The sequence below is a fragment of the Panicum virgatum genome, chromosome 9K (genome assembly GCF_016808335.1).
Source record: "Panicum virgatum strain AP13 chromosome 9K, P.virgatum_v5, whole genome shotgun sequence".
In the NCBI taxonomy this organism is placed as follows: domain Eukaryota; kingdom Viridiplantae; phylum Streptophyta; class Magnoliopsida; order Poales; family Poaceae; genus Panicum; species Panicum virgatum.
Window position 1 is genome coordinate 14,942,166 of NC_053144.1, and position 121,896 is coordinate 15,064,061.

General features: G+C 48.1%; 10 protein-coding genes across 23 annotated transcripts; 6 read left to right on the forward strand and 4 right to left on the reverse strand.

The window, feature by feature from the left end:
• Window positions 1-23,181: 23,181 nt before the first annotated feature.
• LOC120650306 lies at window positions 23,182-27,345 on the reverse strand. Of its 2 annotated transcripts, XM_039927377.1 has the most exons (5): window positions 26,993-27,345; window positions 25,484-25,574; window positions 24,506-25,384; window positions 24,283-24,432; window positions 23,182-23,766 (listed from the first exon to the last, which is right to left on the reverse strand). In XM_039927377.1, the coding sequence occupies exons 3-5, from the start codon at window positions 24,995-24,997 to the stop codon at window positions 23,470-23,472; spliced, it is 939 nt and encodes a 312-aa protein (XP_039783311.1). In that variant the 5' UTR covers window positions 24,998-25,384; window positions 25,484-25,574; window positions 26,993-27,345; the 3' UTR covers window positions 23,182-23,469. The 2 variants fall into 2 exon arrangements, with proteins under 2 accessions (XP_039783311.1, XP_039783312.1); XM_039927378.1 differs by lacking the exon at window positions 26,993-27,345 and having other exon boundaries at window positions 25,484-26,984.
• Window positions 27,346-27,641: 296 nt separating this feature from the next.
• LOC120650309 (sec-independent protein translocase protein TATA, chloroplastic-like) lies at window positions 27,642-29,994 on the forward strand. Its single transcript, XM_039927380.1, has 2 exons — window positions 27,642-28,061; window positions 29,643-29,994. The coding sequence occupies exons 1-2, from the start codon at window positions 27,717-27,719 to the stop codon at window positions 29,754-29,756; spliced, it is 459 nt and encodes a 152-aa protein (XP_039783314.1). The 5' UTR covers window positions 27,642-27,716; the 3' UTR covers window positions 29,757-29,994.
• Window positions 29,995-30,277: 283 nt separating this feature from the next.
• LOC120650308 (protein OSB2, chloroplastic-like) lies at window positions 30,278-35,552 on the forward strand. The gene is made up of 5 exons (XM_039927379.1): window positions 30,278-30,665; window positions 31,151-31,289; window positions 31,441-31,522; window positions 32,791-32,939; window positions 35,065-35,552. Exons 1-5 carry the CDS (start codon window positions 30,334-30,336, stop codon window positions 35,260-35,262), a joined length of 900 nt encoding a protein of 299 aa, XP_039783313.1. The 5' UTR covers window positions 30,278-30,333; the 3' UTR covers window positions 35,263-35,552.
• A 2,740-nt stretch (window positions 35,553-38,292) lies between these two features.
• LOC120650310 (auxin-responsive protein IAA12-like) lies at window positions 38,293-39,621 on the reverse strand. The gene is made up of 3 exons (XM_039927381.1): window positions 39,235-39,621; window positions 38,752-39,108; window positions 38,293-38,638 (listed from the first exon to the last, which is right to left on the reverse strand). Exons 1-3 carry the CDS (start codon window positions 39,423-39,425, stop codon window positions 38,560-38,562), a joined length of 627 nt encoding a protein of 208 aa, XP_039783315.1. The 5' UTR covers window positions 39,426-39,621; the 3' UTR covers window positions 38,293-38,559.
• Window positions 39,622-46,259: 6,638 nt separating this feature from the next.
• Window positions 46,260-48,937, forward strand: LOC120650311 (auxin-responsive protein IAA30-like). Of its 2 annotated transcripts, none has more exons than XM_039927383.1 (5): window positions 46,260-46,955; window positions 47,423-47,709; window positions 48,190-48,325; window positions 48,423-48,484; window positions 48,595-48,937. In XM_039927383.1, exons 1-5 carry the CDS (start codon window positions 46,594-46,596, stop codon window positions 48,630-48,632), a joined length of 885 nt encoding a protein of 294 aa, XP_039783317.1. In that variant the 5' UTR covers window positions 46,260-46,593; the 3' UTR covers window positions 48,633-48,937. The 2 variants fall into 2 exon arrangements, with proteins under 2 accessions (XP_039783317.1, XP_039783318.1); XM_039927384.1 differs by having other exon boundaries at window positions 46,269-46,955; window positions 47,474-47,709.
• Window positions 48,938-52,160: 3,223 nt separating this feature from the next.
• Window positions 52,161-58,406, reverse strand: LOC120650312 (F-box/LRR-repeat protein 17-like). Of its 10 annotated transcripts, none has more exons than XR_005665564.1 (13): window positions 57,809-58,406; window positions 56,504-56,605; window positions 55,961-56,105; window positions 55,694-55,878; window positions 55,442-55,546; window positions 55,217-55,314; window positions 54,867-55,102; window positions 54,724-54,790; window positions 54,552-54,637; window positions 53,506-53,560; window positions 53,247-53,368; window positions 52,578-52,676; window positions 52,161-52,486 (listed from the first exon to the last, which is right to left on the reverse strand). XR_005665564.1 is itself a non-coding variant. In XM_039927387.1 (11 exons), the coding sequence occupies exons 1-10, from the start codon at window positions 58,375-58,377 to the stop codon at window positions 52,625-52,627; spliced, it is 1,623 nt and encodes a 540-aa protein (XP_039783321.1). In that variant the 5' UTR covers window positions 58,378-58,405; the 3' UTR covers window positions 52,161-52,486; window positions 52,578-52,624. The 10 variants fall into 10 exon arrangements, 3 of the variants coding, with proteins under 3 accessions (XP_039783321.1, XP_039783319.1, XP_039783320.1); XR_005665562.1 differs by having other exon boundaries at window positions 53,247-53,428; XR_005665567.1 differs by lacking the exon at window positions 53,506-53,560 and having other exon boundaries at window positions 52,578-52,654; window positions 57,809-58,405.
• Window positions 58,407-93,965: 35,559 nt separating this feature from the next.
• LOC120650314 (E3 ubiquitin protein ligase DRIP2-like) lies at window positions 93,966-99,813 on the forward strand. Its single transcript, XM_039927388.1, has 7 exons — window positions 93,966-94,420; window positions 95,992-96,091; window positions 96,759-97,104; window positions 97,268-97,695; window positions 97,805-97,855; window positions 98,544-98,616; window positions 99,174-99,813. The coding sequence occupies exons 1-7, from the start codon at window positions 94,057-94,059 to the stop codon at window positions 99,345-99,347; spliced, it is 1,536 nt and encodes a 511-aa protein (XP_039783322.1). The 5' UTR covers window positions 93,966-94,056; the 3' UTR covers window positions 99,348-99,813.
• Window positions 99,814-102,384: 2,571 nt separating this feature from the next.
• On the forward strand, window positions 102,385-105,022 carry LOC120650315 (probable prefoldin subunit 4). The gene is made up of 3 exons (XM_039927389.1): window positions 102,385-102,549; window positions 102,694-102,804; window positions 104,504-105,022. Exons 1-3 carry the CDS (start codon window positions 102,541-102,543, stop codon window positions 104,762-104,764), a joined length of 381 nt encoding a protein of 126 aa, XP_039783323.1. The 5' UTR covers window positions 102,385-102,540; the 3' UTR covers window positions 104,765-105,022.
• Window positions 105,023-107,080: 2,058 nt separating this feature from the next.
• LOC120650316 (protein WRKY1-like) lies at window positions 107,081-109,979 on the forward strand. Of its 2 annotated transcripts, none has more exons than XM_039927390.1 (4): window positions 107,081-107,257; window positions 107,657-108,514; window positions 108,591-108,719; window positions 109,358-109,979. In XM_039927390.1, exons 2-4 carry the CDS (start codon window positions 107,742-107,744, stop codon window positions 109,500-109,502), a joined length of 1,047 nt encoding a protein of 348 aa, XP_039783324.1. In that variant the 5' UTR covers window positions 107,081-107,257; window positions 107,657-107,741; the 3' UTR covers window positions 109,503-109,979. The 2 variants fall into 2 exon arrangements, with proteins under 2 accessions (XP_039783324.1, XP_039783325.1); XM_039927391.1 differs by having other exon boundaries at window positions 108,594-108,719.
• Window positions 109,980-114,557: 4,578 nt separating this feature from the next.
• LOC120650317 (calmodulin calcium-dependent NAD kinase-like) lies at window positions 114,558-121,469 on the reverse strand. Of its 2 annotated transcripts, none has more exons than XM_039927394.1 (7): window positions 121,227-121,469; window positions 120,851-121,069; window positions 119,646-119,869; window positions 119,086-119,147; window positions 117,186-117,558; window positions 115,165-115,629; window positions 114,558-115,053 (listed from the first exon to the last, which is right to left on the reverse strand). In XM_039927394.1, exons 1-7 carry the CDS (start codon window positions 121,234-121,236, stop codon window positions 114,664-114,666), a joined length of 1,743 nt encoding a protein of 580 aa, XP_039783328.1. In that variant the 5' UTR covers window positions 121,237-121,469; the 3' UTR covers window positions 114,558-114,663. The 2 variants fall into 2 exon arrangements, with proteins under 2 accessions (XP_039783328.1, XP_039783327.1); XM_039927393.1 differs by having other exon boundaries at window positions 121,185-121,375.
• Window positions 121,470-121,896: the final 427 nt, after the last annotated feature.

Consider the following 121,896-nt stretch of genomic DNA (forward strand, 5'->3'; position numbering starts at 1 on the left):
CATGGTGCTCAGCGCAAAAACTGAATCTCTGCTACCCGAATCAATGTCTATGATTCCATCAACAAATGTGGAAGTGTTGACCAGGCAGTCGGGTATGGCTAAAAGAAATGCCAGCCTCTTCTCTTTCCGTTCCTCATCTTCCTTTTTCTTGTTCTCCTCCTCTTTCTTTTTCTTCCATAGGATAGCATCCTCTGGGCTAAGCACCTTCTCTTCCTCCAAAGCCTTCTCCTCAGCAATCATTTTCTGTTCTGCAGCTGCCTATCCTTTTCTGTTCTGCAGCTGCCTTCTTTTCTTCCTCTCTCCTTTCATTTTCTTCCTAATCCAAAATCTTCACACCACATGCAGGAAAGATTTTTGCTAAACCACCTCCAATAGTAGCCAAAGCACAGGCAAGCTTTTCAAACTCAGAGGCAAAAATCAAATTTCCTGAAATTTAAAATGAAACTAGTCAGTCAACAGACACAGCCAACAAAGAGCATATAATTAGATTTGTCAAATCAATAATCAGCACAATTACAACTACTACAACAGCCAAAAAGAGTATAAGAGTACTCTAAAACCTAGTTTCAAGTTTCAAATAGTCAGTCAAACATAGCCAACAGAGAGCATTTAGTTACACTTGTCAACTCAATAAGTAGCAAAATTAGGCCTCCTCTAAAAGTAAGAAATAGATCTATCTCTAATGTATCACGTCATAACTTTTTTTCAACTAAGTAGTAGCAATTACGTGGACGGTGGACCCCTACAAGTACATGCTATTTTATTGTTTCATAAAAAGAGACAAGATATAACTCACTTGATTGGCTCCACAATTATCCATGGGAGTTTAAGTGAGGCTATCTCACCACTTCTCTCCACATCACAAAAATTCAAATAATAGCTAGTTGCTTACTACCATCGGAGGTCGCAAGAATAAACAAGAACATAACAGTACTCCTTAGAAAAGTAGTTTCAGCTAGTCAGTAAGATATAGCCAATAGACTACACAACCAACTCAATAAGCAGCACAATTACAACACTTGCAACAGCAAAAAAGAATGTAATAGCCCTCTCACAACAGTTTGTGCAAGATGAAAAACTAACAGTAAAATAAATGAACAAAACCATAATCCCCAGTCCCCAATGCCATACCAAGAACGATGCAGATTTTATAGCAACCACACACAAGATGAAAAGCTAACAGCAACAAAAGATGAGCAAGACCTTAGTCCTCATTACGAGGAGAGCAGCACGTATTGCGGCTAACATAATTGACACGATAGCGACTTGAATCCCCACTGAGAGTAAAACACATTCCCGATGAAATCATCTAGTGATTACCTATCATGCTACCACGGCAATCTAGCATATATTCCCACAGGTACTCTGAACCACAGTAGCCAGCAAATTCACCACCGAACCTACAAAATTACCAAATTACTTGTTGCTGTTCTGACAGTCTGGTCCCTCCGCGGCTGTGGCGGCCCTCCTCGTAGAAGCAGTCATGGTCCGCACTAGGGCTGGAGGCGGCACCGCGCATGCGACGGGGGCGGTGCGCTTTGGTGCACCCGCGGCGGTGGCGCGGGCCGCAGGTACGTCAGACACGCCTACTGCTTTGGCGAGCGCGGCGGCCTTGGCGGCCCCGGGACGCCGCCAGATCTGGGCCGGCGTAGAGGAAGCTATGGCTGCAGCACCTCCTGGCTCTCCGCGCGCGTCTCCATTGGCCTGAGGGCCAGCACTCGGGATAGTGGGGGCCGTAGGAGAGACGGCGGGCAAAGAGTTGGCCATCGAGGGGGCAGTGGTCGTCGATGAGGACGCGGCGCTCAGAGAGGTGGCCGGGGCGGTGCCGGTCGGCGAGGCAGCGGACCGAGAGATGACCGCGGTAGAGGTAGCGACTTGGGTGGTATCCTCCGGAGAGGCGGCGGCGGGTGCTGCGCCTCATGGCCCGCCATCCTTGTCCTCCGCGGCGGGAGGCAGGGGCGGCGGCGGGGGGCCGGAGCCGGCAGTTGCCATCGGAGCGGAACCGGACCCGTTCGCGGGGGCGGCGGCGGCGGATGAAGCGGTAACCGTCGGGGAGGCGGCTGTTTCATTCCCCAAGTGAGAGGAGGCCCGCGATCGTGGAAGCGGTTACGATTTCGAGTGAGATTTCACGGGGCGGGGTCCACCAATGAGCGACGAGACGGCTGTAAAACTGCCGTGCTCCCGGCTGGGCCCGGGTGACCCCGGATTCCCGGTGGTTCAGATTCACTCCAATTCCATTTGGATGACACGGGTGGAGGGGATTCAAGATTCTCATGTGGATTAGTACAACAGAAGAACCCGGAGGGAGAAGCTAGGCTCTTGATAGTGGATCTGGGGAGCAGAGGCTGCATTGGAGCTGGCCTCGGAGATGAAGAACAACATGGCCAAGACATCATGGAGCTTAACGGATGGCAGATGGCTGAATGGAAGCTTTTGGGGTATCTAGCAGCTGAGGCCTTGGGGTGGAAGATGAAGAAGGTACTTTTCCAATTTGGCCCTTTTAAGAAACTTTCAATTTAGCCTCTTTTCAAAACTTATTTTGTAAATAGATCCATGACACAACTACTTTTAAAATAGACTAGCATAATGCCCGTGCGTTGCTCCGGACGAAATAAATTCTCTATAAGCATCAATCTTCATCATAAAAATATTTATCACAAAATATAGCACCGGAAATTTTGTACCATAAGCATCACCTTCAAGTGTACATATATAACTAAGATATTGGGAAATCATCCATACCATCAATTTCTGATAACACGCGGAAAAGAAAAGAATTGTTATTATATACTGGAAAATGAACTGAGAAGGACAGAAAAAGATAAAAGCTTCGCTTCAAAACCAATGAAGTGCATGATTGATGGCATACATCAGGCATCAGCGGCCGAAGATTGATCAGGCATGAAAACCACATTCATTTACTCCCACATTTCCAACTTAAGAGAGAAACTATTTCAGCGTACCTTATGTAATCCTCTTTCACTCCTACCATGGTAGTATTGCTGTAAAATGCATCACATATCCACGAGCCAAATCAGTATAGCATGCCTAGCATCTATAGAAGCTTAGAGTTCAACTTTCTGAAATGTTCTTCGAATTGATTACAAGGAAAACAGACATATTGTATGTTACTGAGCAATGTTCTTTTCATCAAACATCAGTAGAATATTTTGAAGTTACAATATTATTTCTCTGTTCTGAACCCTTTGGTCGGAAAAGCCTGAACCTAATTAAATATACAGGTAGAGCTTACCACCATCAAATTGGCCTTTGAGTAACCCTCTAGGCCCCATCATCACTCGTCATTGCTATTCGCTATTTAAGACAAAATACCAAAACACTAAATCAAAATGCAAAAATAATGTGGCATTTAAAAAGAATTGGAAAATGACAGGAGAAACGTACCTCCAGAGTCCCAGATTTCACAATTGGAAGATGGCTCACTGATGGAATTATGATGTTGTGCAAGTATAACTAAATATGTGTATCCAACATTAAACATTTATGTTGAAGTCATGTAAAGAACTCAGTAAGTCTTAGCCTTCTGTGGGTACCTTGGGTTGAAACCTGAAAGACATGTGAGAGCATCAGGATTCAGGCCAATCATGAAAGTTCTACAATTATTTCATAGCATTCTACTGAGGACTCCATTCATCATCTGTATTGGAATCCCATATCCTCCATGGAAAGCAACATTGAATGAAATAGTTACCATTCTCACCTTAAAATATTCACATTTGAGAATAATTTTTAACATTTGACATCTCTCTTTTTTCTCTTCTTTTGGTTTTCCTTTTAAAGTTTTACATTAATCAACTCACATTAATCAGTCATGCATAGTTCAACCTCAAAGATGGGAAGCACAACCCCTTAACAATTTTCCTTTTGTGAGATTTCAGAAATCAGAAAGCCTACTTATTGTTTGACATGTTTGAATAGTATGTCAAGACTGGCTACTATCGAATTCCAAAAAAATCTCACAAATTGATCAAACTTTGATGCTCTTAGCGCCAAGTTCAGAAAAAAGTGAGAAAATTACAGCTTGGTAAACTATGATCAAAACTTGTGTCCTACTAAATTGCATCCTAAATCAAGAAACTACACCAAAATAGATCATTTTTAATTCCAGTTGTTCCTTTTGTATTGAAAAATATTAAGCACATTTTACACCCAAGATCATATTTTGTTGTTTGATGTTCATGACCAGTAAGCAGAGCCGGCAGTCCGAGCAAAGACAGGCTCGATGATTACCTAGTTGCGCATGTAGTGGTTGATCCCTAAGGCAATCTCCCCCGAGCGGCCACATGCCGAGTGTCTCTGCATACCGCAAACCCCTCCGTTCTCGCCATCACCGCTGCGGCCTCCACTTAGGTCGCTAGCGCCCGCTCCGGCCACCTCTCCTCCCCCCTTGTTGGCCTCGTCCTCTTCACCCAGCATCCGTTGCCGCCTCAGTGCCGCCCCGGTTGTGTCACTTGACGCTGAGGAGGGCCACCCAAGAGCACGACATAGACCAGCGCCGCCATCCCCGCCGCCAACGCCACCCGCTTGGCCCCTATTCCGCTATCGATGAGGGTGCGCGGGGCCGACAACGCCTCCTGGAGCATGCGTTGTTCCTGGGCGCCGCCACCTCAACCACGCTTGCCGCACGAATCTGGCGAGGTCTGCGGGGCCAAAGTCGCAGGCGGAGTCGGCGAGCGTGAGTTCTCGGCGTCGGACGCTACCAGTTGGGAGGAGCTGAAGCGGAAGAAGGAGAAGGCCGCCAGGTGCACGAGCCTCAGCCGCTGGCGCCTTTTACTTGGTGACTCATGCTGCCGGTGTAGGAACGGGTGCCAGGATGCGTCGGCGCCGGGGCGGAGGGGCAAGAACTTGTGTGGGGAGGGAGGAACTGGCCGCGATCTGTTTTGGGCGAGGGAATCGCATCTAGCGCGCGAGAGAGGGAGGCAAGGGCACCGCGAGGGGAACGTGGAGCGGCAACAGCGGCTCGCGTGAGAGGGGACAGGGAGCGGCGGCGGCGATGCAGAGGGTGGGCGGAGGAGGATGAGCGTGCAGGGGTAGGAGGCAGGGGCGCGCGGGGGGCAGAGGAACCGTCAGCCTCGAGGTTGTGGGGAGGGCAGAGAGGCGGATTGAGGGAGGGTTGGAGGGATGAGATCGCACGGGACGCCGATCTGACGACTGACATGCGATGCTGGCAGACCCATGGGAGAGGCAGACCCACGGGAGAGGCAGACCCAAGGGAGGGTAAACAGAACTTCGTTCTTTTTAGGTAGTAGTAGAAATAGACCCAAAGCTCGGCATGTCACATTAGCAGAGTCTTCCCTCATGAAATTTGCTTGTTATGTACATGCCCTCAAAAAGTTCAGTCCTATGTCCTTGCGCCAACTTTTCTTTACCTCTATGCCCTTTTAGACAGAATGGACACTAACGGGGTGTAACACAGTTGAAAAAAAAGCATTTTACCTTTATGTGGGAGAGGTTGGTAACTGGGAGAGAAGACAGCTGAATGATCCACAGGCTAATTCGCGCGCACGTAAGAGGGATCTCATGACTTTTCTTCGGATTAGTAAAAAATAAGGAAAATAACTAAAAATTGGAAAAATTAAAAATAATAAAAATAACGGAAAACCGTGAGGGTGCGCTCCACCTACCACGCCAAGAAGACCGCGAGGAGTATTTTTTATATCAAATGTAACGGAAAAAATGAAAAACAAAGAAAATAGAAAAAAAGAAAAAAAAGATAGGGCATAACCGTGAGGGAGCCCCCGCCCCGCACGCGCCCGCTGGCGCATTTTTTTATTTTTAACCTATTTTTCAATTTTATTTTAAAAATAACTCACCTGGATATATATTTGCATATCTAACCCTTTTGGTCGTGCCGGTTTGCGTGGCATGACAAAAACACGCTGTCGCGCCACATGCATTGGCGTGACAAGATGTGCCACGTTGGCACGCTTCGGAGCGCTCGGAAGGGGTTTGACAGCTCATATTCTACGTGTCAACCTTGTCATGCCACTCCCACTGGCGTGACAGTACAGCCTTGTCACGCCACCCCCGCTGGCGTGACAAGGTCTGACTTTAGAAAAATCATATCTTTTTCATACAAATTTGGATGGAGATGATTTTTATACGAAAATTGTAGCTCTCAACGAGATCTACAACTTTGTAGTTTTGAATTTTTTCATTTGAAGTCATTAAAATGGTTAAATAATTGATTTAAACTTTTGACACCATATTAAGCACTTTACCTCTATCGGATCATCTCTAACTTGACATGTTTATCATGGTTCTACAAATTAAGTTCTATATAATGTTTGATATATGAAATAATATCGGATCATCTCCATCCGAGTTCGTATGAAAAAAGATATGATTTTTTTAAAGTCAGACCTTGTCACACCAGCGGGGGTGGCGTGACAAGACTGTACCGTCACGCCGGTGGGAGTGGCGTGACAATGTTGAAACGTGGAATATGAGCTGGCAGACCCCTTCCGAGTGCTCCGAAGCGTGCCAACGTGGCACATTTTGTCACGCCAATGCATGTGGCGCGACAGCGTGTTTTTGTCACGCCACGCAGACCGGCGCGACCAAAAGGGTTAGATTTGCAAATATATATCCGGGTGGGTTATTTTTAAAATAAAATTGAAAAATAGGTTAAAAATAAAAAAATATTCCCCGCTGGCGGGCATCGCCCGAACCCGTGACCTGCCCGCCTGCCTGCGCCCTGGCGTCGGCGGCTGGTCACGGGATGCACTCACGGGAGGCTGTCTCAAGCTTGGTAAGGGATTAAGAGCTTGTTTGGGAGCACTCCACTCTCAAAACAGCCACTCCACTCCACTCAGCGGCGGAGCCAATAAAAATTCAAGGGGAGCTAAAGATCAAAGAAAGGCGAGTTGATAGCCCTCTGCGACGGCACGTCTAGAATCGCCCTCTGCGACGGCGCGCGATGGCATCCCTGCCTCCGCACGCGGCACGTCTAGAATCGCCCTCTGCGACCGTCCAGCTCACCGTCTCCGGGGCTTTCTTCAATTTACGGCTCCTACTAAAACTATTTTAAAAAAACAATGTTTGGTAAAAAGGCTTCAGTTGTTTAGGATCACGGTAGCCGCAGAAGCTACAATTTTTTGCTTCAGTCGCGTTGGCAAAGTCATTTTACGGTTTATTCATGGCCCCCATAATGAAATATTTTAAAAATGGCACTTTGACAGTGGTGAAGCCGGTGAGGAAAGCTATGTCAAACAGGCACTCAAGACGTTGTTTGCTTGTAGTTGTTGCCTCTTAGCTATCCGGTGGATTTTAATTGAAAGTGTAACATGAGCTAATCGACATTAGGCTTGTTATAGAACTATTTATCCAATTATATTTGTTGCAAAGAAGAGGAGGATTAAAACTGCTTGATATAGAACTACTTGTCTAATTATATTAGCCGCAAAGAAGAGGGGGAATTAAACTTTTTTTGCGGCGTGGGGGGGGGGGGGCATGGCCCCTGCTAGGCCCACTTGGCTCCGCCATTGACTCCACCACTTGTAGTCCATTCAGTTTGGATATTCTATGGCTCTACTTCACAATTCTAACAGATATCTGAACAGCCCAACTAGGCCCAACTCTTTATACCCCCAGCCCAGCACATATCCGAATAGCCCAACTAGGCCCAGGTTGGCCCAACCGCCTCTCACCTCACTTCCACGTGCGTCCCGTGTGTCAGTTTCTTCTTCCTACTCATTTTCTATCCTAATCTGGACTGGAATCGAACGGAGCGTCGTTACAAGGGGGCCCAGGCGGCGGCGGGGCATGCCGCCTCCCGGACCTCTTCCTCGGCGTCGTGCGGGAGCTGCGGCGGCGGCCGCCTGCGGGAGTGGCGGTGATGGTGGCCTGCTGCAGGAGCTAGCGGCGCGAGGACGGCAAAGCGGGAGGCAGGGATAGGGCCGGTGAGCTCCGTCTAGACGGGGCCGACGAGTGCCGCCGTGGTCTGCTCGCCGTGGGAGGGACCCCTTCGGCCTTTCGGTAGGTGCCGCGGTGGGAGGGGCCCCGGCGGGCAGCCTGGAGGGTGTGGAGGCCGCGGCTTGGAGGCGGTGGGGGATGGGCTCGGAGCTCGCCGTTGCTTCCAGGCTGGGGCGAAGGCCGCGAGCCGCAGTGGCCGGCGCCCGGCTGCCGCGAGCCCAGGCGGCAGTGGCCCCGAGGCCCGGTGGCGGCGAGAAGCCCCAGGTGCGGCGGTGGCCGCGAGGCACGACGGCAGCGGCGAGCCCCGGCGAGGGGCGGCGGAGCAGAGCCCCGAGGCGGCGGCAGCGGGGAGCACTTTGAGACTGTTGACTTTTTCTATTTGTTTGTATGAAAGGGTATGGATAGTGTGTAATTAGTGGCAGGTGGGTAATATTCTCCAACTCCACCAGCTCCACATTTTGGTGGTGCACCTCTCTAGGAGCTCCTAGTTTTTTGTGGAGTGGAGCTAATATTTTGTGGAGTGGAGTGGAGCTGAGTGGTGTGACAATAAAAGGTGGAGTGGAGCCAAATTTGGTGGAGCAGAGCTATCCCAAACACCCCTAAGGATAGGATATTTGGGATAAGGGCAAAATGGGCAACCAGTCAGAGAGAACTGTTATCTTCTAACAGAATGTGGAAGGAAGGACATAGATAGAAAGAAAAGTTAGCGCGAGGGTACACAGGTGCGACTAAACTTTTTAGAAACATGCACGTAACAAGCAACTTTCATAATGACGTACAGGTAAAAGACTCACAAAAGCATACCACCTGGGTATGCAGCCTCTCAAACCTCATCATGCATCCCTAGGATGGCAACGGGTCGGATTTAGCACGGGTGAAATAAAAACATGTTCTCCACGACACTTTTGACATTTTACTGCACCACCCGTCCTTGAATCATCATGTAGGGGCAATCTTACACCCGAACCAGCGGGTCACAGGTTGCCCGCCGGGTTTGCTAATGACACAATAACTAATAACTATGTACTCTGTACTCATCATGATTATAAACATCAATACAACATAAATTTGTCGTTCAAATTAGCATCTACTTTTATATTAGAAAAAAACATAGATATATAAAAAGTATAAGCGGGGCACACATCAACGTCATCAAGTCATTCACTCACTCTTTTTTCTTAAAGGCATTCACTCACTCTTTAGGCCACCTCCAAAGGCAGTCGATTTCGACTGCTGACGTTGGATTGCTGCCTACGTGAAAGTGAGAGGAGGGGAGTAAATACACAAGCCATAGATTGTTTCTTCGCTAGTCTCGAATGGAAATCATGTTAGACTCTGTTTAGCTGATGAAAAGTTGTTGATTTTGGTACCGTAGCATATTTCGTTATTACTTGACAAATAATATCCAATCATAGACTAATTAGACTTAAAAGATTCATTTCGTGCTAATCAGTTAGACTGTGTAATTAGTTATTTTTTAATTGTATTTAATGCTTCATGCATGTATTCGAATATTTGATGTAATGTGTACTGTAGAATTTTTTTTTGAGAATTAAACAGAGCCTTATTCAAGCTGATTTGAGTTTGTTTCCCATATTATATACTATATAGTCTTTTGAGTAGCAGCATACAGCAAGAGCCACAGAGATAGTGTGTAGCTTATCACCTCATCTTCCTTCCACGTGCTGTCATTAAAAGCAAAGAGACAACCCTATAGATACTCCACTGGAGATATTGACTTTAATAGTGACTCTTAGATGATGATATGTACTATTTTAAAGCTAGAACTAGGTAGAACTGTTGGAGGAGGCCTTATGGTATATACAACCGTCAATATCTACATTATTCATTGATAATACCAGACACATTGTCATCTTAACAAACAAATTTCGAGCTCGGATAGACACCCCGACCCGACCCGACCCGACCCGACCCGCAGACGTGACTGCCAGCCCTGTTGTGGCCGCGTTGCACACCGGCCACCGGGGGTCTGGGCACTTTAACTCAGCACACAGGCAGCCGGGGGATTGTGTCCCTTCTACGGTTGTATTGTACCTGGACCCCGATCACACGTGCATGCCTCCATCTCTTCCCTTTCTCCTCCCAAACCATAAATCTCAAATCTGCTTGGTTGGATTTTGTGTGGACTTGAAGGAACGAGGGAATCTCTATGCCCTCCTCTCTATCCAATTGGATTTGCCTCATTTCGGTGATTATAGTTAGAACCTATAGGGTTAGGGTGTTGTTACAATGTGTTTGAAATTTCTTGTAGGAGGACGAGTTGTTGATAACAATGAGTTGATTATTCATGGTGTGTACCTGCGTGTTTTTTTTAGGAATCACCGGGGCTTTCATTCATTCATCATACTAAGAAGCAATGCAATCAGCCGACATCGGCTCCCATAATTAATGCCGGTGGGGTTATATGCCACTCCACCACCTGATTATCATGGGACACCAGTTTAGCACCCTCATAAGCTACCCTATTACAATTTCTACTCGCAAAGATAAGCTTAAATTCAACGAAGCCCCTACTTAGCTCCTCAAGTCGATGCAGCAATGGACGAATAACAGCCTTCTGAGCACTGCGTTTCTCCTAAAAGCTTGCACCACAGCACCAGCATCTAGCAATCTGTTTCAAGCGTGGTTGAACTCGGATTAGATAATGGTAATAGATTTGGAAGACATTGGTTTGGTGCTTGTAATTTGTATGTAGGTGTCATGATCATTACGATACATTTACCTTTCATATAAAATTAGGATGTGAGTCAATGAGTCGTGGAGGACTTTAAAGAGAAATGGAAGGGGGCCTCATTCGTTTAAGGTCCCCTCTCCCTTGGGGTCAGGGCCCAATCTTTACGGATCAGCCTAGGGCGAAATTTATTATTTTTTTTGAAATAAAAGGCAGAACACTGCCATGTCATATAAAAAAAAGAAGCAATCGTGCATAACACGCCGAAACGAACACCACCACCACACAAACAACGCACGCAAACAACGCACCTACACCACCACAAACTGGGAGAGAAAGCGAAAGAAGCCGCCGCGAACTGCACCGTCATCGCCAACGTTGTGCCACGCCAAGAGCCGTAGCCCGCTACCAGCCCGAGCGGCTACCGAACTCCTCCACCATGGGACTATCACCCTCAAGCCGCACGAACATGATCGTCGATCCCTCTGCTCCAGTGCTGCGTCAGCAAAACACTCCCGTCGCAGCACCAATGAACACCACTGATCCTGGCCACTTTGCGTGGGGGCCTCGCCTCTCCAACCGCCCCACACTTCTCTGCCAAGGACTCAGATATTTGAAGCCTCAAAGAGAGTACCACCTCCGTCCAGACGTCACCAAGCTCACAACTGCACCTTACTCGCTAGCTCAAGTCCTCCAGCACCCATGGGCCCTCTGCACCTTCCTGCCAACACGGACCGTGCGCACATCCTGCAGCACACAGACGAAACCACCAATCAAACCTCCACCACCACTACCACAAGCCGTTTCGGGTCTCCAGATACGGCGCCTCCAACGAGGGCACGACGCCATGGCGCCGCCGTCGCACGTCCAAAGATGGACAGGATTTTCACCCTGAGAGCCCCGCGCTGCAGAGAACATGGTGCCTCGCCATGGTGCCCCAGTAGGGAAAACGACGCCCTAAGGGCGCCGCCACCATGCCCACCGACAACACGTCAGTGAAGGCTTTCGCCCGACTCAGCACCATGCCTGCCGCATACACATGGCCATGGTAGTAGCCTACTCCTCGTCGCTTCCGCACCGCCTCTACCGGAAGAAGCCCGGCGCAGCCCGAAAGCACCACTACGGCGCCCCCAGCAAGCACCAGCAGCCCCCAGCCCCACCACCAAGATGGCGCCGGAACAACATCGTCGACGAGGAGAGGAGAAGGGGAGCACCATCTTGTCACAACAGTATCCGTCGCCTGCGCACTGCACACCCCCGGCCCCACTATCTCCCGCCCATCATGGCCAGGAATGGCAGACACCGGCGGCCCAGCCACAGCCACCTCCGCTAGCACGACACCGGCCGCAGCCGCCACCCTGCGCCCCGCACCGGCCGCCGCCGCAGCCGCTGACCCGCAACAGCCCCAGCCGCCGCCCGTGCTCGCCGAAGCCGCCGCCGCCGCCGTCCTGCGCCGATTGCCACCCTTCCCACCTACCAGCGCGTGCCCCCGCCGCGCAGGCCCCCGATTCGGCTAGGGCGGCGCCAGATCCGTGGCCCAGAGTCACCGCCACCGTGGGGCGGCCCGCGCCGAGGAGCCGAGGCGCCCTCGAAATCTCGCCGCCCGCGCGAGATCCTCCGCTCCTCCACGGGGGGAAGCCTCGCCGCCGCACACCTCGAGGCCCGCATGACTTCCGGCGGCCCCTCTGGCAGTGGTGAGGTGGAGGAGGGAGGGGGATGGGAGAAGCGGCGGCGGCGCTAGGTTCCGCTGGAGCCGCCTGTGCTAGCCCAGGAAGAAATATGTCTTCGGTTAGCCCAGGTGAGGATTGAATCCCGGCTCAATCCAGCTGAACCCCGTCCTCACCCAGTGCTCGTCAGTATATATCTTTTTCTAGATTATGACTACAGCTAAAAGAGTTATACACAAATACAAAAAAAACTATAAAACAAAGAGAGAAACCTAGAAGACTAAGTTTCAAACTTTTTCTTCGTTCCCACTTCAACTTTACAATACATCGACATGTACCAATCTAACATATCACTTGCTTGCTTAAAAGTTTGATATTCAGATGGTCTGTGGCTTGCCCTTTTCACATAAACCTCTATCTGGCGCAAGGGTAAGAGGAAACGTCAACATCACCTCCAAGAAGGAAATGGCATCAAACGATGTCACCAATGTCGACGCCAACACTACGTCGGACAAGAATTTTCTCAAACGGTTTCTCGTATGACCCGACAATCATGACCTGCAAATACAATAGCACATCGATAAAGTCTCCGGCGAGGAAATCCCTACAAAATGCAGCACCATTATTGTCGGCCGGCATGATGCCGGCTGAGATTTCTTCTTGTGCTCACCGAACTCAGTCCGCGCGCCAGCACCAGTTGCCAGCTTAACAACGTCTCTTCGCACCGTAAGCCACCTGCGCACAGTGCCGCTGCCCGCGCTCACGGTGATGCGGACCACGGCCGCCTGGTGGGGGGCCGCCACCAGCAAGCTCGTCAGTATATATCTGGCCCCCTCCAGAACAAACAATGATAGGAAAACCCCGGCCCGTCCTTCTCGTAGGAGGTGGCGGGACGGACGACCGAGCTTGCAGGAGAGTGTGGCGTGTAATACCCCAACCCATTAGTGTTTTGGTACCCGTTGTGGCTCATGAGTTCCGGTTGTTGGTTTAGTAGTCCCATGTTGCTTATTTAAATAGGTTTGTGTCAGCTTATAAGCCTTCGTGATTCGGGTTAACCTTTCTATATATGTGAACCCGTTCCATGTGGGAGCCAGGCCATAAGCAGATTTTGAGCAGAGGTTGTTATAGATGGTATTCAGAGCGAGTACTCTTGGTTGCACGAGCGCATGAGTGTTGACCCATCGAGGGGACATGGCGCGCCAATCATCGCCACCACCCAATCGGTGGCAAACCGAGCACCGCATACCTTCACTATACTATAGCCCAATAAGATCCAATAGCAATAAAGCCCACTAGGATTACAAAAGTAAAAAAATCATAATTTTAAATTAGGTATCAAAACTAGATTCTGATTGCATCATTATGTTTCCTATGATGATATCTTCAAAATAAGACTACAATTGACCTATTTGAATGAAAAAAATTTGGAACCATTTTCTTAAAATGATGAAACAATTTTTTTGAACCTTGAACAATTGTTTCAGCTTCATAATAATTTGTTCCACCATCAGAAAAATGCTCCACATAAAAATTATCTTAAAATGTAGTCTTTTTTCGAAGATCTCGTCAAGAGGCTCACATGGTGTGTTTAGTTCGCGAAAAGTTTGCGAAAAAATTGCTGTAGCACGTTTCGGTTTTATTTGGCAACTATTGTCCAATCATGGAGTAATTGGTCTCAAAAGATTCGTCTCGTCATTTACAACCAAACTGTGTAATTAGTTATATTTTTTAACTACATTTAGTAATATATATATATATCGTAAAATTCGATGCGATGTACGTCAGTGAAAATTTTTGGAAATTTTTCGCGGAACTAAACACAGCCATAGTGGTGCGATCAGAATTTATTCGTACACCAAATTTGGAAACTACGAGTTCTTTTTCTTGGAATTGAAGAAGTTGCACACTTTTCGAGATGAGGGCCAGGCTGACGTGCTACGATCCGGGAGCACATGAGCTTGGGGAGGGGAGTACACCGCACATGTGGTGTCACTGGTCTCCCGACGTGCATTCGAGAGGGTATGTACGGCCAGTCTCGCATAAGTTTTACGAGCACAGTTAATTAGACTGAAAATTAAGTAATTATGTCAGATAAGTTTTATGATAATAAAATTCTGCTAACATCTCATAAAACTCTTTTATTCTCTCTCCTTACTATGTCAACAAAAATGATGGTATTTAATGTCGCGAAATTCTCCATAAAACTCTATTGAGACCGGCCTAATACCCCACTTAGTATTCTGGTTTCTGTCCGTTGCTGTCCATATGCTCTGGTTTAATAACTTAATTAAAAAAATATGTTCAGGTTTGGTGTTTCAATCCCGTCTTGCTATTTGAATAGGCTTGGGCAAGCTTAGAGCAGCTTCAGCGTGCGGTTTTGAAGGGTTGCTAACGGTTGCCAGAGAAAGATTTCTTGCTGCCACACGCTGGAGGAGGGGGCGCTCCACAGCACCACCGCTCTGTTTTGCATCTAGTGCTCCAAATAAAATAACATGCGGTTTGCGGGAAGGAAACAGCTAGAGATAGAGAACAGAGATGGGGATGATTTTTTTATTGGATAGAGCTCCACCGCTTGGACTAAATACTGGACTACGTGTGACTCTGAAGCTCCTACGTGACGTGTCCAAACACTTAGATTTTTTCCTCAACATACGCTGCCCCTGCTCTTAAAAACCCTTGTGATCTCAAACATATCAATTCATTCTATATTTCTATACATTATTCGTACCTGATTTTTTTAGATTACACAGTACAACGCAGACACTCACAATGCACGCACACTCACATCCTATGAATACACGTACGCAAATCCTACCCCTATGAGCATCTTTAAAGACTGAGCCGGCAAATCCTCGAGACTGAGCCGGCAAATCCTCGAGATTAACGAAGTTGCCACAGGCGCTTCGCTGTCGACGGAAACGTCGCCTACCACTGAATGCACAACGCCGTTAAATTCCAAAATATTTGCTCTCATGGGAGTCGAACCCAGGACCTCAGGTGCTACCGAGACTCTTGTAACCACTAGGCTACAAGCCCCTTCGCTTATTCGTACCTGATTGCACTACTTGATAATCAGATCTTAACATGCCCAGCCTTTCTAGACCTATATTACTATACATTATTCCTAATAAAAGTGTAAGAGAGGTGAATATACATTCGTGGACCTATTTCGAGCAATAATACACGCGGCGTGTGGAGGGTAGGTCAATTACACATAGGGGTTCTATGTGCCGCTGGCCCGCTGCTGAGCCCGGCATACGCCGCGGCGGTTTTCGACGGCCACCAGGGGAGCGGCGCTGCCCATTTGTCGGGTGGCCTGCGTTAGTTCCTTGGAGAGGCTCTTGAAGGTTTTTTTTTTCGTTTCTGCATTCTTGGAACTGATAAGAGGGTGATATGTCGTGTCTAAGCATCTGGCTCAATTCTTAAAGGGTTCTTCATTGTTTGGTAATCAGTGTTGCTGCTACATACAGATTACACCAAACTGTTATGATTGCTGAACGCAAAAAATTAGAGTAAAATTCACGGCGAGTCCCTAAACTTGTCACGGTTGTCATCGTGGTCCCTGAACTCTCAAAATGCCATTTTTGTGTCACCATTCTTGAATCGGATTCGAGCAGCCATCCAAATCCGCACCCGACCCGGTCTTGTTGCCAACGTGGCCGCCACCTGGACGCGACGTGACTTGGCGCCCGCTAAAATAACCGGTTCCATCCGTTCGGCTCGTCCCCCCCCCATTCGCCGCCGCGCCGTTCCCCGTCCTTCCCCTCCCGCCCTGTCGCCGTCCGCGTCGTTCTCGCCGCCGCCCCAGCCAGCCGCGACGTCTGCGCATAGTGCCTCCACGACCGCCTGCTCGCGCTCGTCGCCGCATAGAATGAGGTGTCCTCGCCGGAGGAAGCGGCCGACATCGGTGAACTTCCAGGAGCGGCAGTGGTGGAGTGAGGCGCTGGAGATGAGCAGGTGGAGCGGCAATGGGCGAAGCTCCCTCAACACGGCATCTGGCGGGTGCCTCCGCTCCTTGCCGCTGCCATAGAGGACGATGACTGCTGCGTCCGCAAAGCCATCAACGGTAGCGAGCAGCGGCCAGCAAGCGCATGAATCCAATCGAATCGATTTGTGGCAGGCCTTGTGGATTCGATTTTCTTCTCAAAAGAGTTCAGACAGGGATTGGATTGCTAGAACGGTTGCATCGATTTGGACTTGGGGATTTGGACCAGGGAGTTTTCGATAGCAGCAGCAAGAACTTGAGGAGCCGGAGCGGCGCGTGGCGGCGTGGGCCTGCAGTAGGGGGGCGGCGTGCACAAGGAGCTGGGGAGGCACGCGCGAATCCAGGCGGCGTCCAGGCGGGCCGGCACGGAACCGGCGGCGCGCGGGAGGCGGAGCGGCCAGTGCGGGCTCGCGGGCTCGTCCAGGCGGCGCCAGCACAGAGCAGCGGCTCCGACTGCTCTTCCATTGCTGCCGCCACAAGCTCCTTCTCCGACGCCGACCACTGCCGATTCGTCCTCTCCGGTGAGCCCATTGGTCGACTCCACGCACCCACAGCTCCTCCTCCCTCCCCTCTACCCGTTTGAGCCCTCACTCGGTCCTTTGCCTCGTCATGCAGAGCTCCCGGCGTCGAAGCTCCATCCGCCGCCCGCCGTTATCCACCCTGCGCCCGGCCGGTGAGGCTCGCTGCACCCCGCACGGCCCATGCGCGCGCCATCCCTGCCCCCGCTCGCCGCCGCTGGTCCGGCGCTGGCCCATGCGTGCGCCATCCCTGCCCCTGCTCGCCGCTGGCCGCCGCTGGTCCGGCGCCGGCGCCGGCCTTGCCGCGCCGTGCGCGCCACGCGAGGCCTCGCCGCGCACTGACTGCGCACGGACGGAACCGGCTATTTTAGCTGGCACCAAGCCACGTCGCGTCCAGGTGGCGGACACGTTGGCTAAAAGACCGGGTCGGGTGCGAGTTTGGATGGCTGCTCAAACCCGATTCAAGAATGGGGACTCAAAAATAGCATTTCGGGAGTCCAGGGACCGCGATGACACCTCGTCAGTGAAAGGACCTCGGATGTCGCCTAGAGGTGGGGTGAATCGGCGTTTCAATAAATTCTGCAAATTATAACACTTAAAACAAATTGTCAGCACACTGATCCGTCAGACCGGTCTAACACTTAGATGCTGAACAGACAAACCAACTGGTCAGACCGGTTGGGGTGACCGGTCAGACCGGTCACACGCAAAACCTGCATAAGATCAGAGTTTCTCCCCTCCTCATGCTCTAGCACTAAGACAACTTGGTGTAGTGTTCCTGCAGGTGAATATAGATGTATTGCAAGTCCCTGCACACACAGAAACAACACACCAAAGTAGATCGATGCGGAATTATAAAACAAATGCTAGAACTCAAAGTAGTGAGGCAAACCACAAAGGAGACACAAGGATTTGTTTCCCGGAGTTCAGATTCACCACTGTGAATCCTACGTCTCCGTTGAGAAACTCGTTGGGTGTGAGTCTCTTTCAACTCGATCCCTTGAGTTGGGTCTCTTTCAACCACTTCCCCGATTCCACTATCTTGATCCTTTCCACCAAGGGGGCAAGATCACGCCCGCACAGACTTGCCGCTGCTCACCACAATGTTGGGAGCTAGCCGACGACGCCTAGCCGTTTAGGAGGCAAACCTTCAAGAGTAGCAAATGCAAACTTTGAATGCTTTCACGAATCTTGAGTGCTCAAGCTATGAGTACTCACTTGCTGCTCAAAATGCAGCTCTCACAATGCTCTATAATCTCACACTTGCTCAATCTCTCAATCCAATCCAAAGATATGCAATCTAAATGGCTCAACTCACAAAGAGTGTTGAGGAGAGCTAGCTGGTCAAAAAAATGCTTTATGAAGCTCAAGAAAGGTCAGGGAACCAGCAGCCCTCGAAGGAGAGGGCTGAGGGGTATAAATACCCCACACTCTAAAACTAGCCATTGTAACTGTCAGCACAGACCGGTCAGACCGATCTGTTCAAACAACTAGCCGTTAGCCCCAGACCGGTCAGATCGGACCGGTCTGGGTCAGAGAAGCCCAAACCTAAGTCTAGGAGTCCTACTTGGTCCACCAAGTTAACACTTGATCATCCAAGTAGCACAAAGTTAGTTCTCAGAGGTTTCCTCTTAGGATTCTCACTTGGGGTGACCTATGAGCACTTTTAATCATGTCCTACAATCAATATTGCATCCCTTTTGATAGTACGGCGTACCTATACTCAAGATTAAACATTAAACACAAATCAACCACTTGAGGCTTGAATTACTTTAACTTTGCCATACTTTGATTTTTTTCAACTTTGGGATTCCAACATTGTATAATATTTTCTTGAGCAAATCCATACTTGAGCTAGTGACTTAGAGTTCCAAATCGTTTGCAAAACTGTCCTTGAATACTCAAGTCACTCAAATAAAATATTTTGATGCATTGCATTGCTTCTCTCAATCAAGGTTTGGATATGATACTTCAAACACCCCACGGATACTAGCACTTCACCTTAGCACTTGCACAGATGGTAAGCTGTCGCTTCACCAAAGCTTGCCTAGTCCCTCGCACTAATCATCTCGGTTGGCTTCTTCATCACTTACACTTGCCATGTTGAGCTAAACTTTGGGCATCAACAATGAATTTCATATCTCATTCTTGTATCTTCAATTCTTTTTCTTGCATTGTAATAAATTTTTTTTGATCTTTTGAGACAAAGTATACTTCACTTTGACAAGCCAAATTTAGAAACCATCATATAACGCATGAACACTTGTTTCTATCTTTGCTTCATACTGTGCTTATCTTTGCTTTATAACCATAAATGACAACCATATTCTAAGCATTGCAAGCTTCAAAATATAAGACCAATATGTAGCACATAAGTGTATGTCTTCTCTTTTTGTTTAACTCCATGAAGCCTTGCAATAAAACTTTTAACTATTTTTATATCTCACATGTTCTTCAAATATATCAAGCCATGAATAGAAACCATAACTTGTAATTGCATGAATACTTGTTTCTCATTTTTCATCACAACATGCTTGACTTTGTTCAATAAGCTCTCTTTTATTTGATTCCTTGATACATGAGTCATTACATAAATTGATATACAAATAAATCTATGCTCATGATATCTCAAATAAAGTGTTAGTCCTTTCATCATGTTGTTATTCAATTCACCAAAACCCATTAGGGGCCTAGATGCACTTTCAGTGACAAGTTTAGGGACCCGCCGTGAATTTTACTCCATAAAATTATCTCCTGCAATTGCTGCAGTAGTAGGAGATTATGTTATGTCTTAAGAGATATTCACTTCATGATTTTTCAGTTTTTGTTGCTGCATGTACTAAATAATTGGGCAATTGTATTGGGCCTCAACCGTCCTTTCAACAGGCAAGGTAAGATTTCAGTTCGACAGGAACTCTGTTTTGTGTTTGAACTCGGAATGATCAGTGATATGATATACCTGCACATTATTATCTCCCTCACGTCATTGCAGTTCGCAACTCACAATTCATTTCTGTCAGGCCTGTGTTACTTAAAACGGCAGCTGTTGGTGTTGCATATTTGTACTTCACTTAAATGTATAGTCATATAGTTTGCGTGCAAATACTCCTAGACGTTCAGTCGGCTAATTTTCATGTCAGTCTCTTACCTTTTTATGCCACTCTTCTTTAGCTGCAATTGCAGTGTAATAGTCTCAGTTGGCCCTCTAACCGTGTTTCCTGCTTCAGTTAGTTGTCAGTGGAAAAGCTTGCCCTTCTCTTATCATATAAGCATTCTACTGGTTTTAGGGTAATTTGATAGAATTATTCCAGAAATTCTCTCAGTGCCTACTCATTAATTCTTAAAAATTACAATGTAATCTACGATGAAGTTTCATACACTCTGTTCGCTGTGCTGTTGCTGGTGGCTGGTGCTGATTTGTTGTGAGAGAAAAGTACTCCTGGCTGGCTGGTGGCTGCTAGTTGGTGCTGGCTTGGTCTGAGAGAAAAACACTGTTGGCTGGTTGCAGCGAACAGAGTGATAACTGAAATTTTTTTTACCTCATTTTGTTAGTCAATGATCAGTATGGACTTGCTGCATCAGATCTCGCTATACCCACTTTTGCTATTCTTTCTTGCTCAAGCCCTACTAGTGAAATGGGTATGGAGGATGACATGTCTTGTGAACTTTAGCCAGCCACAATAATAGAAGAGTGTGTGCGCGTGTGCTGCTGGTGGTGGTGGTGTGTGTGTGGGGCCGGGGGGGGATATTTGGCTGCTTACCACTAAAATTTCACTTTCCCCAATTTGTTCATGTCTACAATGATCCTAACTTCTATGTAAAGGATTGTTGGGTTGAGGGGGAATGGGATATACAATTTAGAAGATCTTTTGGGAGCATTGAACTTGAGGAATGGGGAGAAGTGGAGAACTAATGCAAACTCTGGGTGATGCTCACTTAAATGATAAACCGATAAGCTATTTTGGGTAGGGGAGAATTCTGGCCAATACTCGACTAGATCAATGTATAGGATGTTGACCCTTAATGGGGTGATCTCTAAGCGAATAGAAAAGTTCGGACAAATAGAATGCCACTTAAGCCCTAGATTTTACTTTGGTTAATAATTCTACAAAACAAAATCCAAGTACGCGTGAACCTAAAAAAGAGAAACGGGAAAGGTGATACCAATTGCCTTTTATGTAGGGTGCCAGAATCAATAGATCATCTTTTCTTTGTGTCATGAGTAGATCCTTGTGGAGTGCCTTCAAGAAATCTTTGCAATGGGATTCAGTCCCTGCGGATCTGCAACACTTTTTTCTTCTTCTTCTTGGAGAAGTGGATCCCTCTGGGGGCTCATAAGTACAATGTAAAATTATTTATTTTTTATGTGTTTTTGTGGATGATCTGGAATAGCTGAAACAAGATGAGGATGGAAAAGAAGTTCATTCTTTCGACTAACGAATTGTTCTACAATTTTTTTGCCCTCTTGCAGAGTCTCCTGACGCTCACTGCCTGAGTGAAATGACGAATCGGCTGAAAGCTTGGCTTCTGTTTCCTTTGAATGGTGGACACTTTGGGGCTGTTTGGTTGGGTGGCTAACCTCTAGCCAGGCTTGTATAATGCACCATGAACTTGTTGGATTGCCTGGACGGGGCTGCTAGCCAGGCTCTAGCAATGCATGAGAGGGCTGCTAGCCAAGCTTAGCTAGTACGCTTGAGCGTACTAGCGTGGCCAGGCCCGGTGAGTGCGAGGGCGCTCCCGCAATTGGCCAGGCAGATGCAGGCATGATGCTGAGTTTTGCAGAGGTCTAGCTCTGCTCACCTCCGTCTCGTCATTTGACTCACTTGGCGTCTTCCCCTTCCTCACGTCCTCCCCTCCCTATCCATGGCTGCGCCATCGCAGGAGCTCGATTCAGGAAAATATGCTCCGATTCGGGTTTAGAGGATCTAGATCTAGCGCTGGGTAATCAATTTATGTGAAAAACTCTCGATGAGGGCAAGGGGAGACGGAAAGCATGGAGAAGCCACCATGGGCAAGGGGAAGCATGAAGTCGTAGGAGAAAAAGACTATGCTTGGGACAGCGCATCCAAGGACCAAAGCGAGATTTCCCTCTCTTCCTCTTCTGTAGGTCATGTGACTCTGCTTGTGTTCTTGTGAATCTGGTAGGTCCGAACTCCAAAACGTGATTCACCTTTCTATCTCTTTGCAAACGAAGTACCTGATTGGATTTATGTTGCCTTGCGGATACAGACCAGCGAGAGGATTGAGTGATAGAGCATTCATGGTGCAGTGGTTTATGTGACAAATTTATGTTTCCCTTCTTATAAAATACCAATTTGATGGATTTGTATACGAGAATAAATTTGTGATGCCTTTCAATCTTAGTGTGGCATCAGTGATATTAGTGCATGATTATATAAATTAAGAATAATCATATTAATTTATGCATAGATTGAGGGTAAGTCTACCACTACTAGTTGTGGGTGATTCCACCAGATCTTGCACAGCCAACCAAACAAGTTATTTTGTATTGCCAGATGCAGACCATCTCTTTATGCAACAAACCAAACAAAATCTTACTCTAGCCTAGCTTAGTCAGGCCACACAACCAAACATGGACTCATTGCTTGCCCAACTCTGGCTTGGACTAGTCAGGCTTAGAAATCTAGCCAGGCTAGACTTAGTCCATCAACCAAACACACCCTTTATGTTTGGTTCTACGTTTCTTTTTCCTTGGGGGTTTATCCTCGTGAGGTGCAAGGGAAGTTGATGCTTGTGCGAGTGAGGCGCAAGGGAAGTTGATGCGTGTGCGAAGATCTGGGACAATCAGAAGATCGTGCTTTTGGCCTAGTTTTAGTAAAGCTCTATTTCTGTTAACTTCATAGACATATACTCCCTCCGTCTCAAAAAAGTGTCAAATTTGTCAAAAAAGAGTGCTATCGTTAGTTAGCCCTACTTTCCTTGCATGCCGCAAATTTGCATGCAGCACCTCCTAATCAGTCTGCATGTGCAACTATAAATTGGCAACTTGTCCAATGGAATCGGTTAATAATTAGTGCAAATAATTAAGTCATTCTATTTCTCCACTAATATGTTCTAAAAGAACCCAGAGTGACACTTCTTTTTTTGGTACGGGGGAGTATGTTTCTATCCTGTTGGCTTTGTTAGCTCAGTTCTGAATGTTGCTGGTGTCCCCTGTAGTCTGTAAACGAAAGTCTTTTTTTGTTTTTGTGATTTGAAAACGAATGTCTATATATGCTAAAAGCAGGGCAATGCCTTTATATAAAAGAGAAGCTTACTGAATTTCAAACTATATTGAAATGTTTGCAAGTTTAAGAAGATCCGTATCAACACGTGCATAGCATAACAGCTAATACCGAATAAATTTTCAATGCTGCACTGGTGTGCATATAAATTTGTAATATATATATATCATGTTTGCGTCAGTTGAAACCAAAATATACATTACTATATATAAAGTTACAAACAGAGCATATGATTTATTAAATGTTACAAGGACAAAGTTTTAATATAATGGGCATGCCCAGTCTAGGCTTCATATGCTCTCCTGCCTGATTCGTTTCAAGAAAAAAAAAAGGCATAGACTTGATTCATCACATGCCCAGAACACAACTAAAGAATAATTGCGGCTGCACAGCATTCGACCTCTTGCACAGGGTCACAAAAGAATTCCTACAGAATGTTAACCTCCGTGCCAGGCAAGATCTTTCCATTAAGCTTACTTCTAACAGAAGCTCGACTAGCCAAGAAATCTGAAGCCGTACACCTACAACGACCCAACTTCTTTCTTGGATCTATATTTAAAATCCTTAGGGCAGGGGCATTTTCCACGATATGTGCTAAAAATTCAAGTTGTCCCATAATCCCATTAAACCCTGTAATATGCACTTTCCTTAGATAAGTATATGAATGAGGTGGAAGACTCTGGAGAGTTCCCCATCCCACACCTTCCAAGCAAGACACATCAAACTGAAAGAATTCGATGAAAAAGTATGGTCAGTGTACTTATCATTAAAGATATGTTTATTCTGATGTCAAAATTCATTATCAGTAATTGAAGTTTAAGGGTGTATTTATTTTTTTTGTTAAAAAAATGAACTTAACGAGACAAGTAGCCTATGAGCTAAGTTTACACTTTAAGCATAAGTGAAATTCATAATGGGTGCCTGTACAAACATGAAGTACATAGCTATGACAATCATAAGCACAACCCTCTGTGAGACTGCAAACAATCTACATGTAACACAAGCTAAAAGCAGTTTACAATATCGGATGGGACCTATCTGTATTAGAGTCCCAATTACATAGGCACAGTACTTCATTATTGGCTTTTCACAAGTCTCCAAACTAAACATGATATTATATGAATTTGCATAGTGTACGCAAGCAAATCTCCTATGTTTAAATAAGAAATAAGCAATAAATATGATATATTCATATGCATGAGATCACTGCTGACAGGTGCAACCCAGAAAGAGTACTTACATGCACCTCAACCTCCTCAATTAAAGGGGCAGCCCTGAGGAAGGATGCCAGCGAGAGAATATTGTCGCTTTCACCGTAATTTACAACGAGCAACAGCCGTAAAAATCTCAGCTGGGAAAATCTGCCAATGTTTTCCGGTAATAAGGGCATCTGGAAGATAGAAAATTGTCAGATCAAAACTAGAAAGTGAGTTAAAGATTCATAATATGTTGCAACAACATACCTCTAATGGTAGATAATAAGTCTGCAAGGTGAAGTTTTGCACACCTGGGAGCACACTTGGAAGTACACATAGGGCATACTCAAAAGTGATACCATACAAATGAAGTTCTGCTATTTCTAGTTTCTTAACTTCACCAAGGTCAATAGGTAATTGCACCCCATGGTATACAAAAGTTTTGAGATTTTTTGCATGTAATTCTACCTTTTTTATGCTGCAATGCGCAATGCGCAAGTACAGCAAACGGGACAACGGCTGTTTTACCTTCAATTCATCATTGACATGACATCTAATGAAGCTCAACCACTCAAGATTAGCACAACCTGACAGCATGGCATCAAGATCCATTTCAGACACCTCAAATAGATGCAGATCAAGCTTCATCAGGTTTGGGAAACCCCTAAACAGGGAACGTGGTCTGAAGGATATGCAGCTAAGCTTAATATGTTGCATCCGTGATATGGATGCACCATCGAACAATTCAATGGGAAACATGTAGCTATTCTTGACACTGTAGCCATTCTTGACAACCACAAATTCAGCTGGTGCTAAATCCAGAACTAGATTCTTCACAAGTGATGACACGGCAAAACTAATCCAATTGTTCAGATGATCAATTAATATGCTCTCAAATTCAAATTTGACCTCAAGCTATTCAACCACCTTGCCACGAAGCTGTTGCAACACCGTATTAACACCATCAATGAATTCCATGGTGTAGTTTGGTTTGTTGCAGAAATATCGAGGTCTGCCACATATTGCAATGCAATCAATCCTTAGTTTGGAAGAAATTGTCCACATATGCCTCCACTTACTTGAGAGCACACTGGTCCGAACAACCTCATTGAGCTGTAACTTTGAAAATACCCTGTCTAGCACATCCTGTGGGGCAAAGCAATGATGTCCCATCAACCCCATCCCAAGTTTAGAAATTTAATTTACTCTCAACATCATCTTTAAAGAAGAAAGTTTGTAGCATACCTCCGGCAGGTCTTCAAGTTTAATATTTGGTCGCCACGTTCCATGAGTTGATTGTGCACTTCTGCATGTAAGGTTGTTTCCTTTCCCTATGCTGCACAAGACAATGGCAGGACTTCCATTGGTCTGATGTCATCAGACTAAGATAGCTGAGCAGTCAGCACTGGTACATAATGGAAACTAAAAATGCCATGAGATGAACTATGACAAAGTATGTTAACAATCTGAAAATGCCATAGTAACTCCTTAGTTGAACCCTGAAAAATCTATTGCCCTACATCACCTTAGGACTCACGACAACTTATGGCTGACTTCAAATTGAATATTTTCTCCACTAATAAACTACTGATGTTAATGTCATATGAACACTATTATAGAAAAAGTCTTTAGAAGTAGATTCACTATCAGAAGTCCATCCGTTTTTTTCTCATAGACACACCACTGCGCCCTTATTTAGTTAAAATCAAGCATCTGGCCTTGGATCTATATCCTCTTCTATCGGGTCACAACAGAGCACAAGTACCATTTTGTTTGGTACTTGATGCATCTGAGGGATATAAGAGGATGTATTATGTAATGGTGTCTTAGCTTTCCTGAAAACTATTTGCTAAGCAAATTCACAACTCAAGTCGAAATATTCTTCCTTTATATTGTCAACAGATCAAAATTTGATCACAGATTGCAGCTTTAAGACAGTTTCCTAAGTAAGGAAGCTTGAAACCAGGGAGATAGAATAAAGGAGAGCTTTAGCTATCCCTCTGATTATCCCTGCCCCAACTCTGCGATATGAGGTTGCCTGTTCGGATCTAGCCCAATACTAGTGATTTAGTGAACCCCTTTTGCTAAAGAAATTCACTATTGAAGTCGACATAAGCTGCCTTTTTTTCAGAAACACCAAAATTGCTAATCAAAGATTACAGCTTTAAGAAGAGAGTTCCCCAAGGTCAGCACAAAATAGGCCAATACAATACTCTGAGCGAGCTTTAGGCCCTGTTTGGGGCCGCGAGCTAAAAAATCGTGTGGCATATAAGCGCAACGCAGCTCCAAGATCGCTTCTGCGATTTTGCAGCGCCTAGTTCATTTTCGGCGTTTTACTGTTGCGGGCGGCCAGCCGACATGAGTAGTTTGGCGGGATTAATTTGCTTTTTCTGCTTATAAGCTAAGCATACTCGGTCCCAAACAGGGCCTTAGCAGACACTCAGATCGTTTCAGGATAAGGTAGCATGTTCAGATTCCTGAAACCATCTTGCTAAACAAATTTAACAAAAAAAAAGTCTGAAATAGCCTCCCTTTATTCAGTCAAAAACACCAAAATCCTGACCAAAGGTCGCAGCTTTAAGGCCATGAGGGCGCCCCCAAATGAAACCAGCAAAAATTCATGCAAATACAGTACCGTCTGACTTCCCCCTATTACTACTTTGCGAGGATAAGGTCGTCTGTTGAGATGTATCAAAACGAACAACTAACAATCACTTGAAGTAACATGTGGCAAGTTGCAAGCGAGATACAGACCTGACAGGACGGCCGTCGCCGACGCGGACCAAAACGCTGCCGGTGCGGTCGAGAGTACGGCCGGCGGGGCAGATACCCGCAGGGCCGCCAACGCAGCCGTCCACAATCTCGGCTATCCCGCCGGGATTGCCGGACGCAACGCGACGGCAGCTGCCGGCGGTGCCAAAAGAGCCCGCCACAGGGGCGAGCGCGCGACCGAGAACGCTGCTGACGCCTTGCAGTGCTCTCCAGATGGGGTCCGGATCTACGCCGCCGGGGCCCTCCGCCGCCTCCGTGCGGAGCGGCGTAACCGCCATCGTTCCCGACTGCTCTCCGTCAGGCGTCAGCCAACGCCGCGGTGGCTAAGATAATTGGTCGTTTCGCAAGGCACTAGCACCGGTAGTAGTAGGCCGGGCCGCCGGGGTGGTCTCGTATAGTATCCGATAAGAATACTAGGTGATAGATACAAAGCCGAAGAGGCCCAACGCTCAACTAGTCCAACTCTGCAGGTTTTTTTGGCCCGGCCCAAACTCGCCCATCTAGACGTTTCCTGGCCCAGCTCTCTGCAAGTCTGTATGGTCGTGTTATACACGGGACCACCGGAGCGTGTCAGAAAAACGTGGGGGGGGGGGGGGGGGGGGGGGGAGCCTGTTAACTCCCTCCACCAACAACGCTATCCCATCGAGACAAAAATATCCCCCACCCACGACGAGCGCCAGCAGCAGCAGCAGCAGCAGCAGCAGCCATGGGGATAGCCGTGGTCGCTCCCGTCGCGGCGGCCTCCTCCTCCTACCTCGGGGCGCCGCCGAGGCGCGCCGCAGCGCCGGCGCGCGCCCACGTCTCGGCCGCCGGGATGTCCGCGAGGGCGTCTTTCGGGACCGGGCTCGCGGGGGCGGCCGCGTCGGTGGCCGCGCGGCCGAGGAGGAGGGCCGGCTCGGGGGGCGGCGGGGCGCTCGGGTGCAAGTGCCTGTTCGGGCTCGGGGTGCCTGAGCTCGCGGTTATCGCCGGCGTCGCCGCGCTCGTGTTCGGGCCCAAGCAGCTCCCCGAGATCGGCCGCAACATCGGCAAGACCGTCAAGAGCTTCCAGCAGGTGAGGATTGGGGCGTATGCTGTGACGGAATCTCGTGATTTGTGCCCTGTGGGGATGGGTGTGCGGTGCTGGCAATAGTTGACTGGTGGTTAGCAGCTGAGGGGAAAAAAAATGACCTCCTTTTGCTCGAGATGCTAAAGCTTTTAGGTCGTCTTCGTAGTGCAACTAGTGTCGTTACCAATTTACAAGGCGCTGCTTTGCTAGTGCTTTCAGTTTCCGTTGCAATTCCGAGGATTTTTTGTGCTCTACTGAATGTTCAGTTCAGTACTAGTATGGCTTAGAAACATAGTGGCGCAGTATAGTGCATTCCTGACCGTTTAGCCCAGTGGAGCTTAGGGGGGTAATACCAACGGAATGAAAAGCTGCCAAATTGCTTTCTCATTTTTACTTGAGAGTCCTGTTGGTTGTTATAGCAGAGTGATGAGTGGCGTTGGGTTCAGGGATGTGAGATTTGGAGTGATGGGGGATTTCCGCAGCTCATACTTCTTGAACTGCAACAGGAAATAGAACATATTTTTGGTGTGTTCAGGCTTCTTCCAATTTAATTGTTCGGGATGGAACTGAATGGCTATTGCATGTTCTTGTGCATTTGCAGTGGTACAATCTGCCAGAATGCTGTATTTTTTTTATATGTACAGTTATTTTTTGTTTCTGACGAAATATGTGGTATCGATAGCTAGAGCTGTAGCAAAACTTACAGGTGCCAGTGTGCTACCTATTGCTATTGGCTAAAGCACATAATATTACTTGTGTCTTCTTCTTTTTTCGCGACCGTGCCTGAGCACGTTTTTCATTAAGAGGAATATTACTTGTGTCTTCACTGCTATCTTATTAGCTATATCACTTTATTAAATGCAAATGTGTATATGCTGTTGTTGTCTGCATGCTGTTGCTACATTACATAGTCTAGTATATAGCTGCAGTTGCTATCCAGCATTTTGCCTCTGCATACTTGATGAAACTGCGGCCTGTCCGATTTGACCTGAGTCTACATTTCTACATTTGTAAACTGGTAGCCCCAGCATGCTAAGCCTTTGTTGCTTCTAATAAAAACAGGAACAAACAGGTCTCTGGTCTAAAAATTCAGGTGATTTGTGGGTCATGATTTGGTTGCTGGCGCCCTGGCATGCTCTGGGTTTACCCAATCTACTTGGTAGGATATAAAAGCTGCAGAGAAGTGGTTTCAAGGGTTACAAGGGGCAGCTCGCAGAAGTTGAGAAGTGCATTCATTTTACAATGTCTCCAGTTAGTTGAACTTGTTTTTAGGAGGCAGTCTGTGGAGAAGCTCACTAGTGGCTAGAGCTTTGAAAACTGCGACAGCAGTGGTTTGATACTCCTTAGTTTTGAAAATTTTGCACCTCCTTTTGGCCTCACTTTTCCAAGGATTTTATAGGAGTATAGGACTGATCCACGTTTGCGTTGGATACTGATTTGCACTTTTTGAAAGCTGGCTGGATGTGCATGCTTTGTGTTTGGTTTTCACAAGACAAGCTACTAGTAGATCAAGCTCTCTAATCAGGCCATTCGATCTTTTCCAGTGTGTAAAATTGTTTGCTGACCCATTTGTCTAAATTCTCTCAGGCGGCTAAGGAGTTTGAAACTGAACTGAAGAAAGAGCCTGGGGAAGGCGGCGATGAGCCCCCGCCTGCAACCCCCACGGCGGTAGGCGATGGGGAGGAGAAAAAGGGGGCTTGAGGCATCGTCTAGTAGCAAGGAGCACACATGAGGATCCATCTTGTTAGCGTTCTGTATGTACAACTGTATTCTGGGCTTCTGGAGTTAGCAGCAAATGCCTGCCCGTTTATTTTGGTCACCTTGCAGTTTCAGGCCACATAGCGATATTGTTTGTAGTTTTGTACCCGGGAAGAACAACTTTTCTGTGAAAGATGTCGTGTTATTCAATAAATATGAGGCTTACCTTGAGCATTATTCAGTTTTGCAATTGTCAGTTACCTGTAGCACTTAATTTAAGACTCGGTGATTCCAGTCAAGCAGCGTGGCGGTGTCACTGTGACCTGTGAGCTGAAGAAAGTGCAATGTGGGGCCCGCATGACAGCCACAGCGGTAGCTCGTGGGGTCCACGCGTCAGTCACCGCCGCCACAGTTCTGGGGCCACTAGCAGTGAGAGAAAAGGAACACGCGTCCGTCACCGCCGCCACAGTTCTGGGGCCACTAGCAGGGAGAGAAAAGGAACCCACGCCACAGAAATAAGCTCACGAGACCTCCCATTCCATCTCCGGCTGAGAAAGGCGAAAGCCGGAAAAATATCGCCATGGCTATCCTCGCCGTCGCCTCCCTGCTCAAAACCCTAAACCCTAGCCCCGCGGGCCACCGCAACAGGCGCCTCTCCTCTTCCCTGCTCCGCCTCCCGCCGCCGGTGCCACGAGGGCGCCGCCCCCGGTGCTCCGCGCGGTACGGAGGGCCCGCGGCGCCGCCCACGACGACGACGCGGCCCGCGGAGATACCTTGGAGCAGGGAGCTCTGCAACTCGGTGCGGCTCATCGGAACGGTGGGCACCGAGGTCGAACTGCGTCAGCTGCCCAGCGGCTCCGCCGTCGCGAGGGGTCGCCTCGCCGTCTGGAAGTCGGCCACCGAGACTACATGGTATTCCTAATTCGATTTGTGCTACGCAATGCTAACTTTTCTTCCATTTCCGCGTCTCTTATTTCTATCCTATTATTGTGGCCCGGCTGTGAGATAGGCTTGTCTGTAGGTCACTCGGTGTAGCCTGTAGGCATGTAGGTTAGTGTAAGAGAAATGCATGGTTGTTGAGGCCTTGAGGGGACAGCAATGGCCTTTGGTAATATAAGGACGGGACCAGTCTGTGTAATTGTTGGATGTAGCAAGATGATTGTTGAGACCATGAATTGAAGTTTTGTTTGTGGATAGTTTAGTTGTGGCAAAGGCATGTAGCAAGTTGTGGATACTAATGAATCATGGAACAAACATGTATTGTTTATATTTCTCGCATTGCAGCTACATAATTACTAACTTTTACATACTGTCAGAGTCAGAAATATTAGTAATTGAAAAATGCATTCTTAATAGTAATTGCTGTTTAAGTGTTTATTGAGGTGATTATACTACAGGGTGACTCTACAATTTTGGGATGACCTGGCTCATGTGGCCTCTGAGCATGTGAAGAAGGGTGACCGGATATATGTTTCAGGACGGCTTGTGTCAGATACTGTTGATGAGGGGCCTGAGAAGCGGCATGTTTACTACAAGGTATCAAATTTACTAGTTTGCTTTGAATGCTGTTTTTTCCCTCTAGTACGCAGGTAATCTATGTATCATTTCATTAAGAGTGGTTACACTGTATTTTAATTCTTCATCTTTTCTTTGATTATGATGGGTTGATGGGTACACTCTTTCTCAGGTTGCAGTTCAAGAGTTAAATTTCATCGAGTCCATGCAGCCTGTTCGATTATATGAACCAGAGGCAAGCCAGGATACCCCAGGCATGGATCTCAGCTCAGCTGTGAAGCCTTCTGTTTTTATCATAAAACTGCTGCTTTTCTCATTCTTGTCCGTTCATATTCCTGTTAGATATATTAGTCTGTTGTGGCTTGTCCACTTATCGTAAACATTAGTAAATCTGTTTGGCCTGCTACCAATTATTTGGTAATAGTTTGGGCTACCACTTGGTTCATTGTCCAATCTTTGTTTTAAAAAAAAATTACTAACTTCATGATACTACTGATTTGGATTTAACATGTACTTTAATTATCTGTTAATTACCAGGGAACTCCTAATTGCATGCATGGTTAATTAGTTTGGACCTTAACCAAGTAACAAATTATAGCTCATACAAGGTCGTAGATTGGCACATACATGTGCATCTACTGTGTGTGCATGCAATGATACTTAATAGCACTAGTTAGCTGCTGATCATAGACGGGGGAACAAACATAAATACAGTGAGAATTAAGGTAATTTGGCCTGCAAACTTCTGAGTAAGTGTTTCCTTCGTCCACAACTACGCCAATCTTTTGGCTAGGCACCAATGGGAGAGCCAATTCTCCCATTAACCTGCCAAATTGCAAGGACATGAACCAAACATGCTCTTATACTTTTTACTTTCTGTTCAATCTATCAATCCTCAATATGTGAACAACCTGGTGCCTTGCATTTTTTTTTGTTGTATATCCAAAATGCGCCAAAGTTTCCTTTTTATATCATAGCTACTGTTTTCCTGTAATTTCATATGCTGTTAATGCTGACACTATACCCCCTTGATTATATATATGTGAACATGAACATCATTTATGATAGGAAGTCATCTGCCTCTAGAAGATCACAAAAAAGACTTCTTTTTTTCCTCGAACATGCACAAAAGAGACTATTAGATGTGTATTGACAAGCTATACGATTTGCAACATGATATAAAACTCTTGCTGCCAACAATCTTTTTGGAAAACAATTGCAAGGTATTCGTGTACTTTTAAGTATTATAAGATCACAAAAAACACCATTAGATTGTATATACCTCTTTCACGGTCAACCTTCATTTTGGAAAAAAACAGCAAGGAATTTGAGTACTCTTAAGTCTTACTTGCATCATTCTTGAGTACTCTTGAAGAAACAGTTGATTGATGTAGCTTTCTTCAGTTTATGAAATGTTTTACTAGCCATTGATGCACATGACTCGGTTCTAGGTAGCTGTTTATTGATGTAATGAAAATTCATAAAATGTAAAAAATAACTCTTCTTTTTTGTTGAATCAAAGGTGGAAGGCGTGGTGATTATTTTGATTCTACCTCTAGTTCAACTGAGGATAACAATAGGGATAATATCAGTTCTTCTCGATCAACTGAAGAGCTGTGGCAGGCCTTCTTTGCTAATCCACTTGAGTGGTGGGATAACAGGACAAATAAGGTTAGATATCTTATTTATCTTCTTCATTTACAACAACAACAACAACAACAACATAGCCTTTTGTCCCAAGCGAGTTGGGGTAGGCTAGAGATGAAACCCAAAAGACACAAAGTTCACGGTTCAGGCACGCTGATAGCTAGTCTCCAAGCGCTCCTATCCAAAGCTACCTCTTCAGAGATATTCCAATCCTTAAGGTCTCTCTTAACCGACTCGTCCCAAGTCAGTTTAGGTCTACCTCTACCCCTCTTTACCTTATCGACACGCTTTAGAACCCCACTACGTACCGGCGCCTCAGGAGGCCTCCGTTGGATATGTCCAAACCATCTCAATCGATGTTGAGTAAGTTTCTCCTTAATTGGTGCCACCCCTACCCTTTCCCGAATAACTTCGTTCTGGACTCTATCCCTTGTGTGCCCGCAAAACCACTGCAACATCCGCATTTCTGCTACACTCAGTTGCTGGACATGTCGCCTTTTTGTGGGGCCAACATTCAACACCATATAACATCGCCGGGGGAATCGCTGTCCTATAGAACTTGCCTTTTAGCTTTTGTGGCACCCTCCTGTCACAGAGGATGCCAGAAGCTTGACGCCATTTCAACCAGGCAGCTGAGATTCTATGCCTAACATCTTCATCAATGTCGCCATCCTTTTGTAGCATCGATCCTAAATACCGAAAAGTATCCTTCTGGGGCACTACTTGCCCATCGAGACTAACATCTCCACCCTCATGCATAGTCGCGCTGAAATCGCACATCATGTAGGATTCAAATTTGAATGATTTAAATTTTAAAACTACTCCCTCCGTCCCAAAAAATAAGTCACTCTAGGATTCAAATTTTGTCCCAAAAAACAAGTCACTCTAGGATTCAAATTTTGTCCCCAAAAAAAGTCATCCTAACCTATTTAGAAAGTGCATGTGCATGCAAGAATCAATTAGTGCCAAATAGGGGCAAACATGGTCATTTTACCTTCTTGTTAATTTGTCCTAGAATTCCTAGGATGACTTGCTTTTTGGGACGGAGGGAGTACACCATTTATCATTTTACAATGTAACAGTTATCTTGTATGTAATCAACTGAAACATTTTTTTTGGGGGGGGGGGGGGGGGGGGGTCTATTGCCCCAATTTTCAAATAGAAATGGAAAATATCAGAGAAGAGGGAATACATGGAAAATCTAGAACCAATCAAAAGAAGTTCAATTATTTACTAAGGGAGAGGGATAAGTGGTCAGTGAAGTGCGGTTAAACAGTGAAACAGTAACGGTAAATAGCCGGAGGCTGTTAGGAAAGATATTTCTCCTTTTTTCTATTCTTTCTGGTGAGTTTATGCTTAAGTTCTGCTCTTCTTACCTAAAAAATTTAAGATTAGTGTATGCAGGGTTCTGCACATCTTTTATTTACGTATCATATACCTTATGACATATGTATTTCAAATTATTAGCTAGATGCAACATGCAACCATTGGCACCAAGTCAATACGAAATGCAAAAAAAGGATTTAGGATGTAGTCTAGAGAATGCTGTGCGCTTCAAAATTTCATTGTTGAATGGAAATTGTGTCCGGGGAAACCTAAAAAATAGAAGTTTGCTATCTTAATATTTTGTTTCACCTTATGCTTGTACTTTAAAGTTATTTTTCCAGGAGTTTTTTTTGCTGATATATGTGAAATTTGTTTTTTGAGTTTATATGGAGCTAGACTAAAATAAGTGATATGTTCATGGGTTTTCTTAAACATTTTCCTTCTGTGGATTGTAATCTCATAATGATTTACACTAAGTATGGTTGCTTGTGTAAACAAATGATGAAATATTGCAATGCATGGACATTGACTAGTTTGGTCCATAGTTAAAATTGAATGGTCTCCAGTAGAAACTACTTGCTTTTACTTGGCTTCATAAACTTGTAACATGCAAGCATGTGTTAGGTTCTGAATTCGAGCTCTTTCTTTTCCTGCCCCCAGAGGATTCATCGTTAAAGACTGTTACATTTCTTATTGATGTATTTATTTATTTGCTCCAATAATTTGTCTAGCCTACGATTTGTTAGGAAGATATATGTGCTTGACATTTTTTTTTTGATAATGTTGAATACATTTGACCTATGATCTTAATTCATATAAACAGAAGAACCCAAGGTATCCAGATTTCAAGCATAAGCACACTGGTGAAGCCCTGTGGATTGATGGGAGGAACAACCCCAACTGGGTTGTATCTCAGCTGGCAGTTTTGGACTCAAGAATGGGTTCTCTGCAAGACAATGAGAGAAAACCAGTCTCCTATATGTATGCGGACGAGTTCATGACATTGGACGGCAATCGATAGTCAATAGTGGAGGAAGCCTCAGTCCCCATTTGCATGCTGTTGTGTCGAAAGCGATCAAATCTGGCTAGTTCATGGATGTTGTCTCAGTTTTGTTGTACATATCTGGGAGCTTGATGGTTTTGTCAGGGAGGTGAACTTGATGGATTATCAGGGAGGTGGACGGGCGGCCGTCGGTAGTATTATGTAGTACTCTGTAGCTTAGCTATGACAAACATACGGATAGTAATTGGAGAAGGCCTTGTTGTTTACATGTTTGACATATCATAAATCTGTTGGTGTGTTGAGTGTCATCTGGTGTCATAATTTTAGTTAGGGTGGATCCAAACGGGACCAGCTAATGCGCAGTTAAATGTTTTCTAACTAGTTAGATAACAGCTATCCAATTAGCTGGTTCAATTCCAGTTAATTTCAGCTACGTATTCAGCTAATGAATTAGCTTGGTGGATTCAAACGGGTTATTAATAGATAAAGTAAAAATCAATGTTCAAACAAGCGCTAGGCGGTATCTAGGCGGTGACCCACCGCCTAGAGCTTAGGCGGGATTAGGCGTTTCAAGGCGTTTTTCTAGGCGGTACAATATAATGCGTATACTTCACCATATACTCTAAAAAGAAAAGAAAAAATAAGAAACTAGTGGGCCTTGAATGGAAAAGAAATACCCAAGGCAGTCCAAATAGCCCACTTCCCCCACCTTATCTTTCTACCCGTGACCCAACGCCTCCTCACTTCGACGCGACGACGCCTCCCTGTCGTCCTCTCCGCTCGCCCCTGCCTCCTCTGCCCCGCCGCCCCTGCCTCCGCCACCGCCGAATCCTCTTCCCCTGCCTCCTCCTCCGAGCACCTGCCTCAACCTCCTCTGCCGCCGCCGCGCCCGTCCCCTGCCTTCTATTCCGTCGCGGCGCCCATCCCCTACCTCCTCTGCCGCCGCGTGACATCCCTGCCTCCTCTACCGCGGCCACCGCAGGCCTCCTCCACCGCGCACCTGCCCCAACCTCCTCCTCCGGCGCCGCCCATCCTGACCTCCGGCGCCACCATAGGGCGCCTAGGGGACCGCCTACCCCCTAGGCCAAGTGGGACCCCTCCGCCCAGCGCGTAAGCGCGCTTAGGCGGCCGCGGAATTCCGCCTTTTTGAACATTGGTAAAAATAGCCTTTGTGTTTCCTTGCGGGGTAACACTATGCTTAGGCCCTCCACAATGTGCGCGTAGAGTGATGCTCAAATACTCTCTTTCCATTTCAAGCATCACTCTACACACTGCAGCTCTCATTCCAAAGTGATGCCCATGCTTAAAAGATTCTGGAGCGGTGAAAGTTGAAGCTCCGGTGCCCAGTCAATAAAAAAAATACCTTTATGCGCCTTGTGAGAGCTTAAAGCAGCTGGTGGTGGTACAAAGAGAGCACATGCCCAGTCATCCATTGCAGCATGCAGCAGCGATGCTTGTTTCTTCATCATGGGACCTACATTTTTTCTGGCTTCACTGTCACACTGTGGAGGGCCTTAGGGCTCTCCTATACTATACTAGCTGGAACTTTTGACGTGCCGAGTCCACTACATCCAAACCATGCACTTTGTGTGTCTCGTTGTCATGGCACACACTAACTGACCAAAACACCAAGGTATATAGGCCCTGTTTGGTTTCCTAGTACTGGTTGTACTAGGGAACTTTGACCGTTAATTACTAGTATTAAATGAAGGCAGTTTACAAAACTAACTCTACAACACTGCGCTACTTCGTGAGGCGAATCTAATGAGATCTTTGACTGCACGATTAGAGGATGGTTACTGTAGCATTATTGTAGCCAATCGCGGATTAATTACCGTCATTAGATTTGTCGCGCAAAATTATACCCATCCGTGAAATGATTTTGCAAATAAATTTCGTTTAGTACTTCATGCATACAAAATTCTTTTTGTAGTACTAGGTGTTCTAGCGAACCAAACGGGGGCCATATATGCGAAGATAAATCTCATATGGTATCCATCTTGCCTTGTTGGGCGGTGTCTGAAGAATCTGCGCCGAAGCATTTTCTACACCTTGAGCAGAGCAGATGGACCTGCCGTATCTCCAGCCAGGCGTCCTGCACGCCAGCAAAAATACAAACCGCAGCATCCCAGAAAGGTCGACGGCGATGCCAGGACTCCACAACTTCCATTGTAAACTTGAGAGAGAGAGAGGGTATTGACTTGACCTTGCCATTTTTATTTCCCTTCTGATTCTGGATCGATGATGGGCCGGACAGAGACGTGGCAACAGATCAACTGCAGATCAACCGATCGATGCCGCCAATGGATGCTTCTCCGATGCAGCTCTGAACTGATCTCATGTGCGCCCACATGCCTCGTGTCCGCCGGCGCCTCGACCGGCGCATGTGTGGACAACAAAACGCAGGCAGGCCGTCGGCGCCGTGTCTGCGCCGTGCCTCCTTGACCGAGATCTCGGTGGTTTTAGTTTGGATCACGGCATCAGCCGCGACCGAATTCTAATCCTCGATCGGGTTGCACCTGCACATGGATATAGATGGGCATGGCGCGGATCGATTTGCATGCGTCGGAGCTTTTCATATCAAGGTCAATTCGTTCTAGAAGGTGCAGGGGGGCGATATGATATAGTTCATCAGGCGCTGCAAGCAAGAATGAAGAAGAACAAGTGGCCCTTTTGTTTTAGCTGCGAATAGTTTTGAGGTGCTTCGGGGAAACACGAGAGGAATTGCTTTGCATTTTTCGAAGATTTTGTGCTGCAGCTTTGTTTTTTTTTGTACGTACGTCTTCTCTTCTGTATAATTTTCTTCTGAAGAAAACAATTTCCTCCTTTGGATCGATAACCCTGAAGAATAATGATAACATTCGAAGCAGACAAGTACCGAGATTATTATTATTAGAGGTCTCTTAACGATCGACATGAACTGATGAATTAGCATCTGAATACGATCGAGAGTTAAGTCACCAAAGCACTAAAAAAAACAAGCTGGTGGAATGACTAGCTGGAGAGAACCAGAGTTGTTCCCTCTAGCTATATGGCTGCCCGGCGACATGACTTTTTCAAGTAATAACCAACGATCAATATAACTGTGTTTCGTTTGTACAAACACATGGGGAGTTAACTGAAGCAGTCTCAGCATCTCCTTTGTGCTGCTAAAAGACCTAAATGTCTTACAGAACCAAAGCCGCTCACATCCATGTCAGCGCTTTGATGCACCAAGCTCATCCTTTGGCTTGGGGATCCAACCACAAGAACAAAAATAATAGAAAGAAACAAGAAGCTCATGACAAGCTGTCTGGCCCTCAGATTGATCAATCTTCATTGTCTCGCTGATCCCAGGCCTGTGGCTTCAGATCTCTTCATGATCCTCAGCTTCTTGCAAGTGCTAGTGAACATCCTGCAGAAACATAGCAAAGACGGCCATCAGTACTCTTGTTGTCGATAGCATCAGAAAAGGTCTGAGTTGCCTCTATATATAAAGACGAAGAACTTTGGTGGCCTGGTGCTTACTCGAATGGCACGTCGCCGACGAGCATCAGGTCGCCGTCCTTGTCCTCGTAGGTGACGGCGAACTCGGACAGGTTGGCGCCGCCGCTGTTGGAGGAGACGAACATGGCCTCCAGGGCCTCCCGGAGCTCCCTGTAGCCCTTGTACATCCTCAGGTCCACCTTCCTCAGGTAGGGCGCGCCGTCCATGCTCACTTTGACGAAGGCGCCGGCGGTGGTGGTGGTGTTCGCGGCCGCGGATGGCGCGGCGGCGTTGCTGCTGGGCGCCGCCTCCTCCTTGGTCGCCTTGCTCTGCTTGCTGCTCGCCTGGAAGCAGCTCTTCCGGTACGACCTCACCGGCGGCCAACCTACGACGGGGGCCCTGCAAGAGTTCGACCACATGTCGTCGCATGTAAGAACCAGATCGAGCTACAAGAGGCATGCAGTTCTTCTGAAATCTGAACATCCAGGTGAACCGATCGAGAGCCTGAAGAAGGCTACGACTCACTTGGCTGCAGGAGGTGCTGCCTCGGCATCACGCTTGCTGGCCTCCTTGGCGGCGGCGTCCTCCACGGCGTCGGTGGTGGTGCGCTTCTTTCCCCTAGGCGTCGACGGCGCCGCGGCCTTCATCTCGTCGATGGTTCCCGGGAGGCCGAGCCTGAGCTCGGTGGCCATGAGGTCGCCCACGACGGTTTCCATCTCCCAACTTTTGAAATCCTCCTGCTCCGGTTGCAGCTGCCTCCGATCCGCGTCGTCGCTAACACGTCTCTCTCTCTGCAGCAGCTAGCTGAGAATGAGATGAGATGAGGTGGTGTGTTTGCTGGGCTTGGGGTGGCCTCGGCGCCCATGTTTTATAGGAGGTGGACAGCCGGGACGGCGAGACACGGACACATGCATGCGGCGACGCCCGGGGCGTGGGCGTGGGCTAGGCTGTGCTGCGAGGGTGACCGGGGCGCAGCCACGAGCGGCCTGCCGGGTCGGCCGGCGACATGGATTCCTCGGTCGACGGGGTCACACGGCGCGCCGGGGCCGGAGGACCCGGCCGGCGGCAGCCCATGTGGGCGGGGCCCGCCACCATGCTGGCCGGAGGATATAATATATATATACATATATGTTATATCTATAGTGTAGTACTAGTGTACATATATGTTTATACGCTGGGTGGCTTCCCCTTTGGCCATCAATCATGATACTGAACATATCTAATTTGCTCCATTAGTTGGACCGGATGGATGGCTGGAATGGATACGCGGTTTTCCGGGTCCCGGGTTGATTCTGAATTCAGGGAGGCACATGGCGTGCTAACGGGTTGTCGAACACGGCGGTTTCGGGTACATAGGATTTGGCGACCTGATTTGATCATCACGAGAGATTAGTAGTTAATTTGGGGGGTGCATTGATCTCATCAACTGAAACTCAGGTCGTTGTTGGTTCTTTGTTGCATTTCTGATGTATACGCTTATCGGTTTTGCAACGGCGAAACCGGGTGTTGTTGGGCCGATAACCCGGTTCAGTATAGATGAACAATAGGATGATCGAGGAGTAATAGAGAGACTAATAGTAGTGCGGAATGATTACTAGGATGCTATGATTAGAGATATCGGGGGAGCATCTCTCGCGCACTATGAGCTGCTTCCTTTCGGCTCTGTCCATCGCATGGCGCATTGTCTAATGTGTATCGCGGAATATAGGGGCACTGTCCATTGCTTTCGGATGCACACACGCATCTCTTTCTCTCCGCTTCCCACAGATCTTTGAGTAGTACTACACCCGATGCTTATCATTGCGCGTCTCTTCTACTAGTTCGTACCGAGACTTTAAGGTTAGGCGACATGAAGGAATTCTTGGCGCCGCCGGTTATATCTAAAATACGTCATGCATGCAGTTGATGATCACTGACAATGGTCGATGTACTTAGTGTGGTACAACTGTTTTTGTTGGGCCATTTTTTTTTTGGAGGGAAGTCGGGCCAACATTTAAATGGTGTGTCAAAAGAGAAAGGCGCTCTAATAAATTTGGAGTTGTGGTGTAAGTGAAAACTAGCTAACTGGCAAATAAAAGAGAGACACCACTTCTAAGAAACAGCCATGATGAGGCGAACAAATTAAAGCAGCTTGTTAGGCTATACCCATGGTTCATAATTCTATCCTATATCTTCATCTACTTCACTTCCACATTGCTTTAACGACTAAATGAGATACTGTTGTTCAGCAAATCTCTCTTGCTGTTGCTGTGTTGCACCTTTTGGTTTGGTAAAGGTCCAACAAAGCCAAGTGGGGGAGTTTGTTTGTTTGAAAATAAATCTTCACACAAAGCATATTGTTGGGTTGTGCTATTCCCTAAATAATTAAAGTGCACTCCTTAATTTGATGATGAGAACCGAGTGGTCCCCCTGGGTAAAAGATTTGGCTCATAATACGGTATCATGGAAGTTGGGACTAGTTGAATCAAACTACGCATACCTTTTGGAAACCACACTTAACGAGCACTTCTAGAAAAGCAAAAGGTCAGTGCTTTCGGGAACAGGCTTGTCTTGTACGACGTAGGTAAAATCATGTCCTCGTCCAGACTCCAGTATTTAAGGGCTTGTGTTTGCAGTGCCTTCTAGACAATGATGAAGAAATTACTTTTCCTTTCTGAGTTTGAATAGCAGGCTAATCCCTGCTCACGCAAATAAGCAAGAATTCCGTTTGATCACTACTCCTTGAAGCAAATTTGTTCATATATATAATCACAATAACAAGCAGCAGGTGATTTGTAAAAAAAAACTTTTGTAACTCTATTATGCAGGATGCTCCTTCTTACTATTACTAATTGGAGACTTCTTTTGAAGCCTCCAGGTGAAGCCATCTAGGATCCTAAATGGACAGTCGAAAAAATAGAGAAATTCTACAGATTCTTACAAAAATCAGAAATATCCGGCCATCGGCAACTCTAATCATAATAGCCATTGGATATGTTATCTTTTTCTATTAAATCACCCACATTTGCCATTATGAAAATAGACTAAAGTAACCCCCTAAACATGTATCTAAATTACCCACCTCTGCCATTATAAAAAATAATCTAAAGTAACCCCTAATCTTCATGTAAATTACTCACTTGTGCCATTATAAAATAATATCAAATGACCCCCTAAATTTTCATATATATATATATATATATATATATATATATATATATATATATATATATATATATATATATACTCCCTCCATTCATTTTTGATAGATATATTTTAAAAACTCAAATATTCACAAATGATAGCTATATTTGCTAATGGCATGGGTTGTGGCAATAAATAGCACTGGTAACGAGGAGTTTCCAGTTAAAGCATTGGAGGACCAACAAAAAAGTCCGTGTTGTATTTATTATATGATAAGTAAAGTTGTTTTCCTTGGTCATTGTGTCAAGATGAAATATAGCTATCAAAAGTGAACGGAGGGAGTATTATCTAATGATATCATAATAAAAAGTTAAATAAACTCCAAATCTGAATCAAAATTATTTTATTATAATAAAATCTTAAAGCGCATCAATATAAAATTCTAAATTACTATTTTTATCATTATTAATAAAATAATATTTATGTTATTATTTATATAAAAAATACTAACCATAATGTGTGTGTCACTATATATTCATGTATAAGAGAAGAGATAAAAATATCAAGTTTCATGCTGTTCACATAGCTCAAACAAAGTGTTCAATTAAATAAATATCAAATATGTATGGAGGTGTGATACAAAGTGAGAAAAAATTGTTAATAACTAAACCTATCACATTTATTACAATTATATAATAATAAATATGTATCTTTACAATACTGGATTAGAATATTTAATTGGTTAAAGAAAGCGAGAGATAGATAATTATTAGATATCTCTATATATCTAGCCCGTGCGGGAGCACAGGTTGATAGAATAGTTATGCTAATGTGGCAACAACTTCCCTCAAAGGAAAAAAAAACATTACAGCAACCATTATGCTAATTTGGCCCAACGCCAAACGGCAGCACACCAAAGATGAAAGGCTATACTAGTCGTGGTATGAAAACCACATAAACCTGTTTTTCATGAAAATAAAGATTTATAATGTCTACATATATATATGAACCGATGCATGTCAACCTCCCGTGTGATCCTGTAAGCCCAGGGGACACCGGCTAACCAGAGCCCCCTAATCTGTTAGAACTGTTGTGCCACTACAATCAACCATCTTGCGACATTGGTATGGACCATATAGCACGATTCGCAAGCGATCGAGGTCTAACCGTACGTACGTATGCACATGTGACAGATAGGTTGTAGTTAGAGGCTGTAAATTTACACATGGACATCATGCCAAGGACAGGCGCCAAACAAAAGGCAACAAACGTCTCGAGCGATTGTTAGAAGAATGGACAAAACCGCAACGTACGGTCCAAAAAACGTCCAAAGTTAACAATTGTTACAGTTTTTAAACAGGTCTATGGACACCTAGTAGCTACGTATACCCAGCCTAGCTAATCTGACCCTAGTTGTGTTCTTTAGGTGTCGAGAACTTCAGATCATGCTCCTGATGTCGACACATGCGCAGTGCTCCATGATTTGTTTTTGCAGCTAGCAAGGTCGCGTGTGCTATCCCACATGCCCACATGCTGCGTATGATATGCTCCTTTTGTCAGCACCAATCGATCCAAATACATGCAATCTATCGGACCTGGCTATTGATCGGTTTGTTGCTGGTAGCTGCGGGTGATCTAGCAGCTGCCTTGAAATGATGATGGGGCTCTTCACCTAATTAACGCGCCAGAATCAAGCAGCCCTGATTCCCTGTCACAGTGGTGCCGTCCATGATTGGATGCATGCATTAGTATGGATCAAATTCAAAGCTCCTCAGTACCATTTGACTGTTGGCAGATGCCTTCTGCTCCTGCAACCTCTTGCAGGCACAAGCAGATAGAAACCGTAGCAAGCTAACGCTTCTGATGATTGGGCTCCTACTAAATAAACCAAAATGTGCGTCTCAACCGTACACGATTAAAAAGTTTGTTTATTTGTGCTATACTCTCGATCAAGCTGCGATGTGTACCTGGCCTGCTGCTGGTGTCGCCCGGCCAGCGGAGAAGAAAAATCCTTGGATTCCAGGCGGTCTGCTGCATATGCATCGCATTTGATTCTGACAGCTGCACCGACTAAAGCGTTGGCGCTGATCGATGCAGTGCAATTGGACTGCTTGTTTCGCTCCATCGATGTATTGAATACTGCGTCTGGGTTCCCACGATTAGGAGCAAAAGGTTCATGTTCAGTGTTAGTTTTCTGTTTGGAAAAAGATGCCATGTGTCGCAATAACCTCCCACATCAGCCGTATAAACAAATGAATTTGCCAGTGTATGAACTGTATAATGAATCATGTGCTAGTCAGTTATGCATCTTCTCTCCTGTACGATTCGGCTTTCTTCAGTCTCTGTTGATTGTGTCTCCGCATCCAGTTTTCCGTATACTGCTCGATCAAGGAAGTAATTAACCGGCCGGTCCCCACTACTAAAGTAGGGAATTAGTAGATGGCAAACTAAACCTTTCTTCTTGTTTCTGCCAATGCTTCATTGACTATATACAGACTAAGTTCCCTTGACCAGAGATTAAGTATCACTATAGTATACAGTACGTCAAAATTGAAAAAGTATATAATAATAATAATAATAATAATAATAATAATAATAATAATAATAATAATAATAATAATAATAATAAGAAGAAGAAGAAGAAGAAGAAGAAGAAAAAGAAGAAGAAGAACGCAGCGCTTTATAGGATTGCATATTCTACACTATATATACCATAGATGGCCTCTCCTTTGTAAACAGAGAAAAACACATCCGTGCCTTACCTCAGTCTTCTAGAACCCCACAACTTCTAGAATCCATAGATGCCTAAAGTGCAATAATGCTAGTCCATTGATCCGATCCACAACTTCCAAGTGTAATGTTATAGATTTCATCTCAATATCCGCATTCAGGGGCGGATGCAAGATGCTAAACTAGGGCATGCTCATCTTTCCCTTCTTCTACCTCCCTCTTATCTTTTTCCTCTTCCTCCTCCTTTTCTTCTCCCTATTTCTTCATCTATGGCTAGCCCTCCCCTGCCCCGCACGCTGGATCTGCCCCTGCAAGCATTGATCAAAAGTTTTGAGTCGATGGTGACTCAAACTTTGAACACGGGCATGATAAGCGAGCCAAGAAAGAAAGTGTGATCTATATCAAGTGGTTCCAAAGATCAGACTGTCTTTTTGGAAAAGGGAAAAACTTATTAATTTCAAGTAATGTTACATCAAGGTGATACAACCATGCTTAAAAAATATTCCAAAGATTAATTGCCGGATAGTTGCACTTTGGGTTGCATGCTAACCCTCGTGGTATGGTTATGGAGACAAGCGAAGATGAACAGTGCCCATATCACGATCATTAATAGCCCACACATCTAAAGATGGGGTGTGGGGGCAATGGTACTAGAGCAAGTGAGATGTCTGTGATGAGATCATTGAGATGTAGACCTGTAGTATAGCACCATGTATGCATGTCTGCAATCTTGGGGGAAAGGACGAAGAGGACAGCAAGATACACTCATTGTGTCAGCACCCAGCACAACAAAACCATACTGAAGGTGCCTAGCCTCAATCACAACCTGTAGCAAAGAATGGAGATCGATTGGTACGGATCATGCTTGAAACTATTGTGGCTAATAAGATCATGAGAGCGAATGTGTTCATGCACGCACGGTACGATTAATTGCCCATTATTGGAAGATAAACTTTGTTGGTCAAATGTTGATCTTACTGTACATAGTAAGGTACGTTGTTTAATTGTTTATTACTTAATTGTTTAGTACAGTAAGTTGCACTTTGGACTAGATCACTAGATGATAAGTTTATCATTTTGGTACTTTGAACTGGTCCACTGAACCCAGTGATGAGAATCTAGGGTTTGCAATATATATTGCGAGGCAAGATTTTTCAGGAAGGCTGTGCCATGGGATTTTTTTTTTTTTTGAAAGATTTGATAGTTTTTAGAGAAAGGTGTTTTCTATGAGTATATGTTCTTCAGTTCTAAACGTATGCCAAAACAATTTCAAGCAATTAGTTAAGTTCCATGCATAAACTTGAAGTTTTTTTATTTAATCAAGAAATTATGAATTACCGAGTAAAGGTCCTATATGTGCAAGAAGACACGAAAAGTTGAAACTGGCATTTTACTAGTTGCGGGTTGTGATTTGCATTGTGAATAATCATGCATGACAAGTACAAACTGTTAATAATACTCAAGTGCTTATTTCACTCTTTCTGGAGTTCACCAAGATATGCTTTTTATATAAAAAGAGTTGAGAACAATCAGTAGTAGTAACATACTTATTAGACTGGTGGGTTGAAAGGTACGATAACTATATTAAGTTGGCCTTAAAACTAAACGTGCTGTTTAGTGTGCCCAAAAATAAATGACCATCTTTTCCAAACTTTAGACACAAAGGCCGCCATTTTGCAAACGTGCCCTTCTATCCTTTTGCCGAAGAGAAACACAGCACTACGTGCCCAAAGTTTGGGCGCGAAGGGACGCCATTTTTGCATCATGTATGACACCATTGTAGCCCTGGTATTATATACGCCGCCGCTCCGGAAAGAGGGAACCGAGCTTCTTTAACCACCCACCGCCCGCCATTATCATCTCGCTCCATCCCCTTCGCTTCTCTCTCTCCTTGCATCTCGCCGGCCAGCCGTGTGCTGCTGCTCTCTGTCTCTGCGTGCGCCCGCCGACAGGCCAAAAGCCGAAGCCTTCCGCAGCAGCCTCTGGTGTGCGCATTGGAGCGGCGGCGCCGGCGGGGGAATTAATTGATCCATGGCAGGCCTCGGGTACGAGGAGACCGAGCTCCGGCTCGGCCTGCCCGGCGGCGGGAGCGACGCCACCGGGGACGCCGCGGCCGCGAGGAAGCGGTGCTTCGAGGAGACCATCGACCTCAAGCTGAAGCTGGAACAGCCGGCGTCGTCGCCCGCGGCGCGCGTCGAGAAGGAAGCAGAGGAGGACGGTGAGGCCGAGGAGGAGGCGGTGGCGGCGGCCGATGTCGTCGCGGCCGCGTCGCCGGCAGCGTCCGCCACCGGCGGAGCTGGAGGTAACAATATGAAGAGGTCGCCGAGCCAGAGCAGCGTGGTCACCGCCGACGACGACGCGCAGCCGGACCCTGAGAAGCCTCGCGCGCCCAAGTACGTCGCGCCGCCCTGCTCCATTGCTTCTAGATTTCTCTTCTCGTTCCGGCCGGCCTCTCAAGCATATAAATTGAAGCGAATTTTACCCATTTCGTGCCTGACACCACCTATATGTTTGAATTCATAGCTACAAAATTTATGCATTCCGCCACGCAAAAGGTCACCTTTTTGGGTCTGTGTGTTTTGGGGTCATTTGGGTGTTGACGATTAGACTGGACACGCTCGTACACCCGTACAGTGCCGGCGTGATGGACGAACAGCAAGAACAGCGCAGAGAATAAGACAGGCGGGCACCATGTGGGGGCACGGACCGGGACACCCCAGCTAGCTTGCCATGCTGCCGACACGATTTTTTTTCAAAAAAAAACTCGTTTGATTCCGAAAAGAATTAAAAGAATCTTCCATTCATTCCCTGCAAAATGTTTTTGTTTTTCACAACTCGATCATGCATCCTTCATTACCAGAAACTGTGTGGATCATGAACGCGTTTGTGATCTGTCTGATGGCGCTCGCAGGGCGCAGGCGGTGGGGTGGCCGCCCGTCCGGTCGTCCCGCAAGAACATCTTCTCCGTGCAGAAAACCGGCGGCGGCAAGGACGACGACGGCAAGTCCGGCGCCGGCGCGGCGGCGGCGTTCGTGAAGGTGAGCATGGACGGCGCGCCGTACCTGCGCAAGGTGGACCTGAGGATGTACGGGAGCTACCAGGAGCTGTCCAAGGCGCTCGAGAAGATGTTCAGCTCCTTCACCATCGGTAAGTGTACTGCACGTACACCTCCCATCCGTATGTACGGTCGCTGACATGTACGGTGGTTGGTTCGGTTCGTCCGATCCTTAGCTGTCTGTCTTGGCTGGCGTTGTCCCATCACGGGGACGTATACGTACGGTGTCGGCGTGTACGTATTACGTATATCCAATCCAGCTGTACGACGGGATACGGCTGACCATACGATTTGTCAGTTGCTTAATCAAGAATAACCGGACAGATACGTTCATACCAAGATAAGGTTTTTCATAGAGTTCAACTTGCATTGATCCATGAGTCCATGATTTGCACATGCAACCTCCGCCAGTACTTCTGCTTTCTTCGATTCTCTGCATTTCTGCCCTCATGATCTAGAGCTAATGCATGTCGTGCTGCAATAATTAGTAGTAATCATGATCTAGATCTAATGCATGTCGTGCTGCAATAATTAGTAGTAATAATGTTGGTCCAATCCATTCTTTTCTCCAGGCAGCTGCGGCGGGTCCCAGGGGATGCAGGGTATGAACGAGTCCAAGCTGGCGGACCTGCTCAGCGGCTCCGAGTACGTGCCCACCTACGAGGACAAGGACGGCGACTGGATGCTCGTCGGCGACGTGCCCTGGGAGTAAGCGCCGCCGCCGCCGCTTGATTTCTCTGACTGATCAGCGACACAACCCGAATGTTCTTACCATCCAAGTCTCTCCTCCTCTGGGAAACTGCAGGATGTTCGTGGAGTCGTGCAAGCGCCTCCGGATCATGAAAGGATCGGAAGCCGTCGGCCTCGGTCAGTCCCTGACTCACAAAACACTGCCATGTTCATGTTCTACCTGCCACTGACATGTTCTTCACCCACTGACACGTTCTTTCTGTTGTCTGGGCTGTTAATTTCTTCAGCGCCGAGGGCGATGGAGAAGTGCAAGAACAGTTGCTGAGGAAGGCACACATCATCGCAAGCGTCCGGCCTGTATTAACTGCAAGGATGATGGATACGCGTCTGCCCGTCTCTGTATCATATTAATGTTGTTGTTGATCGAGTTTACTGCCCTGAAAGCCTGTGTCGATCTCTCATCGTCGTCTCAGTCAAGGCGTGTTCATGTATTAGTCTGTTCTTTCTCGTTCTTTTAGGGATTCCATGCTTGTATTGTTGTTGCGGTTAAGTTTCATCTTGTTATATGAAGTATATATATACACACGTAACAAAGATGGTGTGATTATTGATCGACATGCGCTTTTTGCATACCGGCCTCTTCAACTTGAATACTTTTTTTTTACAGAAAATGTGATTAGCAATTGCCTGATCTTCAGGTATGCCGTGCCATCTTCAGAGAACAACAAGAACAAATAAAAACAGAGAGAAGGGATCAGATCAGACATGGCCGCGGTTTGTCTAGCATCAACGTTCAACATTATGACGCTTTCCGCAGCAGGACGGAGTGCTCAATTATCAAGCCGTTTAGCTGCCGGATTGCTTGGTGTCTTGATCCAGTATTAATGATGAGAGGCATTATATTCTTCAGCGCTTTCTGCGTGACTGCGTCTGCAAGAAATTAAACAGGGCCAATGCTTGCGGTGCGCACACAGCCGAGCATCTCCAGGGTTTGTGTATATATAGATGCCTACCATGCATGACTAGAGGAAGGAGCAGGCCATGTGCATCCAGATACATAGACATACTCCAGAGGACCATGTTTAAAAATGCTAAGTACATTTCAGTTGCTAAGAACTTGCTTTGTTCATAAGAAATACATTATGAACATCCATAGTGCTTCTTTTTCTAAAAGTCTGGATATAATTTATTATGCACTGCAACTAAAACTAAAACACTCAAGAAGAAATCAAATCACCAATAAAAAAATTAAGAATGAAATATTCACATTTAAAATAAATATTAAATATTTTAGTTACTTTCGGCAAATACCGAAAAGATATATTTCTATATAAGGTATTCATTTCTCTCCTGAGTCATGTCAAAAAAATACACCATAGAAAATGACAATAGAAAAAAAAATAAGATGGCACCGTCTGTACTTCTAGGACAAAACAATTATAATAACATGTCTAAACATAAATATTAGCATCAATTACTCTGAAGTAAAAAATCATAAATATTAGGATAAAGAACTAGGTACCCGCGCAAATACCTTGCTAGTTATGTTAAAAACATAGTCTTACAGAAGTCGATCTTACATAATCTTATTTCTACCTGGAAGCCCTTTTTTTTATAATTTGTAAAGCGATATGGACCTAGTGGAATATGTAACCAACAATATTGGGCCTTTTATCAAAAGAAAATAAATTATTGGGCCTAAAGAGAGCATGATGTTCTATAGGCTTAGTTTAGACAGAGTGGCGCAGACGTGTAGCCCATTTAGGTCCTGAGGCATTTGGTCCGAGGCGGGCACGAAGGGAATGCCACGCGGTTGTCGCCGCCGCAGGCGAGGCGTAGCGCCAGCAACCGGCGGCGCGTGGGTGCGCCGCTCGGCCGCGTCGAGCTCGCAACCGTCAAGCATGCGGCGGGCGGGTAGCAGCACTCAGGAAGGGGAGGAGGGGTCGAGGGGAGGGTGAAGGGCTGTGTATGACAAGTGGCCCCCACGAAACGGTTGTTAACGAAATAGCACACGTTCCTTATTTTTTTGAAAAAGACACCTTCCTTATTTGACAGACGTCGTTCGTTGTATCATTGTGCTGCCATCAGCGGTGTACGGTCTAAGTTGGTCGACAAACTTCCCATGGAGTTCCTTGTCGGCTACAATCTCTTGCTGCTTCAGGGCATTCGCCACGAAGACCCCTTCGGTTTCTTCCTCCAGCGTGACGGCACGGACCGCGCTCGTGACGCCATGGTGGTCCAAGGACCCGCTGGTCTCGTCCCTCGGCACCTGCAACCCCACCTTCTTGCCCTCCATGAGGCGCGCGCGTTTGGCGCTGTTGGGAACGCCACCTTCGGCCCCTGCGCCGAAGGCCCGTGACAGTCAAGATCGACGAAGCCTGGAACGCTTCGTCAACCTGGCAAAAACTTTGAAGAAGGCCTTCGGCAGAACGCGAAGAGATAGATGCTGCCGACTTGGGGGAGTCGCTACACGGGCCTCAGGGCTTTGGCAAGCAATCGAAGGCCCACGCGACAGACGGGCGAAGGCAGGCGAGGGGCCCCGCAGTGGGCCAGGGCTGAATGCCTAGCTATAATCCACTGATAAAATGTAATATTACTTGTCTGACATAGAATATTTTAGAAATCTAGCAGTTAGGGGCATTACAGTGTAATGCAGCGGATAGATGAACCGTCTCATGTAACAGTTATTGATGAGACACCGAATACACTTGTCCGAAGACTACTTTCCTTCCCTGTGTTTGACCATCTTCGTTCTGTGCGCACTCCTGATCCCCCATGATGGGCAGCATGATGAGCGGACGCCCGAACAGAAGCCCCTCGCCCAGCGAGCTCTGCTCGCAGTGCATCAGGAACCCGCCCACGGCGCCGTGCGCCAGCACGCTGACCTGGGTAACCCACCCCGCGACGACGAGATGAGCCCGGTGCGCTCCCGGAAACCGGGAGGGAAGGAGGTCAGCGTCGGGGCCCAGAGGAAGCGCGCCACGGCGAGGTCCAGCCCCAGAGTACACGACCGAGCCCGGCGGCTGCGCGGCGAGCCAACGCACGGCGGCGTGCTCGGCGTCCGCGCGGCCGGCGCCAGGTAGGGATGCAAGTGGGCTGAACCGCGAACCCACATATAGATTAAATTTTCGCAGGTTATTGCGGCAACCCATTTAATTAAGTCTATATATAGGTTTTGCGGACTGCCACTTGCATCCTAGCGCCAGGAGGCCGAGGGGCACGACCGGCTTGGGCAGGAGCGGCGCCACCTGCGGGAAGAGCTCGGGCTCCCACTCGACGCACAGCTAAGGGCGCGGCGAGGCCGTCGAAGGCCTCGAAGAGGAGGCCGATCTTGTCGTGGGGGATGTTGTTGGTGGACTCGGCGCCGTCGGGGAGCCCCTCGACGCGCGGGAGCGGCAGCGCCACGAGCGTCCCCAGACCGCAGCCCCCAGGAGCAGGGCTGGCTGCTTGCTGGTGTGGCGAGAGGAACGTGGAGGTGGAGCCTTTTCTTCTGAAAGCAAGCAGGAGCGGGTGGATTTGTGTGGAACGGCACGTGCTTCACTCGGCGAGCCGGTGAGGTGACGAGTGTGGGCACGGACCTTCACGTGTCCGTGTTTTATATATTTCATCATTATTTCTATAAACCAGATGCAGGAGGAACATCCAGGTATGGGGTCATACAGAACTAGGTTTATGGATCATGGATAATTTTTCACGCCTTAACATTTTATTAGAAATAACCAGTAGTGCTAATAGTACACAGCATAAAACTAGACTAACGCCACCAAACCTAACAAATTAACAAGGCTGGGCCATGCGATTTACCATCATCGTCTGAAAAAGGAAAATAGCGGCAACATATCAGACGCAACAGTTGAAAGGATCCAGGATCATTATTGCTCCCAAGAGAATACAAGGTCATTGTTACAACTTATTGCTCTACCCGCAAAAAAACTTGTTGCTCTACAAGAAACAGATGATGGAATTCATGCGAGTCCTACACAGCAATTAGCAACTTATACAACAAACACTACAGGTTCTGAGGCAATGCAGTAATTACACACAAAAAAATAAGCTTATGCAGTTCATAATTCGCATAATTAGGTGTGTACAATTGCTCGGTTAACTGGCTCTGGTGGTGTCACGATGCATGGTGCACTGGATCTGGCTCGATTCAGACAATTTGTCATCCTCCGACGGCTGAGAGAAACACAAGAGTTATTAGGCAATGCCTAGCCACGACTGTTAGGGGCTTTGGGGACAGGCACAGCTCTGAAAGATTGAGTTTTACCTGATGTTGTAGGAATTGGGGTAGTTGAACACGTTTGGAGCCGTCCCCTAGCCGCTTGCATGGAAGAGATGATTCAGCTGCAGCAAACTCATTCAGAACCTGGCAAAATTTTGGCAGTACATTGGAAAAAACATAAGACAAAGGGTCTAATCTATTTTTTGCAATAAATAGATGGCTCACGTGAAAACTAGAAAAAGCAGATTGGATAAATTTCATAATTATGTCAGTTAATTTTGTGGATGCAATAAATAAAAGTCCTCCTTTCTTTAAGGGTCTGCATTGTAGCCTCTAGGTTTAGCTGCCTCTCTTTGTTTCAATATTTGAAATTATTGAACCAAACTATAATTTTCTTCCTGGAACACACAACTAAGCTATACTTTGGTTGAAGTTTTCTGTTACATAACCAGCAAGAAATTCAAACAGTAACTAGGACTAGGACTATCTCAGCAACAGATTTCAAACTGTAACTAAGACTATCTCTATCAACAACATCATGCTCTCTAAAAGAGCAGAATTAGCAAACAGTATCTTATATGCTCTCCATTTCAGTTTACAACAAAAGCATTCTCCATCTACAATGCTCAATCTAAACTTTTTAAGGGCATTTGGTAAAAAAAAATAAACCAAATATTTTACTTTTCATGCTTAACAGTTCAACAAAGTATATACCAGCAGTAATGTCCACACACATCCATGGATGGCAGAGCCACCTCATCACAAGTGTAGCTTGCCCTAAGGTGATTCGTGGCCACGCACAGACATCAGTTTGAAAGACGGCAATGCCTGGGGCCCTGGGTGATAACAAGAAGTCACAAAAGGTGGATGGCACCAGTCCCGGTAGATCAAGGAATCTAGAACAAACCAAACAGGAGAATTAACTCAAAAGTATAGCTAGGGTTAGGGTGTACATGTGGTGCTACATTACAACCTGCCTATCCAGAACATGTTTTGTTGAGGTTGACGGCCAGTGAAGTTTCCTGGAACTGAGCCAATGAAGTCTATAAATTTGTTTTTCTATGGAAGCAGACTGATTTCAGTGTGTTGAAAGAATTAAGTTACAACATCAGTACACACTACAGTTACATCGTACAGGAACCAATACCAAACTAATGGTGTTTAAGTTATGGAATGCCTATAGGCTTGTATAGCAAAGCATGGTACACTTTCAGCTCCAATGCAGCTCACTCCATGCTAGACTCCGGCTCACAAAAATTGCTTGTTTAGGTTTTGTGGCTTGCAGGTTATCAGTGTCTGGAGGGCAAAAATGAGCCAAAAATCAAAAGCCGGAATGAATTAATTTTCCCAACAAATTAGAAATGAGTCGCCTCATTTTACCAATTGCCAATAAAACTTTCATGTAAGTTTAACTCAGTGTCTTATTTGACTTCCCCTGACTATAAGAAGCTCAAGAAATATTATCCACTTTGTCTTCATACAGAAAATTATGTTCTGCCTAGCAGTAACAACTTAAATATGCTCATCAAATAGTGCTGCATCTTCAAGCTCATGCAATACTATAACCAGTGAATAGCTAGGAAGATGACCAGTAGGAAGATCCAATTGGCCACGAGAAATAGGTTCATTATATTGGCAATCCCCCGATATTTAATATTTTGGATGGTTTCGATGCATGGATGCATGTGGGAAATGCTTTAATGCAACAAGTTGAGTACAACTCATGTAAATTCGTGCATCTAAACAGTCCAGTGCGTTTATGAGCTTTCCATGCCAAAACATTTTAACCACTGGATCTTGAGTTGTACTCAAACGGTTGTACGTATAGCAATGCTTTCGTTCACAAACATTTCACACATCACTACTCCCATGGCATGCTTCTCAAGGTGCACCTCTTAACATTAATAGCCCTAACAATTTGTCGCCTCATTTCTAGTACTTGAGAATTCAAATACTAACAAATCACATTTTCTTAATGATTGCTTAATTAAACATGTTTGGCTGAGTGTCAAGGAATACCTGATTTCTGATTGCTCCAACCAGCATGTCTTGGCATCCAGCTGCATGAACATTCTTCAAATTTGGGCACTGAAGAAGCAGACGTTCTGTGACAAGCAATTCTGATTGTCAAAAATGATAGATACTATTTTACATGTTTGACAGCCTAAAGAAAAATCAAAGGCAATGATACCTGGATGTAAATTTGTGCAAGAGTTGAGATTGAGATCATTTAGTTGTGGACAGTTTACATATAGAGCCTGCCATATGTAAAATTAGTTTAGACTTTACATAAGCATGAGGATGCACCAATGCAGATAAAATTTCAATACTTACATCAATTGCTGAACAACCCCACAGACTGAGTTTCTTCAAATTACCATGCTTTATAATAAGCTTCTGAAGAACAGGTTGCTTTTTTAAGGTGCATAACTTTCGAATGATTCTAATGCCTCCATTGATTTCACCTAAACATGGCCCTTCTTTGTCATTGTTCAAATTAGCACATAGGCTCATTCCACAGTCCATGAGTTGAAGATGTGGCAACTGTGCCGTGGCTAACTGGATCCCACCTAGAAAATCACATAAAGAATGGTTGTTACATCGGGGGAACGCGTATGGTGACCAAGGAACTCATCTTCAATGGGGCAGGACTAATAGACTGCAGAAAGAAATCAGGGCCTTACGTGTAGTCACATTTGGGCAGAGGGCAAGGAGCAGCCTTGATAAAGTATGAGGGAACGCCTTGCAGATCATCCCAACACCATTATCACTGATGCTAGATCTGGAGTATAATCAAAAGAGATAATCACGTCAGCTAATTGTAAGTAATTTCTGCTGGGAAATAAAACAGCAGCTTTGTGATAATCGACACTTTCATTTTAGTTACGAGGTGAAGAAATGGAGCTTACCCACTTAAATCAAGCAACTCCAAGCTTGTGCACAATCGAACAATAGATGCAACAGCTGCATCAGTTATTTTTGAACCTAGAATCAAAGATAGCATTGACAGTCCCCTGATAAAGCCATAACAAGATTAAAAATTAGAAAGTTGAAATAACACAGAACTAGAATATTGATGAGCTTAGCATGTTATAACTAAATGATCTGGCAATCAAAGAGAGTTGGATAGAAAGAGGGGTACAGTTTGTACAGAAAGATACCTGAGATTAGCACTCTCTAGAGCAAATACAGCTTCATTGGATAATTGATTTGACGATATGTGCATTTTGTTTAAGTTAGGGCATGTACAACCAATGCCATCCATCAAAGTAACCAGATCAGTACAATCATTACTTTGTTGTGCGAAGCACAGTGAGAGTTCACTCATATTAGGACAGTTCATGACCTGTAAGAAATGTACCATCCAATGAATTAATGCAGAAAATAAATTTTCTATCACTGTGAATAGCACTAGAACACAGTATTACCGAGTTTGAAAGGGAACAAAGATCTGACAGCCAAAGAACTGAAAGGCTTGAAGAGCATAGATTAATAAAATCCAAATTAGAGCAACCACCAATTTTGAGGACTGACAGAGAAGACTTCTCCGAAACAAAACGACTTAGATCCTCTCTGTGCACAAAATAAAATCAACTTAGTTTAAATAGGTGCTGGAAGTTCAAAAGAAAACCAGGATTTCCTTGCATGTTTCACAAATACCATTTACAAAGCAATATATACCAAGATGACTAGTGCAGTAGGATAACCACAACTAGACAGGTTTATGCAAGAAAGGCTAGCATGGCAATCAACAGATGACTAACGCAATTACTTGAAAACACAACAACTAATCGCACTGCACAAGTAAATTTGTAAATAAAATCAAATAAACATATGATCTCTGCTTGATAGTGTTCATTTGTTTAAGAACCTTGTTATTGTTTTCCAATTTTAGTTGAGGCACAAGCATTGGAAAATACATAGGCCACATTCGATACTAATCATTTAAAGTACATCCAAGAATAACATACCCAGTCATCCTGTTGACTGCATTGGCAGCCATGGTAATCTCAAGAGTTTTTAAACTTGGGCAGGAAACTGCAAGACATGCCAGTGCAGTGGCATCAACATCGCTGCAGGAAATACAAAAGAATAAGAAATATGTTAGAAGTATTAATTATTTTGTCAGTAAGAATATAACAACATAGGTAGGTTAACTATCTCACTATGATCAAATCGAAATAACATAAGATTATTGGTTTTCCTCTTCAGCTTTGTAGATAAGCTTGACCGCTGTTCATAGTAATTCAGAAAGTAATAGCACAAGTGCAAGACTGGATGTCTGGATCGGCATTTGCATTTGGGAGCCAGTTGAAAATGAGACAAAGTGAAACCTTGTTTTAGACAAAGTAGTCTACGAAGAATGAACCTATTTGCAAGCACCTTAGTAGCTTACTCATAGTCTCATAGACACCAAGCACAAGTGCCAACAATTAGCCTGAATTTGGTGCCCAAGCACAAATTATCATACAACTGTATACTTCTTGAACAAAGTTCCAGTGTTTTTAATATTAATGCACTAGTTTAGAGTTGTGTACTGAAAGTCACAGATTACGGCAAGATATAAGCCACGTTGTATGTTGCGCTCTAAAGTTGCACAGATATTCATATGCACCATATCATCATATACTAGTGGAATAGGTGTGAACTGAATACATTCACAACCTAAGGCGCTGATGAAAGGTCTGCATATGCATCATGCAGCATCACCACAAGATTATCCAAAAGAGTTAGGCAACTCCACACCATTTCTCAACAAGCTTCCCTACCCTGGCATTGCCTTAACGACCTGACCAATCCTCAAATATGATCAGGGGCACCAAGATCTTATCTCAACACAGGGGTGAGCAAGTTCACATATCCAAAACATGACAAGCAGACATCACTTTTTTTTTTCCAATGGGGATGTACGTGTTTACTAAGCCTCATTATATTAACAAAAATCCTACACCTTTATTAGATCAGACATAAATATTCCGTACATACCATCCCACCTTGTCCTGTCATGCCAATTGGAGACCAAGGTGGCAGCAACAGACTTCAGATCGTACACCCTTTTACTACTATGGAAGTCAGCGAGAAAGAACCCATATTCTAATCATTCATATTTTACTTCTATTTGAACCAAAATTGAATTTTATCGTAACGAGAAATTGCGCGCGATAAAGTCACCGGCGCCATCGATCTCACGGCGGCGCGCCCAGATCACGCCAAAAGAATCCCCCTTCCCACCGTTGCGGATTGGATTCGTTGAGATTTGCCCCGGGGCTGCTCACCTTTCCATTCGGAGTTGCAGGAGCGAGAGCGCGGGGCACCGCGGTAGCAGCGCGCCGAGGAGGCCAGCGCCCGAGGCGGCGAGGACGCGGAGGCGGAGCTCGTCGGCCGCCCGCCAGACCCGGCCCGCGCAGTCCCGCCAGCCGCGGCTGACCCCCGCGGCGGCCATGACCCCGCGGGGCCCGAGCCGGCGCAGCACCTCCGCCATGACCTCCCGGGGCACCGGGCGCCCGCCCACCTCAATCACCGCGTCCTCCTCCTCGTCGTCCTCGCCGCCGGCCACCTCCATCTCCGCGTCCGGCTCCACCTTGGGCTTCTTCTCGGGCGAGGACGGGGTCCCCGCCTCGTCGAAGGAGAGGGCGCGGCGGCGCCTCTGGTCCCCGCCGCTGGCGCTGGCGGCGCCCGACGAGGTGGAGGGCGACGGGGACGGGGCGGCCCCGGAGGGGGAGGCCGCGACGGGCACGGGGGCGACGCAGACGTGGCCCTTCTTGGGCTGGCCGCAGCGGCCGCAGTTGTAGTTGCCCCGCGTCTTGGGGCGCGGCGGCGGCGGCGGCCTCGGCTGCGACGCCATGGCCGGCCGGCCGCGCGGGGGGGGAGGGGTTAGGGTTTCGGGGGGGGGGGGGGGGGGGGCGGCGCGGTCGGGCCGGGCCAGGTCAGGCCAGGGGGAAATAACGGGGGCGGGGCCGCGCGGGAGATTGCGGAGGGGTTGGCGCCATTTTCCGTGGCGCGGGGAGAGGAGGGGAGAGGCGACCGCGGCGGATGGCCGTGGGGCGGAAGGCAGCGGAGAGGAGGATTTGGTTTGGTTCACCACGCGCCGCGCCGGCCGCGACGCCTCTCTCTCTCGCATGCACGGGGGGAGGGGGCGCAGTGAAAAAAAAAAAGAGGAAGGAAAGGAGAGGCTGGAGACGTGAGTTGCAAGTCGCTGGCGGTCGGGGCCGCCCGGGATTTGCTCGGCGCTGCTCTTTTGACGCGATCCGGGGCGGCGAATTCCTGCCGAATTCGGGCGGTTTTGCGCCGGACGTGTGTGAAGCGGCGTCATCCCGGCCAAACGGAATTCCTGGCTTGCGCGCACGACTCGTGTGGAACTTGAACTTCTGCCGAGTTTCGGGTCTTCTCCCACGGCGCGCGCACACGTATTGAGCGTCAACGTCTCAACGGTAATGGCCGGTTGGGCCCACGCTGACAATTCGTTTTGTCCGCGGATGTACGAAGAAGAGAGATTCCGAATCCGCCTTTCCCTCTCCGATGGTGCAGACTGGAGATGTTTCGAAGACTAACAATGTTGTTTGTTTTTTTTATTAAACTAGTGGAGATGCAATTGCCTGTGGCACGTGTTTAAAAAAATATTATATTTAAAAATACTGCTATTTTAAAAAATAATTATATTTAAAAATAATATGAGACTCAAAATTGATATAGCAAAGCAACGTTGGATTATATCGACTAACTACTAAAACAACTAAATTATTATTTTTTATTAAAAACGTAGCAACCCACTCCATTCTAAATCTAATCTAATTCAGGTTCTCATATGAAGTTTCTTCAATTTTAATTCCTTGAGGATTCTCGTACACATATTTCAATGCGGATTTAGGGCCTTGACCACCTAAGCGTGGTACTTCATGGAATTTGTTTAGCTCTTCAGCCCAAGTGACAAATGCACATTTGATGTCATCACACGAAATAAGATTTGTACATATGCCAACGAAAAATAAAAATTATTGATGGCATAACATATGTAATTCATATATATATATATATATATATATATATATATATCAATGCAGAGAATAAATAAATTGATAATAAATACCATTAAATTTCCTTCTAGTGTTGATTCCCACAATTATCTTCCTGTGTTGCTTAAAGAGATTGAATTGTGCTCGGATGCAGCCAAACATCCTACTCTATATAGAGTATGGGATGAAAAAAAACTACAAATTATTGTTCTGCAAAATAGACATCTACGAATCATACTCACCCATACTCTGGTCAATAAGAAATTTATTAGCGATGATAGTATAGTTGTGGATATATATCAGCCTCGACGAAAAGTATGTAAATAGTGCTATAACCCCCTACATAGCTGGCCAACCCCTTCCCATAAATATCTCGCCGTTATTTATTTTATGGTGAACTCGAAGAAGGGAAGTATGTAAATAGTGCTATAAGTTAATTATAAGTTTAATCAAGTGATTGTTCTTTCCATACACGTAATTTGAGGCCCCTTCCCATAAATCTCTGGCCCTTATTTATTTTATGGTGAACTCGAAGAAGGGAAATATGTAAATAGTGCTATAAGTTAATTATAAGTTAATAAATCAAGTGATTGTTCTTTCCATACACGTAATTTGAGGGTCATAGTTTACATATATTTTTTAGACAAAATAAGAAACAGAAAATGGAATAAGGAAAGTATGATTATTTTATGCTTAAAGGAATCGTGAATAGATCATTTGTTTATTCATCACAACCGTGAAGCTGAAAGGTTATAATTACTTTTATTAAAAAATAAGGAATCAAAAAAATACCATGATCCACATCAAGGGTAGCAGGCTCCTCATGTAATTGTTTGATACGACGATACAACATGTTTGTGATATCTCCAAATGGTCGACGGCCATCCATATGAAAAATATTCAATTGATCAAAGCATACTGTTTGCACTGAGCCATGATAACAAAACCTACATGGATCATGAATCTCTGTTAACACATGCCTCTAAAATACATGGTTCTCTATAAACAGCATATACATGAGAACAAATTAAATTTTACCTCTGCTAGTAGTTCACCAAAGAGCTCGATCTATCGTCAGGGGCAACGGTGGCGAGCAACAACCTTTAACAGCAGATCGACGAGCGCCAGTGGCCAGGGGCGTGGGTGGCCAGGACTGCAACGAACGGCGGTTGACAGGTCGATCTGGACGTCGGTGGCAGCGTAGACGTTCCTTCAAAACACACAGCATATATATGTGAAGGTGCAATGGGGAACGCCGGCGACGAAGACCATACAGAAGTACCAAGTACGTTTACCTCTAGCAGCATCAAAACGATGCTGGACGATGGTGGCCAGCTAATCGGCAGGTGCTGATCGCCGGTGGACAGGGGCGCCGCCGGTGGTTAGGGAAACTCACGGCCAGCAGATCGACGGGTGCTGATGGGAAGTAGAACGATGGCGCCGTAGACAGGTGCGCGCCGGTGGCCAGGGGCGCCGGTGGCCAAAACAGCAATGATGTAAGCAACCCTGGTTTGCATTCGAATCCCTACGATATTTATCATCGACCACTATAGATAAAGGGGTATTAGTGCATTCTAAAAAATTGTAAGTATTCTTGATATAAGTAGCTTGAATTTGAATTTGGTAGAACGGTGGAAACATTATTTTGCTATTTGTATGTATGCTCCCCTGCTTGTACATCGTCACCTCTATATATTTTTGGGATCTCTTGTAACTGAACTTGGTTTGAACAGAAACAAGTGTTGTGATCAATGCATGCAAGAGGACGAATTGCTTGCTTGCTTGGCTGTTCAACGAAAAAACGTCATGTAAGGATCCGATCCTAAAGGGCTTGTCCACGAATCCAAGCACCAGGCTTAAAATGACTTTGCATTTATGTGTTTCGTGGGCAAACCTATTTCAATCCCTCCTGACGTGTACTTATTTCTTAGTATACCCTAGTGGCAAAGAAGGAGAATAAAAGAAAACACAAATCTATAGTGGTAAAAAAACTTGCTACCCACGTATATATGTACCACCTTTGACCCCGCATCCATGAAAATGAGCGACGCCTTGGCGTGCGTATGCCGCCACTGCGCCGCACTATGCTACTGGTGCCCCGGCCGCTTGGAGTGCACGACCCTCTGGCTCTTGCTACGGAAGAATACTAGGAAAACCAAGCGTGGTAGGGTGCGAGATGAAAACGAGGACGACCACACGAGCTGGGGGTACTGTTGTTTTATTTCTCTCGGGCCGGGCGGCCGGCTCGAATGCTCGATCTTACTGCATGCGCGCGGACCGGGTGATGCGGATGCTATAAGAACCAAGTGGCGTGCGTGTCTACTCTCGATATATATACCAGTAGAGTACAAGGAGAACAAACCCTCCGGCCCACCGTGCACCCACACACTGCTAGCTATAGCTGCTGCGTCGTTCCGTGCGCAAGCAGACAGAGCGCCGGCCGCAGCCCACCTGCGGTCCCAGCTTTTTCCCAGCCTCTCTGCCAGTGCCATGGCGTCGTCCCGTTTCGCTGTCCTCGCGCTGCTCGTGGTCGTCCTGAGCTGCGCCACGGCGGCGTCGGCGGCCAGGTACACCGTCGGTGGTGACCAGGGTCCAGGCTCCAGGGGCGGCGCGGCGGAGGATCGGCGTCAACAGCAACAGCAACAAGTGGACCAGCGGCAGGGTCTTTGCGGTTGGAGACGAGCTAGTAGATGCGTGCGCACTCTGGTCCTCCGTGGGTTTGTTATCACCGGACGTACTTGCGAGTAGCGAGGGTCTTTTTTTTTCGTTCCCTCCGCACATTATTCTTTAATTTCTTTGCTAGACAACATTAATTGATCAAGAATCCCACGAGCGGGGGCGGACGGCCTTGCACCCCCGCTCGGGCCCGTCTGCCCCCGCTCGTGGGGAGGACCACGCGATTCTCCCCCCAGCGTGCGGGGGGCGAGGGAGGGTTCCCCTGCTTTTTTTTTTCGGATACCATGATTAGGGGCACTCTAATCAGGGGACTAAAATTATTCTAAAAACACAAACATATGTTAGACAACCGGGCCACCAAAAGCCTACAGTCTCCTTCCAATCTGAAAGAAAGGAAATGACTCAAAGAAGCCCAATACGCGGCCCACGCATACAGTGCGGCCCGTCCAAACCCCTCGAACCCGCAGGGCAATCTCCACCTCGCTCGAGGGCCTCCCGCCGAGACCCTCGAGGACGCCCCACATCTCTGCCTCGTTCAAGGGTAGCGAGCCTACCCTCGGGGGAGCGGATCGTCTCCGCCTCGCTCGAGGCCACTCCTCGGCGGAAAGGACAAACGGCCCTTCCGCTCACCCGCTCGTCGTACGGAGGCATTAAATTCCAACCACTCCTCCGCGGCGCTCGGGTCAGACGACGTCAGGCCTCCATTCCCCACGGTGGCTGTGACCGGAGTCCCGTCCGCCAACTCCGGTCAATGCTCCGCCATTCCGGACGCTATGGCGACACTGTGGGAACCTGCGACGCAGTGCAAGACGTGCTCGGCACTGCTCCAGGCACTGTGCTGCAAACTCCCCGTACTTCCCTCGTGCTTTTCCCTCCGCAGGAACCCTCGAATGGCATGGGCACGACCCTCGGAAGCGGCTCCGACCTTGACCAGGACAAGACCCTGGCCTGCAGGACCCTTGGAACGCCGCCACGCCACGCCTGGAGGACGGTACCCCCTACAGTAGCCACCACGCCGCCCGCTGGAGCTACAAGGACGCCGGCGCGATCTCCGCAAGGCCAAGGACGATGCTAAGGACGATCGCCACGCCAGGCGCCACACCCCACAGTGTACTTTCCACAGTGCTCGACCACTGCACCCCCGCAATTCGGGGGGAAGACGACGACTTCTCCTTTCTCCCGCACATGTACACCGCCCTCCTTGTGTCTATAAAAGGTGGAGGCGGGCTCTATCTTATGGGCTGGATCTGAGTGGATCGATCTGGCAGCACACAACACTCAGCACTACTCACAGAGCACATACGCTCTTCTGAGCCCCGATATTGGCACTCGCCTCAATCAACTCCTCCTCTAGCAGAGACCTGGGAGCTTCCCTCCCTCTCTCGCCTCGCTTGTACCCCCCTACTACAGGCACCCCCGGTGCAAGACAGTACAATGTTCTCGCAAACCCCTTTGCTGGACGTACGGCTCCGCGGCCGGAACTAGGATAAACCCGTGCATGACTGTGTTGCCTCTTGCATCAACCATCTGGGACGAGGAACACGCAGCATCATCACTAGTTGGGTCTGGACCGCCGGGTCAGGACACCGACAGTTGGCGCGCCAGGTAAGGGAAGCTGCGTGACATTTCTCTTTTTTTCCTATTTGATCTCCAGGGATGGCGAGCAGATCCAACCCATTTCCCATGGGCGCCTCGGATCCGCTCCTAGCGGGATACGAGATTCAGTTCGGGAGTCTTGAGTTCAGGGCAACCGGCAACGGTTATCTCATGGAGCTCCTCTCGCCCCGACGCAACCCCGACGCTCCGACGTCACCAGCCCGGCACAACAGGCGCTCGGGCTAGCGCTCGCGACAAGCGCGCATGGAGCGGCGCAGGGCGGCACGCCTCAGCTCCCCCCACGTGGGTTGAGCTTGGCATGTCGCAACTCAGCGTCGCGGCCGACGGAGCCACCACTTCGTCATCACGTGCTCCGACACCACCGTCGACCGCAGCCCCAGTGCCTCCCAGGGAGGGCGCGACTGCGCCGTCGACGTTTCCCTTCGGGATGCGCAACGCTGCCACCTATGCCTCTTCATCGAGCACCAACTTCGCCGAGTACGAGGATCTGTCGGGTCATCACCTCCACTCGATCCGCAACCACATCGCGTCATCTCCTGACGACTCCTACCCCGAAACGGCGGGCTCGATCGCCGACGACATCAACTTCTTCATGGACAACTTCACGGCCGAGGAGGCCGAGGACTACTCCGGGGTCCGCGACCTCGACGCTTTCTGCTCGTTCCAGCTCGCGGCGGCTTACTGCCTCACCTGCTCCGAGGACTCCAGCGAGGGGGATTACGATCCCACTCGGGAGTGCTTCATGGTCCAGCTCGCGGACGGGCAAATCGGCAACGCTCCGGGCAATGACGGGAACGGCGGGGTAGACGCGCAGGCAAACCAAGCGGTGGTGCTTGTCGCGACCCCTTCTTCTTCGTCAAGCTCGGTGGCGCGGCAAACACAGCTAGCGCAACTCAAGGAGCTTCAAGCCAGGCTCGACGAGCAGCGCCGGCAGACACAGGAGCTGCGCACTGCGCTCGAGCAGCAGCGCACCGCGCGTGGCACCTTGCCCGGGAACGGATCCTAGCTGACAACGTCGACAGACCACCGGAACTGAAGACGGCCAGCGAGAAACTTGTCGCTGCGGCCTACCTACTCCAATCAATGCCCGAGCAATCTACGACTTCGGGTCGCAACCTGCGCAACGAGGCACAAGTGCTCATCGAGCAGGCTGCCGTGCAGCAGGCCGAGAGCTATGCGTCTCGCATACGCTCGACAGTCCCGAAGACCGGAGGTGCAGCACACCAGGGCCGCGAGGCCTCGGTGCACTCTCCCCCGGAAGGAATGGGCACGGCAGCCGCAGCGGACAGTGCGAAGGCACCCTCGGTGCACGACCGCATCGGAAGGACTCCCGCAAGGGAGCGACTCCACGACACGTGCGGACACGCCGGCGACGGCGATGCCTGCAACATCATCAATGGCAGGAAGTACACCTCTCGACGGGGTGGTCGCTTCGAACCCGAACACGACAGGGGCGAGTCACCGGAGCCTCCGGGCACCCGTGTGTTTAGCCGGGAGATTCGTACCGCTCCCTTTCCCCCGCGCTTTCGACAGCCCACCACCCTCGTCAAATACTCGGGCGAGACCGATCCCGCGGTCTGGCTCAACGACTATCACCTAGCATGTCAGCTGGGCGGTGCGACGGACGACGCGGTCATCATCCGCAACCTCCCCCTTCACCTCAATGATGCCACACGAACGTGGCTCGAGCATTTGCCCGCGGACTAGATCCACGACTGGGCCGACCTAGTCAAGATCTTCGTGAGCAACTTCCAGGGCACTTACGTGCGCCCTGGGAACTCCTGGGACCTCAAGGGGTGTCGGCAGAAGCCCAATGAGTCCCTGCGCGACTACGTGCGGTGCTTCTCCAAGCAATGCACCGAGCTCCCCAGCGTCACCCACGTCGAGGTCATCAACGCCTTCCTCGAAGGCACGACGTGCAGGAACCTGGTGCACGAGTTTGCGCGAAGCCGTCCCGCCAGTACCAACGAGCTGTTCGATGCCACCACCAACTACGCCGCCGGCGAGGAGGCAGTTGGTGCCATCTTTGACGACAAGGCGAACAATCGCAAGAAAGATGCGCCCGCGGAGGGCAACAGCGCCAAGACCAACGCCTCCGCCAAGAAGCAAAAGCGGGGGAAGAAAGAAAAGAAGCCGGCCCCACCGAACCAGTGCGGACCGGGACAGGCGGAGGACTCAGACAAGGTCTTAGTCGCTGCCCTAGACCACAAAAGACCTCGAGGCCCCCTCGAGGCGGTGGCGGCCTATTCGACGATATGCTCAAGATGTCGTGCCCTTACCACAAGGGCTCGGTCAACCACACCCTCGAGCAATACAAGATGCTCTGAAAGTACTACAACTGTGTCTTGCATCGCGACGAGGACAAGAAGAAGGATGCTGGCGACAAAAGTAGAGACGACGAGTTCCCTCCAGTGGAAAACACCTTCTTCATCTTCGGAGGGCCGACGACAAACATAACCTCTCGGCAGCGCAAGAGTGAGCACCGGGAAGTCTTCTCCATCACCAAGGCCACGCCATCCTACCTCGACTGGTCGGATGACACCATCTCCTTCGGCCACGAGGACCACCCCGACTACGTCCCACACCCAGGACGGTACCCGCTTGTTGTCGACCCCATCATCGGCAACACTCGCTTCTCCAAGGTGCTCATGGACGGAGGCAGCAGACTCAACATCATGTATGCTCACACCTTGGAGCTCATGGGGATCGGATTGGAGAAGCTCCGCCCCAGCAAGTCGCCATTCCATGGCGTTGCGCTGTGGAAGCGAGTCCAATCCCTCGGCCAGATCGACCTACCCGTCTGCTTCGGCACAGCAGCCAACTTCCACAAGGAAGTGCTCACCTTCGAGGTGGTGGGGTTTCGGGGAACCTACCACGCCATCCTTGGCCGTCCCTGCTACGCCAAGTTCATGGCCATCCCCAACTACACTTACCTCAAGCTGAAGATGCTGGATCCAAAGGGTGTCATCACCGTTGGCTCCTCATTCGAGCACGCCTACGAGTGCGAAGGACGAGGCCCTCGCAGCCACCCTCGACAAGATGGCAAGCGAGGCCTTGGACTCCACGCACCAGCACGTGGGCAGCTTCGAACCCGCCGAAGGTATCAAGAAGGTGCCCCTCAACCCGAATCACTCCGGACAAGGCGTTACAGGTCAGCGCCACCCACGACAGCAAGTAGGAAGTGGTGCTCGTATACTTTCTCCACGCCAATGCAGACATCTTTGCGTGGAGCCTCTCGGACATGTCTGGCATACCGAGGGAGGCCGCCGAGCACTCCCTTGACATCCGACCCAACTCCAAGCCGGTGAAGCAGCGCCTGCGACGCTTCGACGAGCTCAAGCGCCGGGCGATCGGCGAGGAGCTGCAGAAACTTCTGGCAGCCGGATTCATCAAGGTGGTATTCCATCCCGAGTGGCTAGCTAATCCTGTATTAGTGAAGAAAAAGAATGGAAGTTGGAGGATGTGCGTAGACTACAATAGTTTAAATAAAGCGTGTCCGAATGTTCCTTTTCTTTTTCCGCGTATTCATCAAATCGTTGATTCAACTGCGGGATACAAACTTTTATCCTTTCTTGATGCTTATTTTGGTTACCACCAAATCAAGATGAAAGAGTCCGACCAGCTCGCGACCTCTTTTATCACACCATTCGGCATGTACTGCTATGTCACGATGCCTTTTGGCCTCAGAAACGCTGGAGCTACATACCAGCGATGTATGCTTCACGTATTCGGGGACCATATCGGGCGGAACATAGAGGCATATGTCGATGACATCGTTGTAAAATTAAGGAAGGCGGATGACCTAGTCGCTGATCTCAGGATCGCGTTCGATTGCCTAAGGGCCAAAGGGGTCAAACTCAACCCCGAGAAGTGCGTGTTTGGAGTCCCTCGAGGTATGCTCTTGGGCTTCTTTGTCTCCCAGCGGGGCATTGAACACAACCCTGACAAAGTCTCGGCCATCACTCGGATGGGACCAATCCGGGACCTAAAGGGGGTACAGAGGGTCATGGGATGCCTGGCGTCCCTTAGCCGATTCATCTCGCGCCTTGGCGAGAAAGGCTTGCCTCTGTATCGACTCCTGAGGAAAACTGAGCGCTTCACGTGGACCCCCGAGGCTCAAGAAGCCCTCGACAGGATGAAGGCATCGTTCACTCTTGCCCCCATTCTCACACCACCCATAGACGGCGAGCCCCTCTACCTGTACATAGTTGCGACGACCCAAGTGGTCAGCGCGGTGATCATTGTCGAAAGACAAGAGGAGGGCCATGCTCTACCTGTCCAACGGCCAGTGTACTACATCAGCGAAGTGTTGTCCGAAACCAAGACACGCTACCCGCAGATCCAAAAGCTGCTATACGCGGTGGTCTTGGCTCGGCGAAAGCTGCGCCACTACTTCGAGGCCCATCCCATCACCGTGGTCTCGTCTTTCCCTCTGGGAGAGATAGTCCGCAACAGGGAAGCCGAGGGTAGAATTGCCAAGTGGTCTGTGGAGCTGATGGGAGAAACTCTCACCTACGCCCCTCGCAAGGCGATCAAGTCCCAAATCTTGGCCGACTTCATCGCTGAGTGGACGCACACTCAGCTGCCCCCGCCGCAAATCCAAGCTGAGTGCTGGATCATGTACTTCGACGGGTCGGTGATGAAAACCGGCATCGGCGCCGACCTCCTCTTCATCTCACCCCTCAGAGAGCACATGCGCTACGCAATTCGCTTACACTTCCCTGCGTCCAACAACATGGCGGAGTACGAGGCCCTCCTCAGTGGCCTCCGCATCGACATCGAGCTCGGCGTCAAGCGCCTCGACATACGCCGTGACTCTCAGCTCGTCATCGACCAAGTGATGAAGGAGTCTAGCTGTCATGACCTGAAAATGGAGGCATACTGCAATGCAGTACGCCGCCTCGAAGACAAGTTCGACGGCCTAGAACTCAACCACGTCCCGCGCAAGTACAACGAGGATGCCGACGAATTAGCCATGATCGCGTCAGGGTGGACCACCATCCCCCCGAACATCTTTGCTCGCGACATCGCCAAGCCCTCCGTCGATTTCAAGGATCCGGCGGAACCGGGCCCCTCGAACGCCGAGCCCCCTGACGGGAACCCGTCGGCGGATGAGGCCGAGCCCATGGACACTGACTTCGAGACCTCCTCCATTGACGAGGCCGAAGCAATGGAGATCGACGAGGCTCCACTTTCGCAAGACTGGCGCGACACCTCGACTGGATTAACCGAGGGGTGCTACCCTCGAACCGCGCACAGGCACGACGCATCGCTAGGCGAGCCAAGTCTTTCCTCATGATCGACAGAGAGCTGTACAAGCGCAGTCCCTCGGGCATCTTGCAACGTTGCATCCCGATCCCCGAGGGCAAGGAGCTAATTCGGGACATCCACGTCGGCATCTGCGGTCACCACGCAGCACCGCGCACCCTCATGAGTAACGCGTTTCGGCAAGGCTTTTACTGGCCCACCGCGGTCGCCGACGCCACCGACGTCGTACGAACCTGTGAGGGTTGCCAGTTCTACGCCCGGAAGATGCACCTCCCAGCCCACGCTCTGTAGACCATCCCCATCACGTGGCCATTCGCAGTGTGGGGACTGGACCTCATTGGCCCGATGCAGAAGGCACCCGGGGGCTTCACCCACTTGTTGGTGGCAATCGACAAATTCTCCAAGTGGATCGAGGCTCGACTCATCGGCAAGATTAGATCCAAGCAAATTGTTATGTTCTTTACTGACATTGTCTTTAGGTTCGGGGTCCTGAATTCGATCATCACCGACAACGGCACCCAGTTCACGGGCAAGAAGTTCTTGGCGTTCTGTGACACCTATCACATACGCGTGGACTGGTCGGCTATGGCGCACCCACAGACGAATGAACAAGTGGAGCGTGCCAATGGCATGATCCTCCAAGGCCTCAAGCCGAGGATCTTCAACAAGCTGAACAAGTTTGGCCGGAGGTGGCTCACAGAGCTACCCTCGGTTATCTGGAGCCTGAGGACGACCCCAAGCAGAGCCACAGGCTTTACACCGTTCTTCCTCGTCTATGGCGCCTGTTGGCGCTCCTTAAGTACCCATTTTACTATATGATTAGGAATTGTTTTGGTAAATTCTTCGGGATGATTCATGTACTAACCCGCCACTTAGCACCCGAACTTGACCGTTTTCGATTTTGTCCTGGATTTTGGAGCATGTTGCATTTTGACAGGAAATTGGACATTTTCGGAGATGTTTTGACGCATGGTTACAACTGGGCTAAGATGAGGAATAAGAGGAAGATTCAACACGCGAAAGATGGGACCGAAAGGGGCCAGATAGGGCCCAGGCCGGCCGGCCTGGAGTCCTTGGGCTGGCCGGCCTAGCCCGTTTCGGAGCCCAATCGGTCTCGGTTTTCTTCAGTACGAAGTATGCGTCAAGCCTAATCTATGTTTTACCAAAACCATCGACCATATCTTCCTATAAATACCCCGAAGCCGCCGTCAAAGAGGGAGCATCCAGGGAGATCGCAGAGATCGCAGAGAAGAGCATCCAGAGATACATTCGAGTTGGACACAAGAGAAAGGCGACACCGGAGGCCTCATCGTCCCTCGGCGCCGCTGCAAGTTGGAGGACAGTAAGGGATCCATCCCTTGCCGGAGATTTCGTCACCATGATCGACTACGCTTCGCTTAACTTCATGGGGTAAAGTCCTCGTTTGTTCATGGGGTTGTAAGGAGATCTTGAGTTGTAATTACCGAATCCTTTATGAGATTGATCTATCATGATTCTTGTTGATGATGCTTTGATGCCTAATAGTTCGCGGCTTGGCTTTGGGTTTGCTTTGCTCTTGCATGGTTTACTTAGATTACATCAACTATCGTGTTCTTATTGATTCGTTACCGATTATCCTCGTGTAGTGACAGTATGCGGGAGGGAAATGTTTTGATCTTGGAACACACCTTTGGTAGATTAGACGCGTTCTTCGTTGCTTGACGATTACATCTCTAGTGATCCTAGACCCTATGGACAAATGCTCTTCATATCTTGTGCACACATCTATCATTGCTCACTAGTCTAGATTAGATTAGATTGGTTAGATTAGATCTATTTCACACTCAAACACTCAATATAGATCTTTTATCGACATCATTAGTGCTTAGTTAAGCATAGTAATATACTTGTTTTGTGCATTGATAAATCTTGGGGGAATACTCTAAGGGAAAAGCTACTCGATCCGTGCACTTGCGGTACGTAAATTGGCGCTTTAAGAAGCGTCAACAGCGCCGAGGCCCTACTCCCCACGGACTTGGAGTACGGGTCACCGAGGCTCAAGGCCTATTAAGAGCAGCAGAACCAGCAAGCCCACGAGGACTCGCTGGACCAAGTGGACGAGGCTCGAGACGTGGTGCTCCTACACTCCGCGCGTTATCAGCAATCCCTGCGAAGATACCAGGCGCAGAGAGTTCAACGTCGAGACCTCAACAAGGGCGACCTGGTGCTGAGGCTTCGACAGGACAACAGGGGATGCCACAAGCTTTCACCACCGGGGGAAGGCCCATATATCATCACCGAGGTGCTTAAACCCGGCACGTACAAGCTGGCGAACGAAAATGGCGAAGTCTTCACCAATGCTTGGAACATACAACAGCTACGTCGCTTCTATCCTTAGAATTCTAAGCTATTTGTACATCGTTTGTACTCGTATTTATGATTTCCCGAAACAATAAAGGAGTATGCTTTACTTGTTCATTTTTTGGGAACTTTCAAGACCCTCGGGGGCTCGGATGCACATGAACACTAAGGTACGCCTGGCTTTACCCTTGGCAAAGCAAAGCCTCCCTCGGGGGCTACTACGGGGGGGAACCCCCGAACGTCCCAAAAAAAAATCGCCAATGTTTTTTCAAAAAATTTATGTATCTAAGTTTCTCGTATACTTAGAAAGCTAGACGCAAGGTGCAAACGACTAAGGAACGGGATCGGCCGAGCCACAAGACCGCCTACGCCTCCGGGATACGGCATCCCCACTCACCTCCCTATGCCTAAGTCATTTGTGAACGCGAATTTCCTCGCTGAAAGCTATCTAAGACGCATACGAGAACACGGAAGTTAAGTAGGAAAAAGCGAAGGCTCGAACGCACAAGGTCTCGATGGGCCACACCGTCGATTTACGATAACGAATTACTTAATCCAAAAGTACAATTATGATAAAGTACTAACTTATTACATGGACTCCAAGACCTAGACTTCCTATAGGTAATCATCCCCCCTTTGCGGGTCTTCAACGGCATCGAATTCAGCTTTGGGGGGGATGTCAGCTTCAAACTTCCCGGCCAGGATGGTGGCAAACTCCTCGGCGGCAGCGTCGACGTCATCCATGATGGCCGAAGCAGCATTCGCATCGGCGTCGGTTGGGACGACGTACCCTGATGACACCCTCTGAAGGTACATAATGTAGTGCGTCGAGGCCACGGAGAGGGCTCGCAGGACACCGAGGCGGAAAGTGCTCTTGGCGTGCTCGGCGATCCGGCCACCTAGCGCTCACAGGCGGCTAATCACCGAGCTACCAGACACGGCGCTGTCCCCCATGAGCTCCTGGCACACGCTCACAGCGGTCAGCTCCAGTTCAGCGTATTCAGCCTGCGCCGCCATGAGCGCGGTGTTGACCGCCTCCTTCACCGCAGCCTCGTCCGTCACTTTCTGCCTCAGCTTTGATCAGAGGAACCAAGATAAGCTGCGATAAATTCAGATCAAACGACAATGAAATTTTGAACACTCAGCCGCAATATTTTTCTGCGCCTCTTCCTGCTGGACTCGGGCGACCCCCTCGAGGGAGGACAAGGAGTCCTCCTTCTGCTTAAGGGCGGCCTCCGCGTTCCGGACGGCCACCTCCTTTTCCTCAAGGGCTCTGCCCTTCTCCTCGAGAGTCCCAGTCAGCGTAGCAACGGTCGCCTTCTCGCGCTGGAGCTCGGCCTCCTTGCGCTGGAGCTCGGCCTCCTTCTGCTCGAGCGCCGTCCTAACACACTGCAGCTCGGCAGTATGCGCCTCGGCCTCTTGAGCCTTTTGCTCCGCCGCGGCCCTCTGGACGTCGTGCTCGCCGGCAGTCCGCGCCAGCTCCTCCTCTAGCACGCGCTGGCACACTCCCAGACTGGTCAATTGGGTGTTGGTGTCGATATTCCGGAGCACCAAATCAGCATTGTACTGCCCAAGCCAGCGCATTTGGGAGTACAGCCAGGTCAGCTTGGTGCTCTTTTTGTGCGAAATGTCCCTCAGCTACTGCAAGTGGAAGAGCGTGAGTAAAGCACACGAAAACAAAACCGAACACGAGCAATTCCCAGGGAAAGACGCTTACGTTGAAGATCTGGAAATACGTCGTTCTATGGAGCTCCAAGGCGCGGTCGAGGTGGTCCTGAATCTGAGAGCCGACCTCAAACTGCGCCTTCCAGACCACTTCCTCCTCATGCTCGTTGCGGAGAAATTCCAAGGGGACCACGGACTGGATAATCACCCCATGACGGCCCCCTCAGACGTCCCCGCGCTAAGTACCTCCTTGGAGGCCGACGCGAACTCGGCAATCCGGTCGGCGGCACTAGCCGCAGCAGCAGGGTCGATGTCCTTCGAGTCCCTGACCTCATCGCTGCTCAGCGGCAGCTCCATCACTGGCTCCACGTTCTCCGGCGCCGTTTGTGTCGTTGCCGCTGTAACAACACCCTCGCCCTCAGCCCTTGCAGGCTCCGGGACGCAGGGTTCCTCCACTGCCGGCGCCCTTGGCGCCGACTCCTCCTCCATGACACTCTCGACCCCAGCCATCAGGGGCTCGGGGGCGGGGGTTTCCTTCTCTCTTTGGCTGGCGGGGTACTCCTGCGCGCCCCCACCGGCTCCTTCTCCTGCAACCGGCTGGGTGGCGCTATCTGCGTCGCCCCGACCGGCCTCGATTTCGACGTCCGGCCGGGCGGTGTCATCCGCGCTGCCTCGGCCGACCTCCTCCTCAGCATCAGCCTGAGTGACCGTTACAACGCCGCTCTGGCCGACGTCGCCCCCAATCTCCAGTGCTCGAGCCAGTTGGGCCTTCTGGGCCCCTCGAGCCATTGCCTCTTGGAGCTTCGCCCCTCCGCCACTATGTTCACTTCGGGCAGGTGCTGCGGCGCCGTGTGCGGTGTTGTGCGTGCCCCGGTCTTGAGGGCCTTGGTCGGCGCAAGCTGGGCCGCATCCCTGGCGATGGCCATGGAGCTGGGTAATCAGAGAGGAAGCGTTGAAGTCAACAGGACTGGAGGGTCGATTAAATGAATACGAAGGATGAAATCAAGATCACTTACCCTGACCGGGCGCTCATGCTGCGCTTGCCCGAGCCCCTCCTCTGGGCCCACGGCACGCTGACGCCTCCCGATGACTGGCCCGAGGGTGCCACCCACGGGTCGGCCTAACGCCTCGAGGCCGTCTGCGCGGGCGTCTCCTCACTCGCCGCGGACCCGCCGCCGCACATCGACACTGCGGGCGTGGGTGTCCTCCTACCCGTCGCCGGCGGGGGCGACCTCTGCCCTGTCACGGGCGTAGACAATCTCCTACCCGCTGCCGGCGTTGGCGACCTTCATTCCGCCGCCGGCGTGGGCGCCCACCGCTCTGTCCTCACGGGGGGTGGATCCACCAACGACCCCGATGTTAGCCTCGCCTGACCTAGCGTCACTGTCACATCCTCGCCGCCAGCCCCTCGATAGACCGGCGGGGAACCCGCGCCTGTCGCCGCCTCGTCGTCGTCCGAGAAGTTGAGCTCGGTGTCCGAGGAGTACTCCTCCTCGGTGGACTCAGGCGTGGCGGGCCGCGGCTTTCCCTCCGCGCGTGCAATCTTGCACTCCTTCTCGTGCTTTTCCTTCCTCTTCCTCTTCCTGGCGGCGGCCTCCTCCGCCGCATCTTTCTTCTTCTTCACCGCCTCTCCGTGCAGGCGGTTGACTTCGCGTTCCTCCGGGACCAGAGGCTTCGAGGTGTAGCCCTTGTGGCTCACCCCCTGCAAATGCAACCAAGTGAGGATCAAGGAGTGGGGAGGGGAGTAGCACAAATCGACAACGAATTGAAACTTGAACTCATCAAAGAAAATTACCCCGTCTCGGGGCGCATCTTGATCTCCCAGAGATCGTCTGGGATGTCGGGGAACTCCGCCACCGCATTCTTCGCCCTCCGGGCAGCGACGTCACGGGGGAGCAGCACGTACGACGCCCTCGAACTCGCGCTCGGGGCCTCGGGGGTGAGGTCGAAAATTGGCAGGTTCCTCTCTGTGAGTGGAATCACCCTCTACCAATGAAAGTTTGTGGTGACGGCCGCCGCTGTCAACCCCTTCCTCACCAGACGCTGCAACGCGTTTGTGAGCACCTCGAGTCTGGTCTGATGCGGTGGGGCGATACCCCCCTAGTTCCACTTCTCCGGCCTCTCCCAGAGCACCTTATTGGTGAACGCCAGGAGCCGGTTACCGAAGTTGCGCAGGTAAAACCACCCTCGGGTCCACCCAGTGTTGTTCGTCGTCATCTTGTTGGGGATGTACAAATTTGTTCGGGTTGGGCGCAAGTGGAGCATCAGACCGCCGGCGTGGGTGAACCTCTTCGGCTGGCCCTGCACGTTCTCGACGTAGAGCTCACCGCAGAACAAATGGATCCAAAGATCCCAGTGCGCCTTGATCCCCAGGTAACCCTCGCAGATGGAGTTGGGGCCGAAGTTGTGCAACTCCACTCCGTTGTAGTTGCACAACGCTCGCATGAATCTGCCGACGGGAACGCCGAATCCACGCTCGTGGAGCCGCACGAGGCTCACGACGTAGCTGTCGGCGGGATTCGGCTCGGTCTCCTCCGGCCGCAGGGGTATCCACGCCGGACGCTCTGAGTTGATGTTCACCGGCAGCAGCCTGTCGGCGACCAACTGCTCCAAGACCACCACGGTGGCGGTGAATCTCCCCCATGGCAACGGCTCCTGGACATCCGACATCACTTCGAACCACTGGGGAATGCGGGAAGGCAAGCTCTACGATGGCTAAGGTGCGCTCTCGTTCCCTCCTTCTTCCTCCTCTCGCTCTTGGCTCTGGGCTCAGGATGCAGGGGAGGCGGAGAAGGCAGGGGAGACGAAGGCAAAGTGGCCAGGTGAGCCCAAACAATCCCCCTTCCTCGCTTTTATCCATCAAGACGGGCGAATTCGCCGCCGCAGCCCGAATCCACCGCATTGAATGTGGTAGATTTTGCGATCACCGACAGCTGGGCCCCATGACTGCGGAGTCCCCCACGCGCGCACTCGGCAATAATTACGGCGCAGTAACCGACGGGCGCGGTGCTACTGTAGCACTATTCCATCCATCAGCCGCCGCCCACGTCTCTTAGCCTACCCAAGGCAGCCGCCTAAAAAGGCACGCCCCGCACCGCGCTACGCATACTGGGCCACGTAGCCCACGACTAGTGGGAGACTGGCGCGCACAACCGGCGACTCCGCGCCGTTTAGCGAATCATTATGTAATATTCCCCCCTAGAGAATTCCTTACCATCGAAGGAAATCGATCTCGAGGCCTTACTGATAAGGGGTTTGAAGCCTGGCCCGTCGAGGGTTCGACAGGCGCCCCAGATCACCAGAGTCAGGGACTGCATGGATGTGCCATACAAGCTACCCTCGAACGCGGAGTTCGAGACATCCTACGCAGTGTTCAAGGCCAGTCGAGGGTGCCTAGCAGGGGGATCCCATCGAGGGAGAGCATCGAGCCCTCGGACCCTATCGAATGGGTCCGAGCCCCGTCTAGCGAACCTTTGCGAGTGCTTTATGTGACGTGTCCACGGACTATGAGCCGACCCTTATCGAATGGGGGCACGGACGTCCACTTGAACCACAGGATAATAGCTCACTAAAGCAGCCATAGCTCGCGGCCCGGGCATGGGTAGCATGGTGCGCTTCACCCCTCCTCCCTGCTGAAGAGCGACAAGGGTCGTAACAAAAGTCGAGGGTCCCCTGAATGCCTTCACGCAGGCCAGGGCTCGGGGGCTCCTCGCACACCACGGCTCAGGCCGCACCCTCGAGTGGATCGACAAACGTCGATTGTGAAGCTCCACGTGTTTAGCCAAAACCCCCCACTTTTAACGCGCGCCTACCAGATGGTTCAACAGGACCTCGAGTCGCTGCGCCAGCATGAAAAATGCCGAGGCCAGCTGAAAAGAACGCCGATGCTGGCTGAAAAGGAAGCTGAGCAGCCTCCTAGTAAAGCAACCAAACAGGGCGACGTTTATAGCCCTTGGACGAGTGCAAACACTCCCCCAAGGCCTCGGGGGCTACATCCGCGGGTGCGCTGATGCGCCCCCACGGAGGAAACTTCACACATTCGAGGATAAAAATCCTCTGCAGGCCTGCTCGAACGCCTTCAGCAGCACGATGGCGACATGCCCAGCGGCGGCACCATGGTGCTCAAGGCGACTAAGATCTGCATAGGCAACTCAGGGTGGCCACCTCACTACTTCTCCAGTGACGAACCCCGATCCCAGATCGGACTCCTCTAACAAAGCTCCCTTGAGCACCGTTGCGCCCCCACCGAGCAAACCAAGACCACCGTGGTCAGTACTCGAGTCACGCCCTCGAAGGGTTAAGCCTCTGCAGGGCTGATACTCACCTTTACACCCTCGGTCATCCTCTCCGAGAAGAAGTTGGAGACTTCATTGCTCTTTGCAAACAAAAATTACAAAGGGTTACCGACTCGAAGCCATCAAAAAGTACAAACGCATTGCCACCTGCGTGGCAATTTTCCCTGTCTTGGGGAAGAGCGAGCTCCGATGAAGAGCACCGAGTCCTTGGCCGACATTACGACCAGGCTACTCGGGATTGCGAGAAGCAGCCCCTAGACCGTACGGGTCCAAAGGGATGCCCTTCTTGCAAGCTTTCTTCTAGCTTCTCCTCCACCAAAGACCTTACGGGGACCAAGCTAGCGGACAGCACCCTCTACACCACCTCCCCGAGAGCGACATTATCGCGAAGAGGGGCGGTGCGAAGAACGGCCGCCAAACCTGGTGCCAATGCCATGGTCAAGTGTCTCAACACCCCTTCAAGCTGAGGGACATCGCAGAAGCAGGACCTCACAGGACCCATGTTCTTCTGCTAATTCCACTGAAGCCGAGGGATGGTGAGCACGCCCTCTCCAGCTTTCCCCCGCCGCTCGCAAGCATTCTTCTAGCATCAAAGCCTAAAGAAGCCAGGCCACCCCATCCGTGGGCCGGCCGTAAAAGGCAAAGGGGCACATTACGAGACTTAGGCGAAGCTAGAAGTAAGAGCAGGGAAGTTGCAGAGGAAAAGGAGTCCCACAACCCCTATTTATAGTCGCGTTGGGTGCCAAGTTTTAAGCTTGTCGCAGGGGGAAGGCTTAGACCGCCCGTGACGGTGCGGCACCCCACAAGCAAAAGATGCCCTCGGTTACCATGCCGAGATGTGACCAGATAGGGCAACACCGAGCCCCTGGACGCTGAGCGGTGCAGCATCGGTGCTGGCCGACTGCCCTCGAACGGCGCACCGCAAGGCAACCAGGGAAAGTAGGGCTGAGAACCTACACGCGGGACAGCGCGGCATTTGCACCGGCTGCAGAGCAGCAGGCGCCACCATGACCCTGGCCTGCTCAGCACGCTGACGCGTCTCGTCACTAAAACAAAATAAGAAGGGGCGCGCGCCTCGGAGTACTTTTTCTGCTGGTGCACTACCCCGACCGACGAGTTGTCATGTCCACCAGGCAAGCCCCCGGACGCGCCCAGCGGGAACGCAACGCCGATCGATCACATCAAGGGGTAAAATTGCCAAATACCCTTTGGCCGATTCCCCTGACTCGACCAAAGGCTCGGGGGCTACTGTCGGGTACCATGATTAGGGGCACCCTAACCAGGGGACTAAAATCGCCCTAAAAACACAAATACATGTTAGGCAACCGGCCCCCCAAAGGCCTACAGCCTCCTTCCAATCTGGAAGAAAGGAAAGGACTCAAAAAAGCCCAATACGCTGCCTACGCACACAGTGCAGACCATCCAAGCCCCCTCGAACCCACAGGGCAATCTCCGCCTCGCTCGAGGGCCTCCAGCGGATCGTCTCCACTTCGTTCGAGGGTAGCGAGCCTACCCTCGGGGGAGCGGATCGTCTCCGCCTCGCTCGAGGCCACCCCTCGGCGGAAAGAACAAACGGCCCTTCCGCTCACCTGCTCGCCGTACGGAGTCATTAAATTCCAACCACTCCTCCGCGGCGCCCGGGTCAGACAACGTCAGGCCTCCATTCCCCACGGTGGCTGTGACCGGAGTCCCGTCTGCCAACTCCGGTCACTGCTCCGCCATTCCGGACGCTGTGGCGACACTGTGGGAACCTGCGACGCAGTGCAAGACATGCTCGGCACTGCTCTAGCCATTGTGCTGCCATCTCCCTGTACTTCCCTCGTGCTTTTCCCTCCGCAGGAACCCTCGAATGGCATGGGCACGACCCTCGGTAGCGGCTCCGACCTTGACCAGGACAAGACCCCGGCCTGCAGGACCCTCGGAACGCCACCACGCCACACCTGGAGGACGGTACCCCTACAGCAGCCACCACGCCGCCCGCTGGGGCTACAATTACGCCGGCGCGATCTGCGCAAGGCCAAGAACGATGCCCAGGACGATCGCCATGCCAGGTGCCACACCCCACAGTGTACTTTCCATAGTGCTCGACTACTGCACCCCCGCGATTCGGGGGGAAGACGACGACTTCTCCTTTCTCCCGCACATGTACACCACCCCTCCTTGTATCTATAAAAGGGGGAGGTGGGCTCTATCTTATGGGCTGGATCTGAGTGGATCGATCTGGCAGCACACAACACTCAGTACTACTCACAGAGTACATACGCTCTTCTGAGCCCCGATATTGGCACTCGCCTCAATCAACTCCTCCTCTAGCAGAGACCTGGGAGCTTCCCTCCCTCTTTTGCCTCGCTTGTACCCCCTACTACAGGCACCCCTGGTGCAAGACAGTATAGTGCTCTCGCACACCCGTTTGCTGGACGTACAGCTCCGCGGCCGGAACCAGGATAAACCCGTGCGTGACTGTGTTGCCTCTTGCATCAACCATTTGAGACGAGGAACACGCAGCATCATCACTAGTTGGGTCCGGACCACCGGGTCAGGACACCAACACTCCTCGTCGGGCTCCTTTCCCGGCGTCATTGGGTTCGGCGCGGTCGGCAGGGGACCCCTGCGAACGATGTCGGTGGGCAGCATCTCGACGTCGCGGAGCATGGGAGGGGCGCCATACACCCATGGTGAGCATGATCTGTTGATAGGGGCGGTCAGGGTGTGGCAATCCGTCGGCGCGACGAACTCTGAGTCGGTTCATGGGGGGATGAACTCGGGGCTACACAGAGCGGAATTCAGTCCCAACCAAAAGGGGAGATCTCATATTCGTCGGTTAGCGGCCAGATCAGAGCCGACTCATGGCAGGCCACCCAAGTCTGATTGGGACCGTGCGATTTCGAGAGAGAAACTAGCCACGGAGATTAAGAGGATTTTATTTGTGAATTATGTTGTTGGCGATTCGAGCGTTGATGATGAACTGGCTGAGATTTCTCATCTGATTGATGAAGCTGTGAACAGAATCCCGAGAGTCCCAGTTTGTCAGAATGTTCGGTCTGGAGGACAAATCTCACCATCTGGCGCGAGGAGGGAGACGACTCCAGAGGTGGATGGGCCGAACCGAAACAGTAATTGGCTGGCCTTTGGTAGAAGCGTGGAGGATCTATTCGCGCACTCATGGCGCACTGAGCCCAGGTCGCGCTGGGTTTGGATGCGTAAGCCTGCTATCGCTGGGGATGCGGAGTACCCTGCTAGGGTTGAGGAGGTTCGGAGGGAGGGGTGGCGTGCGCGCCGCCTGGTACGAACACATCCACCGCCGCCTCTAACCAAATCTTTTGGGAGTGCTCTGAGTTCGGGGGAGATGAATCGAGATAACCAGAAGGCGATGTGGGGCGATCAAGGTACCTCGAAGCGCCGAATCGAGGAAGAGCACAGGTATGGAGATGGAGGGAGAGGAAATTTCCATGGTGAAATTGGCCGCAGGGATGAGAGAGCTGGCAGGGACTTCTTCCAAGGTGAGCCGCCCAGAGATCGCTTCTACCACGACCAGGGGAGCACAGATGCGGATGCTGGCCGTAGGGATTTCTGAGGGAGAGAATGGGAGGCGAAGCGTAGATCAATGGACTTTGGTGACAACAGCTTTGGAAACATCGGCAGCAAACCATCCGAGAGGGGCTTTCATCAGAATCAAAGAGGCAACACATCTGTGCATGATAGACTTGGTGATGCTGGTCTCCGGAGGAGAGGATCTGACTCAAGGGACAAGGAACAAATTTGGGTGCCTGCCAGAACCAAAGATCTGGGCAACTGCAGATGGTGTGGTCAAGAGGGCCATCACCAAGCAACCTGCACAAATGATCCTCTCTGCTTTCAGTGCAAGACTCCAGGACATTTGGCAGCTCTGTGCCCACAATTATTAGGCTGCAAGATGAGAATGTTTGGATTTGGCTTTCCTGGTCAGGGCTTTTACAGTTTGCAGATACCTGACGTCAAGGCCACACAGCAAGAGGAGAACTTAGGGAATATTCACATCATCAGTGGTAGAGCTTCTGTTGCAGGGGTTGAAGATGAGCTCAAACATCTGATTGATAACAAGTGGGATTGGAAGATCAAGCAGATTACTGATTATGACTATCTTGCAGTTTTCCCCAACAAGACAATTCTGGAGACTTTATCAAAGTCAAATGGAGTCAAACTGGCCCTCCACAATCTGTTTGCTAAGGTATCTAAGTCAAATCAAGATATAAATGCCTCATCATATCTGCAAACTGGTTGGGTCAAGTTATATGGAATCCCAAACAATGCTAAAACTGAAGATGCTGTGAAACAAATTGCTGAGCTGGCCGGTGAGGTGGTGATGATTGATGAATTATCTTTGATCAGAGATGGGCCAGTTATGGTAAAAATCAATGGCAGAAATATTCACAAAATCAATGGGTTTGTTGAGGTATTCTTTGGCAAAGCTGGGCATGAAATCAAATTCGTAGCTGAGGGTGGCAACAAAGGGCAATCCCCTCCTGATCCACCTCAACCAAAGAAGCCATATGAGGGATCTGATGGGGAAGGAGAGGATTCAGAGAGAGATACCGAGCTGGAGTGGGAAAAGATGAGAAAACAATTCGAAAATGACAATCCACCTACTTCCCAAGGGGGCAAGACCGCAAGAGACAATCTTAGCCTACAATCACTAAACAAAAAATAATGCAGCTGGATGATAATTTTGTACCCTCCCCCAAATCTAAGCCAGATGCACTCTATGAAGCTGGGGAAGTGGTCATCTTGATCAGCCAGGATCCTTGTGAGGGGAACATCTCTTCTCAAGACATGGACATGGATAAAGAGCTGGACATTTGTGACACATCTAAAGAGGTTGCTACTACTCTCAAGAGGGTGGACTGGGGAGTGGACAGTGAAAGAGGCAGCAAGTCTGGAGTCGACGTTGGGGCTGACAAACTGGTGGACATATGTGACACATCTAAAGCGGATGCTACTGCTTTCAAGAAGGTGGACTGGGGAGTGGACAGTGAAAGAGGCAGCAAGTCTGGAGACGATGCTGGGACTGACAAACTGGTGGCTACTTTGTGTTCAAACTTGGGGGAGAATGTAACTGAGGGTAAGACTGAGACCTTATCAGGTGACTCCAACAAAATCTTGGTCCATGATAGGGATGGAGAATACTGGATGGAGAAGAGTAAGTGGCCTTGCCTGAAACTTGATCTCACCAATACTGACTTCAAGGAGGGAGAGGACACGGGACTGGGGAGCGCACTCGAAATTGTGGGGAGCAGGAAGGGAGCACGACATGAGGATGTGCCCCAGATGAATAAGTCGACAGGGGCACCGGCTGAGAGTCTGGGAGAGGATGACAACCCGTGGGCATTTTCCAAAGCACCAAGACAGAAATTCCACCCTACAGTTGGTGTCAGAAGAAGCTCCAGAATCACTCTTGGGGAGAATCGCAGGGGAGATCAACTCGACAATCCAGGTACGCCGTCTTCGTCTAATCCCTTCGCCATTTTGAATTCCATAGAGGATGAGGAGTTGGAAGTTATTGCTCTTGTGTTTGATGTTATTCTGGGCGGGAATAGTGAGGATATTAGGCATTCTATATCGGCTATCAAGCTAGAAGAAATGGCGAGGGCGAAAGTGGCTAAGGCCATCTATAATTCTCAGCGAGCGGAGAATCTGGCTAACACCCATGTTCTAGAAGGAGAGAACCTTGACCTGTCTTATATTTCCAATAGCCATAGAGGCTTTGCTGTGAAAAAGAAACCTGCCAAGGGGGGGCAAGAAGGGTGGGGGGAGTAAGCTGAGTGGGAGCTGAAACGGATTAGTATAAAATGAAAGCTCTTTTTTTGGAATATCAGGGGGATGGGTAAGTTATCCAGGGTCAGTTATCTTAAAGATCTCATCAGTCATGAGAACCTAGAGTTGGTTGGGGTGGAAACCATCAAAAAACAGTTCTCGGAATGTGAACTGATCTCTTTATCCCCTGACGTGAACTTCCAATGGAACTATATCCCTGCTAAAGGTCATTCTGGGGGGATCCTTGTAGGGGTCAGGAATAATATTCTGGAAGTTGAAAGGTGGGATGAGGGAGAATTCTTTGTGGAAGCTCAAGTTAGAAACAGGTTGACAAACTTCAGGTGGTCCGTTATTGTGGTGTACGGGCCAGCCAATCATGATTTCTCTGCAGCCTTCTTAGAGGAACTTGGGAAGAAATGCACTGAATCGCTTTTGCTAGTTTTGATTGGGGGAGATTTTAATCTTATCAGATCAGATAAGGATAGGAGTTCTGGGCAGGGGGACAAAGTGCTGATGGATGCCTTCAATAAGTTTATTGAGTCTGCCAATCTTCGAGAGATTAAAAAAATTGGGAGCAGGTTCACATGGACAAATAAACAAGAGTGCCCGATAATGAGCAATATTGATAGAGTGTTGTTTTCCACTGAATGGGAGGACAGTCACCCACTTACAAGCCTAAGAAGTATAACTAGAATTGGTTCCGATCATTGGCCGCTTTTGTTGAACACTGGAGGGCCCAACAATATCAAAAATAGGCAGTTTTATTTTGAGAGACAGTGGATGCAGGTTGATGGCTTCACTGATCCGGTGAGGAAAAGATGGTTGGTGGGCAGAGGAAGATATCCAAAAAATGCATATTCCCTAGACAAATGGCATGGCAATATCAGCATGTTAAGGAAATTCCTCAAGGGCTGGGGGGATAATATGAGAGGGGGATATAGAAGACAAAAAGAGAACCTACTATTGCAAATCAGGCTGCTGGATGCTGAAGATCAATTGAACATTCTGCAAGGGGCCAAACTCCAGCAAAAAAATAGCTCTTGAAGTGGAATTGGAAAAACTAATGGAAATGGAGGAGTTATATTGGCAGCAACGAGGAGGGGACAGATGGATACTGCAGCGGGATTCCAATACCCGGTATTTCCATTTGGCAGCTAATGGTAGGAAAAGAAAAAAGACAATCTTCTCTCTGGAAGAAGATGGTGTAAGTACCACATATCAGAAGCTGATTCAAAAAATGATATATGATTATTATAAGCAGCTCTTTGGTAAACAGGCAGTGTCTGGGGTGACAATCCATACCAATGCGTGGTCTGCTAGGGGGAGACTTTCACCTGATGATAACGAGACCCTGATTAAACCATTATCGAAAAAAGAGATTAAACATGCAATATTTGAAATGAAGGAGGACTCAGCCCCTGGACCAGATGGGTTTGTGGTGGCCTTCTTCAAAATTTCTGGGAGATGATTAAGGATGAAATTATAGACATGGTTAATGATACCTGCCTAGGAAACCTTGATATTTCTAGGCTGAATTATGGGGTAATCACCCTCCTCCCTAAGATAAAAAATGCAAACACAGTGAAGAACTTTAGACCCATATGCCTGCTTAATGTGTGTTTCAAAATTTTCACAAGACTTCTGCTGGGGAGACTAACTTCACTAGCAAATAAGCTGATTGGAAGGAACCAAACTGCCTTCATCAAAGGGAGAGCCATTTTGGACAGTGCTGTAGTTTTGCATGAAGTTGTCGGTACCCCAGGACTAGGGTACCCCTTCTTGCTGTGTCTAGGCAAGGGCCTTGAAGTTATCGTTGACTACATCCAAACAGCCGGACCCCTGTGGTCCGGAGTCCTGATCTCTTGGCGACGGTTCCGGACCTGCCTCACGACTGGGAAAGATCCGGGAACGACGCGTGTCCCGAAAGAGGCGGGCAGCCCGAACAGCCGGGGCTCCGGACCTCCCGAGGGGTCCGGACCCCCGCGGAAGTCCCGGACCCCTCATGGGGTCCCGGACCCCTTGTATGGTAACCGGACCCCTCGCTAAGGGAAGAAGTCAACGTCCTGCCTCGGGGTGGTCCGGAGCCGTCACGTGTCTACAAGCACGGACACGTGTACATGGCCGCTTGGTCTCCATACTAAGCCTCACCCACCACTGCATTGATGCCGTGGAAGCCGAGGCGATTCTTTGACCAGGGGGCACTATTGATCGCGTATTACCAAGATAGTGGAGCCACTGGCGCCGCCCACGCCGCGCCTGCCAAGTCTGCCATAACAGATGGATACGACGGCTCGGCTTCACCCATTATGACGCCTACATAATAACCTCCACAGGCTACGCCGCAAGCTACGCTCCCCCAACGGACACCTTGGTGACGGGACAAGAGAAGACCACTGTAGCGCTAGCAGGGCGTATCGGAGGAAAGATCCGTAACCACTGTACCCATCTAAATACTCTGCGTAGTATGCTGCGCAGTCACGTTAGGCCCACCTGTCGGGGCCCCAACATCCTATGTATCCGCCCCCTTGGTCTATAAAAGGGGGCGCCCGCTAGAAGGAAGACTCAAGCTGGGTAAGAGCCAAGGCCCGGCAGAGGATAGACTCATACACAACAGAGATCAAATCTTCTCCCAGTGGACGTAGGGTATTACGCTCCGGCGGCCCGAACCACTCTAGATCGTGTGTTCTTGTGTACTTATCTCAGGGCTAGATCAGCCCAATCGCCTAGTACCTCCCCGAGCACTCCCTCTCTGGGATAGGCGGGTGCGTTCCGCCACCCGGCTGTGGGTACCCTAGAAATCCCATGACAGAAGTGTTACATGAATTGAGGCACAAAAAAATGAAAGGGGTTGTCCTGAAAATAGACTTTGAGAAGGCATATGACAGCATCAAATGGGATTTTGTGGAACAGATTTTGGACAGAAAAGGATTTTATGAAAAGATGAAAAGCTGGATTATGCAAACTGTGAGGGGGTAGAGTGTGCATAAACCTGAATGGGGAGAATGGCCCTTATTTCAAAACACACAGAGGGCTGCGGCAGGGGGATCCGCTTTCACCTCTTCTTTTTAACCTGGCAGCTGATGCTCTAGACCACATCCTAACCACAGCAAAACATAAAGGGCACATAAAGGGGGTAGTACCGCACCTGGTGGAAGGAGGGCTGACCCACATAAAGTACGTGGATGACACCGTGATCTTAATGGACCTTGACGACAAAACAATTAGGAACACCAAATTCCTTCTCTATTGTTTTGAATGGATATCGGGCCTTAAAATCAACTATCATAAGAGCGAAGTGCTAGTGTTTGGCGCCACGGAGGATGAACAGACTAGGGTCGCTAATATGCTCAATTGTAAGATCGGGACAATGCCTATGACTTACTTAGGGTTGCCCATGAGCAGCAGGGTGGTGAGTGGCAAGAACTTTGATGGTATGATCAACAAAATCAGTAACATGTTACAGGCTTGGAAAGGAAAAAATCTGTCATCTGGGGGGAGGCTCATCCTATCTAACTCATCTCTGAGCGGTATACCTATCTACACAATGGGCATGTTTCTCCTGGGAGAGGAGACCCACAGTAAGATGGACTCTTTGAGAGCAAAGTTTTTTTTGGAGAGGAGACATTGAGAAATTTAAATACCATATGATGAGATAGTCAAATGTGTGCCTGCCTAAGGACTTTGGGGGTCTGGGCATTCTGAATACTAGGACTTTAAATGAGGCCTTAATCCTTAAATGGGTGTGGAAGCTCTATAACTCTAATGAGGAGGATTTATGTTGTTCTTTGCTAAGAAACAAATATTTAAGGAACAAACCGTTTGCCTATAGCAAAAAAGAAGGGGGATCTCAGTTCTGGCGTGGTGTTTAACAAGTCAAAAATAAATTCTTTTTGGGGGCATCTTTTCAGGTTGGAAATGGCTTTTTGGGGGCATCTTTTCAGGTTGGAAATGGGGAGAATATCAGGTTCTGGGTTGACACCTGGCTGGGTGAGGTGCCGCTGAAGCTGATATACCCCAAGCTTTTCACCTGTTGTAGATATACTGATATCACAGTTAGTGAGTGTTGGATAGGAGGTGAATGGGTGATTGATTTCAGGAGAACCTTCGGCCCTGCGGAAGTTGAAGAGTGGGATCGGCTCCTATCTCAATTAGAGGGAGTGCACTTGTCTAAATCTCCTGACAAAGCTATCTGGAGGTTAGAAGCAAAAGGCGTCTACTCCTCGCGCTCAATGTACAGGTTCATTTCCTTTGGGGGTGTGCTGGACAAGAGAGTGGGAAAATTATGGTGTAGCAAACTTCCTATGAAACTCAAAGTTTTTGTTTGGCAAGCTATGCATAACAGTTTACCAACAGGGGTGGTCCTGAAAGGCAGAAATTGGAAAGGCGACATCAACTGTCCCTTGTGTGGCTCACCGGAGACAATTGACCACATTTTATTTCAATGTATCATAGCCAGATTTGTTTGGGCATGCATTAAGGAAGCTCTAGGGTGGGAGAAAACCCCTCTCTGTCTCGAGGAGGTGTTCAGAGATTGGTTGCCACTAGGGGGAGCGCATCATAATCTGAAACTTTTTTCCTTTGCGATTACTTGGTGGGGGCTTTGGTTATCAAGGAATAAAATGAGAATGGAAAAAGAAGTTTCCTAAACATCCCTGTGACATCATCTTTTCTATTCTGTTCAAATTGCAGCGCTGAGGGATGCTGTTACGTCCGACGGATTGGTCGCTTCTGGACGAGCAAATACAGGTGGTGGAAGCCTGGGCGAAGCAGTTCATCAACGACAATCAACATAATGTCTCGGAGGACTTGGTCTAGTCGGTGGATGTATTAGCTCTTAATTTGTCTATTGTTTCTCGGACAAAGGTTGCGTCCTCATGTTTTCATTCTTGCTGTATCGTGGGCTGACCGCTCGTGGTCAGTCTAGAGTGTGTATCTGAAAATATTCGCTTTCTTTAAAAGCAGGATGGATTCTCCTTTCAAAAAAAAGTACATATACGGCCCTGTAAATTAGGTCAATCCCAGTGGAGAGTTTCATATTGATGTTTCTAAGATAGCCACATAAGCAAAAAAGACTATGAAACCATGGTTGAACTACCTCTCCCAATGCATAATTAAATATTGAGGTTTCCTAGGGTCTATGTTGTATTTAATTTCAAGACTCATAGAGTGTTGGTATTTGTGTAGAGATAATTTCATCTAGATGAAACTGATTTCTTCTCTTTCTTCTTAAATTCTATGCCATGTCATCATATAATCCTACATGGCATGCTAATAAATGTGCATGAAACCCCTATAAAACTCCCATTAGGAGTGGCCTTAGGCCAATTCCAGTGGAGGGTTCATATTGATGTTTCCAAGATAGCCAACTAAGCAAAAAGACTATGAAACTATAGTTGAAACTACCTCTCTCAATGCATAATTTCATGTTGTGGTTTCCTAGAGTCTGTTGCATTTAATTTCAAGACTCATAGAGTGTTGGTATTTGTGTAGAGAGAGTTTCATCTAGATGAAACTGATTTTTTCTTTTTCTTCTTAAATTCTATGCCATGTCATCATATAATCCTACATAACATGCTAATTAATGCGCATGAAACCCATATGAAACTCCCCTTGGGAGTGGCCTTAGGGCAGCTGTTGTCTTTTTTCTTGTTTGTTTCGACAATCGAGAACCACGTGCGTGTAATAAGTTGCTAGCGGTAAATCATATACGGAATTGAACCTGGAACCAGTCAACCAGATGTGGCGCGCCATGACTGCGTTGTATCTAAGGCCAGTCTCAGTGGAGGTTTTTTAGAAAGTTTCATGACATTAAATACCATCAATTTTGCTGACGTAGCAAGGAGAGAGAATGATGAAGTTTCATGGGATGTGAGGAGAGTTTCATCACCATGAAACTCATATGGCACGGTTACCTAATTCCTAGTCTAGGTATCAATATCCATGAAACTCCCACTGAGACGGGCGACCTGAGAGGTAAATTATATAAGGGTGGGTGGACGGCTATGATTGGGCCGCTTTATTGACGGGGCCGAAAGTGGTGAGAATCTTTATGGGCCGAGGCCCACTGGAACAGGAAAGAAGAGGAGGCTCGCTGTTGCAATTGGATGTTGCGATTACAGATAGGCTGTCTAATTATCCATGGCAACACGACGACATGCACAGACAGTGGCGGACCCAGGAATTGAAACTAGGGTAGTCCTGGCGAAAAAATTTCAAAATGCAATCCGGTATAATCTAATAGCACTTCGGTAACAATACGGTATATAACGATCAAATTTACAATAACATAAGTAAAAAAGGTCCCTTAATACATTGAATTCAACAAATTAGTTGAGAACTCGAATAACTTACAATATAAAATGTTGCAACATCAATAAAACCTTACCTAAATTATAAATAGAAGACTGCAATACTAATCTAGTCTAATGCTCCTGCTTTACGCTTCCTCATGACCATGAAAGTATGGATTATGTCATCCTCACTTATATTAGAGAAAATTTCACGCTCAATCCAAGTGATCAAACAATCATTCAAAAACTCATCACACAGGCCGGACCCGGACAGTGGGAGGCGCTGGTGCGCCGGCCATGGCTTGCGGCCTGCGCCGGTGCGCCCTTGCCACGGCGCGAGGCGGAGCCGCGGAGGCACACCGCACGGCCGTCGGGCCGTGTGCCCAGTACTGCGTGTGCCCAGCCCAAGCACGGCGCCGGCGGGATGAGACCGGGGGACGGGGGGCGCCGGGGCGGGGAGTGGCGGTCTGGCGGCCTGCGGGCGGCGGCGGCCTGCGGGATCTGGGCGCGGGTGGCGGCGGGGCGGGGCACAGGGTCGGGGTCGCGACTGGGTCACGGGGAGGGGAACGAACGGGATTACGGGAGTGTGGGACTGGAAGGGTTTGGGCTGCTGAGGGAGATGGACTGATGGAGGAGAGGTGACGAGTTATTGGGCTGAGTGAGCGTCTGGGCCAAATTCGGACTCTGTTTTGAAGCTCTAAAAAAATTTTGGGCCAAAATTTTGGGTAGTCCTGGGCCTACCCGGACTACCCATTGGGCCCGCCACTGTGCACAGACACGTACGTTCTCCTAGTAGGAAACAAAATACAGGTGCTTGCTGCTCCTCCCTCCTCTTGCTAGTCATATCCTCCTCCTAAAAAACGCAGATAAACGCGTCGTTTTAGTTTCTTTTTTTTCCTTTACGAAACTGTGCATCTTAATTAGTTGACCCATGCAGGAATTGATGAGAGTACAGGTGGTAAGGTCGGCGCGTTTAGGCGTGACCACCTGCAACTGAGCTTGCCTCTTCACCAAATCACTACTACATTGTCGGGGGTGCTTGGTTAGTGGCGCGGGTCGAGCTAGTACATATGCCATGGTTAGATTTCATGTTATAAAGGAAGTCATTTTAAGTTTATCTTCAGTCAAATATTTTAAACTTCGATTATAAATAAATTCTTTTGAGTTGAGTTTGAAAATATGAAAGCGGCTTAAGTAGATTCATCTTAAAATATAATTTCAAAAAATATATATATTGACTATATTTAATAAAAAAATTGGCAAAAAGATGATGATGAAAGTTGTTTTTGGATACCGTATCGATATCCGAAACGGCTTCATTTACAATATGGAGAGAGTATATAAGAGTGTTATAAGCATTAAATATCATGCTATATTAGTAAATTAATTTGCTGATACGGTAGAATTATTTATAAAGAGAGAGCAGAGAGAGTTTCAGGAACGAGAGACGACTACCACGATTATCAAGTTTCCGTAATAATTTTGCTGAGCTTGGGGCGGGCGGCCTGCACTGACCAACCGCCGGAGAAGACTCAAGAGCGACAGCCGTCGCAGGCTGCAGCTGCAGCCGATTGCCTCTGCGACGCGATGCGGATCCGCGGGGGCCGCCGGCACACACACACCTACGGCGTGACGGCGACCGGTGGGCCGTGGGCGTACGTAGCCCCCACTATCCACATACTATGTATGGCCCTGGTCCCACACCAATAACGTTTACCCGTGCACGGGGCAAAGCGCATGGAGCGACCGTCGGCGGCGGGTGGCAGACAGGAGACGCGCTCATCCCCGCGCGTGCGGGCACGACACGTCGGCCGTCCGCGATAATTTGCCGCGCCCGGGGTACGATCGCCGAGCCACAGGACGCGGCCAACGCTCCTCGCCGGTCGCCGCCGCGGCGCGGCGGGCACCTGCTCGGCGGCGCATGTGCACGTCATGTCCTGTGCGTAGCCTGTCCTCCTCCCAACTCTCGGACTCTGGCTGGCACGGCGTGTCGATCTGCGTTGGATGGATCAGCGCCCACGTTCGCCGGCCGGGCTGCCGTGCCCGCACAAGACTACGTATCCTAACGTAGCAAGCTAGCTAGCGGCCAGCGCGTGCACAGGCGGAGCGGAGGTCCCCCCCCCCCCCCCCCCCCCCCCCCCCCCGATCACGATCTATCAGTTTCGTACGCGGCGACGATCGCGCGCTGTTCCGGCGAGGACGACGCGAAGACGACGGCGCGTGCATGCAGGCGAAGCGGGTGCGCAGCCACCGGACGAACCTGAGGACGGACGGAGGAGAGGAGCACGCGTGATGATGAGCATCATGCTGGTAACACAACAGTGCGCCGGCTGCTCTGTGTCGTGCGTGCGTGAGGCATGTATCCATCCTTGGCGTCGCGCCGTCTCTCTCCTCCGTGGGCACTTTGGCTTCGCTAGGCTAGCCCTGCCACTGCCGCTGCCGCTGCCGCTGCCGTTCCGTTCCAAATCATGTTGCCCTGCTTGCAATTGCAAGCGAAACGGAATTGTCCTCGAACAACGTGGTCGTGCGGCGCGCCACATCTGGTTGACTGGTTCCAGCATGCAGGTTCAATTCTTTATATATGATCGAGCTCGGCTTCATCTGTCTCGGACCAGAGGACGGACGACGCCTCCTCCTTTCGTTGTGGCGACGAAACCTCCAAGTTTTCTCAAGCAGCTCGGTGGCCATGTAACGTGCACGGGCGGTGGGCGGGGCGCACGAGCCCAGGGCGCGCTAGCTAGCTGGCGGCGCGGATCCGACGCCACAAGATGGACCCACTGCACGGCCCGTACGGCACGACAGGCGGCGGGGGCTCCTCTGCGCTCTGCTGCCTCTGAGCCCCGAACCTGCTCCGACCAATCAGCAATTGGCGCGGACCCAGATCCCGCACCGCAGCATAAGCAATTGGCACACAGCGGCATGCATTGCCAACGCCCAACGGGCTGCTGCTGTACGTGCCGCGGGAGCGCGAGTACAGGGGCCTGCACGTACACAGACGCGGCCGCCATAAATCTCGACCGGTCGCTGTGCGCGATGCAGCTGTAGCCGGCTACGTTTAGTTCCCACCCTATAAACCCCGTAAACACAAAAAAATATCATATCGAATATTTCGACACATACATATAGTACTAAATGAAGTCTATTTATAAAACTTTTTGCATGGATGGGCTGTAAATCGCGAGACGAATCTAACGAGCCTACTTAATCTATGATTTGCAACAGTGATGCTACATTAACCATCCGCTAATCATGAATTAATTAGCATCATTATATTCGTCTCGCGATTTACAACCGCAAAAAAATTTGTAAATAGACTTCATTTAATACTTCAAATTAGCAAAAGAAATCCGCATAAAAAATTCTGTGTTTCAACTAAACAGGGCCCACGTCGCCCCGCCGAACCACCATCTCCAATTCTCCACCGCTGCTAGCCCGTTACAGCTACCGGTAGACTAGCTACTGGCCGTCGGTTCGTTCCTTCACATGTCCTGTTTATCATTATGTTATTAAAAGAGTATAGGAGTAGCTCAGATCTCACCTTAAAATCGAGTCGAATGCCTCGGATTAGGCTTTGTTCGGTTAGATTTATTTGGGATCGAAAATTAATTGCAATGAATTCTTGAGCTTATTTGGTACAGCTCCATCTAATTATGATTCTCTATGGAGCTGATTTTTTGAGATAAGTGATTCTATGGCTGAAAGTGGTTTTTTAGCCTAATTTTTAAAAATCAGAATGGAAAATCACTCCACCAAACCAACAGAGAATCACTTCTCACCGGAAAACTTTTTGGCGGAGCTCCAGCTCCGTAAGCCCCGCCAAGCACACCCTTATTACACATATTATATGAGTTCTTGTTATAACTACTATTTATAGCCCAACAAGATCTAAGAGATTACTTGGTTTCAGAGCTAAACTTTAATTCATATCACATCAAAGATAATCTTAGTATTTAGAAGTATTAAATAAATATTAATTATAAAACTAATTGTAGAACCTTAGAGCTAAACTGCGAGACGAATCTAATGAGTTATATTAATTCATAATTAGCGGATACTGTAGCAACATTGTAGTAAATTATGAATTAGTTAAGCTCATCAGATTCGTCTCGCGAATTAGCACTCAACTGTCAAACAAATTTATAAACAGATTTTATTTAATACTCTAAAGTAGTAAGATTCTTTTTGATAGGCCAGAGACTTAAAAAAATCTATAGAAACAAACAGCCTCTAAGTCATCTGATCAATGATCAATGGATAACAAGCGAGCAGCTGTAGATGCAGAGGCTATAGACAGAGTACTGGGGCGGGACGGGAGGAAGGGAATAAACAACGACGGGCCACGTTGGCCGGCGGGGCTCGCAACGTGAAGGAAACCAAACCAAAGCGGCCTCGCCTGCGACTACTTGGCTTGCCCAGCCTGCCCACCTTTTCCTTTGTCGCTCTCCCCCCGCAGCACGCAGGCAGCGCGGCGCGGCGCATTTTTCCCTGGGTCTCCGCCTCCCCCTCCCCCTCTCCTCCCTCGATCTCTCCTCCCCACCCCGCCCCGCGCCGACTACCAACCGCATGCGCCATGCAGCCCGGGCCCACCTCGCCGGGCAATCCCCCGTCGCCCGCGCCCGCGCCGCCGCCGGGCCCCGAGGTGGCGGACCCCGCGCCCGACGCTGACGACGCCGCGGCCGAGGCGGAGCTGGCGGCGCCGGGACTAGAGGAGCAGGACGAGGAGGAGAAGGGGAGGAGGGGGGCCAGGGGGAGGAAGCGGCGCCGCCGCGGCGGGCCCTCCGCGTCCTCCTCCTCCGCCGCCGCGGCGCCCGCGCCCGCGGGGCCGCGGGGCCTCGTCATGGTCAAGCGGGACCTGCTCGCGCGCTGCATGACATGCCCGCTCTGCCGCCGCCTCCTCCGCGACGCCACCACCATCTCCGAGTGCCTCCACACATGTGAGTCCCTCCGCTCCTACTCCTCTGTCCACGTAAAATCGTGATTCGTGATGACGAATCCCACGTCCCGGAGCATAGGATCCGCCCCGTCCGCGCACGTCGTCGCCCGGCCCCCCCGATCCCCCCGCGAGGCTCCCGGACGTGGTGGGGATTCCGACCCGCCGCCGCCGCCTCCCTGCGCCCCCGGGGACGTGCGCCGCCCCACCACCGCGCCGGGGAGGATTTGGTGCTGCGCCTGGCTTCACGTCACGTGGGCTCCGCTGGGGAGGACTCTATTTCTTGCGTCCTCTTAACGCTTCACGTCAGTTATGGCTCTGTTCGTCGCGGTAGCTGCTAGCCTCTACGTACACAAAGACGGGGTCGCGGATTTCCGGGTCACGAGGATCGCCGCCTCCTGCGCAGCTCATCTACGTGATTCTGTATTGCTGCTTGGTTTCATTCCTTTCGGGTTTGCTTGCCGTGGTTGACTAGCTCCTTCTTCATGTTTCGTTCCACTGACTGTTTGGGTGAGATCTTATTTGTTCTCGGGGCACGTAAATTAAAATGGCAGCTCTCCCTACATTTCTTCCTCGTTTCCTTTAGCGAAGCCTTCTATCTGAGATTCTGGAAAGTTGCACATGTTATCTTTTCCTCGACAGTGTTCTTGCATCCATCGACCTGCAATATCCACAACTCAGCTTTGTTACACGTGCGATTCGTGTGAGATGATGATCGTGTTCCAACTCCCGGCGTGTCCCCTACATCCTCTGCAATGACAGTGTCATACGTACTGTCTCTGTAATTTGGTCACCAGGATTTGCCATTGTGGACTCTGGGGTAACTAGTGCTAAGACGGTGCTCATAAAAAGCAGAGGAAGCAGAGCAAGTGTGCAATAGCTACAGGAAGATGGTACCATGTGATTACAGACGTGGATCTTTGCTGCAATGTGCTAGTTTGGTGTCAATACTGATTGTTTAATTTGTATTTTCGTTGAAATCATCTGAAGAATTGTGTCTGTTCATCTTACCTAATGCAATTCGTCTTTAGTTACATACATTACATACTGGAACACCTTGAGTATGTGTTACGTAGCTGTTCCTACACTGTTGCTAGTTTTGTGATTCCATTTTGATGGAGTTCAACACTGATGACTGCCGGCATAGATTCTGTCAGGTTTCTGTCCCATCCTATGTACAATAAAGCAACAAAAGTAGCTGGAGGTTGTTCTTTTTTGATGAAAACAGGAGGGGTAGGACCCTACTGATTAATGTATATTATTAGGAAACAAAATTACAAGAGGGAAAAGTAGAAACTATTACAAGGCCTCTAGCCAGTCAGTCATCCAGGAAAGTAACTAGCTTTCGCTCTATGGATAACCAAACAGAATTCGTGGATGGTGAACTTATTAGCTCTACACTTTTGAACTGTGGGAATCAACATTGTTGAATATCCAATCACTCACTTCAACAGTTGGAGCATGTTCTAAGCGTCATAATTTCACTTGCTGTGGAAGTAGCATCGCTGATTCCTTTTAATTTCAAAGTTATTTTTTTAAACAAAGTAAAGATCTAATCTTTGCATTCGGCTGCAGTTTGCAGGAAGTGCATATACCAGAAGTTCAATGATGAGGAAGTAGAATGCTGCCCAGTATGTAAAATTGATCTTGGCTGCACTCCTACTGAGAAGCTTAGGTATACATTTACTCATGATTCTGTACATTTTATCCGTTTTGCTTATGCCTGTATGACAGCACTCCAATTTTTTACTGTAATGATTAAGTTTGCAGGAATCCTAATCGTAGTGTAACTTTACTCTTGTTTACATGTACGTATCCTGGAAGAGATGCAAAAAAGATGCAAATCGTTAATCTTATTTATTATCTGTCTTCCACATTCCATATATAGGAGTATAGGATACCACTACACTTTATATTTTACCCATATTTCATTTCATTATGCGGATGTAGTTTGACTTGGATCCCTATTTCACCTGTATGATTTGAAACAAAAACCCACATTGCACATAATACTCTAATATAAAAAAAATCTTTCTTTTCTTTATCTTCTGTAGTGTCTATTAGAGTGTGTTGGTGCCAAATTTTTCTCTCATTTACAACTTATTAGAGTTGTTTCCAAGATTTCTTGTCACTGTTGCAGCTGATGCAAAGTTCATTACGATATTGTGAAACTTTATGTTACATTTGGCACACAGATGCCCAGGACTAGTTTAATTACTACATGATAGCACATATCTTTAGTTGAAAGACAAACTGCTTGTGATTATGTAGGTATCATTTTGCACTGCTATATGCCTTTCTTATACTAAACTTTTTTGCTTTTTGGATTTTGTGATTTTCAGAGCTGACCATAGTTTACAAGATGTAAGATCAAAACTTTTTCCATTCAAAAGAAAGAAGATTAAGGCAGAAGAAGTTGCATCTTCTATTGCACTTCCCACTAAAAGGAAAGAAAGGTCTATCTCTTCACTAGTTGTCAATACACCTAAAGTAAAAACAACAGGCTTGACTGGACGGCGAACAAGAGCAGTTGCCAGGAAAGCTGCTGCAGCTGCTGCTGCTTCCTTGCATGGCCTTGGTCCAATTATTGAAGATCCTGTGAAAAAGGAATTTGAAAGTTGTGACAGTCATTCTCACAGTTCAAGTTTGCCCGCTAATTCAAACAAAGCACCGCAACCAAGAAGACAGGTAAACAACACACTCCTTATGATTCATATCAGCTGCATCTCATGCTAGTAGCTAGTTACAACAGACATAGCTGTGAAGTCATGATTTTGCATCTTAAAATTCCAAAATGTGCAATAGCTAGAGGAATGTGCATCTAGAAGTAACTTGATCCTAATGGCTGCAGATACCACCAAATGCGGAGGCATCTAATCACTCCTCCAATAAAGATACCGAGGGTGATAGTAAGGAGTTGGCAGACAAGGCTGAGCTTTGGCAGCCTTTAAATTGTTTAGTTGAAGCTGCGAACAGGACAAAGTCTTTTAGGTCAAGTTCACAGAATTCAGTTGTTAAGGGAGATCAACTCAATGGCTCTCCCAGTAGCACATATGCTAGCAAAACAAAGGCAAGGGAGAATCTGCAGAAATCCAAAATTGAGGAAGACAAGAAAGATGTTCCCGTGCTACCGGTGCTGCCAAAAAGGAGAGGTCAGGGAACTACTCGGAGGAGGAGAGAAGTTCAAGCTCCAGCGGATGCAAAGCCTGACGCTGCAGCTGCACAGAATGAGAAGAAGTTCAGTTCCATATGGTTTTCATTGATTGCCTCGTTCGACCAGTAAGCATTGCCAATTCGTCATAGAATCCTTTTGTCTTAACATCCAGCAAGTAAATACTAAATAGCAACACAGTTCTTCCTTATCTTCTTGTGCTCTAATTACTTTCAGGCAAGGAGATCCACCTTTACCACAGATACCTTCCCACTACTTGCGAATAAAGTGAGCTCAACTGTACTCTGCTTTTTCTTAAGATGCATAAACAGTTTAATGCTCTAGGTCTTTCCATACTTGACCTTGAGTCAAGTTCTTGTTTATTTATTACAGTTGACTGTTAGTTGATACATTAATGAGAACCAATAACAAAACTCTAGAGAAAATTTAGGAACTTTTGTTAGAAGGAAAAATAAGCACATGGATACTTCATAGGTTGTATGAGAAATACATTTGCATTTGATACCTTCACAGGGACCCTATAGGGAAATTGGGTTACAAAAAAAGAAAGAAAAATAATTTTTACACATTGCAGTAAGATGTGCTATAAGCAGCACATCAACAGAAATTGAAGAACATTTTGTTCATAAACTTTTATCTATAAGCCTATAGGGGCATATGTAAATTCTGGTCCTAAGGTGGACTTGAATTTTCAGACTATTCTTGTTTCCGCTGTTCCTTGACCTGATGTTCATTTATAGATGCGGCATGTGCTGATAGTGGAATTAAATTACTAGCATCGATTTTACCTATTTGTAAATGTGAATGGTGTGCCTTCAATAGTACAATTACATGATCATATTCAGTTATGTAGCATCATGTGTTTACGATATTGATAACTGGGTTTTAAGTTATTTTGTGAATTGATATACTATTATTTCTCACCTAGTCTGATATGCTAATTGTATTACCACAGAGATGGAAATGTACCCACTTCATCTATCCAAAATTACCTTGTGCAGAAGCTCAGTCTTCCAAGTGAGTCTGAGGTGAGATATGAGTCCTGAGTGTCTCGTGCATTGCTGGCGAACTGCTTGTGTGCACTTAATTTTTCTCCTATTAAGATTCAAGAATACCAATGCTTGACTGGGATTTGAGTTATCAGTATAGTTTGATTGGTTGTCATATGGAGGCGAAACAATTGCTTCATACTTTATATGGGATACTTTTGTCAATTTGGACAGTCAATTGAACTAGTCAAAATGGCATCCTGTATTAAGGGGCATCATATGGATAAGTTTTAAGTTTGGGATCTAGATGCTTTAAGGGCTATCTGGAATGATGCGCGAAACTTGAAAAATATTAGCTTCCGTCAAGTTTTTCCCCCAGATGCAAATCATACATAGCACTGCATATCTTAAGCTGTTCTTTGTAGTTTACCTGATGGTACTTTAGCATGATAATTTTCCCCTTGTAGACATATCCTTCAATTTCTTTTTAATATAGCTGCAATGTTACTCTTCTATTCAGTTGGGCTTTGTGGACTGCAGTAGGATCTACCAGTCATTAGTAATATTCTGAATAGTTCTTAATATATTTCTTACAGGTGGAAATAAAGTGTTGCGAGCAGATAGTGAACCCTATGCAACCTCTGCGGAATTTAGTAGAGCTGTGGCTGAAGGGAAGAGCAACACAGACAACTCAGACCATGACCGGCTCCTCCGCAAAAGAGTTTGTAATGGTGCTGACATACGGACGGCCAAAGGCCCCTGCGATGTGAAGGCACCAGCAACGCCCCCCCCCCCCCCCCACGGCGTCCTGAGGCAGCCATTCGTGGCCCCTTCCAAGAGGTCATCAAAGATAAGTCTCCCTGACAGCCTTACAATATGCAGTGGCTGGCTGGCTCAGAGAGCCAGCCCTTGGCGTCACATTCATGAATTCTTTGATGTTACAGTATATGTTGTTCGATTCCTTTAGGATGTCTTTTTCTTATTTATTATACATCGATAGTGGTATAGATAGAAAGTTGTGATTGATACTTGTAGGTATCATTGATGTTTTGGTTGGACATAAATTATATATAGAGAAACTTGTAGCCTTTGCTTGTAAGAGATGACTAGAGTTGATTGCAAAGTGCCTTTCAGCTGTATCGTGAATTATTGTAACACCAAATTGTAACCCCTATATTCATTTTTAAACTTGTCGATGGTCTATTGTTCGGATCAATGCGTACATTATTTTCCTTATTTCTGGAGCTGTCACTGGCCTTGGTTTCACAACCAATTTTCTAGGTACTGTCAAAAGTAAAGAATTGACCAGATCCAACATCTTAAAGAGTGTTTTTTTTAAAAAAACATCTTAAATAGTTAAGAGTTGCATAAGCTCGATCCTTAGTTTTCAAAAAAAATAAAAAGTTCGAGCCAACATCTTGGAGGTTATATGATATTGCGTTGTTGTAGCATGTGTGCTTCTCCATTTGCGCGGATCCGCTGTGCCCCACCCAGGTTGTGGCTGCACCAGCATCTGTTTGGAGTCCGCCTACACCGATTTTTTCCCCACCCTACACATTCGCTTTCCTTTTTTCCCCTTTCTTTTTTTTGAGTGATTTTCCCCTTTCTTTGTTAAAATAATTGTAAAGTAGCCGAGGGTACTTCAGGTACTTTTCTCTTAAATCTTTTCTAGCAGTTGATCTATGAAAAATTAAATTAAATTAGGTTCGGTCCTATTCTTTTTTATACTTAGTCCCACATTTTTTACCAGTCAAGGTACTTCCAAGTACTTCTTACCTTGATCACCGTACAATTCTATCAGATAGACAGCTCTCATTTTTTCAATCATTGTAAAAATTATCTTCTTTTTTTTTTCTATGTGTTTGTCGCTACCAACTTTGGTCCCCACCTTGCTTGTCCTCAATTCTCTAATGCAATGCCACGGCAAACCATCACTTCTTTTCTTGGTTCTTGTCTTACAAATTCATTTCGACAACGCCTTCATCGTACCCTCACAGCTATGCTTCCCATCAATGTTGCCATGGTGGTAAAACCACCGTTCAAAACTGTTCAAGGGGTTATTTGACTGATTTTGGATAGTTGAGGGGATAGAATACTTGGTTTTCTAGTTTAGGGGGTCAAGTATTCCAGCATTATCTAGACTTTTTTCGGTTCATTTTACACCATAATACAATTTGTCTTTTTTTTCCTCCAACACAAGTTGAATTTTAAATTCAAATTTTTCAGAGCAGTAGTGGACATCACAGAATATTATTATAATTTTTTCATTATTGTTTTTCTATCATATAATTTTGAACTCCAAATTAATTTCTTATTAAATATCGTAACCTATCAAAATAATGATAAAAAATTATAATATATTTCTCTAACATGTGTTATGATGCATACTATCATCTTGTAAATTTCAACTTAAAAGTTAAAACTCCACCAATGCATGAACATATAAAAAAGAAAAATTGTATTATAGATAATTTGAACCAAAAAGCATAGTTTGGGTTGAAATGAACCAAATGATAGTTTAGAGGGTTATTCAGACTTTGCCTATAGACGAGGAGAGTAATTTAGACTTTTTTCTATCTCTTTATGACCACATGCTATTTCTTTTCCCATCAATTTATATCTAGTATGAAATATTTTGCGAGAATCTATACTTTTAACTTACTAGTCTATAAAAATAAATTTTGATTTGAACCAAAAATACTTATAAGTGGAATCTAAAGGTAATTTAAATTTCTTGTCCTATTAATTTATCTTTCTTTGTCATTTTCGCCCCCTCAAAACCCTTCCCCCCTTAATTGCAAAAAAAAAACCCTTCCCTCTTGCGGCTCACAACCCCTAAAGGGGTCTCTCGACTCTTCTCTCCCCTACCGTCGCGCGCGGAGGTGAAAAGAGGCGAGCGCATTCGGGCGTCGATCTGGCCGCCCCAAATCCTCCGACGCCCTTGTCGGCGCTGAGGGAGGAGGGCGGGCTGGCCTCCGGCGGCCTCTGTGTGTATAGGTAGCTAGGTTTCTAGTGTCGCCTAGGTTTTAGCTGGTCGTAGGTTTCGACGGCGGAGCTTAGCTTGCCGGCGTTGAATAGGTTTCGGCGCCGGCTAATAAGTTTCCTCCAGACCGTCGGCGTCCTTGGCGGCGGCTCCGGCGTCCTCGACGGCGGATCTGGCGTCTCTTTCGGTGGTGGATCTGGGAGGTGCGTCTCTTTTGTCCCTCTTTGTGGAAGGGGGGTTTGCGTTCGGGATGGAGCTTTTGTTTGCCCCCTGGGGGCTTGTCTTCCTCGTCGGATTTCGTTTCGTCGGCGGTGGATGTGGTGCTGGGCTGCTGCTGTCGTTGGATGGTGGTGGTGCTGGCTTCTCCTTCCTGTGGTGTGCGTCGGGTTGGTGGCCGTTGTCACTGCCCTTCTTTCTCAAGGATGCGGACCAGGCTGCTGGTGCTGTGGATGGTGGCCGGCTGGATCTAGTTCCTTTCTCCCTCGACGACGGTGGTTGTCGATGCCGAGCTCAGGTCCAGGAGCTGGAGGGCGGGGCGTGGCCCCGGTCGATGGGAGACCCCCGATGGCTTTCTCTGTTTCGACTCCTACTAAAGCCATTGCGCGATGGGTCTTCTCTAGTTCATGAGAGTGCTCGTCTACTTCGGCGGCGGCGGTAAGCGACGGCGAGGAAGGCAACCACTGGTGGTTCATGAAAGATCTAGGGGCTTTGATGTAATTTTTCTTTTTTAGGGTCTTTCGTGAAATTTGGTTGTGACACCGGTTTCCGTATACTTTACGTACGTGGCTGTTTCCGTATGTCTACATGTATGTTTTCCTAAACTGAAATACAGACACGTTTGATAAAAAAAAAAAAGTGCTGGAGCCCCCGACCATTCGACCAAATCTCGCGGCGACTGCAACTCGGAGCCCCGGCGGAAGACCACGCCCTCGCTTCTGAAGGTCTGATCTCCGGCCGGTGCGACCACAGGCGAATCGAAGATGCAGCAGGTAGAGTGACGGACGGGGAGCCAAACCCTAGGCCCCCAACCCTGCATCCCCTCCCTAGGCTCAATCCTGCCTGCAATTTGCTCTGTTCTCCTTCGTATCCACGCGCGCCTGATTCGTCGTTGCGCTGGGGGATTGGTTCCGCAGGGGGACGGCACGGAGGCGCAGGTGACGTGGGAGGACCAACAGAATATCAACCGCTTCGGCCGCCTCAACAACCGCCTCCACGAGCTCCAGGACGAGATCAAGCTCGCCAAGGTAGATTTCGTGCCGTCTTTCTCCTTCTCCATGCACCATCTCCTGGTATTTGCATTTCCTGGCCTATCTAAAGTGAGGCTGAAATGGGAGGGCCAACTGTAGCCTCTGAGCAGATTTACTCTTTTTAACAAGTAGTGAGGTACCAATGCAATGGGTTTCTAGGTTCTTGGGGTTATGCTGCTCTGTTTGTGATGTACAATTCACTATTCTTAAGAAGAAAATGTCGGAGAGAATATGTGCATTTCCTGATTTGTTTGCGAGAAGAGGAGACAGTAACCGGTTAACCGCCAGGACCTTTAGGATCCGTGGACTTGTGGTATGTTGTTTTATCTTTTCAGGAGGTGGTATCTGGTAAAGCTGTGAGTCTCTTCCCATTGGACAGTCATTTTCTGAGAGAACTGAACTAGTTTTGTGATTCACTCATCTATGCATCTGACTTCCATGAATATTTGTCATTACAAAATAGCAATATGTCATTATCTTTTCTATGGTTGTTTGATGGGCGTACTTGGCTATAATTTTGCTTGGGTGATGGACTTTGTTACAGAAAGAGTTTAGCTTTTCCATGGTTCTCTTCTCAGTAACTTAAATAGAAAAACCTTGGGTAGTTTGAGGTATTGCCCAGGAAGTTAGGGGAAAATGCTGAATTTGAATTCTAGGTATTTTTTGGGTGACCCTAATTCTGGAGGGACTGCTTATATCTTTTCTTTTGACCTTTCAATCACCTTTGCCAACCCCACTGTGGCTTTAGATTCTAATTGGTGTGCTTTAGTGCTTCCACCTCATAGAAACAGTTGACTGTAGTTACTACATAGTAATGATGAATATTACTTTCTTCAACTCATGCTCTTGCACATATCTTGCCTATTCAGCAACAAAAGTTCCTTGCAAATACATTCTGCCTAGTGCTAGATCTTTATTTTGCACATTCTTGCCGACTGCAATGAAGATTCCATGTTGACCTGGGGATGGCTGAAAATTTTCTGTAGTTGATGACTGCATATCAAGTTTCTTAAAATCAGTCGATTTGCTTTTGGTTGCCCTATGTCGTAATGGTTGCATCAAAGGTTGGTGATTTAGTATCCCAAGCATAGGGGGGTTTTCAGCAATTGAGGTAGCATGTGTATTGTGTATATACCTGTGGTCCTCTGAACTGGTTATCGTGAGAGATATTATGCTAAGAAATTGGTGTGAATGGGATGTCATGGTGATTAGTTTGCGTCCTCCTGTGGATAGGTCATTGTTACATGTTGATAAATGTATACAGATTAGGTGTTTGGCTATATTCTCCAGTTTACTTGAAGTATTTCCTTTCTATAGATTTCATCAGATGAGATCTAAACCCATGATAAGTAGAATGTCCTTGTCTTTGGTAGTCAAAATCGGCACTGGTCACAAAGATCACAATGTTTCATATTTTCTTTTTACTTCGTTTCACTAGAAGTAACTATCTGTAAGTGGTAGCAGAGAAATTAGAACCTTATTTCACATCACTTCAGAACATGGCGGACTAGTGCTTCTATTTTTAACTGCACAGCTAATTTGTTAAGGCAGCTCCTGCTGAAAGTTTTACAATGCAAAAGCTTTCAAGATTTTTGCGGTATTTCCTGCAAGAATTCCTTTGTTTGAAACAGGTCCCAAAACACTCCTAGAACACCTGAACCTTAAATGCCATTTTCTTGATTACCCTGCGTTGCAGGAAGCAAATGAAAACCTAGACGATGCTGGGAACGAGCTCATCTTGTCAGATGAAGATGTGGTACGGTTCCAGATTGGGGAAGTGTTTGCCCACATGCCAAGGGACGACGTCGAGACTAGGCTGGAGCAGATGAAAGCGGACGCGGCGAAGAAGCTGGAGAGGCTGGAGGAGGAGAAGGAATCCATCCTCGCCCAGATGGCCGAGCTGAAGAAAATACTGTACGGAAAGTTCAAGGATGCCATCAACCTGGAGGAAGATTAGCAGAAGAAGATAATGTACGGAAAGTTCAAGGATGCCATCAAACCTGGAGGAAGAGTAGCAGGAGTACTTGAGCTGTTGCCCGTTCAGTTGTACGTCGCTTTTTTTAGTGCTGTTTTTCGCTAGCTTGCGTAACAGAAGACAGTTGAGCCTGCTGTATTTAAAAAAAAAACAGAAGACAGTTGAGCTTCGGAAGCTTTTTTACCCTTGATGCATGAACTTTGGTTGAAGTGAATGATTTGATTCAGAGCGTGTGTATGAATTGAAGCGAGTGGCCGAGAGCCTGGGACGTACGTGGAAGCCATGATTTTTCTGTCAGTTTTATTTCACTCGTGAAGATCACCAGCCTTTTTTCCGAGCAGAAATGTTGATCAAAATGTGTGATACTTCTACCTGTGATCCGTGACTCAGTGCGAGAAAACGCTGAAGCATGACAAAGCAAAGTAAAACACGCGTGAATTATATTTACAAGCATTTCTCACGCGTATCCTGAAAGCGATTTGAACGGGAGAAGATCGCGTCGGCGCATGACGGCGTTGCTAAAATGAAAACAGAAACGAAAGGAAAAAAAGAGGAAGAGAAAACCTTGCAGTGAAATTTCACCGGTTGGCAACTCGCCATCACGCACGCGCGCGGGGGAGAGACTAGAGAGAGGTCGGTCAGTGGCCGGAGGGAAATGCGTGTGAGATTCCAGGCCAGGCCAGGTCCCGGTCCTTTTCCTTTGACCTTTCAGCAGCTCCCGTACGTGGATGCTTCACGCCTGCAAGTTGCGGCGCCACAGCAGCAGCCTGTGATTCCACGGGGCCTACGCCTCACGTGTCGCCAACATACTCGCTCGCCTACCTGCATGGTCTGCAAATAACGCATCTTGCCAATCATATATAGATATATAGATAGATATATAATATATATCGTATTACTATCTAGGCGATGCTGTACAGCGAATCAACGGAGCCCCGCACGCCACGCCACAGGCTGGGGATTTCCTCCCGACAAGCATTCCAGTCTTGATTGTCATACTAAGGATTTTATGTCCCAATCATAATAGAGCACCCATCAAGTAGTACTCTATTTGTTTTGTCCTAGAAATAATTTTTAGATCCAACTTAGAATGTCGAACATTTTTGGAAAAAAAAAACTATAGAATGCGAAGCCACCACAAACAAAAATAAAATGTAGTATATCATCAATAAATAAAATCGGGTTTGAGTATTATAAGATTTCAGACTTGTGACTTTTTTACACATGTTCACATAAAAACATTTCTTTTGCGAAGAATTTCGAGACAAATCTTATACTCGTATCGTTCCGAATTATATGTCGTTTATTTATTTTTCTCTGGATACATAGTTTCATCTGTATTTAGACATAACCTAGATGCATAATAAATACTATAAATCTAAAAAGCCAAAATAACAGACAGAGCATGTTATAGTATAATCGTTGATACATATAATTCTTTTATCACAATAATGCCATACAACGGAGCCCCGCATGCCCCCATGTCTAGAATTATTATATTAAGGGTTTTTATTTTGAGAAACAAAAAGGCACTTTTGATATTTATATCAAACTTACAATGTAAAAGCATCACAAAAAACACACTAGACGCATCAAAGCAAAAAATCTAGATAAATACCATAGTTTTTGCGCAATACATTTCATTCCCACAAAAAGCCATGGAAAATTCTATAGTATAATTCTATAATAAGCATATGTACATAGATTCAAACTTTCACAGTTCTGAGAAAACGATGTGATCCTGATCCATCTAGATAAAACTGACGTGCTTGCGCAGTTGCATTAGGTTTGAAGTCAGCCAAGTGGACGAGAAATGCCCTTTTCCGAAGACAAAATGCATTTGAGTTAGGTAAAGTTTACTCCTGCACCAGTATCAAAACATAAAGATGCCCTGTCCAAATCTGCCATCTTAAAATACTACATTCTCTCTCATTCCCTCTCTTTCTCTCTCTAAAAAATAGAGCCCCAAAGTTAACTCTAGTAATGTCTGCATTCGGTGGTATTGTTTCCCATGTGAGCGTAGCAATAGTCAACAAAGCCAACTTTCACACTGACTCATGTCTTTGACATTTTGACCCGAACAGGTCATCAACCCATCCTAAACAAAGCCCCACATGGGCGAACCCGCATCCCCAGCCGTCCATCGCCTCCGGAGCTCACCACCAACGGCCAGGATCAGATCAACGGTCACAGTTTTTTAATCCGGCCCCGCAATAAACTACTCCGCGGGCGCCCTCCTTTTTCAAAGCGTGAGGGACCCGGCTGCTATTTTATATAAACCGGCGTCCTCGGCTGCGAAAAAGAAATGGGAAGTAAATTTTTTTCCTCCTCCCCTGCGTCTGGTCTTCCTCGTCCCCTTCTTCGCCTTCACACCTCCCTCCCTCCATTACCATCCCGTGGGCGACGACTGGCGCCCACCGACCGCCAGGTCACGGCCCTGGATTCGCTCCCCGGCGTCTCCGGATCGTCTCCGAGGTGAGCTCTTGAGCTCGGGCGGTGCTTTTTGGGGACGGATTTCGTGCGGTTTGGTTCTTGCGTGGGCGAGTTCGTGGTGGGGAATTCTCGTCTTGGGTGGCCGTGCAGTTGGGGTTCTCGTGCCCGTTTTGATGCGTCTGCACGCAAGAAATCGCTGCCCCGGATCGTTTCTTGCCGCGTCCGTCAACGTCGGTCTCGACGCCAGTTCCACTCCCGCCGCTTCTGGGATTTCTTGCGGAGGTGGCTCCCTCGCGTGATCCGGTCACGAGTTGCTTCCTTGGCTCTAAGCTTGGTGCCATCCCCGATAGCTGTTGCGTGGTGTCGCGATAAAAAGAGCTAAGCCTCTGAGCGTTTCTTAGGATCTGAGTGAATTTTTACCTTCTTTCTTATGATGTCCAGATCTGCTGCTGAGGGAGTTGCATATATTTCGAGGTGCTTGTGAAGTGTTCAAGGGAGGATTCTGTTTGTTTTTCGTGCGTGTGTAATGGAGGAAGTGGAGGAGGCAAACAGAGCAGCCGTGGAGAGCTGCCACAGGGTGCTCGCTTTGCTCTCCAAGCCGCATGACCCCGCGCAAGCCAGGAGCATAGCTCTGGGGACGGACGAGGCGTGCGCCAAGTTTAGGAAGGTGGTCTCCCTACTCAGCAACGGAGGAGCGGGAGTAGGAGGAGAAGCAGGACCGTCAGGAACAAGCGGAAGCCATCCTAGGGCTAAGGTTGTCAGCAGAAGACAGAATCCAGGGTTCTTAACTCAGAAAGGCTTCCTGGATAGTAACACCCCAGTGGTGGTGTTGAACAGCGCGCATCCTTCTCCTAGCTCCGCACAGGTCTATCCTAGGACTGGGGCGTTGGATGCACAGAGCATACATCCTCTTGGAGGACCTCCCAAGTTGGTTCAGCCTTTGTCTGCACATTTTCAGTTCGGCAATGTGTCTTCACGGTATCAGTTCCCACATCAGCAGCAGCAGAAGTTGCAGGCTGAGATGTTCAAGAGAAGCAATAGCGGGATTAACTTGAAGTTTGATAGCACCAGTGGCACGGGGACAATGTCATCAGCGAGGTCCTTCTTGTCGTCTTTGAGCATGGATGGTAGTGTGGCGAGCCTGGATGGCAAGTCATCGTCGTTCCATTTGATCGGCGGCCCTGCGATGAGCGACCCAGTGAATGCACAGCAGGCCCCAAGGCGGCGATGCACGGGTCGTGGGGAGGACGGGACAGGCAAGTGCGCTGTGACAGGCAGGTGCCATTGTTCAAAGAGAAGGTAAATCTGCTGCCCCCTGTGCTTATTATTATTTTCAATTCAAGATTGAGTATCATCAATGTTGTTTTCATTTCAGTAGGAAGTTGCGGGTGAAGAGATCAATTAAGGTTCCCGCCATCAGTAATAAGATTGCTGATATACCGCCTGATGAATACTCGTGGAGGAAGTATGGGCAGAAGCCAATTAAAGGTTCCCCTCATCCTAGGTATGGACTGAAGTATGAGTAGTCTACATCTTCAATGCATGCATGTTCTTTATAAGATAATGCTTTGACAATAGCTGCAATGATGCCACAATTAATGCCAACAATATTGACAGATAATATGGTACTAGGATATATTTCCATGACATACTCAAGTGCCTTCTGATAAATAATGCGCCAATCATTATCAGACCAAGCTTTATCCGAGTGAATATTTCTTCAGATGCTATCTGCATTTGTTTTCTATCCCCAAGGTTCTTCGATATGTAGAGCGGTAGAGGTGTCGATATCTTAATTGCTGTGACATTAAATTATGGATGTTGGCCTTTCTTTCCTGTGCACTTTATGGGAATTGATCAATCATGGTGCTTAAAGTGGGCACTTTTTTTTATTGAACCAAGATTATGCTGTGATGATTCATTATCCCCATAATCCCTCCACCATGTCTCTAGCTTTAATATCTTGATGGAAGGTTACACATTAATAGTAAACACATGAATATAGTGGTTCCATTGAATGACCCCGATCTTCAGCTCTTTTTAGCTAACATTAGTTGCAGAAACACCTATTGTATTTGTATTCTTTATCATCAGCGTACCATGGCATAGGACCAACTCACTGTTTGTTTGAATAAAATGCAGGGGTTACTACAAATGCAGCAGCGTGAGGGGCTGCCCGGCAAGGAAGCATGTCGAGCGGTGTGTAGATGATTCATCGATGCTCATAGTGACATATGAGGGCGAGCACAACCATACTCGGATGCCAACTCAGTCTGCGCAGGCGTAGGGAACTCCTTGATCACCAGACCCTCTTCAGGAAGTGCCAACAACCCAGTCCTTGTCGGAGAACAGCTGCGTTGGTCTTCTTAACAAGGATTGCAAATTGACAAATATGAAGCCGTTTCGAGCTGCTGTTTTGTTGTTTGGCCTCCTCACCTACATGATTTGTAGCAATAGTCCAGTGGAGAACACAATATTTTCTTCTCCGTGGAGTTGTCACAATGATGACAAAGAAGAACGAGCCGTTAGATCTGTGCTGTTGCTCATGGTTAGTGTGAGGTGTTGGAAGGGAAGATAAAAAGTTGGCGGGAAAGGGACAGTTATCTTAACTTTGTACTAAAAGGGTAGGGAAAGGGCAGAACAATTTTTTCTTGAGTTACCCTGATTTTTGGTCCCTCACCGACCGTGTACCAGGATAGTGTCAGAACTCAAAAGAAGTGCACAAAAGCTGCTTTGCTATTATAGCATTTCATTCATTCATTCATTCATCCATCCATAGTTGAGTCAACGGGATTATGGTCCTAAAGTTAAAGATTAAGTTGCTTTTTTGTATTGTTTCCATTAAGACCGCGTTAAACTATTATGGTTCAGAATAACTTCTTATATTTATTTAAATTTAAATCTTGTTTTCGATCAAAAGCTCAGTGCAAAACATAGGAAGAACACAGGAAAAAAATGCGTGCTATTTGACCTGTAGAAATGGAAATTGAGATGAAGTGATGGCATAACCGCATAACATCAACTTTGCATGTTCTGACCTCCAGATAATCATCAGGATTCAGGATATGTATGACGGAGGCGCAAGGGATCTTGGCTCTCGGTTAGTGGCAGGCATGCGCGCTTGGCTTGCTGCAATTGACATATGACTTCTGGCAGTGGTGAAGTTTGAGCAAATTGAAGGGGGCGCACTAGCTTTCTAGGTGCATGAAGTTGAGCTGAGCGCTTGCTGCAATTGGCATATGACTTCTAGCAGTGGCGAAGTTAGAGCAAATTGAAGGGGGTGTACTAGCTTTCTAGGTGCATGAAGTTGAGCTAAGCGCTTGTTGCAATTGGCATATGACTTCTGGCAGTGGAGAAGTTAGAGCAAATTGAAGGGGGTGTACTAGCTTTCTAGATGCATGAAGTTGAGCTGTACCCTACAGAGGTGCATATATGATGAAAAATTAGACTTAACTACTGTTTTCGTAAAATTTCGCGGGTGCATGGGCACCCTCTTAATTTGTACGCACCTCCGCCCCTTGCTGGAATGGACTGCTAGCCAGTGGGGATCTGGAGAATAATCGGCACACATGCTCTGACCGCGGGAAAAGAAAAGGACACGCGCGACATCCTACAAAACAAAATTAATAAATAACCATAAGTTTCAGGTTGCTTCCTCTAATACTAGCAGGAACTCCTGCAGTATCAGTCAAGAAAAGAAATTAATAATACTAGTACTATTCAGTTCAGACATATACACTGGATTTTTTTTATGGGTCCTGAAAATATATTTTGGATTTCTACAAGTTACCATTTCTTCCCAATGATGAGAAGCAGAGGAGGCCTGCTCCTCAAGGTGATGAGCGATTGCCAACACGTGGAGTTGACTGACAGTGGTTTAGTCGCGACTTTGTGGAGATTGTGCCGGTTCTTGGTCTGTGGTGTGCAGGTACACGGATGGCGCGGTGGCAGCGAGATGGTTTGGACAAGAGCGAGGCGCGTGCCGATGCACCATGCGGGGGCGTTGCGGTGGCAGGGAGCTCGACGACCATGCGGAGGCGGGAGACCTTGCGGTGGCATTGGAGGCCCGACCAGACGACCGTGCGGTGGAGAAGGGCGGCCCAGATGCTTGGGGCACTGCTGGGCCGCGTTGCTATCCACTCCTGGCGCCAAGGCGGGACGGCGTGGAGTTTGTTGGTAGCTCGGGAAAAACCAACGGTTGGGATGCGTCGACGTCGGCCAAGTCGGAGAGGGACGGCGATGGCGTCTGGATGACGAAGGCGCTACGGCTCCGGCGGGAGGTCGGACACGTGGCAAAATCGGGCTTGGCGGATGTGCCGGAAACATCGCGCGGGAAAGGTTTGGCGGTTCCTCCAAAACCGCCCCTGACTCGGTTTCGGCAGTTTTCCAAAAACTGCCCCCTCTGAAGATTCCAGAAGGACGCGTGGCGACATCAGAGTAATTGCGTCGGGTCGAAGCAAATATCTCCAAGTCGTCGCGGCCGTCGTATGGTCTTCAATGTATCTTTTCCGGTTTTGCCCCTACGGGCCTTCTAGTTTAATTTCAGCTCTAGGGGTAGTTTAGTCTTTTCGCGTTTAGAGTTAGTGGGAGATATTTAGGGAGGCAAATCACCTCTCTCTCTTCTGGCTCTCTCACTTTCGGTTGCCCAGGCGCCCAGGAACGCTCGTCCCTCTCTCCCTGGCGCATGGCTGGCTGCTGTCTCTTCTCTTCCTCCCTCTTCCTCTCCATAGAGTAGGATTTTTGAGATGGATTTTTGAGACCATGTATTGAATTCGATTGGGAAAGGAGGCCCTATCCTCCTTGTGCCCTCGGGGCTTTTCGATTTCGTATCAATTCAATACTCCGTGCACTATTGTTTGTGTTGAATTTCAATTCCGCTTTGATTCTTTATGTGCACGAGATCGTGGTGGTTCTTAGAGCTCTTTGTGGTGAATCCATGCCCTCTTGCCTCCTCTTGCCTAGTGCAAAACTCCTAGGATTCACGAGCTCCTTAGGATCGACGTTCTTTAGCGTTTCACATTTTGAGAAAACACCGTTCTTGCTCGGGAATTCCTCGATTCCTCCCAAACCATGGAGTGATTCGTCGATTCCTTTTGTGGGTATGTTCACAAGGTCTTTGTGATCGTGCCTGCAAAATTTGGTGAGATTTGTGCTTGTTTTGATCCTTCAATCGTCAAGTCTTGTATCGAACCGAGAGCAAAAACAGAGTTTCTGCGTCGGGCTGAATTTTTCCTATCACCGGTTGAACCGACGTTGCCAATGATTCAACCGGTGTTCAATTGGGGTTTACGACCTAGGTTTTTTGTTGCACCGGTGCATTAGTATCTACGTGCATCGGATCAACCGGCGTTACCACGGTGCTTGCTGTTTTGCCCGTTCAACCGGCGTGTAGAGTTTCCTTAACGTCGGTTTAACCGGTGCTCAGCACTTTTCGATTTGGTGTTCCTCTGGACAACTGCACCGATGCTCGTGAACGATCTCGTCGGTTCATCCAGTGTTCTGTTTGTCCATTTTGGGGTTGCTCTGGACAACTGCACCGACGTTGCATTTGGAATTTGTCGGCTCATCCGGTGCAGTATCGCCGGTTGAACCGACGGTGTTCAAACCTGAACGTCGGATCAACCGGTGATCGTTTTTCACTGCTACCGGCTCTGACTCATCGGTTCAACCGACGTACTCAGACTCATATACGTCGGTTGATCAACCGGTGAGTTATACCGTGCTGTTTCTTGTGCTGTTTTTCGTGCTTGCTTCCGCGATTGTTCTCGCTTGTTCCTAGGGCTGTTTTGTGTTGGTGTAGCTCATCCATAGCTACTCCACACTTCACCTAGAATTCTAGGGTTGGGTGTATACTTGGGATCTTAAGCCGAGCTTCCAATTGCGATAATTTTTTATCGGCTCCCATTCACCCCCCTCTGGTCGCCTTTTCGGTCCTACAAATGATAGTCCTGTATATATCCAATACCACTTACCACTGCAGGGCACAGTTCTTGTCAAGTTCGACTGACTTGAAGCAATCAATCACTTACCGCTACCAAAGTTCCACGAAAAGACGAGAGGCATCTGATCACTTCATACATAATTTGGACAAGATCATCTGAGCACGATGGACTCATGTTCATGTTCCACACTTGCATACAGGTAAATAATTACAACAGTAATTTTTTAGAGGAATCAACGGGGCAAGAAAGCCCACCTAAACTCGAATTCTCAATCAGTGGATCGAAGTACAACTCACAGGAAATTTGCCAAGTGGATTCGTTGTAAAATGTAGTAAGTGGGCTCATAGGCCAATTTCAGATTTCTGCCCAAGACTCAGGTAAGTTTCAGGGAATACAGATCATATTTTGTAGATAAAAATAGTTAAATTTTAGATCTATTAGGGCTTCTTGAATGGCTCATGCATCGGCTTCTCAAGGAGCCCTACCAGACGAATGAATTGCGAACGGCTTCGACGATGAAGCCCCTAGACTGGAGAGGTTCGGCGGAGCAAGAGCCAAAAATATTGGCTCCCTGCGGCTCCTCCTTGCTATCTTCCCATCTCGTCCTCGGGAGGGAGCAGGTGGCTGGCAACGGCTTGAGCTCTACCAGAGAGTCGAAGTCAAAGCTATTTTGGAGGAGCTGGAGCCTTGCCGAATGCCCCCGCCTGACACACACAACCATTAAACTCAGGAAATCTAACTATCTAAGTAGGAGTGCGCTAGGATTTTAATCCTAGTGGATCACCCACAACTCCACCACCACACTAGTAATGTTTTTGTCCTTATTCACCACATATATTATGTAGACAAAACAATAGCATCATATTTAACGATAGTACCGTGAGATCATTTAGGATCGACCGCTGCCATAGGCCCACAGTATGCTCAACTCTATTACATTCTCTAAAACAAATGGGAAACCATAAATGAGCTAAAACTTGAGGCTGCTTTTCCTCTTGAAGTACAAAAGAAGAAGAAGAAGATCTTATCATTGCCACGAGATTTGCTAAGGCCTAGTACATGGGCCCAGCAGAGAGAGGTTTCAACCACCACGAGGAGGGTCGCTCAACTAAGTTTTCCGAACAAGCCCAGAGGACCGACCAACAGAATGGCGATGAACCACAAAGGGCAGGCTGGTCCCAAATGCATTGCTTTCCCCCAGCGCCCAGGCCGCAGTTTTTTTTATATAAAAAAAGCTGCCGTGTCCCTCTCATGTCCTAGGACGACACACCACCTGTGTAAACATCTTTTCTTTGCCTGGATAATGATACAAGGCATCCACACATATACGGGTTACTGCGACATTGCTTTTTGCTAGTTTGCTTATATTCTGAAATGCTTTTAATTAAATTCGATCGATCTGCACTCAAGAATTCCACTGCATTTTATCCAAACAAATTAGTTAATAAAGCATTCGGACACCTCAATTTGATTGTTGCATGCAATGCTGCTCAGACATTTTCGCAGTTAAATTTGTCGATACGAGGCAGCAGCAGTAGCCGTTTGTGTCTCCGGCTCGCCGGTGCCGTTGGCGGCGGCGGCGGCGGCCGCCGCCTCCTCGGCGGAGCAGATGGCCTCCAGGAGGTGGCACCGCGCCGTCTTGGTGGTCTCGCAGCTCGCGGCGGCCTCCTCGATGGCGCGGATGGCCTCCCGGAGCTGGCGCTGGGCGGCGGCGCGCGACGGCGCGGCGATCATGTCCTCCCAGATGGAGCGGGAGCCGCAGGTGGTGGTGCCGTCGGGGTAGAGGTCGTGCACGGAGGTGGCCTTCTCGTTCAGCCTGCTCACCTTGTCCAGGCAGTCGATCTCCCGCGGCTCCACAAGCAGGCTGCTGTTGAGCCCGTCCTTCCACGCGATCAGCTGCCCAGGATTCATCGTTGCACAATTGAAATTACGAATCAGTAATCAGTCTCTGGTCATCATCTGCATCGATCAGATTCCATGCGTAACAATAATAATGTTAATAATTACCTGCGCGGATCCTAGGGAGTTGGTGCTGTAGAGCCTGGCCCCGTCGACGAGGCGGCTGTACCTGTGGAACGCGGCGGCGAAGCGCTTGTGGGACTGGAGCTGGGACCGGACCCGGACGGCGCGCCGGGTGACGATGGCCCGCCTGATGCCCCTGGCCACGGCGAGGTAGGCGTCGCAGACCACCCCGACGACCTCGATGCGGTAGGGCCTCCGGGCCCCCGGCGGCGGCGCGCCGTCGGCGTCGTCCACCTCCCAGTAGGTCTCGGTGGCGGCGGCGCCGGCGTCGTCCCCGGGCTTGTAGCCGGGGCCCATGCGGTAGCGGTGGCGGTGCACGGCCCGCGCCATGGCGATGGTCTGCTCCACGAAGGGCTCCCACGAGAGGGTGCCGTCCAGGATCACGTCCCGCCCCTCGTTCAGCGCCGTCACCAGCAGCGACGACGCCGCGTCCGTCGACGACTGGTGCACCTGCCATTGCCAGCCCGCACAAATAAACAAGCAGCAATTCAGCTCAGCATTGTCAGCAGCACAAACGGGCCACTCGGACCAGCCCACTTTTATTTTAGCCCATCGATAGTCCAACCAAACACACTCCTGTCCAGTTAATTTAAATTTGGCACTCTTTGTTTGATTAGTGAAGTTTCCTACCCCTAAAAAAAGGTTAATTTAAATTTGGCAGAGCGATTTCATTCAATTCTCCCTGGCATAGTAGGCCTTGGCGTGAAAAGAGTTTATTTTTTAGACATTTCTGCACTGTCTAGTCCTAGTGTCTCTGTTACGTGGACCCGGTATATATGTACGTGATCCAATAATGGTGCCTAGCTAGCTTCAAGTCTCCCCCGGCACGTGAAGAACAGCATATCGAATACCGGGGCCTCCACGTCATCGATCCTACGTGGACCCGGCAAAGATACCAATGCCTCGTTCCAAAAGACCACACCACAGTCCAAACACAGGTCTTGTGGTACGTACCACTCTGCAAACAGGCATAGTGCTCAGCTGTCCACTGTCTACACTACACATGCATCTCCTTTGTGTGTCATCGCGGATTGGGAGGCAGGACGGATGCACATGCATGGACCATCTCTCAACTAGAAATGCGCGGAAATATTTGTTTTCAAATATGAATCCGTCCGATCGTCCGATCTTTATAATTTGCTAACATGTGAAATAGATGTCGTATTTAAAAAGAAAAGATTCAGTTTCCATCTACGAATTATCACAAAAATCTGATCTTCAATCTTCAACTGCAAAGCCGCGTAACGAGAGCCATCCAACTATTGGAACCGGGTAAATCGGCCCCCTTGAGTGGTTCCAAAGGCGATTTTTATTTATGGAAATTAAAAATATTCAAATTAAAACAAAAAATCATAACTAATTCATTTTAGATCAGAAAAATAGAAAACAGATCCCAACAATTTTCTTAAAATGTAAACCTATCTGTTGAAATTCGGGCTATTGTGCTAGTTCAAGGTTTGGAAATTGGACTTTTTGCTATTTACAAATAGATGGAGGATAGAGGTTTCAAGTTGATGCGGTCGAGGCCTCACCTCGAAGGGCAGCGCACACACACAGGCTAATTTGCTACTTTTCAAATCCGTTTCTAGCTAAAGCTAGTGTCGGTCGAACAACTGTGACGACGATGCTACGGGCAGTTAGCTAGCTCCCATGTGCGATGCTGATACACCAACGCACGGTAGAAGCGAGAAAAGGACGAGTGGCCAACCGGCCGCTGCCCATAGTTTTCTCATCAACCATGCATCGTCTAACCTTTCCTTCAACCGATCAGCAATTTTCTACCACTACTTGCATGCATATATATGCTTGTGATGAACTGATGATGCCTACGAGCAACTCCCCATACCTACTGAAAATGTGAAATAGACAGCTGATCGAACAGTTCCGTTGTTCATGCAGCAATGGAGGAGGCCGGGACCACAGAGATGGGCAGCAGTGCTGACGAGGACGATAGAACAATAATAGTAATGCAGAGAGGCATAGGGTAAGGGTATGGGGGCACGTACGAGCTCGGCGGTCTGGAGCATGTCGTTGTGGTGTCCCATGGAGCTGATGGCGCGGTAGATGACGTCCGTCTCCTTGAACGCGTCCGCCTCCACCACCACCGCGTTCGCCCCCGCGGTCGCCCACAGCGCCTCCTCCCTGATCTCCTTGAGCACCGTGCTCTTGCCGGCGCCCATGCCGCCGCCCATCAGCAGCAGCACCGGGCTCCGCTCCGAGTGCGCCACGGGGGCCATCACGTCCGTGCACCGCGCGTCGTCGCCGCCGCCGACGCCGGCGGCCGCCGCGACGATGCCGATCGCCTTCATCTCCTCCACCAGCGTCGAGAACACGCGCGTCACCTTCAGGTCGCGCGTCACGCGCTCGAAACGCTGCTTCCTGTATGTTTATACAGATGCCCAAATGATTACTATCAATTAGGCGAGTAATTCCATCTTCATTCTATGCAGTTCCTGTTCCTGTTTGCACTGAACTTCAGGTCCAACAACCGAAGTTAAATGGGCCAGTACAATAAGATTACAAATATGAAAAAACAACTTGATCATCATGATGATGCATTTGCATGCTAGCTCAGGCAAAGCCATGATGGCGCCACCTAATCCACTCATCAGTTTGCATCCCATCTACAAATATTTTTGAGGAAATTGACAACCGATCGATTTCGCTTTGCGAGTTTACACCTTCCACCTTGCCCGTGTTTAGTTACAAAATTCAAAATTCCAAATTTTTTTCCGGCACCTGCATGGAGACTTAAATCTAGACGAAATAAAAAACGCATTGCGCCTACTGTCTGTAAATGGCGAGACGAATCTAATGAACCTAATTAGGCTGTAATCAGGCGCTAAATCGCTATAGTAATGCTACAGTAAACAACCTCTGATGACGGATTAATTAGGATCATTAGATTCGTTTCGCGATTTACAGACGAGTTCTGTAATTATTTTTATGATTAGTCTATGTTTAGCACTTCAAATATAGAAAGATGATTTTTCAAAAAATTTACGGAGCCCACTAAACACCCCCATTGTCATCTGGCCACGGACAGGGCTAGCAGTAGGTACCAATGTTGATCTGCTATTCGTCAGTACATGACGGCATGCAAATGGTCTGCACAGTTCTCTGAACAGACCACATGATGCATGCAGTTGGTGAGCCTGGCATGCTACAACCATCATGTAGCCCCAAAATGGTTCCATCACGCCACTAATGATTACTTATCGTATCTCAAAACTCTTTTTTCTTACTAATAGATGACTACTTATCGTATCTCAAAACTCTTTTTTTTCTTACTAATAGATGACTACTTATCGTATCTCAAAACTCTTTTTTTACTAAGTAAAATGACCATCCGAAAAAGTAATAAGAGAAGTAACAATAAATGAACGCCCTATTTGTTTTCTCTTAAAAAAAGAAACAAGATACAGAGTCACTCGTCCAAGAAGCCTGCTCAGCATCTATATCTATCTGGGATAAAAAAGTTTGATTGGATAGGTCAAACCAAACGAAATAAACATATTTGTCGATGTGTCCCTACAAATTAAAATTGTGGAATGATAAAATTTTGGTAGCCTAAAATGTTGATTTTGCTTTACAGGTACAAATAATATATACTCCACATAGTCAAATATGCCATATACAGCTAATATGCCTTCTGTAATTAAATTACCAAGACTTTGGTGGTAGGGATTCCATTTGGTCCTCTATTATATGGATGCAAGTTGCATTAGGGCTTTCATCATTCTCATGATTTGTTAGTACCCATAAATAACAACACCATTCGCTTTTGAAAAATATCTAGTCAGTCTTACTTCTGCAAAAAAACTGAATTTTGTTTTTGCGTGTAGCCATGTTCTTAGAAAATATACGACAAGAACAAGAAAACAAGAAGCAGCAATCGGTTTTCACCTTGTTGCTTCCATGAAGACGTTCCTCAACTTCCTTGTGGTACCGCAGTCCGCTGTCAAGGCCTACATGCGTGAGTGATGGCAAAGTTATGGACAAGTTCTTTAGATGTACAACTTGTAATAATTGTGTTCGCAATTTTTCCCGCGCCTCTTTCATTTGATCGACAAGGTGATTATCCATCATGCCCCCACATACACACAAACACACACAAAAGAAAAAAAAACATGGGAGTTGAGCGTGACATATATATCCCTTTTACATACAAAGTTTCTTTTGCATTTTTTCCTAAAAACTTTCGTTGTCATTGAAAAATTGAATATGATTAGGACAAAGAAAATCTATCATATGAAGATGTCATTGTCAGAAATGCAGTGGCATTTGTGTAGCCAATTTAAACTTCGATATACAGTATGTTTTTGGGTGCCCTAAAATCATTCCAAAATAGAAAATATCTTTTTTCTTTATCTTTTTTGAGATAAATTAAGTAGCTATGAAGATGTGTCCTGGAACTGTTGTGCTATCACTTCATAAAAATTGTGGAGGCAGTACTAGCTACATACCGAGCTGATGAGGTAGGTAGCATGGTCCCAATGGAACGCGAAATATCCCAGGATGCATCTGTCCAGCTCCTCTAAGAACTTGGCATAGAGGGACTCTGCATCCTTGACATTCGCGAAGAACCCGTAGATGTCCTCCATGCAATTCTTGCTGCTCCTGAGGTAGTTGTTGGCCAATTTGCAGAGCTGCGGGCACTCGTTGATGTCCTTGAACCCCATCTGCCTCGCTGCGCATACAAAGAAATTCTAAAATTTTTAACACAGGAATTGTACTAGTAACTATTGTGCAAAAAAAAAAGAGAGAGAGCAGAACATCAGGATTCATGCAAGCCGGCCGATGAAAATCGGACGGCCGTGATGAGTCCGGAGGTCGCCTAGCCTCACCGCGCATCTGATCAACATCAACTCGTGTATCGGTTGATGGCGACAACGGGGGCCCGTCACTCAAGGTAGTAGCAGGCGACTCAGTTCGCCGCTAAGCTAATTGCCATGTTGCTCTCTTATCATCGTCTCTCCCAACAAGCGCTATCATTTTCCATTTATCGTTCAGGATGACACGCCGTCGACAGCTACGCGTTACTGTTTACCATATATACAAACAGTGGTTGGCACATCACTCCATGTCAGGAATAAATAAGATGACTATTTTTCCCATGGAAACATCATCAGCGCTCAAACAAGTCATTGTAGCAGGAACAATGCTTAGGTTCCAGTACCAATATCTTATTGGTACCATTAGTCATTAGAAATGGGGCTACCATTTAATTAGTAACTTGATGAAGCACCTAAATGGGTTTTGTTTTTTTAGAAAAAAACTCTGACGAACAGAGTCAGAGACACGGAAGGCGGAGCAGCACAGCGAGGAAAGAAAATTTCAAAATCCATCCTGTACCTTTCCCGTTTCACTCAGATGAAAGACAGCTTCTGTTTGTGTACGTTGTGGTGGATGATAATATGAACTCTGTCCACAATTTTTGTAGAGACAAGGAAAAGCCCCGGCTACTAATTTTGCCGGACGGCCGGGGCTTTGACTTGTTCTGATCATGCAGGCACAGGCGAACAGAACGATCCTAAAAGAGTGGCAAGACCGCAAGAGAGGCGACTGCCGAATCTCCCGTGTCCATGGAGGCATGGTGGACAAGAAGAAGAAGATCGAGGGGGAAGAAGAGAGCCGCAAATCAGAAGAAGATGGGAAGAAGATGACTGACCGACGTAGTGCGAGAACTTCTCGAGGTCCTCCAAGCGGCCGGACTGGGCCACCCGGAGCCTGGGCATTTCGGGCATGGCCGCGGGCGCCTCCTCCTTGCTCTTGGCCCCCCTGCTGATCCGGCGCCGCGTCAGGGCGGCCACGGCCGCGACGGCGCCGGCGGTGGACAGCGCGGCGACGTGGAGCAGCAGCGCCCTGGCGAGCCCGCCGCCGCCACCATCTGCGCAAGGAGAGAACACGAACAATAAGAAGAGAAGGAAAGACAGAGCATGCAGAAAGCCATGGGATCGGATCGGAGGAATGAGGAAGTGAAGAACAAGTGCCCGAAAAAGAACCGGTGGGTGGCGGCGCGCGCGGCCGCCGCCGGTGCTCCTTGCCTTTTTCCATGGGTCGCGATCGATCGATCCCAGATGCCGGTGGGAGCGGAGGCGCTAGAGGCTGCTGGCTGGCCCGCTGGCGAGTGGCGCTGCGCCTCCGGGCACCGGGCTCCCTCTTGCTCGCTCGCCCGCACCGCACGAAAGGGCCGGCGCGGGCGCCGCGTATTTATACCGGATCAGCCGGGGGAAATATTTTACTGGAGTGATGAGCTGCTGACTAGCTCCGCCAATGTGCATGCAGTTGCAGTATGAGTTACATTACTCGAGGTTATTAGCTGGTTATTAACAATGCACGAGGGCGTGAGAAATGTGGTGGTTTGACCGGTTCCTCTACTCCTCTCTTTGGTTGATGAATGATTGGTTGATGATGAACTGACTCTATTTTGGCAGATCGATCGGTCGATCTGGTAGTTGTGACGACTGCCTGCTGGTAATGGAGGTTACATGCGTGTTATCTTTAAGCACCGAGCAATGCAATGGACAAGTCATCGCATCAGTTGTCGCTTGATGATTGGTTGAACCATGTTTGGAGGGGGAAAAAGATGCATGGATCAACAAGAGTATTATATTGATTGAATACAAGTGCCTGTTTGATTCGTTGCCATTTTTTTTAACCAAACCTTGCCTAAGGCCAGGTGAGATTAAAGATTCACACCCTGGGTAAAGTTTG

Excerpts from the sequence above, each read along its gene's own strand:
- LOC120650311 (XM_039927383.1), top strand. The coding sequence starts at position 46,594 with ATGGCAGGCCTCGGGTACGAGGAGACCGAGCTCCGGCTCGGCCTGCCC. Across the intron at positions 47,710-48,189 it reads GTTCAGCTCCTTCACCATCG|GCAGCTGCGGCGGGTCCCAG; the intron begins GTAAGTGTACTG and ends TCTTTTCTCCAG. Across the intron at positions 48,485-48,594 it reads ATCGGAAGCCGTCGGCCTCG|CGCCGAGGGCGATGGAGAAG; the intron begins GTCAGTCCCTGA and ends TAATTTCTTCAG.
- LOC120650315 (XM_039927389.1), top strand. Across the intron at positions 102,805-104,503 it reads ACGAGATCAAGCTCGCCAAG|GAAGCAAATGAAAACCTAGA; the intron begins GTAGATTTCGTG and ends CCTGCGTTGCAG.
- LOC120650314 (XM_039927388.1), top strand. The coding sequence starts at position 94,057 with ATGCAGCCCGGGCCCACCTCGCCGGGCAATCCCCCGTCGCCCGCGCCC. Across the intron at positions 97,696-97,804 it reads TTGATTGCCTCGTTCGACCA|GCAAGGAGATCCACCTTTAC; the intron begins GTAAGCATTGCC and ends AATTACTTTCAG. Across the intron at positions 97,856-98,543 it reads TCCCACTACTTGCGAATAAA|AGATGGAAATGTACCCACTT; the intron begins GTGAGCTCAACT and ends GTATTACCACAG.
- LOC120650308 (XM_039927379.1), top strand. The coding sequence starts at position 30,334 with ATGGCTATCCTCGCCGTCGCCTCCCTGCTCAAAACCCTAAACCCTAGC. Across the intron at positions 30,666-31,150 it reads TCGGCCACCGAGACTACATG|GGTGACTCTACAATTTTGGG; the intron begins GTATTCCTAATT and ends ATTATACTACAG. Across the intron at positions 31,290-31,440 it reads AGCGGCATGTTTACTACAAG|GTTGCAGTTCAAGAGTTAAA; the intron begins GTATCAAATTTA and ends ACTCTTTCTCAG.
- LOC120650317 (XM_039927393.1), bottom strand. The coding sequence starts at position 121,236 with ATGGAAAAAGGCAAGGAGCACCGGCGGCGGCCGCGCGCGCCGCCACCC. Across the intron at positions 119,148-119,645 it reads CTACCTACCTCATCAGCTCG|GCCTTGACAGCGGACTGCGG; the intron begins GTATGTAGCTAG and ends TCACGCATGTAG. Across the intron at positions 117,559-119,085 it reads GTCTTCATGGAAGCAACAAG|GAAGCAGCGTTTCGAGCGCG; the intron begins GTGAAAACCGAT and ends ATAAACATACAG.
- LOC120650312 (XM_039927385.1), bottom strand. The coding sequence starts at position 58,377 with ATGGCGTCGCAGCCGAGGCCGCCGCCGCCGCCGCGCCCCAAGACGCGG. Across the intron at positions 55,547-55,693 it reads CTAGAGAGTGCTAATCTCAG|GGGACTGTCAATGCTATCTT; the intron begins GTATCTTTCTGT and ends TGGCTTTATCAG. Across the intron at positions 52,677-54,551 it reads TTGGAGCAATCAGAAATCAG|GTTCTGAATGAGTTTGCTGC; the intron begins GTATTCCTTGAC and ends AAATTTTGCCAG.
- LOC120650306 (XM_039927377.1), bottom strand. The coding sequence starts at position 24,997 with ATGTTTCCCATTGAATTGTTCGATGGTGCATCCATATCACGGATGCAA. Across the intron at positions 24,433-24,505 it reads CTTATTATCTACCATTAGAG|ATGCCCTTATTACCGGAAAA; the intron begins GTATGTTGTTGC and ends TCTATCTTCCAG. Across the intron at positions 23,767-24,282 it reads TTGAGGAGGTTGAGGTGCAT|TTTGATGTGTCTTGCTTGGA; the intron begins GTAAGTACTCTT and ends GAATTCTTTCAG.
- LOC120650316 (XM_039927390.1), top strand. The coding sequence starts at position 107,742 with ATGGAGGAAGTGGAGGAGGCAAACAGAGCAGCCGTGGAGAGCTGCCAC. Across the intron at positions 108,515-108,590 it reads TGCCATTGTTCAAAGAGAAG|TAGGAAGTTGCGGGTGAAGA; the intron begins GTAAATCTGCTG and ends TTTTCATTTCAG. Across the intron at positions 108,720-109,357 it reads AAAGGTTCCCCTCATCCTAG|GGGTTACTACAAATGCAGCA; the intron begins GTATGGACTGAA and ends AATAAAATGCAG.
- LOC120650310 (XM_039927381.1), bottom strand. The coding sequence starts at position 39,425 with ATGGAAACCGTCGTGGGCGACCTCATGGCCACCGAGCTCAGGCTCGGC. Across the intron at positions 39,109-39,234 it reads GCAGCACCTCCTGCAGCCAA|GGCCCCCGTCGTAGGTTGGC; the intron begins GTGAGTCGTAGC and ends GAACTCTTGCAG. Across the intron at positions 38,639-38,751 it reads GTCGGCGACGTGCCATTCGA|GATGTTCACTAGCACTTGCA; the intron begins GTAAGCACCAGG and ends ATGTTTCTGCAG.
- LOC120650309 (XM_039927380.1), top strand. The coding sequence starts at position 27,717 with ATGGGGATAGCCGTGGTCGCTCCCGTCGCGGCGGCCTCCTCCTCCTAC. Across the intron at positions 28,062-29,642 it reads CCGTCAAGAGCTTCCAGCAG|GCGGCTAAGGAGTTTGAAAC; the intron begins GTGAGGATTGGG and ends AAATTCTCTCAG.